This window comes from Podarcis liolepis (assembly GCF_965112155.1).
Source record: "Podarcis liolepis genome assembly, chromosome: 9".
In the NCBI taxonomy this organism is placed as follows: domain Eukaryota; kingdom Metazoa; phylum Chordata; class Lepidosauria; order Squamata; family Lacertidae; genus Podarcis; species Podarcis liolepis.
Window position 1 is genome coordinate 70,463,786 of NC_139564.1, and position 122,365 is coordinate 70,586,150.

Genomic DNA, 122,365 nt, shown 5'->3' on the forward strand with positions numbered 1-122,365 from the left:
TCTTCCAGTGCCGCCCACAGTTTGGTCAAACTCAAGCTGGTAGCTTTGAGAACATTGTCCAACCATCTCGTCCTCTGTCATCCCCTTCTCCTTGCGCCCTCCATCTTTCCCAACATCAGGGTCTTTTCCAGGGAGTCTTCTCTTCTCATGAGGTGGCCAAAGTATTGGAGCCTCAGCTTCAGGATCTGTCCTTCCAGTGAGCACTCAGGGCTGATTTCCTTCAGAATGGAGAGGTTTGATCTTCTTGCAGTCCATGGGACTCTCAAGAGTCTCCTCCAGCACCATAATTCAAAAGCATCCATTCTTCGGCGATCAGCCTTCTTGATGGTTCAACTCTGGAAGATGAACCCCTCAGGTCGGAAGGCATCCAACATGCTACTGAGGAAGAGCGGAGGACAAGTACAAGTAGATTCAGAGCTGATGAAGTTGTTGGACCAAAGCCGAAAGGTCACTCAGTTGCAGATATGCCTGGAAGCGAAAGGACAGTCCAATGCTGTAAAGAAAAAAAAAGAAAAAAATATGACTGTCTACCACGAAGTAACTCCCAGTGAAGTTTATTCCCAGTAGTGCTTAGGTTTGGAGTTCTAATTGGATACCTGATATGTCTCTCTGCAGCCACAGTAATTGCCCTAAAAGATCACCCATAACTGGTTTTGACTTTAGCAAATGGTGATATGAAGAAGAAGAAGAAGAAGAAGAGGAGTTTGGATTTGATATCCCGACTTTCACTCCCCTTAAGGAGTCTCAAAGCGGCTAACATTCTCCTTTCCCTTCCTCTCCCACAACAAACACTCTGTGAGGTGAGTGGGGCTGAGAGACTTCAAAGAAGCGTGACTAGCCCAAGGTCACCCAGCAGCTGCATGTGGAGGAGCGGGGAAGCGAACCCGGTTCCCCAGATTACGAGACTTAACCACTACCGCACACTGGCTCTCATATGGATTAAGCTAGCATTATGATTAGGTCTTCCAGCCAATTAGACAGTAAGGTAAACGGTAAAGGGACCCCTGACCATTAGGTCCAGTCGTGGCTGACTCTGGGGTTGTGGCGCTCATCTCACTTTATTGCCCAAGGGAGTCAGTGTACAGCTTCCGGGTCATGTGGCCAGCATGACTAAGCCACTTCTGGCGAACCAGAGCAGCGCATGGAAACACCGTTTACCTTCCCGCCGGAGCGGTACCTATTTATCTACTTGAACTTTGATGTGCTTTCAAACTGCAAAGTTGGCAGGAGCAGGGACCAAGCAACGGGAGCTCACCCAGTCGCGGGGATTTGAACCGCCGACCTTCTGATCGGCAAGTCCTAGGCTCTGTGGTTTAACCCACAGCACCACCCGCATCCCAATTAGACAGTATTCACAGGCTATTGTTGCAGTTCCACCATGCCATGGGGCGGATATGCCATTTTATTTTTGCCCCAATGGAATATTGTCAGGCTCTTATGCTCTGCCAGCTGCTAAGCTCTTGGAAAGCACAGGAAGATCATTTTTAAAAGAGGGTTGGGTTTTATATATATATATATATATATATATATGCTTTCGTAGATTTTCACGGGTACAGGAATGCAGGTTTTGGTGTCTTCGGGTGTCTTCCCGTGTAAGAGTTGGGGTGTCTAGGCGACGTTTCGACGAGGTCTCACTCGTCATCTTCAGGCTGGTGCTTTCGGCTTCTTGTTACTGGAACAGAGCAGGATCTCAGTGTTTGAGTTCCTATAAATACTGTTGAGGGGGTGTGGTGTATAGCCTCCAACGTTCTGGGCAGAGAGGAAGTTCCCAGGTTAGTGTGCCTTTTCTTCTTTTGTTCCTTAATTACTTGAGGGATATCTTGAGTGATTTCTTGAGTGATATTCTGAGTACCACTTAGGTGGGTCATTAGGTGTGGATTAGTTGCTAAAGCTTTCGTGTCTTGACCTCTTGAGCTTGTGAAGAGTTTTTCTGAGAAGATGGCTGTACTGCACTTAGTTGTGCTCTGGCTTGGCTTCGTGTATAGGGGCGAGCTGTGGTTTTGTGCCCTGTGCCAGCCAGATCTGTGTAGGGATTGCAGGGGGGTGCAGCATCCGGAGGTGCCACTATGGTTTGGCTACTGGATGGTGTCTGTAATTTATCTGTGGAGAGGGTCTGGGTTTGGGTCTGGTGTGGTTGATTGGTGATGGCGTTCTGTGTGCCTCTGGTTCTGGTGTCGGTTTTTGTGGGGAGGGCTAATTTCCAGATGTCTGGCAGGCGGGACGTGTCGTCACGCTTGTTCATGTTGTGAGGGTGTTTCTCTATCTCGATGGCTTCCATGATTATTCTCTTGTGGTGATGTTCCATGTTAAAGAGCAATTTGGAATCTGCAAAATTAATTTCGTGTCCTGTTTCTTTCATGTATATATATATATATATATATATATATATATATATATATGCTTTCGTAGATTTTCACGGGTACAGGAATGCAGGTTTTGGTGTCTTCGGGTGTCTTCCCGTGTAAGAGTTGGGGTGTCTAGGCGACGTTTCGACGAGGTCTCACTCGTCATCTTCAGGCTGGTGCTTTCGGCTTCTTGTTACTGGAACAGAGCCAGTAACAAGAAGCCGAAAGCACCAGCCTGAAGATGACGAGTGAGACCTCGTCGAAACGTCGCCTAGACACCCCAACTCTTACACGGGAAGACACCCGAAGACACCAAAACCTGCATATATATATATATATATATATATATATATATATATATATATATTAAGTGTACATTAATTTCACAGCACACAGCTATAGTCTTTCTGCCATCCTTCCCTCTTTATGCATACATGCATGTAATCTTTTTTTGCCACGGCGCTCCAAAGTTCATTACTTTGCAATGTTCTCACTCTCAGACGCTCCCCTTAACAATGCTGGCGCAACACAATATACTCTGCCAATGTCAGCAAAGACTTTCCCACCACATGCTGTATAATCCAAGTCCTTTATCCTCCCCCACCTTCCCGACGCAGCCGGCTCATAATCACATGGTTGTAAGGAAATACAGATCTCAGGACTTTTCTTTTTTGCTGTATCCATTTATTTCAGATATTATATCAATGCTATTTGCACAGCTATAATTAGGACTGTCTCAGCACTTCCTAGAGGGCAGCAACTTAAGCCTAGATCTACTTCCTATTTGACAGGCATAAGCCTGTTAAGACCCCCTGTGAAGGGCTTGAGAGCATTTAGGCTCAGACTTCAAGACTCCTAGTCCAGTGTTTCCCAACCTTTTTTGGGCAAAGGCACACTTGTTTCATGAAAAAAATCTCGAGGCACACCACCATTACAGCCCCATGACGTCAGCGCGCAGCGTCACGCCGGGAGGGACATGAATTGCTAGCAAATTACATAATCACCTCCTTGAGGGCTGGCTCATCTTCTCCGAAGGCAGAACCCCATTAATTAACAGCACAGACTCACACCATAGCCAAGACGAGGGGGGAAAACCTCAGTCATGCACAGTCATGCACATGTGGGGGCTAAATGAGGACGAAGACCGGGCAGAGAGCAGGGTTCAAATCACCCCACCTGACCAGGACAATCCCTGGGTGCTCCCTTGGGCCACTCGCCTGACCCACCTCGCAGGGCTGTTCTTGCGAGGATAACACGGGGAGAACCACGCGCGCCCCCAGGAGCTCCTTGGAGGAGAAAGCGGGCGATGAATGCAATGCACGAAATATATGAGAGGCGACCAGGTTTTGCAGGTGAGGGGCCCCCGCCAGCCTCCGCTTCCAACACCCGGCGCAACGACGCCGAAGTTTCCCCCCGGGCTCGGCTCGGGGAGCAGCGCTGCTCCCCCCCCGGCTCCCCTTCACCCTCCCGGCTCTCTCTGCCGCCCACTGGGGACCCCCCTCACCTGCCAAGTCCAGAGCGCCGGTGGAAGTTGCATGCATGCATGCAGGGCGCCGCGTTGCCATTGCATTGCACTGCACTCCATGCAACGCCTGCACGCATGCATTGCCTTGCACGCCCGCCAAGGGGTCTCCCCGCGGTCCGATGCGTCCCCTCCGGCGCGGATGCAGCATTGCAAAAATAAAAACCCCCCGACGCAGCCCTACCTGGGGGGCAGCCTCCACCTCCGCCGCTCCGCCTCCGCGGGGATCCCCGGGCTCCATCCTGCCGCCCGATCTCCGCGGGGGCGCAGGCAGGCTGCGCGGGGTCTGCGCGGAAGAGCCCCTGCCCGCCCGGCCGCCGCCGCTGCGCTCATTCCATGGCCGGGAGAAGAGCGCTTCAAACAAAACGCCCGGCCCGCCAGGCCACGCTGGGAAACGTAGTTTGCGCACCCCGCCCGCGCGGAGCCCAAGGGCGAGGGGACTACGGATCCCGGCAGCCCCCGCGCCGGGGATGGAGGGGGAGAGGCCGGGTGCAGGGATGGAGGGACGGGTGGGCGAGCGAGTGAGTGAGTGGCAGTCGCCAAGCCTTGGCCGAGAGCCAGGAAGGGCCTCCCCGGAGAGGAGGAGGGTGGCGCAGAGCGGGAGGGAGGGAGGGAACCCCAGGGGTCATCTAGTGACGGCGCCCCAATCGAAAATTTGACTTTTTTTAAAAAAAAAATCTTTCGAATTTTTTAATTTTTCCCGTGGCACACCAGGCAACATCTCGCGGCACACTAGTGTGCCGCGGAACAGTGGTTGGGAAACACTGTCCTAGTCCCATCGTGTTAAAATTCGACCTCTTGACATCTGGAGGGATGGGGACCCCAGGGGAACAGGGAAGACCGTGTGTGCTGTCATACAAGAAAAAAATGTCAAAGGAGGAGTGTTCTTTTCACAGCAGCGGTACAGTACTGATCACAAGTTATGGTCCTTAGAGCAGGGGTCAGCAAACTTTTTCAGTGTGGTGTAGTGGTTAAGAGCGGTAGATTCGTAATCTGGGGAACTGGGTTCGCTTCCGCACTCCTCCACATACAGCTGCTGGGTGATCTTGGGCTAGTCACACTTCTCTGAAGTCTCTCAGCCCCACTCACCTCCCAGAGTGTTTGTTGTGGGGGAGGAAGGGAAAGGAGAATGTTAACCGCTTTGAGACTCCTTCGGGTAGTGATAAAGTGCGATATCAAAGCCAAACTCTTCTTCTTCTTTCAGCAGGGGGCTGGTTCACTGTCCCGCAGATCTTGTGGGGGGGCAGACTATATTTTGGAAGGAAAAAAAATGAACAAATTCCTATGCCCTACAAATAACCCAGAGATGCATTTTAAATAAAAGCGCACATTCTACTCATGTAAAAACACGCTGATTCCCGGACCGTCCACCGGCTGGATTGAGAAGGCGATTGGGCCAGATCTGGCCCCCAGGCCTTAGTTTGCCTACCCATGCCTTAGAGTGGCTGCAGAAGCATCAGGGAGAGTGGAGATGAGAGGGATGAAGACCTTCTGATCAGCTGATCAGTTTCTAATTCAATATACATGTGGAAGGAGTGGCGGCTGTTGCAAAGGGACCTGCTGGCTATCAACGTTATGGGTTTTGCAAACCATCCTTCACTGCCACACTGAAAGGTAGTTGCAGAACAGAAGTAGCTCATCCTTTTGCCCATTTTGGTTGCAGGTGAGCAAGCACATAAATTGGTGCCGTGTTTTAATAAGAGGTCTATTTATTGATTCTTCACCACCTTCCAGCCGCCCCGTGCAGAATAGGACGTGGCGTGTAAATACATGCATAGTTCCTCAAGACCTTCCTGCAACCAGAGCTGAATGTATGCAATCCTTTATAACAGAGCATATGATCAGTTGTTTGGGAGAGGGGCAGGGGGATTGGATTGAACTTTCTCTCATGTTTTTTCATGTTGAAAGAGTTTGCAGGGAAGGATAGATGCGGGGATGGGTACATAAATGTACAAAGCCTTAACGGTAACCAGATGCAGGAGAAATCAGGAAAAACTTTATCCCATGAGTCTACTGAATGTATAAACATAAAGATTTGCAGTGATTCCACTACATATATTCAGATGACTAGTTTGCTGCAAGCACAGGGCGGGACAATTTAATGACAAAAAAGTAGGACCAACCCAAAGCATTTTGATGTCAGGGCCAGCCTGAGAGTCCCATGGACTGCAAGAAGATCAAACCTCTCCATTCTTCAGGAAATCAGCCCTGAGTGCTCACTGGAAGGACAAATCGTGAAGCTGAGGCTCCAAGACTTTGGCCACCTCATGAGAAGAGAAGACTCCCTGGAAAAGACCCTGATGTTGAAAAAGATTGAGGTCACAAGGAGAAGGGGACGACAGAGGATGAGATGGCTGGACAGTGTTCTCGAAGCTACAAACATGAGTCTGACCAAACTGCAGGAGGCAGTGGAAGACAGGAGTGCCTGGCGTGCTCTGGTCCATGGGGTCACAAAGAGTCAGACACGACTAAAGGACTAAACAACAACCTAATGATAGGACCAGTCCTGCTGTTCTCCACCTTTCTCTCACGTACATCTCTGGTACTCCTCAAACGAGCACCATTTCCTTATTCAAAACCCCTGTATTTACATTGCACTCCAATTCCAATTTCTTAATGATGGACATAGAAACATAACTTCAAATTACTATATTTTACACAGGGTAGAAGGATTCTTTCTATTCTTAAACTTAGGCTGGAATCTTATAGGCACCTGGAACTGTTAAGAACAGTGGGACTTATTGAGTAAACACATATAAGATTACACTGCACATTAATACAGTGGTACCTTGGGTTAAGAACTTAATTCATTCTGGAGATCCTTTATTAATCTGAAACTGTTCTTAACCTGAGGTACCACTTTAGCTAATGGGGCCTCCTGCCGCCGCCGCACGATTTCTCTTCTCATCCTGAAGCAAAGTTCATAACCCGAGGTACTATTTCTGGGTTAGTGGAGTCTGTAACCTGAAGTGTCTGTAACCTGAAGCATCTGGAACCTGAGGTACCACTGTAATTGTAAGAAAACAATATTGGCTCTATGTGGCTGTGTAGTCGAGAACCGAGAATGGTCCAGCCTAGCATCGGATCAACTACATAAACTCAAATCTTTCTGTAAAATGATTACAGTTAATCTGAAAGATGCAGCTAGACCCTCAAATAATAAACCAAACATTATTATCAGACCCACACTTCAGTTACAAAAATAAAAGGTAAGATGCCCAAGAATGAAATGGATTTCTGTTTTTAACTTTCGGAGAAGCTGTAAGCAGCCAACTCCTTCCTCACTGAATAGAACCTTCTGATCTGGTTCTGTCATAATGGGAAGCTGGTTTTAGTACATTCTAACCAGCCTGTATGGAACTATGGTTTCCAATCCACAGTAATCCAAAGTCAGAAAAACTAGGGAACTATGGTTTGTTTAAAAGCCAAAGCAGATATTTCTGATCGCCATCTTTTCCAATCTCCATAGTTACATCTTAACCAGCCTGTTGTTTGGCCAGGACCTTGTCAGACTTGGAGTCACAATAGTCTTTTCTTTCCCCTCCTTTTGCAATCCTGGTTCCTCTTGCTATTTTTACTCACCCTCGGGAACTGCTGTACTTTCAGCCCCCTCACTTATACTAAATAACTAAGAGCATGCTGCCATATAATGGTGCCCCAAACCTGACAGATTAGGAGTGAACAAAATGTTAAAAGAAAATGCATGTAATAAAGCTCTGAGAAGGTTGGGAAGAAGAAGAAGAAGAAGAAGAAGAAGAAGAAGAAGAAGAAGAAGAAGAAGAAGAAGAAGAAGAAACATATGATTCTGTAAGTTTGAGTGCAGGAGCTGGGGGTGTGTGCTTAACTTTGCAGTCCTTTTAGCACCCATTTTCTTTCCACTCCTCAAAACTACAGCACTGCAGCACCCTAAGGCTACACTTCACTAAAATAATTGTCAGTTTCAAGCCTTTGTTATGTGAATTTACAGGTAGTAAATATATATACCCACCCAACACTGCCTCGCATATATAATAGCAATTGTCTGTATTGTTCTGCTGTCTACAGGTTGATTTGCTGGGGGGGGGGTTGTTTCTTTTTTTGGCATTAATGTGCAAGCTGGCAAAAGGACCCCCTCCTAAAAAGTTCCAGATGGAAATGGCCAACTTTTGATACCGAGCCATATTCCTTGGCATCCCTTTGAATCCACACTCGGAGTCATCTATCTCCCTGCCACAAACGTTGCCAACTGCCTTCTGTTCATGAACAGAATGGTGCTTTCCATGGACGGATGCTCCCCACAGCATCCAGCAAGGTAATCCCTCTGCCATCCCCACGAAAATGGATGCTGGCGTGGACTGAGGTGTTGATAAATACCTCCACACTTAAATTGGGATAACCTGGAGTAAGTAATTGCACTGGAAGAGCAAGGCGATTCTGGCAACATGCAATGATCAAATAAGGGGTGTGAACATGGAACCCATGGCCAAGGTCAACCTTGCTTCAGCGTGAATGAGACTTGGAGACAATTTAGACATTGCTTGTTTCACTGCACTGTCAGGCAAGGAATGTCCTCTTTAATGTCAAAGGTACACTTAGGAAACATCACCTTGCCGACAAAGGTCCATATAGTAAAAGCTATGGTTTTCCCAGTAGTGATGTATGGAAGTGAGAGATGGACCATAAAGAAGGCTGATCGCCAGATAATTGATGCTTTTGAATTATGGTGCTGGAGGAGACTCTTGAGAGTCCCATGGACTGCAAGAAGATCAAACCTATCCATTCTGAAGGAAATCAGCCCTGAGTGCTCACTGGAAGGACAGATCCTGAAGCTGAGGCTCCAATACTTTGGCCATCTCATGAGTATAGAAGACTCCCTGGAAAAGACCCTGATGTTGGGAAAGATGGAGGGCGCAAGGAGAAGGGGACGACAGAGGACGAGATGGTTGGACAGTGTTCTCGAAGCTGCCAGCATGAGTTTGACCAAACTGTGGGAGGCAGTGGGAGAGGAGTGCCTGGCGTGCTCTGGTCTGTGGGGTCACGAAGAGTCGGACACGACCAAACGACTAAACGACAACAACACTTAGGAAAGAGCATGTCCACCAATCCTATGTCTCTGTGTCAGGGACTGGCTCGATGAGGAGGAGTGGTGGTGAGGACCTAACACCCAGGAGTCCCCCAGGGAGGACAGGGAAGATGAGGACTTAGAGCCTTGGTCTTGATGGTGAGACACCAGGGAAGAGGCTGGGGAAGGGACAAGCTGGGTGGTGCTGGAAGCAGGAAGTTGGAGAGATCAAGGAGGTCAGAAGAAGGAGACCCATCCAGGACAGGGCTGGAGGCTGAGTGTCTCAGTGTGAGCACAGATGTAGAAAAGGAGGAATCAGAGGATACACTTCAAATCACGCAGCAGGAGAGTCTCTCTTTTTTGCCATTTTTTTATTGATACAGCAAGAAAAAAGAAGAAACACAAATACATTGGTACCTCGGGTTACATACGCTTCAGGTTACATACGCTGACTCCGGGTTACATACATACAGACTCCGCTAACCCAGAAATAGTATCGCGGGTTAAGAACTTTGCTTCAGAATAAGAACAGAAATCGTGCTCCAGCGGCGCGGCGGTAGCAGGAGGCCCCATTAGCTAAAGTGGTGCTTCAGGTTAAGAACAGTTTCAAGTTAAGAACAGACCTATGGAACGAATTGAGTACTTAACCCGAGGTACCACTGTACCAAATTACACACAGGAATAACCATAGACACATAATTTTCTTAACAAACAATAAAACATAAATTGGTCTTAACACTAAAGACCCAACCTCCCGTCTACTCCATATTTCAATTTCATATTACTTATTGCCAATACACACTTTTATCATAATTAAACTTTTCCTTAATATATCTAATTTCTTATATCTACCTTGCAACTATTACTGAAGTTCCTCGAATGCTGCAACAGAATTTAAACTACTATATTTATTTTTCAAGTATTCTTTGAAAACCTCCCATTTTGAGACAAATTCTTGTTTTGATTTATTCTTTATTTTTTCTGATAGACTGTCTAATTTGGCATATTCTGTCAGCTTTTGGATCCAATCTTGTATAGAGGGGGTTTCATTACTCTTCCATTTGCAGCAGGACAGTCACATTCCTGCTAGCTCTCCTCTTCTGACACCCCCACTCTAAGAGAGTCCTACATGTTGCTGAGGAACAAGCCAGGCAGGCCCAGAAGGGGAGCTCAACCCCACATCACAGTCTCCATCTATTGGTGAGGGCTCCAGGGTGAGAGGCTAGAGAGGAAAGTCCCTGCCAAAGTGGGGTATAAATAAATATTATATTTGATCCCTTAGATTTGCGAAGAAACGTTTAAGCTACACAAGCACACATACAATTCCCTGACACTGTGCTTTTTCTATTTGTCCACCTGGCCCCTTCAGTACTTAACTGGTGTAATAGTAAAAAAGGTAAAGGGACCCCTGACCATTAGGTCCAGTCGTGACCGACTCTGGGGTTGTGGCACTCATTTCGCTTTATTGGCCGAGGGAGCCGGGGTATAGTTTCCGGGTCATGTGGCCAGCATGACTAAGCCACTTCTGGCGAACCAGAGCAGCACACGGAAATGCCGTTTACCTTACCTATTTATCTACTTGCACTTTGACGTGCTTTCGAACTGCTAGGTTGGCAGGAGCAGGGACCAAGAAACGGGAGCTCACCCCGTCGCAGGGATTTGAACCACCAACCTTCTGATCAGGAAGCCCAAGCAACTCAGTGGTTTAGACCACAGTGCCACACGTGTCCCTTAACTGGTGTAATAGACTCAGAAAATTAGAAGGCAAATGCAAAAGGGAATGAATGGGAAAACCCAAAGTTGCTCCTCATACTGTATATAAATTCAAATATGTGCAGATGTGGACTGCTCCAGTCTAATTCAAATAGGCTAAATAATGCACAATTGTGACATGCCCAGAGTCTTTTCAGAACCCTGGACAGAGCACCATGGAAAGGGTAGGCTGGCAAGTTTTCACCCACACAAAGAGAGCTATTGCCTCAGCAGCTTGCAGACACCACCGAGGGTCCTTCTGTTGGCCTCACACCCTCAAGGACCTATATTTGCTCTTAAAAGGACGTTGGCCAATTCTGTGCCATTAGCTCCTACAGAGTGGGGGTGATGTGTGTCATCCAAGTCTGAGGAGTCCAACAAAGCAATATATTCCATCTTGTAAGATCTTGTAAGAATCTTGTAAGATTCATTCCATAGGAAGTAATGTGAAAACGGCCTGCCAGCCACAGTGCCCAGCTGAGCTTCTGACTTTACCTTTTCATTTAACAGCAGGCCCAGGTGCCTCAGGTAAGATAGCACTCACAGCAACCCCAGATAAAGGCAGTAGTCTCATTGGCCCTGGCCCTCAGAGTATCTTTTATAACATCAGTGGAAAACCAAACAGGTAGAAGCCCGTTGATTTCAATAGGTAAAAAAATATCACTTGAGGACAGAAAAGAATTCTGCCCTGCCCTGTGAAGCAAGACAAACACTTTTGCCAACTGTTCATTCTGTCCCCGGGCACAAGTTGTTCTTGAGAACATGGCGAAATAATTGTTGCTTAACCAATTAGTGTGATTTTCAATGCTTAGGTGAAAGGTGCTGGATGAGAGCAAAATATGATGATCTTTGCGAGGAAAGCAATTGTGGATCTTCATGGGTACTGACTGCAGTCCTTTTACTTCACAGCAGCCCCAAAGACTTTAATGGAACTCCTGAAATATATGCATTGTGGGGATTGCAGCCAATATAAATATTGCCTACCTGCCTTATATTTTGGGGTGTTTTTTGGTGTTTTTTTAAGGTCAGGTTTTGAATCTGCGCCTTTTGCCTTTCCATGAATAATTAAGCCAGCAGTGCCGAATGTTTGCCAGGTCAAATGTCTTTCTGCTGGGAGACATTGTTCTGTTCCGTTTTCAAGCTTAACACTGTTCCGAAATCCATTTATTAAACCTTCCCACTCAGCCCTTTATGTGAAAAGATGCCTAGTCATCAGTTTAACACTGGTAGTACAAGCATACCTTTTTAAAAACTTTTCCTAGGACTGAGTACCTGGGCAATCCCCAGTGGGGGGGGGGGGTGGCATTTTATTTGTTTATTGAATTTTGTATCCTGCCATTCCTTCTAAAGGAGCCCAGGCCAGCAAACATCAAAATGGTAAAGGAGTGCAATTTAAAAATGAACTTTAAAACATTTAAATACAATTTCAAGCCATTAACAAAACATTGATTGATTGATTGATTGATTGATATACCGCCCTATACCTGGGGATCTCAGAGCAGTTCACGGTATAAAATCAAGATATAAAACCACAAAATACATAATAAAAATAAAAACAACAACCCAATATCCCCCCACCACCCCCCAAAAAAAACATTTTAAAAGGGTATAGGATGTTGATCAGGTCAACCAAAGGCCTGGTTAAAAAGGAATATTTTTGCTTGGTGCCTAAAGGTGTTGTCCCTTCTCAGTATTGGAATCGCCTTTCAGGCCCATCTGAATGGAAATGTACCACAAGCAGTACAGATAAAATCATTCCAGAGGACTCAAAAAAGCAAGCCAAGCTACACAGTCGGGGGAGAGTCTAATGTTGTACCTAGTCCATTTGAATAAACGGCTCCGAGTAAGCACAGTTTGTAAAAGTAAAGGGGGAAGGGGGAAATTATTTTGGTTTATTCCTCGGTACAGAAAATTTTGGGGGAAAGAGCATGATACATGGGGTGAAAGCCGTGATAAATCATCTATACGTTTTGTGCTTTCCCCTTTTGCACGCTGCACAGCCCTCAGGAGCATAAGTTAATGTTCCAGTAAGATGAAAAAGAGAGTTTTGTAGCTGGTGCCACCTACCTTCTCGCTGAATATCAATGTCATTTATTTTACCTGACACGCTTACACAAATATGTTAAACTTCAAGAAAATTAGCTTTTCATCTTGCTCACGGAAGGTGGATTTCAGCTTTGGAAAGAAATCACGGAACAATTCTTTATTTGTTCGAAAGCAGCTAACAAAATAAAGCGAGGCTGTGAATAGGCCTATTGATCAAAGTTATTTTGATTGCGTAGGCAGGATTGGGTTTCTGTTTTGTCTTCTCCCTGGCCCACCCTTGTTTCTCTCTCTCTCCCCCCCCTCAGTTTCCCTTAATGATCAGGAAAAGTGAAATATTGACTGAAACCATAGACAGTGCGCAGCACATGCAAAGGCCACTATCAACTTTCACAGTTTTGCACATGTTAGGTTCAATTGAAATCAATGGGGCTTAAGCATACTTTCCTCTGCGAATAGATGCAGCTGCTTTGGACCAGACATACACCTGACAATTACAGTGGTACCTCTGGTTGCGAACAGGATCCATTCCGGAGGTCTGTTTGCAACATGAAAAGAACGCAACCCGCAGCAGCGTGTCTGCGCACGTGCGGGTTGTGATTGCGCGAGATGTCATTTTGCTCTTCTGCGCATGCACAAGCAGCAAAACCCAGAGGTAACCCTCCAGGTCGCCGCAGGATGTAACCTGAAAGGACGTAACATGAAGCGGACGTAACATGAAGTATGATACTTTGCCAAAGGTAAAGGTAAAGGGACCCCTGACAGTCAAGTCCAGTCATGAACGACTCTGGGGTTGCAGCACTCTGCTTTACTGGCCGAGGGAGCCGGCGTTTGTCCGCAGACAGCTTCCGGGTCATGTGGCCAGCATGACTAAGCCGCTTCTGGGGAACCAGAGCAGCACACAGAAATGCCATTTACCTTCCCACCAGAGTGGTACCTATTTATCTACTTGCACTTTGACGTGCTTTCGAACTGCTAGGTTGGCAGGAGCAGGGATCAAACAACGGGAGCTCACCCCATTACAGGGATTCAAACCGCTGACCTTCTGATGGGCAAGACCTAGGCTCAGTGGTTTACACCACAGCGCCACCCGTGTGGTACCTTGCCAAAGATACGTCACCACAGTATTGGTTGATGCACTGAATGGTGATGGTACAACACAGGTAAGTTTTAATGCACACTGCAGAGGGGATGTACAGTGGTACCTCAGGTTACATATGTTAGGATATTTCCGTTCCACCTTAAAAGGGAGCAGGCTTTTGTAAGCAACAGAGTCTGCGCATGTCCTATTCACAGGATGTTTATGCTTGCTGTTTTTTCCTTTCGTTTTCTCAGTTGGCCGAAGATGCTGACACAGAACGGTCACGTTTTCTTTTGTTCTGTTAAACGCTAATAAAGTCTGAAAATTATGCTCTTCTGCGGTGCAAGCTTTTGGCTGTGTTTCTGCTGATAAACAGTGTACACCCAGCCCTGGAATGTGGCTAGGAATTTCCAGAGGCTTCGTGTCGCTAACTGCTGGATCTGCCTGTCTACGGGAGGCCGATGGATCGTCCAGAACTCCGGCTTGGGGGCTCATGATGGACACTATCTCCCTGGCAGTTTCCCAACAACAAGGTTTCGGGCCCAGATTCACAGCACCTACAGGAGAGTAAATGCTGCAACAGACTGCGTTAAAGAGGTATGGTGGGAAAAGCGAAAGAAAAAAAGGGAGGCATTTGGCTTTTCTGTTTTACCTCTTTGATCTCCGGCAGATTAATTGGCCTGGGAGCCGAGCCAAAAAGGCTTCGTGATTAATGGCTGCCAAGATAAGGAGTCTTTCAAGTTAAAATAGACTCGCGGCTCAAGTAAAAGGCTGAGATGGATCTCTTACAGACCTCAGAAACTGCTCCGTGTCCTAAGTTGGATGGGCAGAATTATGAACCCTGGGCAAAATGGTGTGAGAGTTTACTGCGTCAGTTTGGGGTGTGGCATGTTGTTTCTGAAACCCCCCCAGTTCCTCTGACAGAGAAATGGAGATCAGCTGATTCGAGAGCGATTGACATAATAGTCCTATCCGTATCTCTTGAGGAAATTAAGACGCTGGCTGGCAACACCACTGCACGTGCAATGTGGACTGCTTTAAAAAAAGCTCATTTGCCAGTAATCCCAGCCCAGAGTTCGACTGCATCGGAGGTCCTAGCTGTTTCCCAGAATGTGATTGAGTGCAGGGATGCTGAGGGCACCGGTTGCAAGCTGCAGGGGGAGCTGACCGTCACGTCATCCCAGGCAGCATTCCAGCCTCCAGGGGGAGCCAAGGGGTCGGCAGCTAAGAGCTCTGGTTCTCGTGAGAACCAAGGTCATCGCCTTTGCAGAGGCCGGAAAAGCAAAGGTAAACAGATGTCTACAGATGGCCAGGAGCAGAGGGAGGGTGGAAAGCCCGCGGCGCCAGGGAAAAACAAAGCGATGTTTGCTGGCACAGCTTCACCAAAGGCTAAAGGCACGTCTGATGGCCAGGAGCAGCAGGGGGGCAAGCTGCAAAAGCCCACGCCGATGAAAAACAAGGGTTTGCTTGCTGTAAGGACTGCTCCAACAGCCAAAGGCAGATTTATTGTGGATTCAGGTGCCAGCCGCCACGTTTCCAAGGACAGGCATCTCTTTATCTCCTTCAAGCCACAGGAAGGTGAGATCCACCTGGCTGATGGAAGGACGTTGCAAATTGCAGGAGAAGGGACTGTGAAACTTGCAAGTTTGCACACAACCATCAGTGGTGTACTATATGTTCCAGGCGCTGCAAGCAACTTGTTGAGCGTCCCGCAGCTTACTGGGCGTGGTTTTCAGATTTCCTTCAAGAGGAGCGTCTGTGTCATCAGTAAAGGCAAAGAGGACTATTTGCATGCAAAGTTTATGGATGGTTTGTTCCATATAACTTATGATGACACTATTGTTATGAATAATGCTGATTCTTGTTGTGTTGCACAAACTAACAAAGTTCTTCATGCAGGTTGCATTCATGATGCGCATCGAAGGTTTTGTCACCTCTCTTGGAAGGCACTGGCCAAGATGCCAGAGGTGGTTGAGGGTTTGAACATCAAACCTTGTAAATTTCACATGAAATGTGTATCTTGTGCAGAGAACAAGGTGAAGGTTGCTCCAAAAGGAAAGGAGTCTAGCAGGCAGGCTTCCAAACCCTACCAGCTAGTGCATGCGGACCTGGTTGGGCCACTTGCGCCCTCTATAGGAGGAGCAAGGTACTTCATGATTCTGATTGATTCTTTTTCCAGGTACATTCATGTGTATTTGCTCGAACAGAAATCGCAAGCGTTTCCGAAGTTTAAGGAATTCTGTGCTTGGTTGGAGAATGTGCACGGTAAACGTATTTCTTGTTTTTTTACTGATCGGGGCGGGGAGTTTACTTCTCAGCAGTTTGAAGCTTTCCTGACTGAGAAGGGGATCCAGCATGACATGTCAACGCCCAGATCGCCATGGATGAATGGGCTTGCGGAGAGAGCAAATCAAACATTGCTGCAAGGAATCAAGACCTTGTTGCATGATGCCAATCTCCCTGATAAGTTTTGGGGGGAGGCTTTGGGGAATTTGGTTTACAGTTATAATCGCAGATTGTCATCACCCATTGGTTGTACCCCCTATGAGAAGATGTTTGGCAAGAAACCCAACACCAAACACATGAAAATATTTGGTTCGGACATGTGGGTACGCACACAACAAACCAACAAGCTTGGGAAGCGTGGGGCACATGGTTTGTTCATGGGGTACGAAAAAGGTGCATACAGGGTATGGATGACTGACTCTAAGTCCATTAAGTTCACAAGGAGTGTTGAGTACAATCCTAAGTGGGGGGAAAATGTGGGAATTTTCCAGAGTTACCCAGAGGAGGATGAAGGTGATGTCAAGAAAGCTGCTGATGATGAGGATGAGGATGATGATGATGATGATGATCAGAGTTCGGATTCCAGTTCAGTGGGCGGCGCTGCTGCTGATGTCAGTGAAAGTGATGACACAGCAGACTACCAGAGCGCAAAGGCCTCAGTCAGACCATCTGATGCGTCTGACAATGAACTGGAAGAACCACTGTTCACCATTGGTCACTTTTCTCCTAAGAAAGAGGAGATGAGTCCAGAAGACTTGCGTCTAGTACGCAGATCTGAAAGGGCGACCAAAGGCAGACCTCCAAAGAGGTATGCTGATGAGTTTGCTAAGACAGCAACTGCTGTTCTTAGTAGCTCAGAGAAGGTATGGGAACCTTCAAGCTTCAAAGAGGTTCAGGAGTTAACCTCTAAAGATGCTGAGCCTTGGCTTAATGCCATGAAGGCTGAAGTTGATTCCTTGAACAGGAACCAAACTTGGGAACTGGTACCGGTAGTCCCAGGAATGAGACTGGTTGGCAGCAAATGGGTCTTCAAGGCCAAGACAGACCAGAATGGCAAGGTAGTCAGACACAAAGCCAGATTGGTTGCCAGAGGTTTTTCACAGGTACCAGGACAGGATTACCATGAGACCTACTCACCCACAGTCAAATATGAGAGCATTCGGCTGATGCTCAAGGTCGCTGCGGAGGAGAAACTGCATGTTTCCCACCACGACATTAATACAGCTTTTTTGTACGGGATTTTGAATGAACAGCTGTTCATGCTTCCACCTGATGGGATGGAGATACAGAAGGGTATGGTCTGTAAACTGCGGAAATCCTTATATGGTCTCAAGCAGAGTGCCAGGTGTTGGAACACAAAACTCACTGAGACATTGCTTTCTCTAGGTTTTCACCAGGGCAAAGCTGATCCATGTGTGTTTGTCAAGGAGGAGGGGCAAAACAAACTGTATTGTTTATGTTTTGTTGATGATCTTCTGATGTTTTGGAAGAATCAGGCTTTTTACCAAAGCACCCTAGCTCAGCTGAAGGAGCACTTTGACATGAAGGATCTTGGTGAGGTATCCAACTATCTTTCTCTGCAGGTGGAGAAGGACCAAACAGGTAATTTTCTGGTACACCAAACACAGAAAATTGCTGATGTGTTAACCAGGTTGAATTTGGTTGATGCAAACCCAGCAGACACACCGATGGTGACAGGTTACCAGGTAGACAGTACTGCTGAAGCGTTTTCTGACACAACGCTGTACAGATGCATTCTAGGCAAGCTGAATTTCATTGCCAGATGTTCAAGACCTGACATAGCTGTAAGCTGTAATCTGCTTAGCAGACATGCCAACAATCCTACGGTTCAGGATTGGAAAGCTCTGAAGCGCATAGCCCGCTATTTGAAAGGGACTATGCACTACAGGCTGAGGTTCACCAGTCAGAAGACTGGAGGTCTTGAAATCTTTGCTGATGCAAGTTTTGGAAGTGACACCACGGATGGTACAAGCACTTCTGGTGTGTGCTACATGTACAACCACTGCCTGTTTGACTGGTTGTGCAAGAAGCAGACAACAGTGAGCCTAAGTTCCTGTGAAGCAGAACTCAATGCTCTGTCATTTTCACTCATGGATTGTGAATGGTTGATGCAACTGTTTAAGGACATCAGGGTGTCTGTGAAATGTCCTGTACAAGTGTATCAAGACAATAGATCGTGTTTGGCTTTGCTGAACTCCGAGAGTTGCAAGCAGAGAACCAAGTACTTGCAGATTAAGTTACATCGTGCAAGAGAGTGTATCCAGAAAGGACTGATTCAGATGTCCTACATGGCAGGAAATGAAATCCCTGCTGATCTGTTGTCTAAGGTTGTTAACAAAGAACAACATAAGGTTTATGTACAAAGGTTGCAATTGAGTGAACCACAGGTACAACAGGTTACACGGAAAGGGGGAGGATGTTAGGATATTTCCGTTCCACCTTAAAAGGGAGCAGGCTTTTGTAAGCAACAGAGTCTGCGCATGTCCTATTCACAGGATGTTTATGCTTGCTGTTTTTTCCTTTCGTTTTCTCAGTTGGCCGAAGATGCTGACACAGAACGGTCACGTTTTCTTTTGTTCTGTTAAACGCTAATAAAGTCTGAAAATTATGCTCTTCTGCGGTGCAAGCTTTTGGCTGTGTTTCTGCTGATAAACAGTGTACACCCAGCCCTGGAATGTGGCTAGGAATTTCCAGAGGCTTCGTGTCGCTAACTGCTGGATCTGCCTGTCTACGGGAGGCCGATGGATCGTCCAGAACTCCGGCTTGGGGGCTCATGATGGACACTATCTCCCTGGCAGTTTCCCAACAACATACACTTCAGGTTACATACGCTTCAGGTTACAGACTCCGCTAACCCAGAAATAGTGCTTCAGGTTAAGAACTTTGCTTCAGGATGAGATCAGAAATTGTGCTCCGGCAGCGTGGCGGCAGCAGGAGGCCCCATTAGCTAAAGTGGTGCTTCAGGTTAAGAACAGTTTCAGGTTAAGTACGGACCTCCGGAATGAATTAAGTACTTAACCTGAGGTACCACTGTACTTGACTCAGTATGTTGGATTAGTATAGTTCTGCGTTTATACGGAGCCAGGCCCAGCATGCATTTGATGTTATGCTATGTCTGTCATGTCAGCTGAGAAGACAGGCTGACACTGTGTCTTGAAAGAATGTACTTTGAGTCTTCTTTTAATGTTACAACTGTATCCTCCAGAAAAACTCCGAGCAGCTGTTATCCAAGTAATTGTCATTATGTATTTCTGCAAAGACCCGACGTTGCAATGTTTGGAATCGCTCTCATTTCTGACAAATTCTACAAGCGGTGCTTTCACTGAGCTTCTGACTAGGACAAAAGTTTAACACCCCTTATCAAAGCCAATGGCATGCAAAAAGCCAATTTAAGCATTGTCTGGGAAAACACTGTAACAGCCATCATTTCAAAGTCTACTCGAGCACAACACCATTCGGGGAACTTATGAGAAGATATGGAGCTCATTTCCTGAAAGCTGTCTACTTTCAGTGGGTTTTATGCATTGCTTGTTATGTCAGATCCTTATGTCAGACTCTCTCTTTCCCCCTTGAATTGTAGAATTGGAAGCGACCCCGTGGGTCATCTAGTCCAACCCCCTGCAATGCAGGAATATGCAGGTGGCTCGTATGGGGAATCAAACCCACAACCTTGGCAGCATCTCTCCCCCCCCCACCTTTGTGTTATTTTGCGAACCAGTCTTAACCGACCTGTCTCCAGATACAACCAATTTCTGATTTTTAGACCCATTTCTTCTCTCAGTATAATCATTCTGTGGAGGAAAGCAGCCAAGATGAGAAATAATAATAATAATAATAATAATAATAATAATAATAATAATAATAATAATAATAATAATTATTATTATTATTATTATTATTATTATTATTATTATTATTATTATTATTATTATTATTTATACCCCATCCTCCCCAGCCAGAGCCGGGCTCAGGGCAGCTAACACCAATAAAATCACAGTAAAAACATAATGGGGGGGGGAACCAATTTAAAATACAGGTTAAAATGCAATTTAAAATGCAGCCTCATTTTAAAAGTAGCTGATAAATGAAGACCATAAGGGGAGGGAAACATAAGGGTCAGACTGAGTCCAAACCAAAGGCCAACCGGAACAGCTCTGTCTTGCAGGCCCTGAGGAAAGATGTCAAGTCCCGCAGGGCCCTTGTCTCCTGCGACAGAGCGTTCCACCACGTCGGGGCCAGTGCTGAAAAGGCCCTGGCCCTAGTTGAAACCAATCTAACCTCCTTGAGGCTCAGGACCTCCAAAGTGTTATTTATGGACCTTGAGGTCCTCCGCGGGGCATACCAGGAGAGGCGGTCCCGTAGGTACGTGGGTCCTAGGCTGAATAGGGCTTTAAAGGTCAAAACCAGCACCAGAAAGGACAATATTCACTGAACTATGGTCACCCGGATGGTTATTCCCGTTACTGTGGTGTTTGGATATTATTATAATTTGTTTCCTTCATAAAGGACTGCTTGGTTTTACATCTGTACATTTTCTTGTTAATAATAATAATAATAAATACTTGCAGACACAAACAGGGACTCCAGTTAGCAAGGGGACAGGTATCCCATCTGTTTTGGATTGCATGTCATTATTCCTCTATGTCTCCAGTTGTTAGAAGGCACAGCAGCAAAAAAGAAGAAGCAATTACATACTGCAGAATATCATAAAATATATTGGGGGGTTGTTTTGTCTTTGCTATTCAGCCTATCACTCTTCCTTGGAGATGATCTTATCAGGATGATCTTATCCTGGCAGCTGAAGCTTTATTCAGTCAAAACAGCACTCGCCACTGTACCTAAGAGCAACAGGCTAGCTTAACACAGCACACAGATCTATCTGATGGTCAGGCTGGTGCTGAAGGCAAGGTAAGGTGCCAGGGTCTCATGGGCAGACTGGAGGTTCACTGGGTTTGGGACAAGGACTTTGGATCTTGTTGTTGTTTAGTCGTTTAGTCGTGTCCGACTCTTCGTGACCCCATGGACCAGAGCATGCCAGGCACTCCTGTCTTCCACTGCCTCCCGCAGTTTGGTCAAACTCATGCTGGTAGCTTCCAGAACACTGTCCAACCATCTCGTCCTCTGTCGTCCCCTTCTCCTTGTGCCCTCCATCTTTCCCAGCATCAGGCTCTTTTCCAGGGAGTCTTCTCTTCTCATGAGGTGGCCAAAGTATTGGAGCCTCATCTTCGCGATCTGTCCTTCCAGTGAGCACTCAGGGCTGATTTCCTTCAGAATGGAGAGGTTTGATCTTCTTGCACTCCATGGGACTCTCAAGAGTCTCCTCCAGCACCAGAATTCAAAAGCATCAATTCTTCGGCGATCAGCCTTCTTTATGGTCCAGCTCTCACTTCCATACATCACTACTGGGAAAACCATAGCTTTTACTATATGGACCTTTGTTGGCAAGGTGATGTCTCTACTTTTTAAGATGCTGTCTAGGTTTGTCATTGCTTTTCTCCCAAGAAGCAGGTGTCTTTTAATTTCGTGGCTGCTGTCACCATCTGCAGTGATCATGGAGCCCAAGAAAGTAAAATCTCTCACTGCCTCCATTTCTTCCCCTTCTATTTGCCAGGAGGTGATGGGCCCAGTGGCCATGATCTTCGTTTTTTTGATGTTGAGCTCCAGACCATATTTTGCACGCTCCTCTTTCACCCTCATTAAAAGGTTCTTTAATTCCTCCTCACTTTCTGCCATCCAGGTTGTGTCATCTGCATACCTGAGGTTGTTGATATTGGGCACTTAATGACATCACCAGGTGCACAACACGGTCCAAATGATTTTACGGGTTTTCTGGAAAATACATTGCATGTATCATAATGGTGTGGTTTTCTGAACAGTACCAACAGCAGAGTCTAGAAATGGGTCTTATTGGACTTCCGGGTTGACGCGATCTGGAAATGGCGGATTCCCTCCAAGCTCCGGAGGGAATCGGCTCTACCGAGGATGGGTCTTTGCCGCGCCGGCGACGCGGGGACCCTTAAAAACCGCAGGCGCGGAAGCCTGCGGACTGAAGACTCGGCGGGTGCCTTAAGCGCCCCCCCTGATTCGCAAAGAGCCTTTTTAAAGGCTGCGGAGGGGATACGGGGGTGGCGTGGCACTGAGAGTCGATCGCTACCTTGGTAGAGCGAAGCCGCGAGCCATGACCAGAGAGCGCTGACTTCCTTCCTTGAAAATTTGGACTGAAAGAATCACCCGTGAGTAAGACGGATTGGGACTTTAAAAAATTTACCTTAAATTGGAGACAACCGGGGGGGTGTGCTAAAAGGAAGTCCGCACCCCCCCCTTGCAGACGATCTAAGCAACGACACAAGAGCTAAGCTGGAGAGCCTACCCTTGGCGGGGTGAGTTAAAAAGGACATTAACTTCCAAGATTTAACTAAAGGAAATTTTGGGCTGGAGAGTGGAGTTTTGGAAATCCTCCTTTTGTTTTAAACAACCCCCCCTCCCGGGCTCGGGAACGTCCTGCCTTTGTGCCTGCGTAAGAGCTGCGGAGTTTGACAGCTGTCAAAGCTGCCAAACGGGCGGTTTAAAGTGAGAAATTGTCATTTAAGATCCCTCTGGACTAAGACGAGTTGTAATTGAGCTAAAACTGTTGGAAACAAAGTAATAATAATCAGTTAAAGGTTTGTTGGTGAAAAGGCAAATAAGTAACCAGATTCCCCCTAGGGGGAATTCTGTGAAACTACAATGGATACAATGGCTGTGGAAGGAAAGTTACTAGTGGAAATCGAAAGGATGTTTCAATTGGTGGGAATCTTACAAGAGCAGAGCTTGGCCATGAATAAACAACTTGAGACTATGACCTTGGGAACAGGCAACTCTGCTCTTTGTATTGAGGACCTCAATGAGAAAGAATCCACAGCTGATTGGGAAACAATACCTACAGAGCTGGAAGAGACTAAACAACAAGTAAAAGAAGAAGTAATCCTGGGAAGCAACAACCAAAAGTTGACATCTGTGGAATACAAGCAAGGAGCCGCTGGGAACATATCCACCACAAGTCTGCGAAAGACACAGAAGAAGAAGGAGGAGGTCCCAAGACAAAATGGAATACAGGAATTTAAAATAAAGAAATATGATTGGGGCCTCCGTTTGGACTTAGACTTTGAAGAGATAGACTTTCTGGAAATTCCTCAGCAGTTACTTTTGAATCTTCTTGTGGGAAGAGGATACACTTTGATGGTGAAAGAACTTTTCCCAGACCCGACGACTGACATGAAGGACTACCAACAGGACAGGCGGAGAGGGACTGAAAGAGATTTGAAAGCCTCGGACGTGAGGAACCCAGGCTGAGAATCTCGAATTTGGACTTTTATTGGGAAGGGACAAAAACCGGGGATGGGAGGGAGGGAAGAAGAGATTCTTAAAAACTCTTAAGACTTCTAGGTTTGGTTAAGATGACTCTTAATTAAGATAAAATGAAAATCGATGGAAGAGAACTTAAGTCCAACTTATGAAAATCAATTTTTATTATAAAACAAGGTAATGAGATGAATAAGGTTGTTAAGAGGAGAAATACCAACTTGCTGATATAATCTTGAAACTGGGATGCACGAGGGGAGGTGGGGGGAAGTCAGGGAACAAGGTTATGAAACGGGGATTTGCTGATTTTATACATGTTTTTGTCTTTTGTCTTTTCTTTGTGTATGTTTTGTCTTTATAAAAGCAGAAAACCAACTAAAAATTTTATAAAAAAAAAAAAATAGAAATGGGTCTTATTAATATATAGGAATCAGCAGAATCCCCGGTTGGTTAAAATGACCGAAGGCTCATCCGTAACAATGATGGTAGGCTGGTGACAAAATACAAGAAAATACTATGGCAAAAAATATTCACCCTAAAATAGAGATAAAATACACTTTATGGCCTTTATTTTAATTCTCTCAACGATGGCTGCAATAATCACACTCCGCCACTTAGGGAAGTTATTATTAATATAATGCAGATGGTCCGATCCTGTATAACACCTGGGTTGTTATCATTACGCACAAGCCAAGATAAACCGCAGCTTAGCATTGCCAAGCATGCCCATTTAATGTGTCAAGATGTATCTCTTCAGCTATGAAGCAGTTAACATATACAAAGCATCCATAATTAGCCTTCGTATTAACTTGCAATTAAGGGGAGTGAGAAATGTACACACCACCCCTGATGCTATTATATCAGTCTTTTTGGTTGGCAGATCAACATGACCGTTGTGTGTCCTTGTCTAGGGAGCCAGCTGTCTCTGTTCGGGAGGTATCATTCTTCTTTGCTGTGTCGCTCCATGCTCTTAAAATCATCTATCAATTTCTGCATATAGAGCAGTGGCCAGTTGTAGAAGAATCCTGTCTTCCCCCCTAAGACCCTTGGGCAGTTTAAAATTATACATTGAAATTTATGTCTAAAGCATGCTTTAAACTTTTATTATTATTATTACAAGCAATAGTTTTTCAGGGACTTGTATAAAGTTGGTGTGATGGCCAGGGTTGCCCTTTATTTTGAATGTGTATCTTAGCTTCTTCTTCTTCTTTTTTATTTTATTTTTTGTAGTTTAGTATACATTTTTATTGTATTGTGATTTTAAATTGTCATAAGCTGCCCTGAGCTGTGAGTGCATCAGGCAGCGAAGGGGTAGAACAGAAATTTCAGATATATGTGGGGTAAAAATGTGGTGTATGGGGTGTTAGGGGAGAAGGTGGGGGACACATCCTGCTCTTTCTGGGGCAGTTTGTCCACCTTTCGTTCCCACCCTGCACTCAAGTCTTACCTGTGGCTCCAAGAAGCTGTCACCTGGCAACAGCAGCCATAATAATAATACCCTGCCCATCTGGCTGGGTTTCCTCAGCCACTCTGGGCGGCTTCCAACAAAAGATTAAAAGTACATTAAAACTTCAGTCATTAAAAACTTCCCTAAACAGGGATGCCTTCAGATGTCTTCTAAATGTCAGATAGTTGTTTATCTCCTTGACATCTGATGGGAGGGCGTTCCACAGGACAGGAGCCACTATTGAGAAGGCCCTCTGCCTGGTTCCCTGTAACTTGGCTTCTCGCAGTGAGGGAACCGCCAGAAGACCCTTGGAGCTGGACCTCAGTGTCTGGGCTGAATGATGGGGGTGGAGACACTCCTTCAGCTATAGTGGGCCAAGACCATTTAGGGCTTCAAAGGTCAGCACCAGCACTTTGAATTGTGCTCAGAAATGTACTGGGAGCCAATGTAGGTCTTTCAAGACTGGTATTATGTGGTCTTGGTGGCCGCTCCCAGTCACCAGTCTAGCTGCCGCATTCTGGATTAGTTGTAGTTTCTAGGTCACCTTCAAAGGTCGCCCCACGTAGAGTGCATTGCAGTAGTCCAAGCGGGAGATAACTAGAGCATGCACCACTCTGGCTAGACAGTCCGTGGGCAGGTAGGGTCTCAGCCTGTGTACCAGATGGAGCTGGTAGACAGCTGCCCTGGACACAGAATTGACCTGCACCTCCATGGACAGCTGTGAGTCCAAAATGACTCCCAGGCTGCGCACCTACTCCTTCAGGGGCACAGTTGCCCCAGGAAATGGCTTCGACTGGATGGCTAAACCAGGTGAGGGAAGCTGATGTGTCTCAAACCCTTGGTGAGTTAGGGACTTCCCCTGTATGCAAAGACGGGCTCTGGTGGATTGAGCGGATGAGATCAGCAGTGGCTCCAACATTCAGAGCGGTTTCTGAATGTGCTGTAGAGGGAAGTGAGGGGCAGGTGGGACTCATCTGTCAGAATCTCCGCTCGACCGAGCTCCTCCGAGCTCCTCTGGAATCACCCTCCGATGTGATTAACAACCCGAGCCTCTGATAAGGCTCCAGGCACATTCCCCATTCAGCAGAGTTTCCAGTACAGGGAAGAGATGAGAAGTTTGAGCTACATTGCTAGGTTTTATTACTAAGCTACACAGACAGAAAAGAAATACATCCTCTCTCTGTGAGAGCAGAGAGCAACTGAAACAAAGGAACAGGAAACCAGTAAACATCACATCCGTCTCCCGTCTTCCGTGAGACTTCCAACAGCCTGGAATCTCTGGACTGCAAAACAGAGTCTTGTGACTCCAGCACTGTACAGTGGCAACACACAGAAACCAACGCCATCAACCTGGATAGATCACTCATCTAGGGGAAGGAAAACTGTTCTTAAACCTCCACTGCCTTGTAGGCTGTCTTCCGGAGAAGTCCCTAAGACAGTTGGATGGCGCCTTGGACACCTCCTTCTGGCAACTCCTGCAGCCAAGCTGGTGCCAGACGTATTGCTCTGCTTTCCTTTGGACAACATCAGCAGCCCAGGACCTCCATAAACATTTCCCAGGTTTGCATCCTGGAGAGGTCACTTTGGTGCTGCTAACACAGCTGTTTGACTTCACCCCATTGTCTCTTGAGACAGACCGATGCCAGCAATGAAAATGTTTCTTAAATCCATTGATTTCAAGGGTCTGTGTGGCGTTTGCCTCCTAGGTGGGTCATAAAGGTACCCCTGCCCGTATGGGCCAGTCGTGTCCGACTCTAGGGTTGTGTGCCCATCTCACTTAAGAGGCCAGGGGCCAGCGCTGTCCGGAGACACTTCCAGGTCACGTGGCCAGCTTGACGAAGCTGCTCTGGGGAGCTGGCACCAGCGCAGCACACGGAAACGCTGTTTACCTTCCCGCTAGAAAGCGGTACCTATTTATCTACTTGCACTTTAGGGGTGCTTTCGAACTGCTAGGTGGGAGCTGGGACCGAAGACGGGAGCTCACCCCGCCGTGGGGATTCGAACCGCCGACCATGCGATCAGCAAGCCCTAGGCGCTGAGGTTTTACCCACAGCGCCACCCGCGTCCCTAGGTGGGTCATAAGGAAAGGGTTAAAATGAGTGTGATGTGATTGGCCATTGGAAACTGATAGGGGGAGTTAGTTAGAGTTAGAGTTAGAGTTAGAGTTAGAGTTAGAGTTAGAGTTAGAGTTAGAGTTAGAGTTAGAGTTAGAGTTAGTTAGAGTTAGAGTTGATGTTGATATTATCTTACCACTTGCCTACCACTTTTGTGGCAGCAGGTATTGTTGGTATCCCACCGCTACACCACCACTTTTGTGGCGATCACACAGGGTCCCCAGACATTTGACGGTGTATTGACCCTGTGCTACCACTGTAATTGTGTTCTTCGCTGCCACCAACCCATTTCTCACGGGTACACACGGAGTCCAGTCAGCTGTTAACATTAACAAATAATCAAGTTTATTTTATAGGCATGAACAAGCTTATGGTTTCAGTTAATTTTTCTTGGCAGTTTCTTAATCTTAGTTCCTTAACTGTCCTATTCGTTCCTAACAACTTCAAACTGATTATCCCAACTATCTATCTATCTGACTCCACCTAACAATTCCTCTCACTCTCTCGCAACACAATTTGACCAACCCACAGACTTATCCTCCCTCTTCCTTCTCCAACTCCCAACTCTCAACTAACTTCCACACAACACCCACTCTAACTCAAACTCCCCCTATCAGTTTCCCCTGGCCAATCACATCACACTCATTTTAACCCTCTCCTTATGACCCACCTAGGAGGCAAATGCCACATTCTGCTCAGAGGGTATCATTTGCACTTTCTCAGGTTACACACGTCCATTCTTTTTCAGGTTTTGTAGATTTTTAAGTCCATCAAAATCACTCTGTGTTGTTGCTGATTCTAGCGGTGAATCTGCTAGATTCTACCAGGCTCCACGCATGGTCCACAAATTCTGCCCTGATCTGTTAGGTCCTCCACTTGTCTTACCATTGTGTACCTTGACACTGCCTATGGCCTTCCCAGCTTTGGCCCTCTCTGCCCCCACTCCCCAACCCTCCCAGAGGGCCTGTAGTTTCTAAATCTAAATCTGGCTTCCCTAGAAAGAAAGTATTAAACCATTACACCTGATCCCTGCAATTGCAGCCATCTGGACTTGCTGTTAGTTGGCAGAATTTTATTTTCTCTTGATTTTAATTGTAGCAATGCTAGGCCCCCAGACCTTTCATACAGGTTACCCAGCAGGTATTTAGTATTCATCAAGAGTTCAGTTGCCATTTAGCTTTGAGGCTTGTTTTTTAAACCTCACCATGACACCGGAGAATTTGCGTACTTGCTGAGTAAAATGCCACAGAGTCTTTAACTTCCACCTGGGTAGCCACCAGAGGCAAACAGAAAGGACCTTGGGTTTAATGTCTCATCTGAGGGAACGTTACAATGTGTAGCCGTCATTATTCATAGCAGAAAAGGCCTTTGTCTTGGTCAAACAGGTTTAATGTGTTTTCTATGCTACATAAATTCAAACTTGATGGTTCATTTATTTGTTGGATTGCTGCTTTTATTCAATCTAAACTAAGCCCTGGGATTTACTAATAACTTGTCTTCTGTCCCCTTGCTTGTTTGAGAAAGACAGGAGTCTAGTTTGTCCTCCTCCTCTTCCATTGTCTGTGTTAAAGTTTGAGGCACTGATGTTTCAGGGACCTCTATTGACAGAACTAGCAAGAAAAACAGTCTTCAGTTTGTAGATAATTTTTGTTTTGTTCTAGTGTACAAAGACGTGGCATTATATTACTGATATGACTGCCTCGCTTTGAAAGGATTCTGTGTGGAAATGGGGGGAAAGGTGCTCTGGAATATGTTGTACCAGAATGCAAGATAGCAAGCTACTGTAAACATCCCATGTAGCATAGAAATGGCAAACAAACTGTCAGGGAACTGCCATCAGAGGCAAGAGGAGAGGTAAGACGCTCCAATGATGCAGGGGTGGGAACTAGCAAGGAGAGAGAGCTTCCGCTGGGGAAGGAAATCCAGGGGACACCAGGAAGAAAGGGGAGGCTGAGAGTACTGCGGAGGGGAGGCTCAAAGACTCTTCCAGTGAGATCAGCGGAGAGAGCACAGGACCTCTGCTTGGCACGCCCACGCTGCGCAGAAAGCTTCCGCGCAGAGAATCTAGGAGGAGACTTGGAGTCAAGGAATTTTTATGTTGGAAGAAGTTTAGGAAACGCCCACTGACGGATTCTGCCAGTGACTGAGACAGTCGCGTTGTAAGGGCTGTCAAACTAGGGAAAGGTTTAGCTATACAACCAGCTTGGAGCAGCTTGCAGTTTACGCACAAGCAACCCCAATTCCCATTACACAAACGTATTGGGAGAAGTTGTTTATTGTTTTCACAAGGTTTTTCGTTCTGCTCAGGATTAACAAAGCTTTAAACATGGCTGGCCAAGTTTATCAAATTATCAAAGTTTTAAACCTGACTGGCCATGTTCCCCCCTCCCCTGTACTCAACCTTATGTTTTACTTTCAGTGGCTAAACTTGTTTTTGTTTAAACCTAATCACCTTATTATGTCAAAGGTATTTAAAAATGGGCATGCATCCAAACACATTCGGATAAGCAGTAGTTTAAAGCTGTAGTTTTGGTTAGGTGTAAAGGTAAAGGTAAAGGACCTCTGGAGGCAGGTGGCTCTGTGGGACACAGGTAGCACTGTGGTCTAAACCACAGAGCCTATGGCTTGCCAATCAGAAGGTTGGTGGTTCGAATCCCCATGACAGGGTGAGCTTCCGTTGCTCGGTCCCAGCTCCTGCCAACCTAGCAGTTCAAAAGCATGTCAAAGTGCAAGTAGATAAATAGGTACCGCTCCAGTGGGAAGGTAAATGGCGTTTCTGTGTGCTCCTCTGGTTTGCCAGAAGCAGCTTAGTCGGAAGCTATATACCGGCTCCCTCGGCCAGTAAAGTGAGATGAGTGCTGCAACCCCAGAGTTGTCCGCAACTGGACCTAACGGTCAGGGGTCCCTTTACCTTTAAAGAACCACTGACCGTTAAGTCCAGTCACGAACAACTCTGAGGTTGCAGCGCTCACCTCGCTTTACTGGCCAAGGGAGCTGACGTTTGTCTGCAGACAGTTTTTCTGGGTCATGTGGCCAGCATGACTAAGCCTGAGATGCAAATAAAGTAATCACAAGAGCAAGTCAAATCTCTCTCACTTAAGCATTTAGCTAATATCTATACAGCAGTATATGCTACAACTTCAGCAAACATTTTGGATTTGCTAAAGAAATGTTGGATAAAAGTCAGTGGGCTTCATTCTGCCGCGGATCATGCTAGGTTTTTATAATGGTCTCTTCTGGGGTTTTTTTAATCTATAAAAACATTTTACTGAAACTACTAATAGTAGCTTTCAAAATATGAGAATGACATACCAAATGCTAAACATTCAGAACACATTGCACACATTGTTTGGCTTGTCTGGAAAATATTATATGCTTATAATAATGGAATGTGTAATGAATGTACCTGAAGGATAGATCACGTATAATGTGCACTCTTATTTTGTTCCGGCCGACATGTTTTCAATAGTGCCTAGAAAAAAATATGATTTGTTTTCTACTCTGTGCAAATTTTATACTAATTCCAGACTCATATTCCCATCATGGCAACTCAAAAGGAAAGAAAGTACCAAGGCTGTAGCTATCGGGAGATTGCCCTCAGATTTATGCAAAGTCCAACCCATCCTTTCTCCCATACATCTTTCCCCACATGGCATGCCTTCTGTTTCTTTATGAGATTCTTGTACACAAATTAAATCACGGCTTCCTCATCAGAAGTTGTTCTTTTCCATTCAGCTTGAGAGCTGTCTAAATTTTTTGTATTTTGTTTTTCAAAATATAAATAAAGATGTGCAAGGTCAAAGCTTTTCTATTAGCTTCCGATGGGGCCTCTGATTTTATCCAAAGTGAGTGCTTGCCATGATTAGCCCTCCTGATCGAGAAAGTCAGGAACTTCCTAAGGCCCAAGACTAACTCAGAAACCAACTGGACCAGGGCTGGGGGATCCAGATAGGGAGAATGAAGGATGAGGATGGAGTCAGCAGCAATAAATGATCAGGTAATGCCACATCAGTCCAGAATAAGGAGCTGCCGCAAACCCTGGTGTGTTGATTTATTTATAAAGAAAATTTCTTACCTGCCTTCATCACAAGGTCCCAGGATAGGATATACAATTATAAAAACAAATAAAACTTTGCAATTATAACAAAAACTCAAAAACCATTCCAAATGGAACAGAACAGCATAAATACAGCAAAAGAGATGGTTCCCACAAACAGGCCCTTTGAAAAAAGAAGTGCTCAGTCTCCAGCTTTCATGGAAACAATGTTCTGCTGCGGTTTATCAGAATTTCACCTTCATCCGTGCCAGAAACATGGCCACCCATTCAGTAGAATGGCTTTGAAGAGGCAGGCTTTTTAGCTTCCTTAATATCACGTAACTAGTGCAAGTGAAGCTTCCAGCAAGAATTATTCTTGTTGACAAGATAAGGGGGGAAAGATGAATAATAATCCTCTAATAAAAACATCCAATCCGTATCTGGTTTCTACAGAGCACTTTATAACCTTATAATCCCCAGTTTTAATAATATCAGTAGGCTTTTGGGTATCAAACCAGTGAGTGACAAATAGATGACAGCTCACGGGAGGGAACTGTGTGCGTTGGGGATGAAATTTCACTTTGTTACTAGCCAACAAGAGTACAGCTTCAAAAGATAGTGCTTTTATTCTTCTTTGTAGCTATTTTTAGGCTGCATTCTAAGCTGAAAGCCTTAACTTCTCCAGATTCATTAGAACATCTCCTCCTGTGATCTTATGCTACTGCCTACCTCCCACTTACTTTGCCGACTTTCTCTGTCACAGGCATTCCAGTAACAAGTCCCTAGTAGCAGATGGTCCCAGTCTTCTTTCCTGTGCAGTTTCCAGAAGAGCTCATTTCATCCTATTTAACCAGACTTGCAGACAATGTGCCCCCCCCAAAACAACCCCTGCACTTGCAGAAACCACAGCATTAACCCAGTTTCCTAAAAGCGGGCATACAGTGGTGCCTCGCAAGACGAAAAGAATCCGTTCTGTGATTCTCTTCGTCTAGCGGTTTTTTCGTCTTGCGAAGCAAGCCCATTGACGGATTAGCAGATTAGCGCTTTTAGCGGCTTTTAGCGGCTTATCAGATCAGCTGATAAGCGGCTTAGCGGCTTAGAAAAGGGGGGGAGGAAAAAAACCCCGCAGGAACTCACAAGACATTTTCGTCTTGCGAAGCAAGCCCAGAGGAGATTCGTTTTGCGAAGCACCTCCAAAACGGAAAACTCTTTCGTCTAGCGAGTTTTCCGTCTTGCGAGGCATTCGTCTTGCGGGGCACCACTGTATTCCGTTCCAATGAAATGTGGCAGTCCTTCAAATCTCACTGAATCTAATGAGATACTTTCAGCAATAACCTTTGCAAGTACAGTGGTGCCTCGGGTTAAGAACTTAATTCGTTCTGGAGGTCCCTTCTTAACCTGAAACTGTTCTTAACCTGAGGTACCACTTTAGCTAATGGGGCCTCCCGCTGCTGCCATGCCACCACCGCACGATTTCTGTTCTCATCCTGAGGTAAAGTTCTTAACCCGAGGTACTATTTCTGGGTTAGCGGAGTCTGTAACCTGAAGTGTCTGTAACCTGAGGTACCACTGTACAAGAACTGTAAACTGTTTAAGTAATTCAGGTAAGGATGATGTTAATATAAGGCCGCACTGTTGTTGTTGGCATTCATCTGTCTCTAGAGACAATGGAGTGCACCTCCGGCGGGCAAGGACAGGGACATCTTACCCATAGAGGCTAGTGGTGTGGGGCACCAGGGCACCAAGTTCTGGAGGGTGCCAGGGAAGAGGCAGAGGCTGGACGCGGCGCCTCCTGGCATCAGCTTGCCGCCCTCACCCACCTCCGCCATGCTGCCCGCGCCAAAGCAGCTCCATGCCCGGAGGCTCCGTCTGCCGTGGCCACAGTGGCACGAAGCGGACAGCTGAGCCAGAAGGCGCCATGTCCAGCCTCCACCTCTTCCCTGGTGCCGCCCTCCAGCCACTGCCCGCCTCCTCCTCCTGCTTTGCACATGCACAGAAGTGCCGAATTGTGACCTGTGCGTGTGCAGACGCGGCGCTGTGGGTTGCGAAAGCTGCGGGTTGCGAACGTGACTTCCGCATGGATCCTGTTCGCAACCCGAGCATCCACTGTAATACAAACTGGATTAATCCATTCCATACTTTTAAAAACAACCTCTAAAACAGTGATTCATCATGAATTTTACTATCTAAAGAGACCATAAAATGAAAGCAATAAACAATGTACTGCAGTCACACAATCAGTCAATCAGTAGGTGAATTGGGTTCCACACAGTCCCAAAAACAACAATAAAGAGCCGTAGAAACAAAAACACAAAATAAATAGCAAAAACAGACAAACCTCAGTGTAACATTCAAAACGGAAGTGTGGCACTCAAATTGGAAGCGTAACACTCAAAACAGAGCATGTTTGGCTTCCGAAAAAAGTTCACAAACTGGAACACTTACTTCCGGGTTTGCAGTGTTTGGGTTCCAAGTTGTTTGAGTACCAAGGCGTTTGAGAACCAAGGTACCACTGTATCTATGGCCAGGCACAATCTAAAACAGCAGGATAATCTAAAAAAAATTGCAACCCATCTTACATAGTTGCAGCCACAGCAGCAGCTACATGACGTGTAAAAATAAAAATCAGCTGTTGTGATGAAAATGATGTATAGATGGTATATTACACCTGTTAAGTTAGTGAAAATGTATAAAGTCAGCAATAAATGTTGGAAATGTAAAGAAAAAGAGGGAACATTTTATCACATGTGGTGGGAATGTAAAAAGGTGAAATGCTTCTGGGAGATGTTATATAATGAGATGAAAAAAATGTTGAAATATACATTTATAAAGAAACCAGAAGCATTCTTATTGAGCATTGTTGGAAGTGATATAAATAGAAAGGAATATAAGCTCTTTTTATATGCAATAACAGCAGCAAGAATATTATTGGTCCAAAAATGGAAGCAAGAAGAGTTACTGACGATCGAAGAATGGAGGATGAAGTTAATGGACTATGCAGAACCAGATAAACTAACAGGAAGGATTCGAAACCCGCGGGACCAGAAATTCATGGAAGACTGGAGTAAATTTACGGACTATTTGAAAAGTATTTGTGAAGTATTTGAAAAGTATTTGTGAAGACGGCGTTTGTAGGTTTGCAAGTTTTGTGAGGAGTATTATTGGAAGTATTGCAAAAATGGAGGAGGAGGAGGATGATTTGTTAAGAGATGTAAAGGCAATATAAAGTTAAAAAATGCATAAGAAGTGGTTAAAACGATGGATCATCAAAGGTGCTGATGGAAGTCTAAAAAGATTGTATAAGTGATATGTTTTGTGGTACATTTTATAATTTATATGTTAAAATCAATAAAAATTATTTTTTAAAAAAATCAGCTGCATGGATAAGGTAAAGGGACCCCTGACCATTAGGTCCAGTCGTGGCCGACTCTGGAGTTGCGGCGCTCATCTCGCTTTATTGGCCGAGGGAGCCGGCGTAAAGCTTCCGGGTCATGTGGCCAGCATGACTCAGCCGCTTCTGGCGAACCAGAGCAGTGCACGGAAACGCCGTTTACCTTCCCGCCAGAGCGGCACCTATTTATCTACTTGCACTTTGACGCGCTTTCGAACTGCTAGGTTGGCAGGAGCAGGGACCGAGCAACGGGAGCTCACCCTGTTGTGGGGATTTGAACTGCCCACCTTCTGATTGGCAAGTCCTAGGCTCAGTGGTTTAACCCACAGCGCCACCCACGTCCCTTAGCTGCATGGCTAAGCTTTCTTAAATTCAGAGTCCTGCCATTCTCGTAATGGTCAGCCGTGAGCTAGCCAGGCATGCTGCCCTGATCAGGGAATTCAAAAGGCTGGGTGCTATAACAAAGCAGCCCTGAACTTCTGCAAATCTCATTTCAGTGAACGAGAGGAAGGGAGCATGCAGCAAGTTTTAGCTCTTGTGCCAACTGAGACAGTGTGACACAGATGCAATTACTGAACTGCCCATAAAAATCTAATGTATCCGTCAGTGCCTTTCCAAAGCTTGGTCATGTTATTTAAAAGTTTAAAAAATCAGCTACGTGCAATTTCTTCAATTTAGAATCTTTGCACATTGGATCTAAAAAAAAGGGGACGCCACGGGGGGGGGGGTTAAATAAACGTTCCAAGGCTTTGCGAAAGCCGCGTGAAGCCGAAATATGTTAAAGTTGCATGAGAGGTCTGGACCCTCTGAAGTTTCAGGCCGTAAATAGGATTTAGGACCTTGCGTTAACCAAGACAACAAAAAATAATTAACGCATACTGCTAAACTTCATTAGTCTCCCAGGGTTTAAATTATGCTTGCAACATCAACACATTAGAGTGAATAGTGTTTAAAAAGGTGGGAAGCCACTTTGCTATGAAAATTTGTTTTCCTCCACACTGGGAACAATGCCCCTTTCTTACTGCATAATTGCCTTCAAGATATATCTAGCGAATATTGTTCTGATAGCAGAACTCCCGTTGAAAGTTTCTTCAGACATTAATGTGCACATTTGTCTGAGGCTACGTACAAAAAACACACCTTTTTAGTCAGGAATCAGTGGAGAGGTTTTTTTTCTATGTGGGCTGCATGCAATCTAGATTTACTGCTTTTTTTTTAATTTGGTTTTTTTTTGCCCCTGAAAAAACACTTCTTAAGAAACTGGTTTCAATCTAGGGGGCAGGGGGAAATTCATTGCAGATTAATTCTGCATTACCCTGCAGTATGTCCATTTGAAAACAAGTGAAAACAGATGTAGGAAGTCCTGAAAATGGGTCTGTGGGTGAAATTGTGGGTGGGTGGTTGTATACCAAGGTCACAACTACCATTTCCTACTATTTTTTCTTTTTAAAAATAGCAATAATAATATATATCTATTTTTTTAAAATGTTATACAAAATTATGCACAATACAGTGTTACCAACTAGAATCTGATGACAATATACATAGTCCCTATACAATTACAGATCACCACTCCCTTCTTCTTTTTTAATGTACCGTATTTTTCGCTCTATAGGACGCACTGGATCGTAGGACCCACCTTGTTTTAGATGTTTTAGATACCTTGTTTTAGGTATTCATGGAACCTCTTCACTCCAGCCACAAGTGCCAATGCCTCCTTGTCGAGCTGGCTGTAATTCCGTTCCGTCGGAGATAGAGTCCTGGAAAAGTAGGCGAGCGGTGCTTCTCTTCCATCTGGAAAACGGTGACTAAGGACAGCACCGATGCCAAAAGGTGAGGCGTCGCAGGCAAGGACCAGTGGCCTGGATTCACTGTACTGTACCAGCACACTGTCTGAAGAAAGGAGAGCCTTGACCGCGTTGAAGGCCGCCGTCTCCCGATGACCCCAGGCCCAAGGCTAAGTGCTAAGGAGTCGGTGAAGAGGCTCAGCCACTGTGGCTTTGTGGGGCAGGAACATGTTATAAAAGTTCAGCAGCCCCAGGAATGCCTGCAACTCCGTTTTGTTCTTTGGGGTGGGGGCCTGCTGGATAGCGCGGATCTTGGATGTGGTTGGATGAAGACCGGAGGCATCGATAAGATAGCCCAGGAACTCTACCTGTGGAACGGCGATCTGGCACTTCTCCCTCTTTACCTTGAGCCCGGCCTCCTGGAACCTGGTCAGCACGGCACGGAGGCGCTCGAACAGCTGCTGGTGTGAGTCTGCAGACACCAAGACGTCATCAAAATATGGTACCACGCCCAGAAGCCCTTGCAGGAGACGCTCCATAAGGCTTTGGAAGATGCCAGGAGCCACACTCACCCCGAACTGCAACCGGCGGCAACGGAATGCCCCCCGGTGGGTGACGATCGTCTGGGCTTCAGCAGTGGCATCATCGACTGGCAGTTGTTGATAGGCTTGGGCAAGGTCCAGCTTAGCGAAGACCTTACCCTCACCCAGGGAATGCAGCAGGTGTTGGACAACAGGAACCGGATAAGCGTGCTGCTGAAGTGCCTTGTTGATCGTGCACTTGTAGTCAGCGCAGATTCTCACCGACCCATCTGGCTTGACAGGCGTGACGATGGGGGTTTCCCACTTTGCGTGGTCAACCGGCTCCAAAACTCCTTGGGCGATCAGTTTGTCCAGTTGTTCGTCCACCTTAGCCTTGAGAGCAAAGGGAACCCGGCGTGGCTTTAGCTTGATGGGGGCAACTTGTGGATCAAGGCTAAAGGAGATGGGCGTACCTGTATATTGGCCCAAGGTGCCGTCAAAAACCTCGGCAAAGTCTTTGACCAGACCCTCAGTCTCTGCGTTAGAGATGCAGTTGATGCCGGTGACTTCCAGGCCGAGGGCATCAAACCAGTCTAGCCCTAGGAGGCTTGGCCGCTGACCTTCGACCACCACCAACCGGAGCAGGCCCGAAAAATCCTTGAAGGCGATCCGGAACCGGCCAACGCCTACCACGGGAATGTCGTTTCCCTGGTAGTCTCTCAGGTGTACGCGGTGAGAGTCGAGTTGCCTTTTGGACACTCTGGGTACCAGTCTTTTGATGGTGCTCCATGACACGATGGACAGGGCAGACCCGGTGTCGATCTCCATGTCACATGGAGCTCCTTCAATGAGCACCGTGACGCTCAGCTTGCATCGCGTAGGCGAGTCGGTTTGGCCAATCATGGTTCCAGACGGGCAGCGGCAGTTGGTGAGAGCGAAACAACTTTCCTTGGCAGACTGGAGTGAAGACTTGAACTTGCGAGTCGATGAAGGGGGGGTGTCAGACGGAGCCGATCGGCAGACCTTAGCGATGTGGCCCCTTCTGGAACACTTCCTACAGATGGCGTCTCTGAATCGACACTTGGCACGGGAATGGTTGCCTCCGCAGCCAGCACATTCCGGTTGGCCCTTGGACTTCTGTTGGAACTTCCTGCGCTCCCGCTTTGTCTGGTGCACGTCATCGTCTTCACTGGAGGATGCCTCCTCACTGCTGGCCTCTTCATGATGCACCGGAACTGGCTCCCTAGCAAGACGCGGGCTGCTGGACTTGCGGATCTCCTGGGCGGAGCGTTCAGCAGCTTCTGAGGCCACAGCCTCCTCAATGGCTTTCTGTAGCGTGAGGTCTGGCTTGGCTAGGAGGTGCCGTTGCAGATGGATGTCCCGGACCCCGCAGACGATTCGATCCATCAGGGCATCGTCTAAGTCTCGGAACTCACAGTGCATTGCAGCCTGTCGCAGGGCGGTGGTGTAGTTGTTGATTGACTCCCCCTCTGCCTGGTTCCGGTGGTAGAACGCATGGCGGGCAGCAATCTTGGACGGCTTTGGTGCGTAGTGGTTGCGGAGCTTCTCTTGGATCGTGTCCCATGGTGTTGCCTGGACTGCTTCAGGCGCAACCAACGCTCGGGCCGTCTCAAACACCTCAGGCCCACAGAGGCTGAGGAATAGGCCCCGCTTCCGATCCTTTGATACTGCTGTCAGCTCGTTGGCTTGGAGGTAGCAGTCGAACCGAGCGAGGTAGGAGTCCCATGATTCAGAGGCTGGCGCAAACGGCGGTAGAGGCACAAGTGAAGCCATGATTCCGATGCCGGCGTGAAGGGCGATGGATGGAACACAGTGCTCTAGCCAGAACAGTCAGCTCTGAATTGGTTCTGCCCAGTGATTTCGCTCAGTGATTTCGCTCTGTGATTCAGCTCAGTGATTCAGCTTAGTTCAGAGGCTGGCCGCATCTGGCTGTGCTCTGATGTCCATCTATCCCACCTTCGTCGCCAGTGTTAAGTCGTGGGTTGACATAGCAGCCGGCACAGCGATTTCTTCAAGTAGCTCTTTATTATGGTAAGCTGGAATAGAACTGACTGCGAACAGCTCAGCCGGCCTATATTTATAGGCAGCCGGCTGTCAACATTGTAACCACAACAGCCCAGAGTTCCCGCCTAAAATAACTGGCGCGGACCTGAGTGAAAACTATCTACAGACCTGAGTGAAAACTATATACAGTATCCCCCTGTTGGCCCAGGGTGAAACTACACTACATAACACTCACCTTCCCCTGACAGGGCTGGGGGAGGAGCACCTGTAGTCACCTCCGGAGCCAGAGTGGATTCAGCTGGTGTCTGCTCCTGAGGATCCGGCACAGGTGCAGACCCTTCAGATTCAAGCCCCTGCCCCGGCTCAGCCAGCACTGGAGGCGGGGACTCCTGTGCAGGCTGGGATTCTTCAGGTTCAGCCTCTGAATCAGATTCCCAGGCCATCACACCACCCTAATATCCAATTAAGCAAGGAGGCCCTCTACCGACAGGATGGCGTGCATCTTTCCGATGCGGGAAATGATGTTTGGTTGGCTGACATATCATCTGGAATTAGGGATTGGTTGCAGGTCTGAGGGTATTGGCAGCGAGCTTTTGCTTGAGTGGCGGTTAGGCATTGGTAAGGGTATTGTAATGTAGATGAGAGGGGGGAGGAAGCGCCATCACCTCCCCCGCATATTGAAGGGTAGTCCGGTAAAGGATTCCAGGGGGCGTGGCCCTGTCCGAAGCCTACGGAGGTGAGGGCCTAAGGCACGCCCCCAAGCGGTGACCCCGGGGGAGTTCCTAGTTGATGTGCATCAGCAGGACTCCCCCTACTGGTGGTTAACCCTTCCCGGACTTCAAGCAATCAGGCTGAAGCTGGATAGTCGGTTAGGACCAATGCCTAAGCCAATACAGCTCAATTCCTGTAACCAATAAAAGTTGTGGCCATTTTTCACCCATTAACCTAAACACTGTTGTCACGTGTCTTTATTTCCGATGGGGGGAGGCGGGAACTTGCCACGCAACCGGGGAGAGCCACTCAGTGTCGACAAATACTGAGTTTGACTCAGTCCTGAATCAGATATGGCAGCTTCCTATATTCCTGTTGGGACTTGCTCTGTGGAAGCATTTGCGGCATGAGGCAGATTTGAGGACTGGAACAAGGATTTCCTTGTTTATTTTTCCCCCACTGGAGCATTTAGATCCTGCCGTTCGAGTGTAAATAGTGCACCTATTGTTCTCTCTCTCTCTGGCAAGAAACAGCAAGGCACTGTGCTACGTGGGGGCAAACCAGTGGTGGTGGCTGCACTGGCTTTCTCCTTGCCCAAAGCAGAGAGTGAGGAAAGTCAGGAAGATGCCAGGTGAGTGTGATAGGAATTTTGAGGTCTTAAATATATGGTAATGTTCATAACCGCACGTATATAGATCAGCACAGGAAGACCGACCTGATTTCCTTCACAAATCCTGTCTTATGGGTATGTCTGTATTTGAATAGGGTGTGAGCCTGTGACATGGCTCAGGAACTAAGTATTTATCACTACAAAAGAATGGCCGGGCTCCCCAGGCAATACAATCAAGTAACCTGCCAGACAGGAGATAAACAACAACAGGAGAAAACAATATTCAAATTTCTGTTTTGACCACCATTTCTGTGATGCATATATGATGTTTCTGGGGGTGGTCTTGATCTACAGGGTGGCAATTTCAAAAGTCTTTATAAGGCCTTGCACGCCATTTTTCTGGGTCCCTCCTCTCTCCTGCAGGTGAGGGGAGCACCCTGTTGCAACAGATCAATAAAGATCAAGCTTACTAGCTGCTTTGCTTCTCAATATTCTCTGGTTGGCCTCTGTTATTCTCTCCTACCAATAGGGAACCTATGTAAGGACTCTATATGGGCTCTTGGATACCCCGTAAGGGAAAAGGGCAATTTTTATTTACAAATGAGACATCTCAGGGCAATTGTCTGTTAATGCGGAACTGTTGGTGAAATATACTCAGAGTCGCAAAGTGATTTCAAAGTGATTTCAGAGTTTTCAAAGTGTCCCGGAGCTGAAGCCTGGATCCACGGTGCGAGGCAGCGTTGCGGCAGGTGGCGGTGCTGCGGTGCTGCGGTGCTGCGGTGCTGCGGTGCTGTGTGTGGCAGTCAGCTCAGCGGGATCCCATCCCCGTCGCCAGTGAAATATACTCAGAGTCGCAAAGTGATTTCATGCTCTATTCAGCTCATAGTGGTGAGGAGGAATGAATGAAAGTCCCCTCACAGTATCTGCTTTATATACATTATTTACACAATGGGCTGCACATGATTGGCTAATTCCGGAATTCTACTGTAAGCCAATCAGGTTGTGGATTCACTTCTATCTGGAGCAGGATTGGGTGGTTCCTGCCAACCAATCATACTGCTGCATTGTTCTAGGACCAATCAGACTGCTGCATTCTCAATCCTATTGTTCTAGGACTAATCAGACTGCTGCAATTTGGATCCTATTGTTCTAGGACCAATCAGACTGCTTCAGTTTGGATCCTATTCAACTCAGTACATAACACCCCTCCCCTCTAAGTTCCAGTCCTGCCCGGGAGGTCGCATTCATAGTCCTCAAGGTATGCCGGCGGCCTACGTGTGCGTTGCGGCCTGGGGTGTTCCCTGGTCCGGGCTCCAGGTTCTGGCTCGTGTTCCAAGGATACTGGCTGTGATGGGGCTGTTTGGTCTGGTGCAACCGGCTCGCTCAGTCGTGGTTCTGGTTCCGGTGTCCTTCCGGCCTCACGGGTCCTCTGTATTTACTGATTCTGCCTCTCCTGCTGGCCCCTCCTGCTCTATGGGCCTCACTGCCCCGCTGTTCCCTTGGGACTCCTCTGACCGGTCCTCCTCCTGGGTTTCTCCCAGGAATCGTCGCCGTATCTGGTCGCAGTGGCGGCGCCAGCATTGCCCCCCATCCGTTAGCACCTCGTACGACACTGGGCCAGTGACCCTGGTGACTGTGGCGGGTACCCATGCTGGGCCTGCCCCAAAATTCTTTGCGTACACTGGGTCCTGGGCCTCGAAGGTCCAGGGGTTCCTGCCTTCCCCCACCACTACCTCATCCTGAGCTCTATCGGGGTGAAGGCGGTCCAATCTGATTGCAAGGCGCGACCCATTAGTAGTTCAGCGGGGCTCCGGCCAGTCGTTGAGCTGGGGGTGCTGTGCTGTGCTAGAAGGAATGTGGCAAGGCGGTACTCCCAGTCCCCTTGTGTCATGCGGCGGAGGGTGTCCTTGGTGGTCCGCACCATGCGTTCTGCTTGGCCATTGGTGGCAGGGTGGAACGGCGCCGAACGGATGTGGCGGATGGCGTTCTGTGCTGTGAAGGTTTGGAATTCTCCTGACGTAAATGCAGTCCCGTTGTCTGAGACGAGAGTGTCAGGGAGCCCGTGGGTTGCAAACAGCCTGCGTAGTACCCGGATGGCTGCGGACGTGGAAGTGGACGGTACCAGTGCGACTTCCAGCCATTTGGTGTAGGAGTCCACCACTATGAAGAATGTTTTCCCCTGAAAGGGGCCAGCGAAATCCACATGCAGGCGTGACCATGGTGCTCGGGCAGACTCCCAGGACTGGACTGGGGCCCTTGGGGGATCTGGGCGGGATTCTTGGCAGGCCTGGCAGTGTTTGACCCAGGCCTCTATCTCTCCATCGATCCCCGGCCACCACACATAACTCCTGGCCAGGGCCTTCATTCTTACTACCCCTGGATGTGTCTCGTGTAGGGCTGTGAGGACCCTTTTGCGGAGGGGCTGGGGAACAACGACCCTGCTTCCCCATAACAGGCACCCCTTGTGGGCCGACAGTTCATGTTTGCGGGTTGTGTAGCCGGCGAATTCTGGCCCGGGGCTGCTGCTGGGCCATCCCCTCCACACCCAGTCCAGGACCCGGGAGATGACCCTATCTTTCTTGGAATGGTGTGCAACTTCTTGTGCCTGAATGGGGCGGTCGGGAAGCAGCTCCAGGGTCATAACCTCTTGTGCAGGTGCTGGGTCGGGGCCTGTTTCCGGTAGTGGTAGCCTGCTGAGGGCGTCCGCATGGCCCATCGCCTTCCCAGGTCGGTGAATCAGTGCATACTGGTAGCTGGCAAGGAAAATTGACCACCTGAGGACGCGAGGAGACAGCACTTGGGGGGTCTGCTTTTCGGGAGCAAACAAGCCAAGCAACGGCTTGTGGTCAGTCACCACGGTGAAGGGCCGCCCGTACAAGAAATCATGGAATTTTTTTACTCCCTTCACGATTGCCAGACCCTCCTTGTCGATTTGCGAATAGTTCCGCTCGGTTGCGTTGAGTGTCTGTGAAAAGTACGCCACCGGTACCTCTCTTCCATCCAGGAGTTGGTGCCCCAGGACAGCACCAATGCCATAGGGTGAGGCGTCGCATGCTAGCACCACCGGCAGCCTCTCGTCGAAGTGTGCCAAGACAGGGTTTGAGACAAGCAAGTCCTTGACTGCCTGGAATGCGGCCTCCTGGCGCTGGCCCCACACCCAAGGGGCCAGCTTGTCCAGGAGTCTGTGTAGGGGCTCCGCTACCGCCGCCTTGTGGGGAAGGAAGGAATGGTAAAAGTTCAATAGTCCCAAGAAGGCCTGAAGTTCAGTCTTGCTCTTGGGTGCTGGGGCATCACAAATGGCCCGTACCTTGTCCCCAGTCGGGTGGACCCCTTCTGCGTCCACCATAAATCCCAGAAAGTCCACCTGAGGCACTCCTAGTAGACATTTTTCCCGCTTCACCTTGAGACCCGCCGTCTGGAAACGGTGCAGAACTGTGCGGAGGCGGTCCTCAAACTCCTCTGGTGTGGGCCCGGCAATCAACACATCATCGAAGAAGGGGGTGACGCCAGGAATCCCTTTAAGGAGAGAGTCCATTAGATTCTGGAATATGCCTGGTGCCACGCTGACCCCGAATTGCAGCCGCTTTACCCTGAACGCTCCTCTGTGCGTCACAATCGTCTGTGCCTCTGCTGTGGCCTCATCTACTGGCAGCTGTTGATATGCTTGGGCCAAGTCCAGCTTGCCAAAAATTTTCGACCCAGCCAGGGTGGCAAGGACATGGCTGACCACTGGCACTGGGTATGCGTGGGCCGTGAGGGCCTTGTTTATGGTACATTTGTAGTCTGCGCAGATGCGGACCGAACCATTAGGCTTGACGGGTGTGACGATTGGGGTTTCCCAGGGGGCATTAGGCACCGGCTCCAGCACTCCTTGCTCTACGAGTCGGTCCAATTCCTCGTCTATACGGGGTTTCAAGGCGAACGGGACCCGGCGGGCCTTGAGCCTGACCGGTCGTACTGCGGGGTCAAGCTGTAGCGCAATGGGGGGCCCCGTATACTGTCCCAATTTCCCGTCGAAAACCCCTGGAAATTCCTTGCATATGGCATCCACGTCCACTTGTAAGCTAGTGTGGTTCACCCCAGTGACAGCTAGCCCCAATGGTCCAAACCATGCCAATCCCAGTAAGCTAATGTAGGGGCCCTTGACCACAAGCAAGTCCAGTTGCCGCGTCCGCCCTCGGTATTGCACCCTGAAGGTCCCCACCCCCATTGTGGGGACCTTACGTTTCTGGAAGTCCCGTAGGGTGAATGGGGCCGGCCTGAGTTTGGGACCCCCAGTAGGACACAGTTTCCTTAAGGTCCTTGCCGAGATTATGGATAGAGTTGAACCCGTGTCAAGCTCCATGCAGTATGGGGCCCCCTCTATCTGTACCTCTACATAAATTTTCTCTACGTTGGGGTGGGGCAACTGGTATACCTGGCAGTCCGTGAGCTCCGTCGAGTTGCCTTGGTGCGTTGGGCCCCGGGACCTGGGGCTCTTGGGTTGGTCATCTGATGCCTGGTGTCGGGTGGGCCGAGCCCGACACACCCGGGCGATGTGTCCCAATTTTCTGCACTGCCTGCACTCTGCGTTGCGGAAATGGCAGGTCCTCCTCTCGTGACTCTCCCCGCAGCTTGCGCAGTTTCCTCCTTCTCGTCGAGGCAGCTGTGGTCTGTGCGCTGCTTGAGTGCGCTGCTGTACTCGGTGCACCTCCTCCCTGTCGGATCCTGAGTCGTCGGTGAGATCTTCGTGGTGGACCCTCGGTTGGGATGGCAGGCTTGGCCGTGCCTCTTGCGTCGACCTCTCGGCAGCTTCCATTGCCAGGGCCTCCTCCAGAGCGACCTGGAACGTTAGGTCCTTCTTGGCGTAGAGGCGTCGTTGCAGCTTCTCATCCTTCAGGCCACCGACGAGGCGGTCACGAAGCATGTTCTCCAGCTCTGAGAAGTTGCAGAACCGGGCGGCTTGGCGGAGAGAGGTCACAAACCCAGTTATGGTTTCCCCAGGGGCTTGTCGCTTTGCGTAGAAGGCATTTTGACGAGCCACCACTGAGGGCTGCGGCGAAAAGTGCCCCTTCAGCTGTTCCATTATTGTTTTGTATGGAACAGTAGCAACGTCTTCAGGCGCAAGGAGAGCCCGGGCGATTTCAAACGTCTCCTCTCCGCAGACGCTGAAGAATATCGCCCTCTTCTTGGCGTCTTCTTCGTCGGTGACCCCTTTGGCTTCTAGGAGGAAGGTGAAACGGGAGGCATACGCTTCCCAGTCTCCAGATGCTGGGTTGAATGGCGAGAAGCTGCTGTTGGCTGCCATTCTGAGTTCCTTGTGTCCCGGAGCTGAAGCCTGGATCCACGGTGCGAGGCAGCGTTGCGGCAGGTGGCGGTGCTGCGGTGCTGCGGTGCTGCGGTGCTGTGTGTGGCAGTCAGCTCAGCGGGATCCCATCCCCGTCGCCAGTGAAATATACTCAGAGTCGCAAAGTGATTTCATGCTCTATTCAGCTCATAGTGGTGAGGAGGAATGAATGAAAGTCCCCTCACAGTATCTGCTTTATATACATTATTTACACAATGGGCTTCACATGATTGGCTAATTCCGGAATTCTACTGTAAGCCAATCAGGTTGTGGATTCACTTCTATCTGGAGCAGGATTGGGTGGTTCCTGCCAACCAATCATACTGCTGCATTGTTCTAGGACCAATCAGACTGCTGCATTCTCAATCCTATTGTTCTAGGACTAATCAGACTGCTGCAATTTGGATCCTATTGTTCTAGGACCAATCAGACTGCTTCAGTTTGGATCCTATTCAACTCAGTACATAACAGTTGGGCACGACTGCCACTAGGTGAGGGCAGGCAGGCAGGGGTTCCCTTTCCATGTGATTAAGTAATTCATGAAAGATGTACGTACGTCTCTATAACACCTACGCTGACGGATGCCCCCTTTACACTGATCTATGCAGTCTTGACTACTACTCTCTAATTTTATGCGATAAAACATCACACACATAGCTGAGCAGAGATGAAAGGCGGAGAGAGAAAAACGTTGGTACGACAGGTATCACCAAAATTACTTTGTGAGAAAGGGCAGCCCAGTATTTCTCTAATGGGTAGAGGTTGAACTGAAGGGACATAAACTTCAAAGGGAAGCAGAAGGGCTAGGAATGTGATGGATGTGAGATAACAGTAAGTTAATCATCGACAGAATGTCACAGAGCGTTGCCCTTGCATTCCAGAGTTTTGGGGACCTACTGTTTACAATAATTTCTCTCTCTCATTCTGTATGCTATACGTGTTTCATTCATCTGATGAAGTTAGGCCTAGTCCGGACGTATAACACAGTTATGCATATCTGTTTTTAAATTTGGCTGAATTTTACCTGCATATTGATATAACAATAATAACAATAACAATTTATTATTTATACCCCACCCATCTAGCTGGGCCTCCCCAGCCACCCTGGGAGGCTTCCAACAGAGCACACAAATACAATACAATACCTTGGGTTGAAGCTGCTTCAGGTTGAGCGCTTTCGGGTTGCGCTCTGCGGTGACCCGGAAGTAACGTGTTCCGTTACTTCCAGTTTCGCCGCTCGCGCATGCGCAGATGGTCAAAATGACGTCACATGCATCCACGGCAGTGGCGAATCCACGACCCGTGCATGCGCAGACGCGGGTTGCGTTCGCTTCAGAATGCAAACGGGGCTCCAGAACAGATTCTGTTCATATCCAAAGGTACCACTGTAGTCCGTCAAACATTAAAAGCTTCCCTATATTGATATTTCTTTTATAGAGTTTTCTGAACACCACATACACACCTCCAGGTGTCCCTATTTTCCAGTGACAGTCCTGGATTTACAGAAGCCATCCCGGTTTCTGACTTGATCCTAGAATGTCCCCCTTTTCTTTAGGATGTCCTTATTTTCATCAGAGAAGGGTACTGAGTTACATGACTCCTGAACCAGGGAGATAAGTAACTATACAACCTTTAAAAGTCACCTGAAGGCAGCCCTGTATAGGGAAGGTTTTTTAAATGTTTGTTTTGTTTTTGGAAGCTGCCCAGAGTGGCTGGGGCAACAGAGTTAGATGGGCAGGGTCCAAATAATAAAATTATTATTATGGAATAGGATGCTCCTATTTTCATCAGAGAAATCTTGGAGGGTATGCACTTAATGGGTTACTACTATTGCAGTGGTACCTTGGTTTAAGAACTTAATTCGTTCTTTGAGGTCCGTTCTTAATCTGAAACTCTTTTTAACCTGGGGTACCACTTTAGCTGGGACACGGGTGGCGCTGTGGGTTAAACCACAGAGCCTAGGACTTGCCGATCAGAAGGTCGGCGGTTCGAATCCCCACGACAGGGTGAGCTCCCGTTGCTTGGTCCCTGCTCCGGCCAAGCTAGCAATTAAGTTCGTAAGCAGAGCTACCACTGTAACAGCAGTAACAGTTACTCTGTGCATCTCACTCTGCCTCACCTGCCTACCCACCCACTCACTGGTCTTTCAATCACTGCAGATGAAAAATATTATTGAAAGCATGCTTTTGGGTTGAGTTAAATGCCTCACTGCCTCTAGATATCTGTAGCTTGATAACTGGAAGTGCTTGCTGAAGGGCGTTTAGTGACTGGTGGTTACTCAAAGTTACTGGAAGTTGTGTCACAGTTCACCTACCCATATAGGAACTGATACAATTACTTTCGCATGCAAATGGGCTAGGAGAAAGACAGGTGAGTCCCTGCAGCTGTAGGCACTGTGGGAAGGTGCATGGCATGCGGTGTTGCCTTTTGGGCACTGGTTCCATCGACATATTCAATATCTATGATATGCATCTGTTTTGAGATGGAGAAACCAGAAGCATGAACAGTACTCTAAAATGTGGCCAAGGCAGAGAGTTTTATAAGGGTGTTACAGGAAATTCCAGGCATCGTAATCCGTAGCAAGCTCTTTGACATTTTCATAGCTGCTGCACATGTTTTTTTTTCATCTACCAACAAGCCCAATGACTCTTTTCTAGTTAGTCACTGATGTTTCAGACCCAACTGACGTTGAAGCAAAATTAGGGGTTGTTTTTAAGTATTGGAGGGGTGCAATTTGAATCACCAAATAAATTTGGGATTTCCCCCCCAAATGAATTCGAGCTGTTCTGGACATTACACAGCTGCACCCAAAAGATCAGCCACAGCTGCTTTACCGCTACATTGTTAGGATACACATACCCAAGAGTATTTTTTTCAGCTGGAACTCAATTCCGGCACCTCCCAGTTGGGCACCATTGCCATTCTAAGAGAACAAGGGTGAGTCCCAGAACTTCTTTTTCTAGAAAAAAAGCACTGCATACCAATAGCAAACATGCTTTATCGCTGCCTGCTAAAAACATGATTGTTTAGACAAGCCTACCCTTAGAAACCTGCTTCTTGGGAGAAAAGCAATGACAAACCTAGACAGCATCTTAAAAAGCAGAGACATCACCTTGCCAACAAAGGTCCGTATAGTTAAAGCTATGGTTTCCCCAGTAGTGATGTATGGAAGTGAGAGCTGGACCATAAAGAAGACTGATCGCCGAAGAATTGATGCTTTTGAATTATGGTGCTGGAGGAGACTCTTGAGAGTCCCATGGACTGCAAGAAGATCAAACCTCTCCATTCTGAAGGAAATCAGCCCTGAGTGCTCACTGGAAGGACAGATCCTGAAGCTGAGGCTCCAATACTTTGGCCACCTCATGAGAAGAGAAGACTCTCTGGAAAAGACCCTGATGTTGGGAAAGATGGAGGGCACAAGGAGAAGGTTGTTGGGCAGTGTTCTGGAAGCTACCAGCATGAGTCTGACCAAACTGCGGGAGGCAGTGGAAGACAGGAGTGCCTGGCGTGCTCTGGTCCATGGGGTCACGAAGAGTCAGACATGACTAAACGACTAAACAACAACAACAGCAACAACAACAACAACAACAACAACAACCCTTAGAAAGTTTAGATAATTTTGATCTGTTTTCGTATTTTAACTTTTGTATGTTTTAAACTAGGGTTTTGTTTTTTCTCTTTTGATTTTACTGTTTCATCCTTTGTAAGCCACTTTGGGGATGAGGGTGGAGCTGTGGTTTAAACCACTGTGCCGCTTGGACTTGCCGATCGGAAGGTCAGCGGTTCGAATCCCTGCGACGGGATGAGCTCCTGTTGCTCGGTCCCTGCTCCTACCCACCTAGCAGTTCAAAAGCATGTCAAAGTGCGAGTAGATAAACAGGCAACACTCCGGTGGGAAGGTAAACGGCGTTTCTGTGCGCTGCTCTGGTTCGCCAGAAGTGGCTTAGTCTTGCTGGCCACATGACCCGGAAAAACTGTCTGCGCACCAATGCCGGCTCCCTCATCCTGTAGAGTGAGATGCGCGCCGCAAACCCAGAGTCGTTCGCGACTGGACTTAACTGTCAGTGGTATCTTTACCTTTAAGCCACTTTGAGGCTTTTTTTTGTACAACCAAGCAGTGCATAAATATTATGAAATAAATAAATAAATTTCTTGTCTGCAACTCAAACACAGGCATTAGCCTGCTTTTCACAAAATCTGAAGTATACATTAATAATAATAATAATAATAATAATAATAATAATAATAATAATAATAATAATAATAAATGATGTGCCCCTCCCAAATTATTTAAGTTGCAAAAAATAGTGAATGCCTCAGAATTTTAGTAGCAAGAAATTGGAAAAACACCACAATACCCAATACGGAAGACTGGCAAATCCTAATAGAATATCTGCAGCTAGCGAAAGCGACAGGAAGAGGCCAACCAAAACAACAAGTCTATAAGGATTGGAGAATCTTTAAAGAATATTTAGAAAACTATGGAATAAAAGGAAACATCTTGGCAGAATTAGGCTGATCCCTGTATTGTATAAATATAAGTCTGTAGGGAGGTAAAAAGAAATTATATAAGGAATATGTAACTGTGCAGTAGAACAGTGAGATTAATTGGAAGTCATTTTTAAATTTCTTTTCTATAAATTTTATAATTGTGTTCAATACCAGGAGTATATATGATGATAATTATATTAATTTTCTTATATCTTATAGTGTGGTGGTTTGTTTGATTTTTCTGTTATTTGTTTGTTTGATTGTATGTTTGTTTGTTTACTTGTATGTACGTCTGTTTTTCATAAATGTATTTATTTTAAATTAATAAAGATATATTAAAAACAACAACAGTGAATGCCAGTGGTGTTGAAGAATGGAGCACATAGTGCATATTCCCTCTATCGTTTGCGATTTATAACTGCAGGGGGCTGGACTAGATAGTCCTCAAGATACCTTCCAATTCTACGATTCCATGATTCTAATATTCACCGTTTAGAATAATGGCATGAAGAAACTTTCAAGCACCCACTTGCCTTTGATTGTTCAAGCTGCCTCATACATGATTTAAGTCATTTACCTAATGCACATCCCACACCAACTCTAATGCGGCACACTAATGCTGGTATACTGCCGCTCCAACGTGCACTGCAAAATGAATAGCAGTTATGGCTATTCACACATACAAGAAGAGCCCTAAGAATATTGGAATCCTATGCACACTATGGAAGTCAATCCAATTAATTTCACTGAGAACTACTTCTGAATAGATAGGAGCAGAGTTGGACCAAAAGAGTGGCTTTTCAGTTTTCAGCATTAGAAGAGAGAGAAAGGAAAACTGACTTTCTAAGAGAAAGGCAGTGCAGTATGAGGAAAAAAAAACTCTTTTTGATAATCAGTATTACAACAAAACTAAAGTTTTCCTAATACAATTTTGGGGCTGTGACAGTTTCTTCCCTGTTGCGTGTCGAGGTCCCCAAGCCACCCCTCAAAATAAATTCACAATTCACACATAATTTTGTTTAAGGTTTTTGGCATAATTTTGGCCACAACTTTATTAAAATACATAATCTGTGAGTGGTTGCTTAGGCATTGGTTAAGATTATCTGTCCCCCCGCCTGGGGATGAATGGCTCTCTTATGTATAAATGAATGGTTATTTTAGTATGTATTCCTTACTTCTGAGTAGCTGCTTTTCTTTTCTTTTCTTTTCTTTTTTAATTTATAAATTTTATTAGTATTTTTCCACCCAACAACACGAAAGATATCAAAAAATAACAATACACAAAACACAAAAATTAACATTCAACAAAAAAACAATAAAACAATAAAACCCAAATCCATATCTTACAAGTTAATAATATAAACACTAAAAAGAAAAACAAACATTGACTTCCACCAATCCCACAGCACCTCCTTTATCTCTCATTGTGTCTTCCTGTTTTCCTGTTCATCTCCATCCTAACATCTAAATATAAATCCCTCTTTCTTATCCTTTCACTTCACAAGGTTATTCCAGACTCAGCCAGATTTCTGTCCTCGAACCTTGACTTTTAAGGTATTCATTTAGGCACTCCCATTCTTTTTTTTACGTCACTTTTTGGTTTTTGTCTTATTACATCTGTCAATTTGGCTAATTCTAAGTATTCTGAAAACTTACATAACCACTCTCCCCTAGTGGGTACCTGATTCCCTTTCCAATACTTTTGGAAATAGCACCTGCTTTCCTACACCTATTCCGTCTTCTCTCCCTTCATTCTTCTCCCTTCTGTTCTCTCCCTCTTCTTCACTTGAACCTTCTGGAGGATTCCTAATCCTTCTTTCCTAGCTCAGACATACCAGAGTTCCCTGATCCCTTGGTCTGCTACTTTCTGGTCCTGACTCCTTCCCTGGATGCAACTCTCTAGCATCCAGGCAGCTCTGTCAATGGCTGACCTCACTCAATAGCAAGCAGTTACCCTCACTCAATAGCAGTCTGACCTCACTCAATAGCAAGCAGTTACCCTAAAAAGGAGGGACGTGGGTGGCACTGTGGTTAAACCACAGTGCCTAGGACTTGCCGATCAGAAGGTCAGCAGTTCGAATCCCCGCGACACGGTGAGCTCCCGTTGCTCGGTCCCAGTTCCTGCCAACCCAGCAGTTCGGAAGCACGTCAAATGCAAGTAGATAAATAGGTACCACTCCGGCGGGAAGGTAAACGGCGTTCCCGTGCACCGCTCTGTTCGCCAGAAGCAGCTTAGTCATGCTGGCCACATGACCCGGAAGCTGTACCCCGGCTCCCTCGGCCAATAAAGTGAGATTAGCGCCACAACCCCAGAGTCGGCCACGACTGGACCTAATGGTCAGGGGTCCCTTTACCTTTACCCTAAAAAGGGGAGAGAGCAGTTCAGCCAATGGCTGCAGATCTATGGCTGACAACTGTCCGTGAATGGCAGGCAGCCGAGCCAATCGTTGCTAGGTGTTTCACGGCCCAAGAATTTTGCACACCATGAAGTCTGTGAGCACCTAGAAAGGAATGCTGTGATCACCAATAGTCAGCATGGATTTCTGAAAAATAAGTCATGTCAGACTAACCTGATCTCGTTTTTTGACAGAATTACAAGCCTGGTAGATGAAGGGAACGCAGTGGATGTAGCCTACCTTGATTTCAGCAAGGCATTTGACAAGGTGCCCCATGATATTCTTGTAAAGAAGCTGGTAAAATGCGGTCTTGACTATGCTACCACTCAGTGGATTTGTAACTGGCTGACTGACCGAACCCAAAGGGTGCTCATCAATGGTTCCTCTTCATCCTGGAGAAGAGTGACTAGTGGGGTGCCACAGGGTTCTGTCTTGGGCCCAGTCTTATTCAACATCTTTATCAACGACTTGGATGATGGACTCAAGGGCATCCTGATCAAATTTGCAGATGACACCAAACTGGGAGGGGTGGCTAACACCCCAGAGGACAGGATCACACTTCAAAACGACCTTGACAGATTAGAGAACTGGGCAAAAACAAACAAGATGAATTTTAACAGGGAGAAATGTAAAGTATTGCACTTGGGCAAAAAAAATGAGAGGCACAAATACAAGATGGGTGACACCTGGCTTGAGAGCAGTACATGTGAAAAGGATCTAGGAGTCTTGGTTGACCACAAACTTGACATGAGCCAACAGTGTGACGCGGCAGCTAAAAAAGCCAATGCAATTCTGGGCTGCATCAATAGGAGTATAGCATCTAGATCAAGGGAAGTAATCGTGCCACTGTATTCTGCTCTGGTCAGACCACACCTGGAGTACTGTGTCCAGTTCTGGGCACCACAATTCAAGAAGGACACTGACAAACTGGAACGTGTCCAGAGGAGGGCAACCAAAATGGTCAAAGGCCTGGAAACGATGCCTTATGAGGAACGGCTAAGGGAGCTGGGCATGTTTAGCCTGGAGAAGAGGAGGTTAAGGGGTGATATGATAGCCATGTTCAAATATATCAAAGGATGCCACATAGAGGAGGGAGAAAGGTTGTTTTCTGCTGCTCCAGAGAAGCGGACACGGAGCAATGGATCCAAACTACAAGAAAGAAGATTCCACCTAAACATTAGGAAGAACTTCCTGACAGTAAGAGCTGTTCGACAGTGGAATTTGCTGCCAAGGAGTGTGGTGGAGTCTCCTACTTTGGAGGTCTTTAAGCAGAGGCTTGACAACCATATGTCAGGAGTGCTCTGATGGTGTTTCCTGCTTGGCAGGGGGTTGGACTCGATGGCCCTTGTGGTCTCTTCCAACTCTATGATTCTATGATTCTATGATTCTAAGTGTCAGTGTACAGAATCTGTTACCCTTTTTTTTGTGCTGGGACATCAAATCTCCACAAATTTCCTGCAATCTTGCTTGTCAGCTCTGAGCAGTCTTGGCATTAAGACAACTCTCCCAAGAACCACCAATGGAGAGGCGAAGTTTTAGTTTCCAGACCAACCCCCCCAGTGTTTAAAATTGTCTCTTCAAACAATAACACAAGACTCCTCTCCAACAAGAGAAGTTATCACATAAAGCTTTCAAAACCTAGTTACTTTGGTTGATTTTTTTAAATAATTACAGCACTTTGGATAGGTAAATCAAGTTACATTGCTAAGACGCATCTTAAAAGCGGAGTCCAAGGAGGCTTAATGACAGGAAAAATATTGCCGCCTAGTTGACAGATTCTGTATGAACTCATCAGCAAATTGACTAAACAAAGCCTTCTTTAAATATTTTTCCTCTGTCACTTCATGTTGAAGCTTATTTCCTCTAGTGCATGAAGCAATGAAATATTAATTCTAAAGCATTTCTTTTTCTTTGAATAATCTGCAGGCTTTGCCTCTAGATGGATTTTAGATGACATTTCCCCCTCCTCTCCTCATTTTTTCTCCTAACCACTCCCCTGAGCTACTATTACCTAACTTTTACACAAACAAGCAGAGCTCGGAAGCCCTAACTCAACAGCTGCCTGGAACCTAGACTCGCTTGCTTGTCACCCTTTGCACAAAGAGACTGCACCCAACTGGAAAGTGTTTCGGGAAAACAAATCTTTGCAGAAGGAACCCTGCGCTGAAGGTAGGAGGATCGCAATTACTTTTAGAACCAGCTGAGGATGAAAACAGACAGCATTCTTAGACTGTGTACACACTCCCATCCACCACTGGTTTGGGAAGGAGTTTGCATTCGATTCGGACTCTATTCTATCGTTTCTTATGAAACACTGAGTTTTTATGAGTTTCCCCGCCAAAACCAGCTTCTATCTGAATCGAGAAAAAGAGAGTTCCAGCTGTATTTTAAGCCGATAACATGAACACAGCGTTAGTGTAACGAACATATATTCTCTGCCTATAAAGGCAAGTAGCTTTGAAGGCAGCAAACACATGATCAGACTACTTCATTTGCACTTAGTCTGCTTGTCTGCCTTCACTGTGTATTAAATCCCACTGGGAAAGTCTTGACTTCTTTTTTTCAACTTTTGGGAAAACCAATGCCATTTTGGGGAATGCTGAGGAAAAGGGGTGATCCAGTGCTGTGATATTTTCCCAGCCATATTCAAGAGGGGTTGTGTGTTTGGGGTTTTTTTTTAAAAAAAAAACTGGGACATTGCTAGTTCCATGTCAGAGAATCATAGAATTGTAGCGTTGTAATGGGTCCTGAGGGTAATCTAGTCCAACCCCCCCTGCAATGCAGGAATCAATCAGGTGGTGATAAATTTTACTTTTTTTAAAAAAAATATTTATTACTTTTCCAACAATTTAAACATTACAAAAAAAAGAATAAGCAATGCAATACAAAAACAATACAAAACACTAACACATTAAACTAACAAAACAAAACAAAAACAATTCAAAACACATCAAACAGTTTCAATATCTTATCTTTCATTCACTTATTTCAGTGACCTCCTCACACCTCCCTTTTCTATTCCACTTCTGTTAATTGTTTCAGCAATTCCTTTCCATCTTCCTGTTTTCTATCCTATAATTATCTTAACACATTTTAACCTTATTTTTCCCTTTAATTTTCTATTAATCTATTTATACTTAATTCCTTATAACATTTATACTAAAGCCATATAACTTCATCCCAACATTTTTCTAACATTCATTAATTTTACAGTATTTCTGTAAATAATCTTTAAATTTTTTCCAATCTTCTTCCACCAACTCTTCTCCCTGGTCTCGGATTCTGCCAGTCATTTCTGTCAATTCCATACAGTCCATCAACTTCATCTGGTGATAAATTTTACAACCAAATATATCCTGTAACTAAGCTGCTATAGAGAGGTAGTGAAGGATCCAATCGGGCAAGATGAGGGAAGAATGGAGATTGGATCTAATGAATACTTTTGTTATTACCTCAGAAAAGACATGGGCATAACACAGCCACCTAATATGTTTTCGGCTGAGGGATCTGAATTTGAGAAACAATTGGGGTTTTTTAAATACCTCACCCCTGTTTAAAAACCAGAACACCCTGTTCCTGTAACATAAACATGACATTCTTGAGATGGCCCAAAGACAGCTCTAAAATGCTGAGCTGTGAACCAGAAAGTCTTCCAAGTTCAAATCTCACCTCAGTCATTAATATTATTGTCTAGGTCATGGGTAGGCAAACTAAGGCCCGGGGGCCGGATCCGGCCCAATCGCCTTCTAAATCCGGCCCGCGAACAGTCCGGGAATCAGCATGTTTTTACATGAGTAGAATGTGTCCTTTTATTTAAAATACACCTCTTGGATATTTGTGGGTCTTGCTTGGTGTTCTTACATCAGTAGAATATGTCCTTTTATTTAAAATACATCTCTGGGTTATTTGTGGGGCATAGGAATTTGTTCATTTCCCCCCTCCAAAATATAGTCCGGCCCCCACAAGGTCTGAGGCACAGTGGACCGGCCCCCTTCTGCAAAAGTTTGCTGACCCCTGGTCTAGGTGTCCCTAAACAAGGCGCAGTCTCCTTTACCCCAGTGGAGGAGCGGTAACATCACCTGCGTAATTGCCTTCTAAGGATTGAGATCGCATATGTGAAATAGTTTCATAGAACCATAGAATGGTAGAGTTGGAAGGGACTCTAAGGATCATCTAGTCCCAACCCTTTGGAATGCAGGAATCTCAACTAGATCCTACGTGACAGATGGCTAACCAATCTCTTCTTAAAAACCGTTCCACTGCCAAACAGCTCTTACTGTCAAAAAGTTCCTCCTAATGTTTAGTCGGGATCTCCTTTCTTGTAGTTTGATTCCATTGTCGAAACAAAATAAAAAAAATTCCTTCCAGTAGCGCCAACTAAGTTTGTTATTGGTATGAGCTTTCATGTGCATGCACACTTCTTCAGATTCTTGGTTTGAGTCTTATCCTCCAGAGGATAGGACTCAAAGGTCAGAACCTTTTCCAGCCGTGGGCTGGGCCACAGTCCCTCAGACCTTGTGGTGGGCCGGACTTTTTTTTTTGGGGGGGGGATGAACAAATTCCTATGCCCCACATAGGAGATGCATTTTAAATAAAAGCACACATTCTACTCATGTAAAAACACACTGATTCCCGGACCGTCCGCAGGCCGGATTGAAAAGGCAATTGGGCATTACTTTGTCCATATGTGGTGGTCCTGTACCAAGGTGAAGGTCTTCTGGGATATCATCTATAATGAATTAAAAAAGGTATTTAAGTATAATTTCAGTAAAAAAAAAACAGAGGCATTTCTATTGGGATTAATTGGCGAGGAATTTTTTTAAAAAAAGATGTAAATTTGTTTATGTATGCCACAAAGGCTGCAAGAAGTCTTCTGGCCCAAAGATGGAAGCAGCAATAACTTCCCACCCCGGAAGATTGGCAGATAAAGATGGTGGAACTGGCAAAGTTGGCGGGAAAGATATGAAATCGGCGCAATGAATTGTTTCAAAAGTACTGGAGCAAATTTATAATGTATTTGAAAGAAAATTGTAAACATCTGAAAACGTTTGCAGCTTTAACATGCAATGTTTGGTAATGTGAAATTAAGGAGCTAATTTACATATAAGAGGGTGAATGTTAAAAGTTAATATAAGGTAAAGAAGTGGTTATAGAGATGCGAAGGATTTGATAAAGATATGTGGAAGTTAGAAGGAGGGAGGGAAGGAGGTTGATGCTCTTTCTGAGCAACACTGTAAGTTATGGATTTATGCAATGAAAGTGAAATGTAATATGGAAAACTCAATAAAAATTATGTTTAAAAAAAGAGAGAAGGCAATTGGGCAGCATCCGGGCCCCAGGCCTTAGGCTGCCTACCCCTGCTCCAGAGCAAGGGAAAACAATCTTGCTCCATCTTCCATGCAACAGCCCTTTAGATATCTGAATATGGTCATCATGTCTCCTCTTTACCACATTAAACATGACGAGTTCCTCCACCATTTCTCATAAGGCTTGGTTTCCAGACCCTTGATCATTGGTTGCCCTCTTCAGCACAATGTTATAAAACGCTATTATTATTTTTCCTTTGGCATCGGTGCTCTTACCAAAGCCATTGATGCCACTTTTCTCTGCATTCTTTTCATAGCCCTTTGCAGGTTCCACGTAACTCCGCCATGTTCTCGCTGCTGTTTCTCGCTACCGTCGTGGCCCTTTGTGTAACTGACGCCCAGCCGAATGAAGAAAATGCACTCCAAGACCTGCAGAAAAAAGTCAACGACCTGTGGCTGAGTTTGCTGTATCCGCAGCTGTACGAGGATATCGTGGCCTCCAACCGGACTGCTTATGCCTCATGCTTGGTGAAACCCAGCCCCAAAGTAGGTGCGGACAAGCCACAGGTGACAGGACACGTTCTGTTCAGGCAGGCCTACCCAAATGGGAAACTGGAAGCTATTTTCAACTTAGACGGCTTTCCGGCAGGCGCCAACTTATCCGGGAGAGCGATTCATATCCATCAATACGGAGACCTCAGCGATGGCTGCGACTCCACAGGCGGACACTACAATCCCTTCAAGGAAAACCACCCTCGTCACCCTGGGGACTTTGGGAACTTCTACTCTAAGGAAGGCAAGATTAAAAAATATAAGGCTAATCTCGTGGCCACTCTGTTTGGCCCGTACAGCATCATAGGGAGATCGGTTGTGATCCACGAGCAAGAAGACGACCTGGGGAAAGGCAACAACAAGGCCAGTTTGGAGAACGGCAACGCGGGCAAGCGCCTGGCTTGCTGTGTCGTCGGAACAGGCACCAAAAACCTGTGGGAAAAGCAGTTCCCCGAGGTTAAGGAGAAGAGGAAGAAAATGCTCACGACCAAAGAGGCAAGCAGCAGCTCGCATGGCGTTGCTGCTAAACCGTAGGAAAGCCTTCTGGTTCTTTTGAGAAAGTGTAAGAGACGCCTTTTGCTCTGTCGTAGCGCTCCGTTCCGTAAGCAGATTAATAATAAAAAGTAGCGGCGTATGATTTAAAGGCTCAGGCTTGCTCCCCCCCCCCCCCGCCAGCTCTAAAGTTTATCCTTGATATAGTAAGGACTGTACGCTTCGCTACTGAAATCTTGAGCAACCCTGCTTATTGTGTGCCATATCTCTTAGGGGGGAAATATCAAGAACAAGAAAGCTGGAGGAAGAAACGGTAAAAATAAATGTCTCCAACTAAGATGGTGTGCTCTGTTTTCCTATATACCTGAAACGCATAAAGAAAATACTTCCCTTTCAACTGTTTGAGGATGGGCTGGCAGAGAGTGATAACAGCTTTCCCCCCCAGAGCTCAGGTAGGAGTTTGTGTGTTATTTCTATTTTAAAACTTCAGATCCATTATTTTATTCTGCTTATATTTGCAGGTTTTACTTCCTAACTCTTTTTAAGCTTCTTAGCTGGTTTGAGTTATCCACAGTCCTGTAGCTGTGTCACACTGTTTATATTTGAAGCAAGTGTTTCCAAAAACATTCCTGACTTTTTCTTCGTCACTGAATAAATATTTGGGAAAGTGTGATTTGAATCACTTCTGGTTAAATTGTGTAATGCTGTTTGTGCAATGTTGATAAATGAAGGGGGATCTCTTTCTTCATGCTTTCAAGAGTGACAAAGATGCCATGAACTATGCCACAGAAGCACGGCAATGTAGTTTTGTGCAGCTGTTGAGAGTACTGAACTAATAAAATAGAGCAAAATACATTTTTTCATTCCAGAAGTTGTTTTGTTTTTGCAGTTCTGAAAAAAGGTTTCTGACAAGCGTTCAGAGGGCAAAATCTAGGTGTGTGGTTTTTTTTTAAAAAAAAAATCAACAAGTTTTTCCAGTGACAAATTCAAGAACAAGCAAACTGGGAAAAATATGAACTTTAGAATGTACTGCTGTACGTGTTTATCTCTTAAAACATTTGACCAGTGATCTGACAAATACACACATAACCTGACACCGCTTCTTAAACTTTGTTCTAAGCGATTGTGGCTTACATTTCTTTCTATATATTTTTTAACGGAACCACCACATTATTCTAAATATGTGAGGATGCTTGGATAGGTTCTGAATTAAAACCCCACTATTGCCTGGATCTTTTGTGGCCAGAATCCTGCAGTCAAACTATATACCAAGTGAGAGCTGAGGGCAACTAAAAATTGGGTTGCTGCTTCAGCATGTAGAATAAATGTCAAAGAGAACAGGTATACCCAGCTCATGATACTCTCCCCTTGTTATTTGTACTGAAGTTGCACAAAGCACTTCAAAGTACACAAGCAGCTGCCATGCACCAGAGTTTAAGACCAAGTGAGTCACAGTCATGTTATAAAAATGAAGTTAAAAACAACACAAAATATAGATAAATATATTAGGAAATGTCTTTATTACAATTGACAAAATATATATATTACTTGATGACAGGGTTGCAATGAAAGCAAGGCCTGCAAATAAATAGAATACACATTTTTAAAGGAAATTATTAACCAGCAGCAAAATTTTATAAAGCAATTTATTTAAGGTTTTTAAAAAACATGATTTCCACCCGATTTATTAAAATACATTCTTGAGAGCTCTTGACTTAAAAAAAACTTCTGGTGAATTATATAAAATGCCCTGTGCATAAAATTAGCCTCTACTACCAAAAGATTGTTTTTTCCTTCAAAAAGAGGTTGTTTCCATGACCATTGAAAATTTGCACGGTTGAATGATTTATCAAACACATTTTTAACGTAAAAGAGTCTTAAAATGTAACATTTGGGGTTTCCCCCCGACATTACAGTGTTCATTGCCTTTTGCAGAAAGATGCGAGGGAATCCTTAAAAGAAAAGCTTTAAAGAAACACCTGAACTTATGAAAGGAGTCTTAATTTCTGAGAGCCTCCAGAACTGATAAAAATGAAAAACGAGTCCTAGTGAGAGAAAGAAACAAAAAGCCAAGAAGAACTTTACATAGCAGAATCGTAAGACTAGACTTATTTCATTTTACAGCTGAAGCCTGATAATCACAGCCCTATGCTGGGTTCTGTCTCTTTCTTGGTCGAACTGGACCGAACCTTTGAAACTGGATTTTATTTTTTTCTATCATGAATGGCAATATTCACCCCACAGCCACCCCCCCTCCCGCTGAGTGAACACTCAAATGTCCTCATAGTATCCATGTCCCAGTGTGAAAAGCTTACCCCCCCCCCCCCCCGTGAAAGAGAATGGCAGCTACTCGTTTTATGGGAGAAATAATGGAGCGCATTCAGCAACACTAGGAAGGTTCAGGTGGAGCAGGCTAAAGCTTTCCCCTTGAGCTGGACACACTATCTTCATTGCATCCACACTCCCACCGCACACTGGAGGACAAAGTCCTGCGACAGAGAGCCCGCTGTAATTCCCAGTGAAAGCTATAAATTGTGCAGGGAGGTTTAACAAGTACAAGGAGCACTCCCTTGTAGCCATTTAACTTCCACTGGGAGAAGGGCTTCACTGCACGAATGCCGGAATAAGGCTTAGGTTGCAAAGGGATGTTGGGGAACTTGGCATGTAAAAATAATACGTAGATCCACTGTGGTGCACTTCCATGTTCAAAGGTGGTTATCATGGAGTTGGAAAGGGCTCCTGGGATCATTTAGTCCAAGCCCCTGCAATTATATACAAGTGATAAGGGGACGGCCAGGCTTCATTACCACTGGCACGGACTGTTTTCTGCAACTGAAAAATATAGAGATGCAAGTGCAAATTTATGGGGCCACGTACTGGTTTCAACCAGCAGCTAAATGAATATAGCTGCAATGCTATAATCTGTGCAAGTGGCAATCAAAAACAAACAGGAAAGCTCTCTAGGGTTTTTGATAGCAAAGAATTAAGTCCCAACAAGGAAGCACGACTGATACTCATAAGAACCTCTGCAATAAATAGCATCAACTGTGCTGCTCTCAGATAAACAAGCCAATGTTTTTGAAACTGAAGGCTGCTGCTATAAGCACAGTAAGAGCACAGGGGGACTTAAAAAGGTAAAGGACCCCTGACAGTTAAGTCTAGTCGCAGACGACTCTGGGGTTGCGGAGCTCATCTTGCTTTACAGGCCGAGGGAGCCGGCGTTTGTCCGCAGACAGTTTTTCCGGGTCATGTGGCCAGCATGACTAAGCCGCTTCTGGTGCAACTGAACACCGAAACCAGACTTACTTGTGAGTGAACATGCGTAGGACTGTAAGTTAGGTCTAAACTAGATGTCGTTGGATGTACCACCACTTTATCAGTCTGCCATCTCTTCTCTGTAAGCGTAAGACATGGAATGTAGCCCACTTGACCTTTAAATGGTTAAGGAAGCCAGCAAATCAAAAATTGGAATCGAAGGAGCAGAAGAACGGAGAGAAAGTAAACCAGGAAGAGTGTTATTGACAAGAATTCAGCTATAACATGGAGCCCTCACATTACCTGATAACCCCCCCCCCCAAATCTGTATCACCAGAAGTCTAGATATAAGATTACACATAGTTACAGTGAGTGGCGACACTGGAAGTAAAGAAAAGAGGGAACGGACTACTTCATGGATTTGGATAGTGACTGGGTTTCGGAAGTTCAATTATCACTTAACCTGCTATATCCCCTGTCGCTCTTTGCAACTGTGTAAGTAGTCACTGAATCACCCCCTGCTCTTTGGATTACTGAAGTTTTTAGATCACGGGGTTGAGGAATGTTTATTTTTAGAGAGCAGTGTATCTGTTACTAATACCTTAATAGCTACATGCATTGTTTAAAAACTTGGCTTGCTTCTTCAGGCTTGTACTTGCTTCTACACATATATGACCTTAATTCAATCTCTCCCTATGATAGCATCATTCCAGCTCACCGGAGGCTACTGAGCTCAAATGCAAACATTTCCACTAGCGCAGCTGGGCTCCAAACTAGACGCTACATAAAAAATGCAAATGGCAGCCCTCACTCCATAATTTAAAGCAATGCAAAACATTGGCCATTCATGGTGTGAACTTGTTTACGTTAAGCTGCACTCCCTACTTGTCTATTTTTTTCTGCGCTAGGACTTCATCAGCATTAGCTGTAGCCCTTATCAAGGCTGTGACAAAACCAGAAAGAAATATATATCTTGAAATGAACATTGGGGTGTGGAATGTCTTATTTATGATGAGCAAAATTCCAGAATTTCATATTCATAAGTTTGGTGCATATTCATTACTCTTCCCACTGTATCAGTTTTGTCATTCCTATAACAACAAATCGAGACAATAAGGCTATCTGTTATTTTACCAATAAAAGCACAAACGCTGTGCCGAGTCGATAACATTGTCAGCTACTCTATCAATAAAAGCAACAGTACCACAAATCCAAGAGATAACGTAATCCTGCCCCTTCTCCTCCGCTGCACTATGAGGAATGAAATTATGCAAACTAATAAATGGTTTCAACTTTTTTTCATATTAATGCAAGAGACAAAAGCATTTAATTTAGAATAAACCAGTGTTGCTCAAAAAGAATGGGATGCAAATAGCAGAGTGGTGCAATGCCCAAGATTAAGGGAGTGTTTAAGGAACACTGCAGAGTCTCTCTCTCTCCCCCCCCCCCTTTCCTCTTAGAACAGAGAAACTGAACGGGTTGAAAAAGTAAAGAAAGATTGAAACAAAACTCTCCGGCTTTGAAAACGCTGTCATTTGTTCTGTGTCCATGTGGAACCGTTCCACAATCTTTGGCCTAAAAGGAGTCTCCACGTACTGTAGAAAGACGCCTAATGACTTCCTTGTTCCTTGCTGTACTGGAAGAAGAGCAAGCTGTACAGAGAGCTAGAGTGAGAGCGATCAAATGGGGTTTTTCTAGCAGCCAAACATTTGTTAGAACCAGTACTTGTTCCAGCTGGCTGGAGGATCCTGGAGCTCTGTTCAGGGTTCCTCCTGGTTCCAAGCCTGGGGTACAATCTGCTTGTCCACTTGGAGTCCCTTCGTCAAAGCAACACTTGCTATCTAGCTCAGCCGACTTTCAAGATTTGGGTCTGCCGCTGCTTCCAGCACGAACCTGCTAACAAGCAGCCTCTAACAATGTGCGGCTGGCAGGTATTTATTTTGTAAAACTAAGGCTCAAAACAGGAAGGATTTCCCTCCTTTCTTATGAACGCCATTGTTAAATTTGGATTAATCCGCTCTCCAATTGGTTTTAAGTTCTAGGAGTGAGAAATGAACACTTACAGGCAATTAGGTTCCCAAGCCAGCAGGAAAATTGCCTCTACGGCTGGAGGCCCAGGCAAGCTCTACAGCTGCTGAGATTGTTTCTTATTGGGGGTGGAGGGGGGGAAACCAAACCAAAAAACACAAAAATCAGGCCTCCCTTTAGCTCCACAGCTGCAAAATATCCACAATAAATATTACACAGCCATTGTCCTACCAGGAACCGCAAGGAAACACTTCAGAATCAGTGGAAGTAGGCTATGGAAAGCTTTGCTCAGCAGTCCCAGGAAGCCCTAAAGACTCTCTCCCACTGGAAGCTAATTGATTGCCACCACGGGAAGAATTGAAGAGAGAAAATGGCTACGAAAAAAAGAGTAATTTCAACTATTATCCACAAGGCTAATGGATCAGAAGGGAAAGAAAAATATATACTTCCCTTCTGCACAGGTGTACCTTTTGAGCTTAAACGCTGCTCAAATGAAAGCAGAGAAGGCATCCGGCTTCCAACTCTCCCCTGGTTTAAGCTCAAAAAGATGTCATTCTGACACGGAAGGAGTTCATTTCTAGGCCAGACGAACTCCATTTGATACAACCCAAAGTATGAGCCATAAGAGAGATGTGGGAAGTCAAGAACTGAAGTTGCAGAAAAAGTAGAGAGAAGTGGAGAAAGGGGGGAAGGAAGAGGAAGAGAGCGAGAGCTCACAGTTTGCAAGGAAGATGGGACAGAATAAGGGGAAAGAGAGAGGGATGGTAGCACATACATGGCCAGCCTTGTCAATACGCTGTTGTGCCTTAGTACTTACTGGAAAAAGCTCATTCAAAATAGAAACAGCAAAATAGGCTGTGTGTTTGTGTGTCTGCAAGTAATTAATCCGATGACCAGACACTGTGTATGTAAAGCCACCAGTTATATCAAGGCAATTTGCTGTTTAGTATTAAACTGTGTGTGCCAGGAAGAATCACCCCCCACCCTGAGAAACCAAAAGCTTGTTCATTGAAGCCTTTATGTTTTACCACTTCTGATTCTGTCGGCTTCACCAAAGGCAACTCCCCCCCCCCCTTTGACGTTCCAGGCTCTTAAGATACATTCAAACAGGCATGGCACCAAAAATTATACATACTAAAGAGACAGAGATGTAACTGACGTGATAAAGCATAATGATGGGGTGCTAAGTCCCATTATTCTCAATTATGTCACTCTATCTAATAACGTTAATCGCAGCAAATAGCAGAGGGCAAAATTCTGAAAGCCATCATTTTAGTCTTGCTCCTTTTTTTCACATTTCTCTAGGGTATGTTTGTTTGCACATACCAAGTGTTGGGTGTGTGTGTGTGTGTGTGTGTGTGTGTGTGTGTGTTAGGGGATCTTTCTCGACAGACAATCAAGGAAGCAGCTGGGAGAAGCTTGAAGAGACTGGGGACACATCCTTTCTGAAAACAATCCCACGGTCAAAAAGAGTCACGGTGAGCCCAGATCAGGAGCACTGTCTGTAACTGTCACAGCTGCAGGTACATTATCTGGAACGTCACTGAAATCTGGAGTTGGGGGAGTCTGCTTTTCATCATCCTCGGCGTTCCCTGTGTCACCGCTTTCATCCTTTTTGTCACAAAGATTCTCGGTGTCGCTTTCCGAGGTTCCTGTCTCTTCTTCCACGGCCTGCTTCTCGTTTGTGTGTTTGTTCTCCCGGAGGTTGCAGGGCTCTGTGGAGTCAAAGGGAGGAGGGCTGGGCAAGGGGGATTCGCCTTCGGATGAGCTGCTGAGCTCTGGCTGACCTGCTGCCTGGCTCTCTGTCAAACATTCTGCTCTGCTCCCTTCCAGCTCTGCAGCTGCCTGCTCCTCTGTCAGCTTAATGATTTCATTCCCAAACCCATTTGCACCGTCTTCCTCAGAAGGAAACTGGGGTAATGATGGATGAAAATGATTGGTTTTGTTACCGTTGTTTTGGTTTGTGCAGGAATCATCAGAAACTGCAGCCGTTTTTTCTGGGAGTGTCAATTCTGTTTTAACCGCGCACGTTTCCTCTTCTTCTCTGGTTTCTTCTAGAAGAGAAAAATAGGGAAACATCACATTTATGTAGATATAAAGCACAGTTCCAGGTTTGGAGGGGACCAAGAAGCAGGCACCTCCATAACACAAGACAGTGAATTGTCTTGAAGCCTGTCCTCAGGCATTACACCCTTTTCATGAATGCCCTCTTTAGATATTTTGAACTAAGCAGGAAAGGTCTCATCCACAATACGGCCTAGGAACCTCGTACCTACGGGACCGCCTCTCCTGGTATGTCCCGCAGAGAAATTTACGGTCTGCAAATAAAAACATCCTAAAGATCCCAGGCCACAGAGAGGTTAGGTTGGCCTCAACTAGAGCCAGGGCTTTCTCGGCCGCGGCTCCAACCTGGTGGAACGCTCTGTCACAAGAGACTAGGGCCCTGCAGGACCTGACATCCTTCCGCAGGGCCTGCAAGACAGAGCTGTTCCACCAGGCCTTTGGTCAGGGCGCAGCCTGACCCCCTCCTCTGGCAATCTGCACAAAATTTTGCTTGATGGTTGCCATTAATTTGATTTTAATTTGATTTAATTAATTTTAGAATGAATGTTTTAGAATGTTGGACTATTTTGACTGTTGTTAGCCGCCCTGAGCCCAGCTTCGGCTGGGGAGGGCGGGATATAAATAAAATTTATTATTATTATTATTATTATTATTATTATTATTATTATTATTATTATTTAGGGGCAACAGTATAAATCTCAACACAGAGGATTACACCCTTTTCATGAATGCCCTCTTTAGATATTTTGAACTAAGCAAGAAAGGTCTCATCCACAATGAGATGTAGGGGCAACAGTATAAATCTCAACGCAGAGGATTTGAAGATCTCTTCCTTCAGACAATACTCAGAAGAATGAGGAGGGTTACACACTATTCAATCTTTTCTTATTGCTGCCTTTGAACGTCCAAAAAAGTCTCTAAGAATGACCCAGTCCTTAGTTTGCTATTTCACTCAATGGGTCAGTTCAGATGTAACAAGAACAAGTGTTGTGTTCATGCATTTCCTGCCCCTGGATCAGCATCTGGTTTCATATCCTGGTAAGTGGTCTTGAGATTAAACCACAGTTTCCCAGTTCAAATATAATGGTTTAACAAACTGTGGTTTAACAAACTCCAGGGAGTTTTAAATTGTGACACGCAAGAGAAAGGAGGAAGAAGTGGGTGGGCATATAATTCTCAGCCTAAAACTCTATGGTTTGTTAGAGCAATTATCAGTACATCTGACCTAGCCCAGCGGCTCACAATGGCATTTCCCATTCAATTCACTTTCCCACTTACACATTACTCTCAGAAGCATCTTCTATGTGGCTCCTTCAAAGTTACTCCACAGAAAACACGTGCCAATGATTTCGTTCCTCATCCCACTACATTGTGATCTCTGTCCTGCCGGGACACCAACCCCATGGAAGCGAAGAATATACCCAGCCTTGCCATTTCCAAGAAGCGTGGGAAGAAGTGATGAGAGAAGGAACTAGACTAGACCTTAAATTTTCAGGAGGGGGGAAGTTTAGTATAGTAACAAAGCTGAACTGACACTTACTTGAATTCATGTAACACACTCTTTAAAAAACAAACCCCAATTACATTGAGTCTGAAGACAGCCTGAAGTTACAGTCAAGATGTCTGAATCTCTTGAGTATTAATTAGTATGACCACCGTTTAAGTGCTGTATTTTTAATATTTGGGGGCAGATAAAACAGGGGTGTGTGGAGGAAAAAATGAAAAGGAAAAACAAAGTCGAGGGACAGAAAAAGTATGAGAATTTAAGGGAAGAAAGTTTTATTTCCCATTGGAAATGCTAACTGCAGAACAGAACTTAATAAATAATAAACAAAGGATAGCAAAGAGCATCACAGTGTAATGAGGTGGTTGGGAAGGCTCTATTTCTGCCACTACCTTCTGTATGTTGCTCTTCAAAACAACTTGAGAATTCAGAAAGCGCATAGGATAGAGGTTTTCAACCTTTTTGAGTCCACAGCTCCCTGAACCAACTACATTCTTTCTGCGGCACCCCTGTGGGGCTCGGGAACTCATTTATGTCACCCCTTGCCTGCAGAGGTGGCAGCCTCTCACCCTTTTTCAAACACCCTCCCTGGTCTCTGAGATGCCCCCCCCCCCCCGCCCTCAAAGAGAGGTGCCTGCCAGAGGCACAATTTGCCTGCGGAGCTTATAGCCAGGGCTGCTGCAATAAACAGCCATGCAAGCCTTGAGGAAGCAGAGACTTGAAAGGGTGTCAGATGAGGGAGGGAAAGAAAGAAAGAGGGACAGAGGCCAGTGTTGCCCGCAGGACCTCTGGCCATCATTCAAGGCACCCCAGGGTGCCACGGCACACTGGTTGAAAACCACTGGCATAGGAAAACCACTCACAAACTGCAGCACCTCAGAAAACAAGTGCAGGATCTGCATTTTGAGCCCCCTCTTACAGCATTAACTCTCTCTGTGTGTAAAGCTAACAAACTCCAACTCTGAAGAGTTCCAATTTCCCATATGCAGAGCTGTTTTGAAGGGGGGCGTTTTGACATCTGATCCGACTCAATTCTGAAGCAGAGAAGGTCTTATGAGAATTGTGCCGAACCCTAAACCCTCAGATTTCGTGTTCCCCTTAACAAGTTCTGATGCCTGAAAGCTGCTGCGATTCTCAGCAAGCTGAATTCAACATTCAACACCTCTTGTGCACTCTGGAAGAATCGCAGTGCACATGACACCGATTTGGGCATTCAGTTCCCCAATGTGATTAAGAGTCACGTGAGGAAGAGCAAAGAAAGGCTGGCTGGCTGGCCCCATCCCCTCCGCCGTGTCCCCAATATTTGGCCCTCCTCCTGCTCGCATGCTAAAGGACCGAATACTTGCAGCAGGGAGCCCGCTGTACTCATCAGGGCCGACCCACCAATGAGGCAAGGCGAGGTGACCGCCTCAGGCGGCAGCACATCTGGCCTCCAAGGGATGCCTCGCCCGCTGCTGCTGTGGGTGCACTCCTGCCTTGTTCCTAATAAAAAAACTTTATCCCCCACTTGTTCCTGATGTAGGTCTTTGCCTTTCTTCCCTGGCCAGTAGGGCCCTGCCATTTTCTGCTATGCCTCAGGGGCCAAAATGCCTTGGGCCAGCCCTGGTACTCCACAGGCTTTGCTGTGAATAAGAAACATTATTTTACAGGATTCTAAATCTAGCACAGAAGTTTCCATGAACTACCACAGGCTTCTTCTTTCCAGCGCATGGAGACAGGTGGACCTGCAGATCTGACAGAAGGAGTAAGGCTAGCAAGTGCAGCTCTGCTCTGTCTCATGCACTTTTAATGGAGCAAGAGGACCTGAGCATACACAACACATAGATCTACTATTTGGGTAAGTTCACATGTGATTTATCAACAGAGAATAAATTATGATTGCAAAGGTTGATTTGGTTCCATGAACTTGGCTGAGGGCAGCATGGGTAACAGGAACAAGCTGCCTGCGTGATCTCTCTTTATCCACAAGTTCCACTACATAGTTGGCTCCAAAAGAACAGCCAAGCCTAACCACTTTTAAGATGAAAATCCAGCTCATTCACGGAATTAAAAAATAAAAAAGCGTAACTTTGATCAGATCGGAACAGCCACTGAAATGCATAGGAAGTATGTATTTGCGGACCCTCACTTCCCATTTCTGTGTATCTTCTATTTATTTTAAATCATTTACAATCTACTTATAGTTATTATACGTATAGTCTTATTATAGTTATAGTTAAAGCTATGGTTTTCCCAGTAGTGATGTATGGAAGTGAGAGCTGGACCATAAAGAAGGCTGATCGCCCAAGAATTGATGCTTTTGAATTCTGGTGCTGGAGGAGACTCTTGAGAGTCCCATGGACTGCAAGAAGATCAAACCTCTCCATTCTGAAGGAAATCAGCCCTGAGTGCTCACTGCAAGGACAGATCCTGAAGCTGAGGCTCCAATATTTTGGCCACCTCATGAGAAGAGAAGACTCCCTGGAAAAGACCCTGATGTTGGGAAAGATGGAGGGCCCAAGGAGAAGGGGATGACAGAGGACAAGATGGCTGGGCAGTGTTTCCGATGCTACCAGCATGAGTTTGACCAAACTGCGGGAGGCAGTGGAAGACAGGAGTGCCTGGCGTGCTCTGGTCCATGGGGTCACGAAGAGTCGGACACGACTAAACGACAACATAATATACTTAATATTTTAAAACTCTCTAAGCAGTGTACAGTATAATATTCTGTAAGAAGTATCCTTGAAGATTCATCTTAAAACGAATAAAACAGTGATATAAAGTCATACAAAACAGGAATTAGAATTTATTCATATACAGTGGTACCTCGGGTTAAGTACTTAATTTATTTCGGAGGTCTGTTCTTAACCTGAAACTGTTCTTAACCTGAAGCACCACTTTAGCTAATGGGGCCTCCTGCTGCCGCCGCACCACCAGAGCACGATTTCTGTTCTTATCCTGAAGCAAAGTTCTTAACCTGAAGCACTATTTCTGGGTTAACAGAGTCTGTAACCTGAAGCGTATGTAACCCGAGGTACCACTGTTCTATCCCAAACCTTTCCTGCCACACCATTTCAAATTCCAATACTGTGATCAGAATTGACTGTGCAAAACTGAATAGCAGTATGCAAAGTAACCACATGCTCATATTATTAAATGCTGAATTTCTAATTTTCTTAGTGCAAAATGTGTGCTTAATATACAAACAGCCTTGATTATAGCTGATCCAAATGCATTAAGATACATGGGGGACCTCCAGATCAGACTCCGAGAGGGCAGTAAGGTGTGGAGAAAAGTTTGCTTACTTGTTAGTTTGATGGAATGATTGTCCCTGGAGCCTGTTAGATAATTGGGGTTAGTCTGCTTGCAATATTTTATGATGGAATGGTTAATAGGCTACTTCAAATTACGCTTATTTTCTACTAGAGGAGAAAAGAAAATCAGTTTGCCAGGTTCATGGAACTAAATCAACCTTGGAGTCAGATTTTATCTGACATTGCAATAGATTAATAATTAAAAAAATCAAAGAAAAGCCATGTTCTAATTACTGTGAGGAAGTAGTACGAACTGTATGCTGTGCATCAGACCTGCGTGAATAAGAATTAGAAATGAAGGCCAACATTGTATGAACTTTAAATAGTGTTGGCCACATATAAATAAAATATTTGTATTTTTCCGTTCAGACTTGCCTATTCCCTTGACTCATGAAGACAATAGCTGAGCTGCGGGAGACAATCAGCTAACACTGCCTGACAAGGAACTCTCTGCTCCCCAACCCAGTCAAATTGGAACTCTCATCCCCATGCCAGTGTTTTCCTGTTTGTGCCCGTTTTTGGTATACCCATAATGTGTCTCGACTTCCTCGATTGCTAATTTTAAATTCAAGGAAATTGCAAGTATGGTTGGATGAAAATCTGCTTTATTTACATACTTGGGAGTAGCTAGAATACCTCACCCCTCCGACAATCTGATAAATTCTTCTTTAATCTGATCTAAACCAGTCCTTTTGACCAAACATGGATTTCTACTGCAAGACATCCCATACCGTATTTTTCGGACTATTGGACGCACCGGTCCATAGGACGCACCTAGATTTGGGGGGGGGGGGAAATAAAGGCAAAAAAAAATTATTCCCCCCCCCCGCCAGGCGCGGGGCTGGGGCGGGGAAGCCCGAGCTTCCCCCTCCCCCAGAACGGGACCCAGAGCCATGCCGAAGCTGCGCGCAGCTTTGGCATCGCTCTGGGAGCTTGCGGGGCTGGGGGAGGAGGAAGCCTTCTGCCAGCCTCCAAACCATGTCGGGAGACAGCGGGATGGCGCGCTGCGCCTCTCCCGCTGTCCCCCGAGTTTGCGGGGCTGGCGACGGGGAGGAGCAGGCTTCTCCCCCCTCCAGCCTTCTAGACAAGTCGGGGGACAGCGGCAAAGGCGCGCTGCGCCTCTCCCGCTGTCCCCCGAGTTTGCGGGGCTGGCGACGGGGAGGAGCAGGCTTCTCCCCCCGCCAGCCTTCTAGCCAAGTCGGGGGACAGCGGGAAGGGCGCGCTGCGCCTCTCCCGCTGTCCCCCGAGCTTGTGGGGCTGGCGGTGGGGCTCTCCTGAAGCCTGGAGGTTGTGGGGCTGGTGGGGGGGAGAAGCAGGCTTGCTTCTCCCACCCCCAGCCTCCAGATCAGGTCGGGGAATAGCGGGATGGCGGAGCGCCGCCATCCCGCTAATCCCCGACCTGATCTGGAGGTTGTGGGGATGGTGGGGGGGAGAAGCAGGCTTGCTTCTCCCACCCCCAGCCTCCAGATCAGGTCGGGGAATAGCGGGATGGCGGCGCTTCGCCATCCCCCTATCCCCCGAGCTTGTGGGGCTGAGGGGGGGGAGAAGCAGGCTTGCTTCTCCCCCCGCCAGCCTCCAGATCAGGTCGGGGAATAGCGGGGTGGCGGCTCTGCGCCTCCCCGCTGTCCCCAGCTTTTGGGTGCAGGCTGCTGCCCGCAAGCCTTGCGAGCCCGCGGGACATCCCGCCGGGCTTGCAAGACTTGGGATAGCTTCCTGAAGCCTGGAGAGCGAGAGGGGTCGGTGCGCACGGACCCCTCTCGCTCTCCAGGCTTCAGCAAAAGCCTGCATTCGCACCATAGGACGCACACACATTTCCCCTTCATTTTTGGAGGGGAAAAAGTGCGTACTATAGTGCGAAAAATACGGTACATATCTTGACTCAATCCCAGGTAAACATGTATAGGTTTTCAGCCTGTGTTAACACATCCCTTTTACACTTTGCACAGAATGAGGTGATATGATTCTGGACTGCACTACCTCAGACCAGAGATGGGGAGTCAATTATTTTTTTTAACAGTTATCAACATCAGAAAATTTCTTCTGCAAGAAGCTACCACATCATGGGGAGGGCTATGCCAAACCTTTCTCCCTGATGTGGTGCTTTACTTTGTGCAGGGACTTTTCTGAAGTGACGTCCTGCCTCTGGGCTAAAGCAGCATGACTCAGAATTCTATCCCTTCCAGACCGCCATGCCATTGTGCAGTCTCTTTACACCGCAGTGGCAGCAGGCGAATTACTACAGCACGGCTACGACAAGAGCAACATGAAAAGCCCCAACCCGCATAGGAGGAGTCTGTTCTGCCGTTCCTACTCTTGCAAGTGATCACCCAAATTCTGGATTGGATCGTGCAAAAAGTAGGCACTCTGTGTTAGTTTCTGTTCTTATCACTGTGCAGCTGCTTGGAGTCACAAGGCTCTGTTTACATTCCAGAGACCTTCCAGGCTGTTGGAAGTCTCACGGGAGAGGAGACGGGATGTGACGTTAGTGGTTTCCTGTTCCTTTGTTCAGTTGCTCTCTGCTTTCATAGAGAGAGGATGTCTTTTCTGTCTGCGTAGCTTAGAAATAAAACTCTCTGCAATGTAGCCCAAACCTCTTGTCTCTTTCCTGTGCTGGAAACTCTGCTGAAGAATGTGCCTGAGGCCTTATCAAAGGCTCAGGTTGTTAAACACGTCAGGAGGCGATTCCGAAGGACTCGGGGGAAGAAAATGAGCTTTATCAGCTTGGCCGAGCGGAGATCCTGACACTCTGTTGCTCTCCCATCTTCCCAAGACAGTGACTCGCTGCTGCTTACAGAGAGGGGCAAAGTTTGGGAAGCTCACTGTGGTGCATGGTGACAGGAGCTACAATGCTGCACCATAACTCACCCTCTTGGTAGGTGGCAGTGACCCACGGTGTTGGAAGCCAGGACATAGATGTCAACTTACAGATTTGAAAATAAGGGACCAGCAGCCTTGAAAATAAGGGATCAGCAGCCAAAAGAAGGGATTTTCTGGGCACAGCTATGTTCAACTTCTGAGCCCTTCTGAGCCAAAGGCAGAAAGCCCAGCCAGCAGCCAAATGAAGCCTCATCAATAAGGGACAGCAGCGGGACATGGCGCTGGGATAAGGGACTGTCCCGCCAAATAAGGGACACTTGACAGCTATGAGCCAGGAGAGTGACAGACACACACACACACACACACACCGCTGCCTCACCAGCCACCAATGAGTATTGTTTCCTGTCCCATGGCCATGGGCTTGTTTCCCACGCTATTCTGGTGGTGCAAAAATGAGACAATGCAGGTATCTCTAAACAGCTTCATCCTTATTTCCCCCTACACCTTCAAACTCGGTGGCACAAGAGACGAATCGCCCTATGCCAGCCTTTTGCTATGACTTCCAGATGCTTACCTTCTGTCTTCTGCTGTGGCTTATCTGCAAAAGATAGCAATGGTGATCGAGACCTCTGGATAATGGGCATAGCGGGGTCACTGAATGTAATGGTATCCTTGCCACCTGCAATTAAAAGGGCATGGAAACATGAACTCTCCAACACAACTGAGAAGTTTACTAATGCAACGTTTTAAACAGTGAGACTACATTTAAATAAACACGTGGTATACGTCCAACAGGCATATTTCAGTAGCTCTGCCCTATAGAAAAGGAAAAGCTATGCTATGAGCCAAAATATGTACTACTGTTCAACTGCATTAAACCCAATAAGACCACTTTGAATGAGCACATCTGGTTAAAAGATGTGGTTTCCTCATTTGACAATAATTTAAAGAAATAAATCACAAGCTAGATGCGTTCAACCCAACCCTATCAGAAATTATGGAAGTATCTTCTGTGTAAAGAGTAATACTGATACAGATAATATATCTGTTTAGATCTTAGGTTCACAGAATTCCTCTTCAGGCATTCAACCTACATGATAAGCAAACATGGGGGTGGGGAATGGGAACAAACACTCAAGGTCTGCTTCTCAGTTGCTGCTCTGATTCTCCAGGTTTCTAAAGCACGCAGGGAACCTCCACTAGAAACAGGAAATCCCTCCCACTGAGTTCCTCCTTGAGTTGGAGGTTGATCAGAATGGTGTTAACATGCTCATTCAATGCCTCCCTCCCACATGTTTACTTAGCATGCCAGAAGAGGAACAGAGAAATGGCTTTCCTGAAAAACGCATGTTCTTTGAAGTCAGATCCATGGACAGGAATTCATGCACATATGTACAAATGCGCGCAAACATATATCTAGGATCCTTTTCTTACAACCATCCTGGAAATGCTGAATTTCCAATATACAGGGCCCATTTTAAACAGGAAACTGGTGCAAAGGCATTATTCCTGTGACAATTAAAGATACTGCTTTGAGGTTGCTCCTATTTTGACCTACCTATGATTTACGCATCTTGAGGCGCTTGTGTATAGTTCATATGGGGTGGGGGGAGGGAACTGGACAAAAATGTAGCCTTAGGGAAAGGAAAAAGCGGTAATAGGCAACATTTAGACGGGAGGAGTGATCTGGGTATACCTCCAACGGGTATATTTCAATGGGTATTCAGCCAGGGGGCTACTTTGAAAAAGCAAACCAACGAGAACAAGGTGATTTATCAGAAGAGGCCTGAAAAACCAGACTTGCATTTACAGAAGATTAGAATAAGATACCCATCTGTGTAAGAATATATTGCAAGAGCGTTTGGGGAAATGTCTACCACAGCACCTACTAATACAAGCATCTTAGGCGAAATATGCTAGATATTATCAGGATTTATAAAAATCATTTTAATGGATGATGGATATCTGACAACTGCAATATAGATTAGCAAATTCAAGCTAGGGGTGGAGTGTGGATGGGGAACAGCATATGCTATGGATTTCAAGTACAAATATCATATCACCTTTGAACTCGCTGGGTGGGCTTAGGTAATAATGGATTTTCTGGGTTGTTGAAGAGATTCCTGAGATAATGGTGCTGTAAGAGTACAGTGTTGTTATTTTACTGCTACCACCTATTTACTTAGATCCACTGTCTAATTAATGAGAAATTCTTATTACAGCATTACTTGGACCTTTTAATCTCCTTATTTTTGTAGGATGTTTGACTTTTGCAGGCCATGATTTCTAAAACCAAAATTTGTTTTCTTCTGCTTTTATCTTGGAGCATTCTGAATGAGTCCTTCATTAAGTCTTTGCCCTCTTAAAAATCAGCTCGTTTCATTCCCAAGCCTTCATTCCCAAGCCTTCTAATAGAGAAACAAGCAAATGCCTACACAGCTGGGGCGGATGGGTCAAGAGTCTTTTTGTACCCTGCCAAGACCCTCCCAAATTGACATTCAGTTTTACTTTTTAAAATGTTACTGCACCATTTAAACCATGGGTCGGCAAACTAAGGCCCAGGGGCCGGATCCAGCCCAATCACCTTCTAAATCCGGCCTGCGGACGGTCTGGGAATCAGCGAGTTTTTACATGAGTAGAATGTGTCCTTTTATTTATAATGCATCTCTGGGTTGCATTATAACCTATGTGGGGCATAGGAATTCGTTAATTTCCCCCCCTTCAAAATATAGTCCAGCCCCCCCACAAGGTCTGAGGGACAGTGGACCGGCCCCCTGCTGAAAAAGTTTGCTGACCCCTGATTTAAACCATTAAAAAAAACACCTGCTTCCATATGCCTCTAACCATGATACTGTACTAGGAGGACAAAAGTGTTTTATATATATATATTCCTCTGTGGAAGCTACTTTTTTCTTTTTTCTTTTAAGGGAACAAAGTGCATCATCTCTGTTTCATGTGTTTGCATGCAACACGTAGCTAGTCCCTCAGAATAGCTATACTACTGTTTCTGTATTAAAACAGTGACCCCGAAGGTATTCTAGGGAGAGCAATTGCCTGACAATGCATTATGCTCTTTCTCCACCAATGTTTACTGACTCCAGTAGAGGCGGGCGGGCGGGGGGCTGCTGCTATACCAGGGTTCTTCCCTGGGCAAGTGTCACCCCTTCCTGAAAGTGGGGCAATGTTGGCATGGTGTAGAGTCATACAGGTTTCTCATGTATCACCTCAAAATGAGAGTAGACAGCTGAGCACCTTTACTTTTCTGCTGCCTCGTTCATTATGTGCGTCTATTTTGTGTGGTTTAGTGCATGGAAACATAGTTTGGTAACTTCTTCAGAAATCTAGAGGGAAATTCCCTACGCATGTAGGGGGGACGGGACGCTGAAGGGAAGGTGTTAATCCTGGTCTCCAAAGACTAACAATGAGGTTTTTCAGCCTTACTACGTGTAACACATTATATGGGACGCGGGTGGCGCTGTGGTCTAAACCACTGAGCCTAGGGCTTGCTGATCAGAAGGTCTGCGGTTCAAATTCCTGTGATGGGGTGAGCTCCTGTTGCTCGGTCCTAGCTCCTGTCAATCTAGCAGTTCGAAAGCACGTCAAAGGGCAAGTAGATAAATAGGTACCGCTCCGGCGGGAAGGTAAATGGTGTTTCCATGCACTGCTCTGGTTCGCCAGAAGCGGCTTAGTCATGCTGGCCACATGACCCGGAAGCTGTATGCCGGCTCCCTTGGCCAGTAAAGCGAGATGAGCACGCAACTCCAGAGTCGCAAATGGACCTAACGGTTAGGGGTATCTTTACCTTACATAACACATTTCCTTTACAAGACTGGATGGAGGAACATACAAGAATCTGGTCCTAATTAAAATTAAAGATCTAACAAATGAAAGAGGAAAGCAGGAACCAACTCATGAATCTTCCAAAAAAAAAAAAAGTTAAATTGGCTTGATTCAAACGCTTGGATAAAAGGAGACTTTTTGTTTTTATCTACATACTTGCCTAGCATGTGTCACACTCCAAATATCTGAATCAGTATTTTGAATGGCTAAAGTAAGAAACATTTTAACTCAAGTTCTTGTCACAGGGATACTGTCAAAAACGGCATCTCCAAAAGGGCGACTTTGCCACCTTCCCTATAGAAATTTTGCAATGCTCCTACTAAAAAAATGTGTACATTAAAAATGTGTGCTATATTGGTCTATCTACTCTGGTTATTTAATTGGGGGTGCGAGGGATAAATCTTGGAACTTTCTACATGCAAAGCTTGTTCTCTCCCATCCCTGCTGTCCTTCAATGCGTGAGGATGTAGAAACCCTGAATGGGTTTGGCATGTCTGCTTTCTCCATTTACCATCAGCATCTTTGTGTTCCATGATGCTTGGATCTGGAATGCGTAAACCAGATAGCAACACCCACGGAATTAAAATGTAAGTAGCAACACTGGGTGATATCCATACTCATAATTGCTGAGTTAAAGGAAGGGAAATTGTCTCGACTTACTGCTTGTCATTTTTTATTTTTTTAAAAAAAGCTACAAAATCACATCGTTTTGCACAACCCGTGATTATATTCAGAACTAGCTCGTATCCTTCCTTATTACCATTTCTCCCAATTAAAAATAATTTTACAGTGTTCTGTATTTCTCTTGTGGCCATCTAACTTACTCGGTTGAACATCTTAATCTGACAGATATAGAAAAACATTCAGATAACATTTCCATTTATTTACATGCAGTGACAATATTTAATGCACCGCTAAGATTAGTTACTAAAAATACATATGTCAAACAGAACCTACTCCCAAATCCCACTGAGACATTGTAGCTCAGGCCTTCAGGCAGCAAGGAAAAAAGGAAGGAAAGAAAAGTTATTATATAAATATTAATTTGATGCCTAAACAGAAATAACAGAACAAAGGTATTCTAAAATCATCGTCTTTTTTTTTTGCTAGTGTTCTGTTTTAAAGGCCAAAACACTTTATTTAGTGGATTATGGGCTACTTGAAACAGAAGACCAAACCCTAGAGTGTGAGCAGCAATTGACTACAAGCCAAGATGCAAAACCATGGTTTGAGGTGGGTCTGTTTATCATGCTCTGCAGTCACCATGTTTAAGTGTTGTACCTCTACCAAGCAAACCATGGTTAAGGCATTTTTGCTTGCAAGATACACATACACTGGGAACAGGGCATGTGTGAGCAAGCTCAACCTTGGTGTCAATCCATGTTTGTGATCTTAATCAAGATTCAAGGAACAATAGTGTCGGGCCATGGAAAAGGTCAAGCTACAGGTAGACAGGTTCTGCAACCCGGGGTGAGCTAGCTGGCAGACCAAGTAGGCCAGAAGCAGCTGTGCAGATCAAAATACACACGGGTTCAAACATGTATCAAAACAGGCACCGGTCTGGGCAGAATCAGAAGGGTCAGAGGAAGGTATATAATCAAAACCAACCAAGTAAGTTACTGTGTGGGAGGGGTGGCAAAAGTAGTGGTGTGCTCTCATAAAGTCCGTACAGGACATTTTTTTCCTGGCCAGAGATTTCAACTACAAATCCCAGAATCCTCAGGAGGAAACTGATGCCATGTGTGCCATTCTCAACAAGGTTAAGACTCCAAAGGAAACTGATGCCATGTGTGCCATTCTTAACAAGGCTAAGACTCCAAAGGAAATGAAAACACAGTGTGAGTTTTCAGCTGAAGATTCTGGGATGTAGTCTTGGTCCACAACAAGAAGGGATGATCTGCTGGGGTCACCTAGCAGTTCTGTGTTCCCCTGTCCTGACCTGTTGTTGTTATGTCTAAATTTGCACCCTGCCTTTCCCCCAGAGGAGCCCAGGTTAACTTCGTTAGCCTTGGGGCAGAGAAAGAGGGAAGCAGGAGTGGCCATTAGAACTGAGTCAAAGTACAGCCCTAATTGCAAGGCTGTCATTGCCCTGATCCCAATCTCAAGCATCCAAGAAGGGGCTCTCACTAACGTGAGCACAACTTCACACTCATTAGCCTAGTTGGAAGCCTCAATCAATGCACAAAGTTCAGTCCAGCAATCTTGCAACGGAAACAAGAGTATGGATAGTGTAGGAGGCAAGGCACCACACCCTGGCTGCAAGGAAATGCAATTTCACAAGGCCTGTAGGAGCTTGCACCAAGAAGACCTGGGCTATAATCTACAGAAAAGGAAACATGGAGTTTATTAACAAAGATGAAGCTATCTGGAGGAGTGGCACTCTGGTTTACTGAAGGGAGGTTATGTCCCCTGTAATCGATTATAAAATGAAGTATAGCAGCAGAAAAGAAATAACTAAAGCAAGTGGAATAGAATTAAGAGCAGAAATATATACTCAAAATGATCACGTGGGGTATATAAATTTCCTGGTCTGTATATTTCAGTCTTCAGGGGAAGATCATAGGTGTGAGTGTGGTCTGAATTTATGTTTTGGAGTTGCTGGTTGTTGTTTCTTTCCCTTTTTTTAAAAAGCAACAACAACAGTATCCTAGATGCATATAGAAGACCACAATTCAATCCTGCTTGCTATGGGTACATATCCAGTAGCTGAAATTAGCTGCCTGAATCCTGCATAAATCGAGACTTGAACTCACTGTGCATCAGCTGGTGTGTGGGAAGTTCAATGCTGCTTTATGTAGTTATCACCTCTCTACTCCAGCAGTCTAGCTTTGTCAGGTGGATGGGACCCCCCACCTAGCAATTGCCCAATGTCAATATGACAACAGATGCTTGACAGGTGGCTGGTACCACCCACTTGTCGGTGAGGCGGGGAAGATAAGCGATCTAGTCCACCAGGCCAAAATTATTCCCCACCAGGGCACTGTGGGAAATTCAAAATGGCAGGTGGAAACTAGAGCAGGGGTAGGCAACCTAAGGCCCATGGGCCACAAGCAGCCCATGGGGGTCATTTAACTGGCCCACAAGCCATCTCTGAACCAAGCAGCCTGCTCGGCGAGCTCCCACGCGCCGTGCTAAACTGGCACAGTGTGATGCCTCACTTCCATGGCACAGGAAATCGCATCTGCTAATGCGCCGAAAAATCACGTCTGCACAGATGCAGAAAACTGTGGGTGTGCGCACTCAGGCACACGCATGATCCAGCCCGCGGAGGGTTCTCCGCTGGAGTGAACCGGCCCAGGCGAGGTAAACCTTGCCAACCCCTGAACTAGAGCATTACCACGGCTACCAGATAAACTCATAGCCAGGAGACTGAATGGGCTGGTAGGGTTGAAAGCAGCACTGCTGAGTCCTGCCAAAGAACATGTGGCCTGACAAGCTACTGCATGCTGTGTGTCACTGCTAGCCCTATCATTGAGTTCCAGGGTAAGGTTGCTTAGGATTGATATGGCTTTCTGCTTTCTTTCCTCTAAGCGACTGAACACACATCAAATTAACGATGGGGAGGCTAACACCTAATTTTAATCTTACTCCTGCTCTGAGCATCTATGCTTGCAGAAGTGAGAACATAGTTCAGAAGTGATAACAACCAGTCAGTCCAGTAAAACAAAATTCGTTTACTGGATCTGCACTTTTCAACCTCATCTAAATATTCATTTTTTGGGATTTATGAAAGCAAGCGGCAAAAGCGATTTATGGATGTCAGAGCTTCTGAATAGATCAGGGACAAAACAAAATGCATTCAGGCATGCAATAAAATATGCTAGGTAAGATATTCTTAGTCATATGCTAACTTTTGATATTAAATACCATAAAGGCAGAGAAAACTGTTCAGGAGTTATGAAAAGAGTCTAGTTTAGTGAAAGCATTTTCTTGGAGAAAAATGTAAGTTTCAATAGTTTCCAGGCTGAAAAGTTCAGCAGTTCCACCACTGATAATATTTTATATACCTTATTATAGCTACATTATATGCCCTATTCCAGCAATTTGAGTGTTCTTACATAGTCAACCAATAGGCAATTACAACAAGGCTCTTGATTCTGAGGTCCACTGAGATAGTGCATAAGCAAATTTCTAGACCATTCATTATTTATACTTGACAACCGTCATGGTGATGAACTCGATAGAGGGAAGTTGTGATCAGCCAGGTTGAGATCGCTATCTGACCGGGCCAGGAAGGACTTGACCTCACTCTAAATGACCTCACCCTTCTATTGTCACTGAGATAAGCACAGAGTTATGTTATCACACTTTCTATATGTTCCCTGTTGGTTGGGGTCATGCTAAAAAAAAGAAAGTAGTTTTTCTTTTTTAAAAAGAAATGGACTGAACCTGTAGCTGACCAGAGAAAATGGCTACAAACACAAAAGGTGAATGATTATGTGTGATCTTTCCAAGAAGAAATTTACACACGCATAGCCAACATTGCTTTTGTGCTGAAAATCAAGAGTCAAACATTCAGCATAGCCATTAACTGTTAACTGTTCCGTCATGTGAACTAAACACTCCTCAAAATGCTGATGTCCTCCATAGACATGGCAATTCTCAAGGATGTGCATACTATGCAGCAAAGTTTATCAAAAAGTCTGTGCCATGAACAATATACATTCTGCAGCCTATACTGACTATGCGAGAGGCAGCCAATGTAGCACTCTCCAGACTGCAACAGAATAAAAGTAAAAATGTTGATCTGCATAACAAATACATTGTCCTAACAAGAAGGCACAATTTGAAAAGCGAATTTCAGGAATATGTTTAAAGTAGAATAAAATTGTAATGGGGAAACACACCAAATTTTATTAATAAAATTTCAATTGTGTTATTGAAACGTATCTTTTAAAAAAATAGATTTAAGCTGCAATCCTATATAGGCAGCGACCATTTTGTGTGGGGATTCCATTCCTGGCCCCTGTGCATGTCAGCGGTAGGGCTGGGCAATGCCAGGTTTTCAATCAACGTCGCGATTTATCGCCAGCCATACATCGGGGTCTGGGGATACACCACAATGTTAAAAGAACAAGTTGCATTGGCCGCAGCACGCAAGGTGCAGGGTGAAAACTCCCTCAGGTCTCACTGGGGGGGGGGGCTGAGGTGCTTTCACCCTAATGTCTCGTGGGCTGGGAACAGTGCAGCTTCTTTGTGTGGCTCAGGTGGGGAGCAAAAAGGGTCCTGCCCCCGCCCCCCCCAGCTTTCCACTGTTCTTGATTTGAGTTTCTACTGAAATGAGGCTGCATTTTAATGTTGTATTTTAATCTTGTTTTTAAGTTGTATTTTATTCATTTTTATACCTGGTGTTAGCCGCCCTGAGCCCGGTCTTGGTTGGGGAGGGCGGGGTATAAATAAAAATTATTATTATTATTATTATTATTATTATTATTATTATTATTATTATTCCTGCCCCCCAGCTGAGCGAGCTGCATGCCTCTCATCCTTGCATGCAAGGCATAAAGGCTTGCTCACCTGGGGGGTGCGCAATACAGCTTGCTCCTCCCTCTGCGGTATGAGGGGCAGATTGCGATGGCGGCTTCACCTGGCAGTATATTGTGGGTGAAACCGTTGCTGCTACGGTCCCTCTGCTGCTAGAAGCTTGATGTTGAAAGCGGCGCTGATCACAGAGGGAGTCAGAAGTGGTGTTGGTTTCATCCGCAATATATTGCCAGGACGCGGCTGGCGCTGTGGGTTAAACCACAGAGCCTAGGACTTGCCGATCAGAAGGTTGGCGGTTCGAATCCCCGCAACGGGGTGAGCTCCCGTTGCTCGGTCCCTGCTCCTGCCAACCTAGCAGTTCAAAAGCACGTCAAAGTGCAAGTAGATAAATAGGTACTGCTCTGGAGGGAAGGTAAACGGCATTTCCGTGTGCTGCTCTGGTTCGCCAGAAGCAGCTTAGTCATGCTGGCCACATGACCCGGAAGCTGTACGTCAGCTCCCTCGGCCAATAAAGCGAGATGAGCGCTGCAACCCCAGAGTTGGCCACAACTGGACCTAACGGTCAGGGGTCCCTTTACCTGTTTTAAAGCTGCCATCGCAGTCTATCCCTCATACTGGTCCCGGGTGTTGTATCAATACATTGCACAGGCCTAGTCGGTGGAGAGCCCATAAGCCACCTCACCCTGTTACACTTGGCCCGTTCTGCTCTCTTCCGGGTCCAAAAGGACCTGTGTGTCGACAGACACGCAAATGGTTGCTGTCTGTAAATACTTGCTGGGGAGTTAAGTCTCACTGAACTCAATGGACTTTGTCCAACCAAATCGCCCTCAGAGCAGAGCCACTGAAATCAATGGACTTCAGTGAAAAAAGCCTACTGATTACAATGGCTCTACTTTGAGCATCACAACCCAGTGAGGTTCAGTTCTAAATGCACATGGATAGGGACTACATTGTTAGAATTGTTTTAGCTTTCATTTCCCATGTTCTTACTATGCTTTAGGCACATCTACATGGTAAAGAAATTAAAATATATCCTAACTCCCAGCTCTCCTGAAACTAAACTACTACAGAATTGCATGTTTGAAGGCTTCTGTGTCAAAAAAGCCCTTATCCCTGGAAAGCTTTTAGAGAAGAGTTTGGATTTGATATCCCGCCTTTCACTCCCCTTCAGGAGTCTCAAAGCGGCTAACATTCTCCTTTCCCTTCCTCCCCCACAACAAACACTCTGTGAGGTGAGTGGGGCTGAGAGACTTCACAGAAGTGTGACTGGCCCAAGGTCACCCAGCAGCTGCATGTGGAGGAGCGGAGACACGAACCCGGTTTCCCAGATTACGTGACTACCGCTCTTAACCACTACACCACACTGGCTCTCTTTATTGGAAGGACAAAGTTTTCACATAGAGAGAGAAATCACGGGCAATCTCCTGGTGGCATTCCCAGGTAGTTTTTCTCCTTAAGTCTGACTAGCCTACACGTTCAGAAAAATTATGTGGCAAGATGTGATTGATAAATGTAACACATCATTAATTATGTTGTCAAAGAACCTTTAAAATGCTTCCATTTCAGAAAAATCTAACTGTTATGTGTGAAAGAAAACAAAGATTTCTTATTCAGTAAAAATATTTTCATATTACTTTTCTTATAGAGACTAAAAAAACAAACCCTGCAGCAAATGAGGAAAACAATGCATTTTCTAATGTAAACAGCAGGTTTCTTATGAAATACACATTTTAAAATGTCCTTATGTTCAGATACCCCCAAATTAAGTACGACTATAAATTCTGACTTACCTGGAAGACTCCACAAACCAGAGACTTCTAAAGTCCTCAACTTTTTCTCCAGTTCTGCTACACGATTGCCTAAGATTCTGAAATGAAGATAAAATGTTCCATGAAATGTAATTAAAAGTATAGTAATATCACCATGGATGGGCATGTGCCCTGTTTATATTTGATGGGTGATAGCCAATGATAGGTGATATTCAGTGTCATGAGAGAAGACATCCGCTTATGATACACAAATTTACATTTAAACATATGGTATAGATTAATTCACGTGAAATACATATTTTTTTTCACATCAGGTTAGAAACGTCTCCAATATATCAGAAATTATTCTGAAATAATATATATTTATGATATGCCCATGCAATCCACCCACTCCTGAAATGGGTATACAATCTCAGGACTTGCTTGTATTCTGCACCACATTTGCAGACTACATTAAAGGGTTCACTTCTCCTTCATAATTAATCAGAACACCTTCCTGCATATTTGCCTCAAATCCACTGATCTCTTGTTACCATACATCCAGTCTACATATGAAGAAATCCTATGGAATCTGTAGTTGACTTAACTACTGTAACAAGGAATATGTAGTATTATTGCAATATGTATTTACTAGTGACTGTAATTAAGGATGTGTTGAGGAATTCAATTTTTGTGAATTCCAGAGTGCCCTGACCTAATCTATACGTCTCGTGCTAATGTGTACTCCTCACTGCAACTTGATTTTACACTTTCTAAATTGTTCCAATGCAGCTAGTGAGTAAAAAGCCAAACCCTATAGTTTAAAAATTGTGTATTTTGAAAGAAAAGAGTTTTTAAAATATCAATATTTTGAAAGAAAATATCTCTGTAATGCTAATGGAACTGTACAGTACACCTCAAAGAAGGAATGCATATTCGTGTTTATCAAGCCACAATTGTGAGTAACTTTAAAATGTAACATCAAGGGCTTTGGTAACATATTATGAAACCATGCTGCTGCGTCAGAGCCACTTAAGTTTCAGCATCCTGCCTCACTTAGCCAGTAGCGAAACCTAAGCACTTCCATTGAAATACAGTGGTACCTTGTCTTGAGTCTGCCTCATTGAGCAGCCATGTTGTCGAACATCCGCAGCAAACCTGGAAGTACCGAAACAGGATACTTCCAGGTTTGCTGCTCACACATGCGCAGAAGCACAAACCACTCTTCGTGCGTGTGCAGAGCGGCGCTTTGTCGTGTGTCCTTTTCGTCTAGCGTCCAGGGCTCTGGAACAGATCCCAGTCGCAAAACAAGGTACGATCCAGCGCCGAGGGCCTTCTGGCGGTTCCCTCATTGCGAGAAGTGAGGTTACAGGGAACCAGACAGAGGGCCTTCCCGGTGGTGGCGCCCACCCTGTGGAACACCCTCCCTTCAGATGTGAAGGAAATAAGCAGCTATCCTACCTTTAAAAGACATCTGAAGGCAGCCCTGTTCAGGGAAGTTTTTAATATTTAACGCTGTACTGTTTTTAACACTTGATTGGGAGCCGCCCAGAGTGGGGAAACTCAGCCAGATGGGTGGGGTATAAATAATAAATTATTATTATTATACAACTGTAACAACATATTCTTTCCTTTATTAACCCTGCCACTGAGTCCTTCCTGTTTCTCTGTGTTGGATTTTAGACCATAAGCTTCTTAGGGCGCAGAACTGTCTTCTTGTGCTTTGCAAAGCCCCATGCGCATAGATGGTGCTAATAAGGCTGGTGATGTCAGCAATATGTATCTCTCAAAACTGATGTACTGGGTTAACGGCAAAATAACTACAATTTCACAATTCCATAAAGATGCACACCCACATTCACACTGTTTGGCGTTTTCTCTATACCCCAAGATAAAAGCCTTTAAAACGAAATGCAAAACAGATTTTGAACTAAGTCAACTGAAAGTTCGAACCCCGTATGGGACAACCGCATATTCTTGCATTGCAGAGGGGACTGGAATAGATGAACCTTAGGATCCCTTACAACTCTGCAATTCTCTGTTTCTGCGAAAGTGCCTACTTGTTGGTTTGCCTTTGATGCTGAATGACCATGTTTTTCTCATGGATTGTCTCCAGTAAAGCAGTAGCCAAAGATTTAAGGTCATAAATGGACTGTGGCGTGGCTGGCAGGCTGCATCCATGATCCTCTGATAACAACTCTTGGACTGGAAAAATAAAAACAAAAGAAATACTGGCTTAGTTTTATGGAGATAGAAGCCTGGAAATGACACATCAATAGACATCGGGGGCGGGGAAAGAATCAAATTCTATTCATTATTACTGCAACCCCTTGATCTGTTTTCGTTGAAGCCCCAGAACAGCAGTTCTTAGCTTCTCTCACAGAAATGGTGACTTTTTGAGGGTGTTCATTGTATTGCTCAAAGTTATTGCAGTATCTCAAAGTGAGAACATGAATACACGAACACAATCTTCGCTGTTTTGCTGAAGTCTCAGAATAGCAGTTCTTAGTTTTCGGAGAGAAAAGGCAAGACAAAAACCAATGCAGTACCTTGCTTAGCAGAAAGGACTCCAGTTAGTGCACTGCTATTTGACTTGCTGTGAGACTTGGAATTTTTCCTCCTCTCTAGTGCATTCTAAAACAAACAGCAATCAAAGAATGGTAATTTGTTTTATTATATAAAAAAAGGGTTTTTTGAGTAGAAAATGTCGACGTAACTTTTGATTAGACTGAGAGATTAAGAAATCAAACTTTGGTCCCTCAAACTGTCCAAATTTATTTATTTATTAAAAATTTGTGCATGAATATGTAACCAGCAGCAAAGAGTAACTTAACACAGCATCCATGTTGTCTGTAAGGTTTCGCCAAATGGAAGATTATTTTGCTACATATTCACACCCAACTTAAGTAGAAAACAGAGGTACATAGGAAAAGATTTCAGACATCCTGGATATTAATCTAAAATAAATATCCCACTATATCACAATAAAAAGTATTTTTGGTGTTTTTATATTGTAAACTACCCTGTGATCCTTGGAAGAAGAGTGGCATATAAATTAAATAATAACAATAAATAAAAGAGTCATTTTCAGAATACATAAGCAATATTAATGGTCGCTTTCAACTGAACATGATGGATAAATCATTTTATTGTTGAAAAAAAATCTAAACAGATTTGGGCAGCTGAAGAATTGTACAGAATTCTTTTACAGCAATTTCTTCTGTAGCAATGGCATTCTCATGGGGGATAAAGCTAATTGAGATCTATCTTTTCTAACAAGCAAATAAAACATGTTTTAATCACTATGGGTATGTGATTAAGCCTTCCAATACTAGCAGAACGTATAATGTTGAAAACCTTTATGTAAAAGAAAATAGGTCAATTACAGGTACTAAAATCACCCTGCAGGTCTCTATGAACACAGAAAAGGTGTGGCACTCTGTATTTTTGTGAATGAATTAATCTACTTTCTAATCAATTCTCTGAATGTGTAACAAGACGGAAAACAAATACCGGTGCACACCACAAACACATGAATGAAACTGATTGCATATTATATCACAAAAACAAAATCTACCTTATACTTTACAATATTTGATTTGAGAATGTTGACCTCTTCTTGAATTTGCTTTAATCTCTCATGAAGATATCTGGAAAGTCAGAAAACAGACTATATTACTTTCATGAAGCTGTTTATCCATTGAGCCATTTTAAAGGGTAACAGAAAGTAAGGCAGAGATAGTGAAAGAGCTGAAGTTTGTAATTTGCTTATTTAATTAATTAGCAGGATTTATGTACTGGTTAAGCGTCAACAATCTCTAAGTGGTTTACAAAAAATATACATTAAAAATATCAATAAAACCAAATTTTAAAAACAAGTTGACCTTAACATTTTCAAAGCGTAAATAAAACCAGCAGCTTAAAAAAATATATACCATAATAAAATAAAATCTCATGATCAAGTTTACATGGATGGGTAGGCTTGCCTAAAAATGTTTTTTAGCAGACACAGGAAACAATACAGGGCACAGTATCAATGGGGAGGGAATTCCAGAGTGTAGGATCAACTCCTTCTAAGCGCAGAGCGGACACTTGTAAATGTGCCACTTCTGCAGAGTGAAGAAGTCAAATGGACATACATGGGGGAAGGTCATCATTCAAGTAACCTGGCTGCAAGCTTTAAAAAGTTTTATGCGTTAAAAGCAACATCTTGAACTTGGAACAAATTAGCAGCTCAAAAAATGAGGGGACTCAAGCTGCAATGGTGAACTGAAGGATTCACCCATCCCTTGCTAAGCCCATTATAAAACAAGCCCATCAGAGTCCTGGCTAGCTAGCCCCATCCCTTAAAATTTAATGTTGAATAAAATTGGTGACAGTGGACAACTCTGTCGGGTACCTCACTGGAGTCTGTATTTCTCTAGCCTTGTTTTATCGACCCACGTTGAAGGAGTCAGATTAGTGACAATCAATTTAATCCTTAAGATAAACTTCACGCCTAACCCCGTATTTTGTAGAACTTGAAAGTATTGTCACACTATTCTATCAAACACCTTTTCCACATAATTAAACAGCTGGGTGGAGCTTTTTAAGAAACAGTGATAGCTTCTTACACTTGATGGTATGTTACTGGCTTTATTTTTTAAAAAAAAATTATTTGTAGTGCAAATTTGGCTCCAAAGTCTTCTGGAGTATCTTACTGCTTTCAAACTAAAATTTAGAACTGTAAAATACTAGCAATGACTTAGGTTTTGAGGTGACCCTTGTGAATGCTATGTGGCCCATTCTCCCGATAACTTATAACAATTTCTAAACAAACTCACCTGTTCTCCATACAAAGAGCATCAATATCGATAATGCGGTTTACATGTCCTCCAAGAACATGGTTAAGCTCCTGGTTTAATCTGTCAGACTTATCTTGGTAAGAAGAGCGCTCCTCTTTTACATCCTGTAGTTCATCCAATGCTGCTTGAAGATCATGTTGCAGAGTCTCAATCTGACAAAAAACCAGAACTCAAATGCATCACTGTATTCTGTTGAATATTATATTAACCTATGTGCAAAATAACCTGTTTCTGCAAGCAAACCTTTAAAAAAGAGAAGTTAATAACCAAATTAAGGGTAAAGGGACCCCTGACCTTTAGGTCCAGTCGCAGACGACTCTGGGGTTGCAGCGCTCATCTCACTTTATTGGCCGAGGGAGCCAGTGTACAGCGTCCGGGCCATATGGCCAGCATGACTAAGCCACTTCAGGCAAACCAAAGCAGCACATGGAAACACCATTTACCTTCCTGCCAGAGCAGTACCTATTTATCTACTTGCACTTTGTGCTTTTGAACTGCTAGGTTGGCAGGAGCAGGGGCTGAGCAATGGGAGCTCACCCCGTTGCGGGGATTCGAACCGCCGACCTTCTGATCAGCAAGCCCTAGGCTCTGTGGTTTAACCAACAGCGCCACCCACGTCCCTAATAACCAAATTACATCTCTCCTTATGGTAGGGAGCCTGGCTGAGGCAAGGGAGGAGGCTGAGCAGAAGTGATGGGCAGGAGGGGAATTTAAGCAGCATTTCAGTCCCATACCCTTTTAACTATTAAAACTGGATTATGTCCCAAAAGCAAATACTTCTTCACACAAGATGTGTTCTTCACACCGATGGCCATTAGAAAGGAACTAGACAAATTCCCTTAGGAATTTGGAGAGGATTTTGGATTTCATGCTTTGCTTGGGGGCTTCTGGGTAGCATCCAGCTAAATGCTGTAAGGTAACTGGATGTCAGACGAGGTGATGTCTGGCCTGATACAGCAGGTCTCTTTATATGTTTTTACTTCTGCCCTACAAACAACTCAAGATCCAAAAGTATATTCTGGAGGTACCAGGAACAGATGTACAATTATAAGCCATGCTCATTGGTAAGTACTTGTTCTCGTGCTTTCTCCAATTGCTGGACCAGGTCTTCACGTTCATGTGGTGCGAAGTGGCGTGCCCCAACCTCCTCATCTCCGAGTCTTTGTTTAGCTATTGTCATCCTAAGGAGCTGAAAGAAACAAGAGCAAGTTAGTGCTTGAATTAAGGCAGTTTAATGAGGGTTAATGAAGGCAGTATAAGGGATGTTCCACATTGTGGCGTTTGCCCTCCTAGGTGGGTCATAAGGAAAGGGTTAAATGAGTGTGAAGTGATTGGCCAGTGGGAACCCAAGGGGAGAAGTTAGAGTTAGAGTTGTTGGGACGTCAGTTGGGAGTTGGAGAAGGAAGAGGGAGGACAAGTCTGTGGGTTGGTCTAGTTTTGATGTGAGAGAGTGAGTGAAACTGTTAGGATGAGTCAGACAGACAGTTGGGACAATCAGTTAGAAGTTATTAGGAAGGTATAGGCCGGTATAGAAACTAAGGATAAGAAACTGACAAGAAAAATTATCTGAAACCATAAACTTGTTCATGCTTATAAAATAAACTTGATTATTTGTTTTAATGTTAACAACTGTCTGGACTCGATGTGTACCTGAGAGAAACGGGTTGGTGGCAGTGAGGAAGCAATCACAGTGGTGGCACAGGGGTCAATAGACTGTCAAACGTCAGGGGACCCTGCGTGAGCGCCACAAAAGTGGTGGCAGAGGTGGGATGACAACTGTCTGGACTCCGTGTGTACCTGAGAGAAATGGGTTGGTGGCAGCGGGGAAGCAATCACAGTGGTGGCACAGGGATCAATAGACCGTCAAATGCCCAGGGACCCTGTGTGATCGCCACACACATATACAGAGATAAACCTAGGTTTACCACCAACAATGCATTTAACAGGTAGTTGTAGCCAATCACAGGCCCCCCAAATGGGCTCTTGACTTGTGTGATACCCATATATGCCATCAGACACATTTCTCTGGCCAGCTATCCTCTATGGTTGGTAGAAGAGTAAGTGAGCATTGCATAACTCTGTACTACACACTTAAGGTGATGTGTGGAGGCCTGGGTGTAGTTATCTCACCTCAAATGGAAGAACCCAGATGCAAATCAGGTGTACGCAGGTACAGCCTCATACATTACTATATGGTGCACTGAAGGAATATGCTCACCTGTTCATCTACCATGCAAAGAAGACTGCTAGGTGGTTAAGTCTGTCCCATTAGGCAACATCAAGCAATGGCTTCCATGTGCAGAGTACCAATCACAAACCGGAGGAATAGCTTTACTATCGTCTCATACAAAATCCTTTTTACATTGTGACAGTTCTTATGTTGTGCTGTGATGAATCAATGCACATTCATGCATGAACTACTCTCAGTTTTGCCCCTAAATGTCCCTTTTTCTCACTGTTGTAGTGGAAGAATAACAGTACAGTGGTGCCTCGCAAGACGAAATTAATCCGTTCCGCGAGTCTCTTCGTCTAGCGGTTTTTTCGTCTTGCGAAGCAACCCTATTAGCGGCTTAGCGGATTAGCGGCTATTAAAGGCTTAGCGGCTATTAAAGGCTTAGCGGATTAGCGGCTAAAAGGCTATTAGCGGCTTAGAAAAAGGGGGGGAGCGGGGGGAAAATCGGAACACTCGCAAGACGTTTTCGTCTTGCAAAGCAAGCCCATAGGGAAAATCGTCTTGCGAAGCAGCTCAAAAACGGAAAACCCTTTCGTCTAGCGGGTTTTCCGTCTTGCAAGGCATTCGTCTTGCGGGGCACCACTGTATGTTTAAATCCAAATCAGTCTCCAATATGTACAAAGCATGTGTAATATTATTGTTTTTGTTTAAGCACTTATTTCTATTATGGACTTTCTTTTAATTGTGCTATTAGGTTATGTGAGTACATCAACAGAAGAACAGGATATATAAATATATTATGATGATGATACAGATGTCTGTGAGTCCTGTTTTATAACAAATGTGTGCACATGTGAGGGGCAATCTTCTCACCACTTACAACTTCCCTATTCAAATCTTACCTGCCCGCACCCCATTTTCCCCTTGGGTGGGTTACGATAACAGAAGCAAGCCTGACTTCAAGTAAAGCACTTGGGGAGAATGGATTCAGTTTGAGGGTTAGGCCAGACCTGCAGCTCTCCAGATGTTTCTAAACAACCATTCCCATCAGCCCCAGCCATCATCCCAGGAATGATGGGGAGTTGTAATTTAGCATCACCTGAAGGGCTAGATTCCCCTCCCCTGATTAAGGCAATTCTTGTCCATGTGCCCCTCCCTGCACTTACACACACTTAGACCATACCCATTGAGTCAATCACCCGTCTCCTATTACCCTCCTGAGAAAAACCCCACCCCACCCTCCCACTATATATAAGGGTCTGGTGACTTCTTTTCCAGTGCATGCACACGAAAGCTTATACCAAGAACAAACTTAGTTGGTCTCTAAAGTGCTACTGGACATTTATATACAGTGGTGCCCCGCAAGACGAATGCCTCGCAAGACGAAAAACCCGCTAGACGAAAGGGTTTTCCGTTTTTCGATGCGCTTCGCAAGACGAATTTCCCTATGGGCTTGCTTCGCAAGATGAAAACGTCTTGCGAGTCTTGCGATTTTTTTCGCTCCCCCCCCTTTTCTAAGCCGCTAAGCCGCTAATAGCCTTTTAGCCGCTAAGCCTTTAATAGCCGCTAAACCGCTAATAGCGCTAAGCCGCTAATAGGGTTGCTTCGCAAGACGAAAAAACCGCTAGACGAAGAGACTCACGGAATGGATTTTCGTCTTGCGAGGCACCACTGTATATAATCGACTGCGTCAGACCAACATGGCTACCTACCTGAATCTAGAACACACTTAGACAATTACGTGTTTGTCAGTGTGTTATGTCTCAAATAGCCCTCAGGCTTTCTTTCAGTTTTAGCTGGAGGACAATTATGAGAATAACAATTAAACACATATCTAGAACATTTAATTATTTTCTTGAACTTCCCTATCAGTAGTAGCAATAATCTATCCATACTACTATTTTAAAAAAATACCTACAGCCTAAAATATAAAGGTAAAGGACCCCTGGACAGTTATCTCGCTTCAAGCTGAAGGAGCTGGCGTTTGTCCACAGACAGCTTCTGGCACAACGGGACACCATGACAAGTGCCAGAGAGAATGGAAATGTTTACCTTTCTTCCACAGCAGTACCTATTTATCTACTCGCATTGGTATGCTTGTGAACTGCTAGGTTGGCAGGAGCTGGGACAGAGCAACAGAGGAGCTCTATCCGCTATGCGCATTCGAACTGCCGACCTTCCGATCGGCAAGCCCAAGAGGCTTAGTGATTTAGACCACAGCACCACCCGCTACCCTTAACTCAGAACTATGTTCCACTGAGTACCTAATTTCAGTGAATGAAGTCCTCAATCTGGGATTGCCTTTTGTACAGCTTTGTTCAATGCTTCAGACACAGCAATCTGTTTATTTACAATGAGAATTCTAAAATACCGCTGCAGTTAAAAAAACCTCATCAATGCCCGTGTCAGGCAAGATGTACCCAATATGAAAACCAAAATATTTCACCAGTGTTTATGTGTTCTCCAATAGCAAGTATTCAAACTAGCATGAACTGAATTTGGAGCCAACCGTTTTCAAAGCTACCATCAAAAATGTTTTAAGGAGTGAAAATAAAGTGTGCAAGTTACCTACAAAATGATGAGGCCATAGTGGATGCAACTATTTAACTCCAACCCTCCCCCCTCCACATTCTGCATTGCTGGGAGAGAGAAAGAATTACATCTCAGTGGTCCAATTTGTAGAATTGACGCAGAGGCATGAGAAATCTGCAGTGAAAACTCCCATGACTTAACATTTTGCAGCTGCGCTACAGAATTAATGCACATCATTATATTTCATGAAATAGAAGATCACTCTTCTGAAATTGAGCATCACATATTAAGGCTACCTAAAGCAATTTCAGAATGCCAATCACTTAAGTACCTATGGGCCAATTAAAATATTGCTGATGCAAATGACCCGCGATCCTCTGCTTCAGCCCCATTAAGCCCACGCTGCTGTGGCTGCTATTCTTCATTTGACAAGCTCCACAGGGTGACTGACTTGCAGGCCTCAATGAGGCATTGACCCCCACGTTGCTTTCATTTTGGCAAATTGGGCTGTTTTCGCATTCCCTGCCAGCAAAAATGGGTAAGAAGAGGAAGGTGTTATGTGTATGTTTTTAAGCACCAATTTATTTATTTTTTTTAAAAAAACATTTTTACTAATAATAAAGACATGAATGGAAGATGGTTGGAAAGGGGACTAAGAGAAGCTGGTGGTCAAAGAATCAAGCCCCTGAGTTTTAATTTGACAGCAGAAGCCTTACAAGTAGCTGTTATTGCAGATGAAATTCTGGTAAGGTGATCTCTTTAGCAGTTTGTGGGTCAGATCTGGTGTTGTTCTTCTATGTCCAACCCCCCAATTCAACAGCCTACAAGCTTACGGGGGTCCATCCCTTAGGGTTCCCCCCCAAGTTTTTTGTACTGGTGCGAACCTTGGGGCTCTTCCAGCCCTGGTGACACTTCCTTCTTGAACGTGCACAGTGCTGTTTCAGCTATGGACCAACGCTCAGAAAACTGAGTTCATAACTATTCTGGATAATGATTTGTGCTTTTGGTTCTTTTTCTTATGCACGATTGTGAACAGCTTGAGTGTAAGGTATGTGCGGAAACGACATACAAACGAAGCAACTACAAACCAGGATTTTGGATTCCACGCTCCTCCTGGGTTTCCAAGGTGGCAGGTGTAGCCAGGAGAGTCTTTGCTAAGCCTAGACTGGAAAACCAGCGGCACCTTTCCCCAAATAGGACAGGCCTAGCCACATTCCTGCATGCCCTTGTTACTGTATTTTTCGCTCCGTAAGACGCACCTGACCATAGGATGCACCTACTTTTTAGAGGGGGAATGCAAGAAAAAAAATATTCTTTAAAGGGAGCGCTGAGCAGAGGCTGTATGCATCCCAGGCTCTGCTCAGTGCTCCCTTTCACGAGCTGCAAGGAGTGTGTGTGCAGCGCTTGCAGGCTTTTCCCCAAGGAGGGAGAAGGGCAGTCCCCCCGCGCGGCTCTTTAAGGGGAGCGGAGCTCTTGCGGGCTTTTCTGAGAGGTGGGGGAAGGGACTGAGGGGCTGCCCTCTGTCCCTTCCCCAACCTCCCGCAAAAGCCAGCAAGAGCCGCACATGAAATAGAAGATCACTCTTCTGAAATTGAGCATCACATATTAAGGCTTCCCCCACATCCTGCAAAAGCCAGGGATAGCTGTGTGAAGCCTCCTCAGGGCAGCGGGATGAAAGCTCCCCGTGCCCTGAAGAGGCTTCACATGGCTAAGCCAGAAGCTAGAACAGCGATCCCTCTCACTGTTCTGGCTGTGCAGCCTGCATTCGCTCCATAAGACGAACACACATTTCCCCTTACTTTTCAGGAGGGAAAAGGTGCGTCTTATAGGGCGAAAAATACGGTACATCTGGACTGGAGCAGTATAATGCATTCACATGCACTGTCTTTGTAGACTGTTTGGATGACATTTATTGGGAGAGTTTATTGGATTGTTGCAATGTGCTCTACGTGGAGCTGTCCTTGAAGATAACTCGGAAACTTCAACCGGTCCATAAAAACAGCAGCAAGATTAGGGGCTGGGGTTCCATTTAGGTATCACATAACCCATTTTAAAACAGCTGCACTGGTTGCCAGTTTGTTTCTGGGCCCAAATCAAAGTGTTCATGTTCGTGTTTAAAGCCCTAAATGACTCAGGCCCCAAATATCTGAAAGACGACCTCCTTCCTTACAAACCCTCTCGGGTTATGAGATCAGCAAAGAGTGCTCTCTTACTAGTTCCTCCACCCTCAAGAGGATCGGGATTAGGGGGTTGGCATTCTCTGTGAAAGCCCCTAAACTGTGAAAGCCCCTAAGGAACTTTAGTATACAATTCCTGGTGAATGCTGAAAGTGCACCTCTGGCTTTTGACACTTGAAATGTATATATTTTGGAACCCACCTTATTTTTGCAATTGTAAGTTGTTTCAAACTGAATTTAATATTGCGTTATAATGCTGTAACCTGCTCTAGGACCTTAGGGTGAAGGGCAGGTAATTATTATTTCCTACTCTGTAAAATTTTGCTGCTGGGTAGCTTTCAGGGGACCCAAGCTGGAATGGGTCTATCTAAAGCAAATCTTTGCTTAAAATTAGAAGAAACTGTGAAGAAGAAAGAACACAAAAGATAGAAGCTGTGCTCTGGTGCAGATGCAATGCTGGCTGCCTTCAAACTTCAAAGGTGATGTAAGGAGTCAACCATGGAGTTCTGTAACCCCTACCTGCACATTTCACCTTCCTCAAGTGAATGTCCATCTTAACTGCAGATAATGAAAACTTTTTTGGGGGTAGGGCTCCAAATGGATCGAGATAAAAAAAGCCAATGTTAAAATGTGGTTTTAAATCCTAGTTAAAAGGGGAACCCTTCTAAGCTTTCCCCCAGTAAGCTGTTTATCTTTTTCTCTCACCGTGAAGGTAAGGCTCCTTTAAGAGATGGGGAAGAGGAAAAAACAAAATCATCAGAAGTGAAGAGATGTGTCTAGAAGCAGAGAAAAGAAGCTGGGAAGTAAACTAAGATGCAGTTCTCTTGTATTAAAGCACAATAAATTATTTAATGTTTCCAGTATTGCTTCACAACGCAAGGAACAACACACTCCCTAAAACCAATCTGCCACTCCTACTCAAAATAATATTTCACTACGGGTGACTCAGAACTATTGAGCAGTTCTTCCAGAAAACTCCAGATTTTCCTATCTGCCAGAAATAGTGGAAACACTTTTATTTCTTTAGTATTTTGCATTTATTGTCCAAAAGGCACATTCTGTCCGTGGTGGCATGAAACAAAGATACCTTTAAACCTCAGGCAAGCTGCATCCAGGAGCAGTTCTGGTGGTGTGTGTCAGGCCTGATAAGAGATTGTGATCGGTCACAAAAATAAACAGCCTTAGAACTCAACTTGCAAACTGCAGTGTGTGTGTGTCACCACAATTCTGTTAACTGCTGTTGCAAATTCTTCGGACAGATTGCCAGAAAATGTTTTTGGGTGCTTTGTAACATTTGAGATGCACCAAATAAATGAAAAACCTAGGTTGTTTTTTTAAAGAACATTATGTAATTAATTTGCTTTTGTACTTAATCCACTTGAACATGGGTTTTTTTGGCCACAACCAAAAAGGTCATTGGCTAAAGCACATTCCTCACACAGCTTTCAGTTAGTTATTAACAAGTATTTTTAAGCAACTGCACAACTTAAAATCCCCCCAAACCCTTTAAAAACCATGCCTCTGCTCCTATTGATAGATATGTCTACTGAAGTATTTCCCCTCCTCCTCCCGCCCCTATGGCCCAGTTTGCTTGGGGGAAAACAACTGTATGAATCACACATCCAGGCAGAGTTCACCCATAAAGCATCTTTTCAGGCTGCAAAAGCAGCTGCTTGCTCATCTCTTGCCAGAGGTGACACTGGCAGAGACCATCTGGGCATTCACTTTGGAAGAGATAGAAGCACAACGATCAAAACGATACCAAAATTATTCTTTGGGGAGTGTGCACGCTTTAATTATTATTACAGTGCTTTTGTCTAATACGCCAACAAAATTAACAATCTGCCAGCGCAGCGGGGCTCGCTTTGCTGAACCCAATGGTTCAAGGAACACATTATAAAATGCCTTCCCCGTAAGAACATAAGAAGAGCCTGCCGTATCAGGCCAACAGCCCATCTAGTCCAGGATCCTACTCACACAGTGGCCAACCAGAGGTCCACAGGAAGCTCACATACAGAACACTTGCAATTCCCAGCAAGTCTGACAGTGGAGGCACAACACGGCCATCATCTAGAAACTTCAGGCTGGCACAGGAGAGGGGTCCAAACTGGGCATTCATCTGGCAATGGGATGGCATAGGATCCAGTGGATCTGCAACTGGCCCAGTTCTACCACCTTAGCACCCTGTTTTGTGGTCCTCAACAAGTTCCCCTGAGTGTGAAGATTGGTGGCAGTAGCCTCCCATCTGCTCAGGCAGATATCTGGCCTCCACTGAAGCAGATGTTTTTCTTTTATATTCTTTTACTTTTTGGAGCCTGTGTGTGCCCTTCCAACCCAGGAAAGAAGCACATTGATCATTATTTTAAGCAGTCAAAAAGGCTATCCCTCCCTGGGATTTCACACTACTGACATCAGATTTCATCACAAAGAATAAAGCCTTTTACTTTCTCGTCGGCAAAGCCTCAAATAAATGAATTAAGATTAGATAGCAAAAGCTAAAGGTGAAAATAAAACAGGCAGTTTTATACAAGCTGGAAGCGCTCAAGTATTCAGAGGTTGTGGAAGTCTAAAAGCTTTGTGGGTTTTGCCTCGGGCCAGCACTGCCGATGCTGACAGCTGTTTCTCATCCATTTGTCCTCCTGTCTATAAACATGTAAATAAATAAAAAGATCTGTGCCAAGACATAAGACCACACTGCTTTCCCCTGGCTTTGGGTTCTTATACATAGTTCAGAAAAGAAAGAACAAGATGTACCCCAGTTTGCACATAACTATGGTTTGCTATGAACACTTCTATCTGGGCTTTTTGTCTCCTCTCTGCTAGTATGCTGGGAAGAAATGATCCCTACCTTAGACATCCAAACCAGGGACTGTAATTTCTTTTGGTCCAACAAACTACAAACAGCAGTACAGTCAGACAAGAACAAAACTTGGCTACAGTTTGTGGTTTGTTGGCTGCAGATCATGGAGTGGGAAGGAGCAAAGTGGATATTCTTTACTCATGCACAGTAAGCCATGGTTTATGGCTTACTGTGATGTGCAAACCCAGCTCCTAGCTACAATCCTTAGAGTTGAATCCATGAATGCAAATGGGGCATCACTGCGTTTCAGCTTGAGGATTAATGCCAATGTAAACAAACAAGGTTTTAACTCATGCTGGGACTCTCAGTTTGAAAGATTTTCTAAACAGAACACTCTGCAGAGAAAAACAAATGTGCACACATCTTGTACATGTGAGATACTGGCAAATATTAAAACGACCACCACAGAAAACAATTCATTACTGAACATTACATGTTTCTTTTAATTCTATAAAAGTGAGGCACAGCAGGCCTATGATAAATTTAGCCAATGTAAGCTAAAACATTAATCTTGTTCAGACCTATTGGGAAACAGTGGTTTCCTATTGTTGTTGTTGTATTATTTATTAAATGCTTTTTTTCACAAAAAACTAGAAGCAACATTAAAACTAAATATCAAAACAGTAATAGGAACCTAAGATGCCCATCCATAATACATAGAAACGGGCAGATCTAACTCACCCTACCTCACTAAAAAGATGAGCAAAAAGGAGGCCACGGATAGACCCAATACCCTCTAAATTAAGGTTCTAAAGCCTAAGTGAATAAAAATGTTTTCTCCTGGGTCCTAAAAATAAATAACGGTGAGTCAGGCATACCTCCATGGGAAAGCAATTCACAAGCAGGAAGTTACCACTGAGAACACCATTCTCATGTTACCAACTTCCACACTTTCTTTGGAGAAGGAGAAGGGCATCAGGTGACAAGTTCAGGGTTGGTTCTCAATGAGTGTGGTGGTCCTTATGGTATAAAGTCCATGACTATTTATAGGTCAATTGATTTATAGTAACTAATTGATTGCCAATGGATTCCTGCTGTATTGTCCCATTCAGCAACCTGGCCACTGAATTCTGCACCAGCTGCTGTTTCCAAACTGTCTTCAAAGGCAGCTCCATGTATAACACATTCCAATAATCTAACTAGAGGTTACAGAGCATAAACAACAGAAGCTAGGCTCTCTCTGTCCAGATAGGGGTATAGCTGGGCCACCAGCAACATCCTGGGAGGAATAAGGTGAAACTGTGAACCTCCCTTGTTATTTTTGCTAACAGATTATGTATGCCGTTTATACAATCTTGCTATATTTATAGTATTCAAATGTGGTTGTTTGTATATTATTATATTTGCTATCGTTTGGCGATGTTATTATGAAATTGTTATTACATTATTGTTTTGTTGTCATTATGAAATTGTTTTTGTAGTGTTTGTTTGAAATTTATTCCTGTTTTCTTTGTTGCAAGCTGTATTGAGCATATTTTTTTTTCTGTGCAGAAAAGCACCATACAAATAGAATGAATGACTTGAATGAATGAATGAATGAATGAATGATGAAAGGCACTTTGCACCACTGCAATAGTAGTGAATCCAGAAGTACTCGTAAGCTATGCACCTGCACCTTCAGAGGGCGTGTAAGCTCCCATTCAAAGCAGGCCCTGCCCTGCCCATGTGGTCTAGGAAACAACCCACTAACAGTGCCTCAGTCTGATCTGGAATAAGCTTCAGTTTGTTGGCTCACTGCTGAGGCCAGACGTTGGTTTACCACATCCATTGCAACACATATTGCTCACAATACACACCAAAACTCCTGATGAGTCCACTCAGCAGTGTCATGTAGATGTTAAGCAGCATGGGGGATAAAATGGATTCTTGTGGCACCCCACATGGGGCTAAATAAGACTGCCCAGGCACTACGCTCTGAAAACAGTCATCCAACAAAATGAGGCCTAAACCCTGATTGAAATGGATCTAGAAAATCAGTTTTCCAAGAAAGCTGGGATCTGGCCACAATCAAGTGCTCAAGAACTCAAGAAGGTTTATTAGCAATCTGCTGATAGTTATTTAGGTTTTCTTAATTCTGCAAGGGTTTCTTATGGTCTTACCACTGGCACCTTTAGGTAGACAGGCACCTCATCCCCCTGCAAGAAGAAATTCATCACCAGCCAGCCATCCCTTCCTTACTGGTTTTATTCAGCCATAATGGGCAAAGATCAAGAGCACGTGGTGTCCCAGATCAAACCAACTGCCTTGTTCACATCAAATACAACTAGACTAGACAGTGATCTGGACCCTTCTTGCAATTCATCTGCAATAACAATGGAGCTGATGTCCCAGCAGAAACAAGCAATTTTATCCTCAAACAACTCACAGAGATAAGAAACTGCATCACAATGTGCCTCAACCTTGTACCATCCTTCTTCATGCAAGAGGGGAGGAAGTTTAAATCTTCCTATTGCAGTTTGGTACAAACTGGTTTCTTGCTAGACTGAATATGAGGAACTGTGCTTTGTTCAAACCAGTTATAACAAAACAAAATCAAACCAGAGTGTCTCGCTACGTGTGAACCAGGCTACTGGCTCTATTCTTCCATATATTGTTGGGAATATATACCAGGACAGACTTTGCTCGTGTGCTGAAGACATCGATTCCATAAAACATATTTTGTTGCATTGTGCAAAATATGAGCAAGCCAGGGCTGAACTGATACTACCCTTGCTGGTACCTTTCCCGGGAAAATCAGAGGCTCACTATGTCATGTTCCTACTGCAAGACCAGACAAATGCTACAACATTAGCAGTGGCAAAGTTTTTATCGGTGGTTGCAAGAACAAATGATCCCTATATTCTAAACCACGGGTGTCAAACACAAGGCCCGCGGGCCAAATCCGGCCCGCCAGACCTCGTCATGTGGCCCGTGTAGCCGCCGCCGCTGGCCGCCAGCTTTCACCTTTTATTCTCGCTTTTTTTTTTTTTTACACACAAGAAAGCGCATGCGCGGCAGCCTACAAGCCAGAGAACGTCTGCCCTCTAGCGGCGCCGGCCGTTCTACACAGGAAACCTCCACTTTACATGCATTCAGGAAACCTCCACTTGTTTTTATATTGAGCGCATATTGAGTCCTATAGATACAACCGGCCCCTTGAGGGTGACCAAACTGCTGATGCGGCCCCCGATGAATTTGAGTTTGACACCCCTGTTCTAAACAAAATGCTTGTTTAACCTGGAGGTAGGCTGTAGGAATTGTGTATTACTTTGTAATGATTTGTTGGGTCTCTGGACTGTAATAAAGATTGACGATGATGAATATATATGGCAGCAAAGAATTTTAAACAGGATGGTATTTTGAACTAAGGCCTAGACAGCATCTTAAAAGGTGAGATATCACCTTGCTGACAAAGGTCCGTATAGTTAAAACTATGGTTTTCCCAGTAGTGATGTATGGAAGTGAGAGCTGGGCCACAAAGAAGGCTGATTGCCGAAGAATTGATGCTTTTGAATTATGGTGCTGGAGGAGACTCTTGAGAGTCCCATGGACTGAAAGAAGATCAAACCTCTCCATTCTGAAGGAAATCAGCCCTGAGTGCTCACTGGAAGGACAGATCCTGAAGCTGAGGCTCCAATACTTGGGCCACCTCATGAGAAGAGAAGATTCCCTGGGAAAGACCCTGATATTGGGAAAGATGGAGGGCACAAGGAGAAGGGGATGACAGAGGACGAAATGGACAGTGTTCTCGAAGCTATCAGCATGAGTTTGACCAAACTGCGGGAGGCAGTGGAAGACAGGAGTGCCTGGAGTGCTCTGGTCCATGGAGTCACGAAGAGTCAGACACGACTAAACGACTAAACAACAATAACAACATTGCAGTTTGGTACAAACTGGTTTCTTGCTAGACTGAATATGAGAAACTGTGCTTTGTTCAAACCAGTTATAACAAACCAAAATCAAACCAGAGTGTCTCGCTACATGTGAACCAAGCTACTGGCTCTAATTTTCCATATATTGTTGGGAATATATATGGCAGCAAAGAATTTTAAACAGGAGGGTATTTTGAACTAAGTAAGGCCTAAAAGCTCAGCAGCCACATTCTCCCCTGAAGGTTGAGACACAAGGGGCTCTTTACATTTCTCCTTCTCAGCATCAACACAATAATTTGAGCAGGGTCTTCTCTTTACACACCTCAGATACTTTGTCCCATATGCCTTGTATTGGCTTCCCTGGCCTGGGAAGCTGAGAACTCTACCAAAGCCTCTGCTCTGATCACATGGATGTGAAGGAGATGAGACGGTGGCTGATGTATGTAGTTAAAAGACAGCGCTTCAGGGAACATGGCCGGGGGGGTAGATGGGAAGCCTCTGCAGGTCAGATTGGAAGCAATGTTCACCTCTTTCCCTACTTGAGCATTAAACTGTTGAACTTCATGTTGCCTATGCACTAGTGAAGCCTTTTCCCCAGCTATTCCAGATTACAATTCCCATCAGCCCCGGTCAGTCCAGCCATGAAGGCTGCTGCTCTGCTTTAAAATCCTGTTTTCCTTAATCTTGCACTTTCTGGATTGCACTATTAAATCCTGGTTTTCAACGCTTTGCACATGGATAAAGCTACGATTATTAAATGCATTTGAGTTCATATATATTAGTTAACACCGACAAGTGGCATTTGTTTAATACCAAGTGCCAGAATTACGAGTAATGTTCCATATAAACTGCTAAATTTAGGAATGAATTTATAAAGTGGTGATTAGCAGGCAATGTTTTAAAATAAAAAAGTAATATATATGTATATATTTGAACCCTCCCATCTGTCTTTTTAAGCAGCAAAATGTGAATGTACTCCTGATATAATGGACCTTTTAAAATGGTGCCTGCACTTACTGAAAATACTAATTTTCTACTAGTAAAAGAAAATACTAAATCACAACAGAAAGTGATCTGCCTCTCCTTCTAGTGATAATTTATTATGAAACACTAATTAAAACTATGAAAGCCAGCAATGATTAACTCAAAACAGCAGTATAAAGGGTACGTCAAGCTTCTAAATATTTGGCTTTTAAATCACAATATATAGAAAGTTATTTTGCAAATTGCAGTAGGGGATTAATGGAGCAGGTGGGGGAGTTTATGGCCTCATCCACTTTCCAATTCTTAGATTAGGTTTAGATGGAGCCAGGAGCCAGTGCTCCTTACATTCAAGAGAGAAGGAAAACAACAAACCAGAGAACCCCACTTACCCTTTCTCAGGTATCATCAGAAATGTTTGTGACACTCAGAACTAACTGCATTTTAATATTTTCCTCATTTAATCTTTGAAACAGAATCATATCATATACGAAAGTATCAGCTCTGCTGTTTGAATTCTCCAACTATAAAATGATATTCTGCAAAAGGAAATGGGCGTTTGAAGAGGGAGAATTCTACACAGTACTAGGGTGGGAAAACTGCCAATTAAGAACTTGATTACAAATGGGATATGAGTTGTTAGAGAGTCAACAGATAAAACTCTAGGGGGGGAAATGTAATGCCTTTTTGAAGAAGTTTTAAGACCTCCTGAAACGTATGCACATACAAACCAAAATGTGAAGGGTCTACCTTAAAGGATCAAAGCTCAAGTACAGCAAACATTTTCCTTTTAACCTGGGCTTTTGGCCCTTAATTTGAAGAGTTTCAAGTATTTGTGACCTCTGTTAGTGGGGAAGGGTTGTCTTTATCTGTATAGTTGTTTTTTTATTGGGTGTTTTTCCCCACACTAGTTTTATAGTTTTTGTAGGTTGCTTTGGGTCACTTTTGTGAGAAAAGTGGCATAATAATTATACAATATATTAAAACCCTTTTGTAATATAAGGGACTGCTATTTTTATTCTGGGATTTATGAGTTTTGAATACTGAGCAACTGCTGCAAACACATACACAGCACTATGAAAGGCACAGTGCAAAAGTTGCATAGATGTTATCAATTCTTTTTTGATATTTCCAATTTAAATAGCAATAGATCACAATCTGGAAAACTGCAGGCAAAACTGTCTTTGGTTGTGGTTATGCAAATTGAATGAGAGACTAGATTACTTCCAAAGCTATAACCTTTTTACTTTCAAATGCAACTTGTACAATACCTTGTTGTCCCCTTGGACTTCTCCCAGCCTCTGCTCAAGTTCTTTGATTTCATCTCCCAGATGCTTATTTCGATCCCGAGAATCACTCAGGAGTTGGGCAAGATTAGCCTAGGAAAATTGCAAAGTTTCATCAAACAAGAGTGAGTCAAAAGCTGGATGATGAAGATGTGACTGAGAAAAATCATTAAGCTTTATGCAGTGCGACATTTGTATATAGTTTGACTGGTGGCGAGGGGAACCCAACGCTTCATTAGGCCAAAAAGCATCATTCCTATAACTAAAATTACTGCAAAAAATAAAATAAATCAACCATGTGTGCACATAAACCTTGTACATAAACAAAGACAGATGGCAGCACAAATATCGTTTGATACCACAGGGGGAAAATCCTGCCACACTTTGTTTACTACAAGGGATTGAGACCAGTGGCTAAATATCACAAGGCCATAATTAAGATGAGGAAGTTTATGGAAAGAAATATTATTTACATTGTCACTCACTTACAAGTGTACCTTCTCAACTGGTGCAATCCAATGGGAATTTATCCTGGGCAAAGCTCCCTGAAGTGAATGGGAGCTGCACAAGAAGATTAAACACATTCTTGCACAGCTCTCGCTCACTGGGTTGGAGCCAAACGTGCCTTGTTACATGCAAAAGGCATCTTCTGCCTCCTAGAGCATTGTGCAAGAAAAGAACAACTTGTGCAAATTCTTATACAAGTGGAAGCAATGAGGACTACTATACAGCTTTTTGCTTCTCATGCAAATCTCAGCCACTTTCTCATTTTCAGAGTGAACCATCTGCACTGGTGATTTGCTAACCATGGTTTTGCAAACTGCGTCTAACCTCTATTGCTTTGGAGCTGGCCATGGTTACCAAAAATGGAAAGTGTATGCTAACCAGTGTTCATTCAATAATAATAATAATAATAATAATAATAATAATAATAATAATAATAATAATAATTTATATCCCGCCCTCCCCAGCCGAAGCCGGGCTCAGAGCGGCTAACATCAAATGTATAACACATTAACATAAAATCAGATAATCAATTAAAATACATCCTCAAATCAGATCAGGATCAGAATAAAATCCAATCAGATGGCAATCCGCAGATTAGGGTTGGGGACCTTAAATGCTCACCAGGCCCAACTGTTTGTGCTGAACTTATATGGGCCTGTGAGAAAAATTGGGAGGCCACTTTCATGCAAGTTCTTATGAAAGGGGAGAGGGAGTCAGACTGAACCCCGACCAAAGGCCTGGCAGAACAGCTCCATCTTGCAGGCCCTGCGGAAAGATGTCAAGTCCCGCAGGGCCCTAGTCTCTTGTGACAGAGCGTTCCACCAGATTGGAGCCACAGCCGAAAAAGCCCTGGCTCTAGTTGAGGCCAGCCTAACCTCTCTGTGGCCTGGGACCTTCAGGATGTTTTTATTTGAAGACCGTAAGTTCCTCTGTGGGACATACTAGGAGAGGTGATCCCGTAGGTATGAGGGTCCTAGAAATGAAAGGATGGAGTTGTATTCCTTTCAGCTGTAGATATTTAGTCAACCTATTATCATTTATAAACAATTGCTGGCAGTAAGTATGAAGAGCTGTTATTAACTCTGCAAGAAAGTTATTTAGAAAAGTTATCACATACACCTATTTACAAATAATAGATGGTGGAAGACCTATTTGTCTGTTGCTTTCCCTTAGAATGTCTATTATAACTTCCTGGAAACTGCTTTGACAAAGGAGCTATCTAATGTGACACAATTCCTGCTATGGTTCCAAACTGGTTTGTGCAGCCTTCATCAGCTATATGAATTTGGGAGAAAGCACCCACAGGAGTCAATGGGAACTTCAACCATGGCTTCAAGTTGGCTTGATTCAAACAAACCATCGTTACTAACCAGTCAGTCAGTTCAGATGAAACAAGCTGTACTAAACAAAACTAGAAAATGAAAATTCCAAACACCTCCCTCTTAGCCATGCGGGGGGAGAGGAAAGAGGAGTGCACAAAACCATCGCTTGCCAAGCCTTGTTCCATTTTTTGGACATCACATTAAACTATGGTTTGGCGCAGCATTGAACAGCTAGCCACTGACACATCTGCAAAACCTTCATTTCCTTTATTTTTTATTTATTTTTATTTCAGTAACTTTTTATTGAGCTTTATAAGCAGGGATCATAGGAGTAATAAATGATAACCAGAGACAGCTGTGTGCAGAATTCCTGGATTGCCGGGGGTTGAGCTAGATTCCCACTCTACAGTTCTATAGGATTCCACGAGATTCGCATGTCATTTGTACATCACCAAAATAGCACAATAAATTTGCAGTGGGATCTACAACTTATGGTTCATTATTAGCATTCAATGTACAAGTTCTTGGTTCATGGAGTGGTTTAAATAAAAACAGTAACATCGAAGAAACAGGACAGAAGAAAATTAAGATATCATTCAATATTACATAGATAAAATGCCTAATCAAGGGCCCTTGTAGTCGTGTTTATATTAAGTATGAGTAATCATCATTTTTTCTCTTACCAATGAAACAGTATAAAGTGTTAGTACAGTCGTACCTTGGAACTCAAACACCATGGCTCCCAAACAAATCAGCTCCCTAATGACTGAAACCCGGAAGTGAGTGTTCTGGTGTTCAAACGATTTTCGGAAGCTGAACGTCCGGCGCGGCTTCTGATTGGCTGCAGGAGCTTCCTGCAGCCAATCAGAAGCCGCGCTTTGGTTTCCGAATGTTTTGGAAGTTGAATGGACTTCCGGAACAGATTCCGTTCAACTTCCAAGGTACGACTGTATACTGATGAAAATGGGAGGGAATTCCTTCACAAACAAAAATGTCACCAGGACAAAAGCTGCCAAAAGCAAGAGGAGCTATGGAGCCATCTGCAGCAGATGCTCTTTGAAAGCCTCTTTACATAAGCAGAACCAGCCTCAACCTGAGTAGTATTTTTTTCCCCAAGGCTCCCATGACATAAAGCTTCAAAAGTAAGGTTTTTCGGTCAGCACAATGAACAGAAGACTTTGGGGAAGGGTAAACCAAAATAAACCAACGTACACTTGCTATATGGCAATTTGATTCATTCTCTCATTACCCACCCCAAGTAGAAAAAAGCCAGTAACCGAAGTAACATTCTCCCTAAAGCACCCACTACCCTAAAATTCGATTTCCGTAACACAGCTTTTGAAATCCTGCCACAAGTTACTTTGCTTCAGACTACTGAAGGGTGGATAGTAACAAACTTAATGAACCCTTCAGTCCTCTGCAGATAAATCGTAGTTAGCGCACAGAAGTTGTTATCCCATCCCACAGCCGTGCCCTGTAAAGTAGGTTTTTGGATGAAGGGGGGAACAAGAGGGCAAATGTGAGAGACAACAGTATGAAAGCCATTTAGACAGAAATGTTCAAACCATGCTCAAGTCTCTTAGAAGCTTAAATTATTTTCCAGTGTTTAAGCTCACAGCTCAAGTTAGACAACTGGAATAAAGGAGAACAGGTAGAAAAATCTGATGAAACATCAAGTACACTTCAGAAGTGTGATTGATAGCAATTTTTATTGCAATTTCTACTTCAATGGTTTTGTATGATTGTGGCACCCAACTTAATGCAGTAAAACCTGCTTTGCTTAGTAAGAGACCCTAGAGCTCAACACCAACCACAAAAATTGATGATATCTGCTAGCGTTACATTTTTGTTGTAGAAACAAACTTTCATGCATTAATTTTCAAGTGATGAAGGATACCTGTCACAGTCTTTCCACGCAAATAAAATGCTTTTGGAGCTCTAGCAAGGATATTTCCAACAAAATGCACAATCAAACCAATGTGTATTGGAGGGAAAGTAAGCTCACCATCAGATTTTATAATAAATATGATTCACCAGAGAAATACTAACACTTCGTTTAACGAAGTGCCCAAACAACATATTCCTAATACTAGGGAGGTGGTGCATAGTAAGAAGAACCAGTCAAAGTTTTGTAAAACAAGTTCCCAGCTTTGAACACTTCTAAGAATGTTTTAAGACTAGAATTAAAAAAGGAATGAAAGTGAGGATAGACCCAAGATATTGTTCTGCATTCCCCACTTCCTGGAACAATGATGTGCTCCAGGGCCTCCTTTGATGGAGCACCTAGGGTGTTTGTAAGGACACCATACCTATTTGCTTTATTTACATATATGCAAGCAGAGCAGCTTCTAAACCGACCTGATGCTTAGAAAGTTCGGGTAATTTTCATCTGTTTTAGTATTTTAGCTGCTGTATGTTTTAAATAGGGTTGTGGCTTTTTTCATGATTTTACTGTTTTACTTGTTGTAAGCCACTTGGATGGTTTTTGTTTTACAAGAAAGCAGTGTATAAATAAAAATAGACATCCCCATGGTAGAAAGCAACTCCACACACTCTAAATCCAACTGCCAGCACCTAGATGTGCTTCATCTTCTGCGTGCCCAGTTCCAACACATCCTCAGTGCCCCAGATAAAAACAGGCTGCAAATTATTTTTCTGCCCCTTCCTGCTGGCCAGAAGCTATTGCTTTCCTAAACTCTAATTAGTACTGCAATCCAGAAGCTAGTGAAAGATTCCTTGGTATAGGGAGATACCATTCTGAATTATGAAACCGTGGTCTAAGCTCTGACAAACCAAAATTGGAAACCATGGTTCGATCTTAGTTTGCAAGCCAGAATAGTTACTGGAACTTAAACCACAATTTTCAGTTATGTTTCAGGTTAGTGGAGTCTGTAACCTGAAGTGTTTGTAACCCGAGGTGTTTGTAACCCGAGGTACCACTGTAAATTAATTAGTGGAATCAAAATAACATAGTTTAGCAATAGTTTTTAAAAAACAACAACAACCAATGCCATAGAGCAGTAAATTACATGCGCATGCAAGCAGAAATGAAACCTACCTGCTTTCTCTTTTCAGGAGGAAGAGATGGGTCCCCGTCCTACAAGAAGGGAGTTTACATGTCACTGGAAAAATAACAGGACTTTATAAAGTAACCTAGTTTGCTTGGAAAAGTAATTTAATGAAGCACTACAGTACTGCAATCAAAGCACTAAGAGGTTTAGACTGTAAGGTCGAAGTTGTTTCTATTTGCCCTTTAAATAGTAGTGAATACATAATTATGAATTAAATAAAAATGAACAAAATGAACAAAAACAGTATCATGAACACAGAACTAAAAGGATTACAAGGAAATGATTAATAATGCACAATGCATTACAAGAAGCCAAAGATTTAATATAAGCAGATATTAACAGAAAGTTATCAAACCAGTTACATACAATCAGTTCCCGGTATTTCTTTTTCAGTGATTGGTGCTTCTCCCGTAGCTGATTAGCCATAAGCTTGTACTGGTCTCTCTCTTGCTGACATGTGTCCAGCTCTTTGGAAAGAATTAGCAGTGCTTCCTTCTTACTTTCCAGCTTCCTTTTACACACCAAATACTGCAAGAAAGTCAAGGCAAAAAGTTTGTACATGCGTTTGAAAACAAAACAAAAGAATACCAAACCAAACAGACTGGTGCATTGTGCAAAAGCGCTACTTTAAAGGCAGGGGCACACACGTTTAAGCTGCTTTAAAGGAACTATGGGCTGTGTCAGTTTCTGGGTTAACATTACAACCTTTAGGGTGTAATCCTGTGCCCACATTCTTGAAAATAGATTTATTTCTAAGGACATAAACATACTGACGATTGTAGTTAGGCTGTGATCCTATACGTACCTACATCGGAGTAAGCCCCACTGAACATAATGGGAATTACTTCTTCATAAACACACACATAATTGAAGTATCAGACCACAGAGTGCTTAATTCAGCTAGCAGAAATGCATTTTCTTTCACTACTCTATAAAAGTAAAAAAAGCTATCCTATTCCCTCCATTTTGATGACACCCTTTTACCCAACAAAGCCCAATATTTTTTTCTACTAGCTACTCACAAACTCCATTACAGCCTTCCAAATGCAATATAATCTTACTCACGTGTGAGGTTTTTAGGCACATCCCTTTAAAAAGGACATTTATATGCACCTAAAATATGTAATGTGCTTTAGTGTTTCATATGTGTAAAAAGCTGCAGAATTTTACTTGGTCTGCAATCAAAAGACCCCTTTTGCTCTGCTCCTTTTTTTGAAGACTGGGGGAAATGTAGAGAAGGGCTTTCTTGAACCTTACAGTCCTTATTTCTACTGGTCAAGGTGCATTAATATACCTGAGGGTCATGAAGAAATAATAATGCATTGAGTGGTACCCAAAAGTAGCAAATGCATCCTTTCAAGAGCCCTTTAAAGGGAAGGAGAAATCATTCTAGGGTAATGAACTTTGAAGAGGACACCTCCACCTTGGGTTAATTTTATTACTGGCAGCAGCAAAGTTGAATTTCTGCCATAAACCTTCTGGGTTATGATGCCTTGGCACTACCCTCAATAAAGCAACATTATTGTTCTTATCCATATAGTGACACTTTAAGAGTGGCCAATTCCCTGATTAAAAAGGCATCTGGAATCTGCAGCTTTTTATGCACCATTGAAATGACATTGGAACCTGGAATAATGATGAACTCTGGATAGGAAACTGCTATATGCTAAAGAAGTTAAGAGTCTGAGCTACAAGGCCCCAGTTCAAGCTTAGACGGTAGCCTTAAGCAAGTAAGTCACTGTTTTCTCAGCCTCAGCTCCCATCTTTAACATGGAGAAATGGAATGCTAGACATAACAGATCCAGGAATTCTGTTTTGGTTTCCTTATCCCTAAACATAATTAGTCATTAAGTTTGGATTGGCAAACTCCAGTTGGCACTTATTCTCCAAAACCAAATCAGAAATCCATTTCAAACAGTTTTTTATTTTGATTTGGAAGGCAAACACTAACTATGATTTGCCAATTTGGATGCTACGGCTTACTATGGTTAGGGCTAAAGAGGAAACGGAAATAGAAACACAAGCCTCATTTCATACTCCAAGTAACCAAACACAACAATGAAACTTGCAGATAGGCAGTTAATAAATATGGTTGTGGAGACCTTGTTACTACTTAAAGAGTTTATGGTTTGCTGTATATGTGGCAATTGCTCCAACATCTCTCCAAACACAAGTGGGATCAAATAAACCACAATCCCTGGCTTAGCTTTAAATCGAAACCAGGTATCCTGGTTTCTTTCAGTCAAACAAACCACAACTGGTATGCCAAGAACAATTCCCCTAGACCAGGGGTCTGCAACCTGCGGCTCCGGAGCCGCATGTGGCTCTTTTACATCTTTGCTGCGGCTCTGGGGCGGATACTAGCGAGGGGAGGAGGCGCATTGTGCGCCCCGACACTCCTCACTGTGGCGGGCGCTGTACTGGCTGTGACGTTGCATGGGGGCGGTGCGTGCATTAGTCACGCACTGTCCCGACGTCACCTTCCCGCCCGCTGTCAGATCGTGGCTCCGGAGATATATTTGTTTTAAATGTCGCAATGGTTTTGCGGCTCCCAGTTGTTGTTTTTTCTTCGGAAACGGGTCCAAGTGGCTCTTTTTGTCTTAAAGGTTGCAGACCCCTGCCCTAGACTGAGTGGGAGAAACAATCACGAACCCTAGCTCAGATTTACATCTAAACTGAGGACTGTGGTTTGTTCAGCTCCAAGCAAATCACAACCAAGCATGAATCCCAGTTAAGTCTGAAACATTAAGTCAGGGTTTATGCTTTGTTTCTCCCACTTGCACTAGGAGAGAAGTGTGGAAAAACTGCTTTGAGGGTTTTCTACAATCAAGCGGTAAAAAAATTGTATGAAACAAATAAAGTGGGAGCCATCAACTGCAGCTTACCATGATGTGCAAGTGATGCTACTGTGATATACTGCTTTTAAAATACAGTGGGGGTTTATGCTTTTAAGACGCAAATAACCACTTTTATTTTATTTCTTCTTTTTTTAAAAGAGCCACCATTTACTGTAGATGGTTATAGCTTCTGCTATTTGTTTTTAGGTATTTTTTAAAAAGTGAATCTTCTGAATGTAATACATCTTCATGTATTTTTGCATAAATAAACTATTTAATGCTTTCATTAAACAGATTCAAATTTCATCTGCTTTTCTCTTGTTCTAAATACCTTCAAAATAATAATTTTCATTGCTGTCTATTGACTTTTATCTACCACTAATTTACCTTTGTAAGTGGACTATGATCGCTACAAGATCATATTAAGTAAAGACTGACATAATACATTACTGCTTGAACTGTCTTACTGCCTGCTAACTGCTTTAAACAAAACAGAATGAGAAAGACAACATTACAGAGAGGTGAAACAGCTCTCCTCTCCATCAAATGGTCCCTGTTTGTCCATAGCTATTTTTAGTGCCAAATCCGCTTTGATCTCATTAACTCCTGAACAGAAATGACCTCATAATCTGATAATGCCAGGACATTTGTCAAGTTATTGGAGAGGGGAAATCTAAAAAGTGAAAGACACACCATTATAAACTTCGGAAATTCAGATTACGGTGTCACTTATCAGCTTTGGCCCATCTTCATTTAGAGCAGTGGTCTTCAACCAGTCTAGACCCAAGGTGCACCATATATTCCTTGCTAGGCACACAGGACTCACTTTTACATTTTCACTTTTGATTTATACTTAATAGTACAGTGGTACCTCGGGTTAAGTACTTAATTCGTTCTGGAGGTCTGTTCTTAACCTGAAATTGTTCTTAACCTGAAGCACCACTTTAGCTAATGGGGCCTCCCGCTGCTGCCGTGCCGCCGGAGCACAATTTCTGTTCTCATCCTGAAGCAAAGTTCTTAACCTGAAGCACTATTTCTGGGTTAGCGGAGTCTGTAACCTGAAGCGTATGTAACCTGAGGTACCACTGTACTAGCATCTCACCACCTATTACACAGAGGTAGTAGCATACATTTTTTTCTAAATGCAAGTGAACCAATATTTCATGTACTGTTGGGCAAACTTTCAAACCCTTTTAATAGATATAGCTTCTCTTTTATTTCTGGGGTTCTTCTCTTCCTTGAAACCTGTGGTTGATATTGAGCAAGAGGGCAAGTCACAATCGCTATTTATGCTTGTGTTTTGTTACCAAAAAGGCCTATCAATTTCACCAGCTCCTGTCTCTGCCACCTGCTTCCGGCTTTTTCTTCCCTACCTTCTGGTCCTGCATCACCTGTCTTGCCTTTGCTCTTACCTCCCACATTCTCTTTGCCTCCTCCTTGCACCTCCCAGTTCCTCTGTTATCACTTACTCCCATCTCACCATCTTTCACAATCCTTTCTCTCTCCATTCTCTTTACCTTCTCAAACTTTTCTATACTTTCTTCCTTCTACTTCATTTCATCTGTTCATTATTGCCTGCCTCCATCACATTTTCCTTTCCTCGCTTTCTTCTACCTTATTATCACCTTCTCTGCCACCTTCGATTCACTTCTCTGTGACTCTTGCTCACTTCTAACATCAGCAGGCCTGAAATCAAAGTTAGCAGCACTTAACACCCTCGGAACCTAGTATACTGTAGGTGGCAGTTGTTCTTTCTTGCCCGTTAGCTGTATAATGCTTTGAGGAAATCCCCGATTCTTCCACATTCAAGCACCATATGGCTGTAGTTCCAAAACAAGTCCCCCCCCCCTTTCAGTTTGCAAAATCTTGCCATTTTATCATTCAACTAAATAAAATTAATTTTCATTCCAAATCAACACTGAAATATTAAAGTGGCATATTTATTTAAGAGTAAGTCCCATTAAAATAAAGGATTTGCATATTAATTTAATTAAGATTAACTAATGAGATCCTCTCCCTTTCATACAGATTCCTCCTTCTTTCTGTCACCTGTGGACTCCTCTCTCTCTCTCTCTCTCTCTCTCTCACACACACACACACACACACACACAGTCAGTCACCTGTCTCTGTCTTCTCCTTGTATCATAGAATCATAGAATCATAAGAGTTGGAAGAGACCCCAAGGGCCATTGAGTCCAACCCCCTGCCAAGCAGGAAACACCATCAGAGCACTCCTGACATATGGTTGTCAAGCCTCTGCTTAAAGACCTCCAAAGGAGGAGACTCCACCACACTCCTTGGCAGCAAATTCCACTGTCAAACAGCTCTTACTGTCAGGAAGTTCTTCCTAATGTTTAGGTGGAATCTTCTTTCTTGTAGTTTGGATCCATTGCTCCGTGTCCGCTTCTCTGGAGCAGCAGAAAACAACCTTTCTCCCTCCTCTATATGACATCCATTTATATATTTGAAGTATATATATTATATATTTCAGCTTGTCTGAAATCAAATGTACAGAAAAGCTGACGTTTCAGGACCCTCAGAACCTAATAAAGGCAGCAGTTGTTTGCTGTTTTGTTTTACTTATTTCCTTTTTAAAAATTATGTATTTTATTCTGCAAACCACCCTGATATTTTCTGATGAAGGGCAGTTGAAAGAAAGAAAGAAAGAAAGAAAGAAAGAAGGAAAGAAAGAAAGAAAGAAAGAAAGAGGATAGATAATAGAAGCCAAACTAGCTGTAAAGATGTGGAATACAGTGCTACTCCTTGCTACACATGCCGTATCTACTTCCTGCTATGTACTGAGAATTTGTCACTATTTTATTCTCATATGCAAATGTCTGGGCAATAATAATCCTAAGCAGCCAAAAAAATGCAATGCTTTCACAGTTTTAATATCAGGATGGCTAAGGACTGGTTCACACATGGACGTACACCACATGTTCACTTAACATTTGGTGACTTGCAGTTGAATGTGCAAGCTAAGAAGCACTGAATGTTTGTTGACATGAGGTAATAATAGGTAGATACATGGGGAATTTTTTTTGAAGATCAAGGTGTGGGTAGGTGGGTGTAAACTAGCTTGTGAGCATTGATGTCCTCCAGCTCCTTTAGGGCAGCCCTTTAAACCGCAAGGGAACTTTACAGATATGGTACTGTACTGTATTTGTGTTATCACAGAACAAGAGTTGAGTTAGCCATCTGTAAAGCAGCCCTTTCCTCACTTGTACCCCATTTAAGGTTTGCATCACACTTAAAAAAACAAAACAAAAACTCCATGCTCGTTTAAAAATGTAACATTTGAATGTGAGAAGCAAATGTTTCCATACACATGTCTTGCATGTGAATATTCATCAGACAGACAGGCAGAGGCCATTTGGTGGCAAGTCCAGATTTTATGCAACATAGTGTGTGAAATAGTGCTCGGAAGATGTCTGTGATAAACATCTACTGTGTAAGCTGAGGGGGATTGTAGCTTTTACTATATTGAATCATTTGAACCACTGCTTCTAACCCTGAAGACAGGTGAGTGCATATGAAACCTTGTGTGGCACTTTCTTAAGAAGCAGCTGCAGATCTAAGCTTTAAACAAGAACCATTTCCTCAAAGAGCCCATAAAATCCAATCATCCAGTGCAAAACAGGTTTCAGAGCTGGTTTCCAGGAAGGTTTGCTTTATCACAGTGACATCAAGTGCCAGGTCTTTAGACCAGCAGTACAAATAGACAGGAACACAGGTAGTGGGGAGAAACTGGCAGCAGGATCTTATGCACATTTATTCAGGAATAAATCCCAATTAGCACAACTGAGTTTATTCCCATGTAACCCTGTGCACACTTACTTGGGTGTTATGTCCCATTAAACACAGCAAGACTTACTTCTGAATAAACATTGGTAAGTCTTTACGTCTTTATTTTATGGACCCTTAATGTTTCCAATAGGCAAAGAAACCCAATAAATATGTGCAGTTCCAGTTTTCCATCTCAGTTCCTATCTTCGCTTCTTCTTTTTTTTGCTATGTTTTCAAATAATTACACTTGACTAATTTCCTGCTTAATAATATGAAACTGTTTTCTCTTTTTCTTAAAACTAATGTTAAATTACCAAACAGAATCACATGGTAGCTTTAGATGTATATAATAATGTACATAATTGAGCACCGCAAGTGAGGACAAGCGAAATATTGTGGACTTGCGAGGGCTGGGGAGGTAAAGAGAAGGAAAGACCATTTCTTCTCCCTTTCCATCACCTGCTGCTAACAACTTATCTCTATTTACTTTCCAGCCCTCACAACCAAAAATGCATCTTGAACAGGTTATTAGTCCTACATTTTGCATAGCTTCAAGATTAGGGGCCTTTAGAGTCAAAGAGCATCTTAGACAAATCATGGCCAGGATTGCAAGGCCTATTTGAAAATACACACCCAAATTCATTGTGTATTGTTGCTTTTCTTACAGAAATCCCCCCCCCCAGGAATGTTTAAATATTTAGCTTCCCACCAGCAGTTACCCTATCCTCATGGTCAACACATGAAGGCAGTCTGCTTTCCTACTTCATCCTCTGGTATGTAGAGGAACTGTCACACCAGAGTGAGAAGTTGTAAAGGTAAAAGGTAGAGGACCCCTGGACGGTTGGATCCAGTCAAAGGGTGTGGCGCTCATTCCGCTTTTCAGGCCGAGGGAGCCAGCCTTTGTCCACAGACATTCCCAGTCACGTAGCCAGCATGACTAAACCACTACTGGTACACAGAGGACCATGACGAGTGCCAAAGCACACGAAAATGCCATTTACCTTCCTGCTGCAGCTGTACATTTTTATCTACTTGCACTGGTATGCTTTCAAACTGCTAGGTTGGCAGAAGCTGGGACAGAGCGACAGGCGCTCACCCTGTCACACGGATTCAAACTGCCGACCTTCTGACTGGCATGTCCAATAGGCTCAGTGGTTTAGACCATAGCACATCCCTAGTTAGAACAAAGCTTCACAGAACATGGAAGGGGAGGGAGTCTCTTGTAGGTGGTCTTCATCTTGGTCTCATAAGGTCACCATCCTTCTGCACCACAAAACATTTAATATCACTACCATTTTTTGCCGCATACATTAGTTGTTGTTGTTTTATTCCGGCATTGCAGGGGGCTGAGCTGGAAGGCACTTGGGATTCCATTCTATGATTCTAATTATTAGAATGCTGGTACTCCATATGGGACCATAATCATTCATAATTGCCAATAACTGCCTGTGCCAACATTTCCCGTCATTTCTTAGAAACATTTTCTCAGAGCAGAAGCAACATGGCATGAGAGGTGGTAATGGAAGGGCAGGGAGTAAGATTGGGGTTGAAAGAAGGCACAGCTGCCTGGCACTTGTTTAGGACCCCAAACCAAGCCCAAATTAATATGAATATCATGGAAGTGAAAAGAATCATGGACAGGCAATACCCACTTTATAGAAGCGTTGCTGACCCAACAGCTGCTTAGAAAGCTTGCTTACACTCTGATTGACACCCTTTCTTATAATCTTAGAGTCTGGCTGTGTTACTCAGCTGTGGGTGTGAGATGCTGGTACAGTAATATAGGAATCAAAGTGTTCTATGACTACAGAAGGAAGATGTTATTGAGAACATCAGCAGAGAATTGAATCCTAGGGAAACAGCCATTTTGAGATACTGTGGCAAACACTAGTCAGTGTTTGCCAAAGTTGACTAGTTCCAACAACACTTCAATCACCTCTGATCTTTTTATGAAGTTTACAGCAGCAATTATTGCAGTAGGATTGCAAAATTCTTTTTTTCTCCTCTTGTACATTGAAAAGCTACAGGGTAGCCAAAATTTAGCAGGTGAATGTGTCATTTTGCCTTCCCTCTAACAAGGAAATGATAGGCTCATATTCAACCAACAAAGATTCTGTTAAAAACACACAGAATCCTAGCCAGAAGAAAAACAGTAAGTTGACAACTGAATGAATTAATAGGCACAAGTTAAAAATGGAAAACAGAAAAGAGGGGGGGGCAGCAACAGAATCACAGGGGGTGGAGGAGAATTTAACCCATTGGTCTCACCTATTGTGGTCTCTATGAAAATTATTCCCCTGAAGCTGCAACTTACCGTATTTTTCGCTCTATAACACGCACCAGACCATAACACGCACGTAGTTTTTAGAGGAGGAAAACAAGAAAAAAAATATTCTAAACGAAATAGTGGATATATGATTTTTGTGGTTCATGCTGTGGCCACAGACATGTGATCTGACAGTGAGTTTGGAGTAGCCCAATGCAAAAATCCTGAGGATCCATGTGGATCCATGCTTTGTAACCACGGAGGAGGGAAGGAAGGGGAACTATGGATCCTCAGCTCACGACTGCAGCAGATCCCCCCCCCCCCCGCCACCCGCAGGCATTCGCTCCATAACACGCACAGACATTTCCCCTTACTTTCTAGGAGGAAAAAAGTGAGTGTTATGGTGCAAAAAATACGGTACATCAGGTGGGAAGCCTTCACAGGGAAAGTATGCTATGCATAAGATGCCTACTTACATTAAAAAAAAAAAACCAGCAACAGCACATTAGTTGCAATCATGCAATGGACATTAAATCTAGTTTGGCGCAGAGTGGCCAGGTCCTTTGAGGGCGAGAATCAAGAAGCCAAAGCCTGATGGGGGATGGACAGATCCCATTAGCATGCAATAATAATAATAATAATAATAATAATAATAATAATAATAATTTACTTATACCCTGCCGAGTAGGGGACATTGCCTGACAACTTAACAGGCGGAGAATGACAGCAAAATCCCTTGGCATCCGTCTGGATCATGGTGCATGCCCACCCCAACCTAAATATATTTACTTGGATATGGTGACAAATCGAAGAGCATATGGTTGCATATTCACGGACTTCATTTAGACTTTTATCCGAACACCTGCAGCCCTCCCATTCACCCAAAAAGTTTGTGTTGAGTGAGTCGCACTGCAGAAACCTCTGATCGCACCCCAAGACCTGGCAACTCATTTTGGGGAATTCCTGACTCACAAGGTCTCTCTACTAAGTAAAAAATAAATAAAAATGGGGAGATGGGAATAGCAAAAGTTTGCTGCTTTCAGCTTAACAGGGATAAGGGAAGATATATACCTCGCTCCAACCCCCTCGCCCCCCAAGTGACATACAGGTAACACCCGTCATACCCCTCCAAGCAACAAGTGCCAACCATCCCTGCGGTGACACGCAACCATCCAGCTTTTAGCATTGGCCACACCTGGAAAAACTGAGGCAAGTTTTGAGCTTAGCCCAGCTGCTTTGGCGGGCCAGGGAGGTCGTTTGCCTCAGAACCCCACCCCCCCAAAAAAAAATCCCCCACCACTGCAACCCTTATGCACGCCTAACTGGGGGAGGGGTTGGATTCACAAGTGACATGCTGCACAGTAAACACGCATCGGGGGAAGTGGGCTGCAAACCTTAATTGCACTAAAGAGAGGAAAGGGAAGCAAGCCGCTCCGACTGTAGATCGCCGGAAACGCCAGGAAGGAGATGGATGGGCGACCCGGTGCCGGCTGGCAGGAAAGCCCCATTGCACCAGCAACGCGGGTGTTTTGCAGGCCTGTGTGGGGAGGAGAGCTGGGGGGAAAATGGCGGGAAAAGGCAGCTCCGCCTTCCAGCCCGCGGCAGGCCTCGTTCCTTCTCCCCCTCTCACCTCGCTCACCAGTCCCTGCCAGTCGCTCTCGGTGCGGTTGTTGGAGTTCATGGCGGCGGCTGGGCGGCTCCAGCAGCTGCCGGCGGCGAGCAGCCGGGTCTCCTCAGCGCCGCCGCCGCCGCCGCTGCTCCTCCTCCTCCGGCTGCTTTTACGCGACGTGGGCTTCGGGGAACACAGGCCGGCCGCCGAGCCTCGCGTAGAGGCGGGGCCCGCGCTGAGGCGGCCTCGCCCGTCGCCTGCACCTGCTGTTCTTCCAGGGCTCCGGCGCCTCTTTTTTGCGCTTTAGAAAGAAAGAAAGAAAAGGAGCCTCTGAGCGTGAGGGAAACTTAAGGCGTGCTGGCTTGTTGGCCAGGTCGGCCTGAGGCATTTTGGTGCCTGAGGTGAACCACAAAATGCCGCCTCTTCTCCCTTCTCTCTCTCTCTGAGGGAAGAAAGGTTGAGTGGAGAAGATGTCAGGAACAAGGGTGATGGACTAGATCATAGAATCATAGAATCATAGAGTTGGAATAGACCACAAGGGCCATCGAGTCCAACCCCCTGCCAAGCAGGAAACACCATCAGAGCACTCCTGACATATGGTTGTCAAGCCTCTGCTTAAAGACCTCCAAAGTAGGAGACTCCACCACACTCCTTGGCAGCAAATTCCACTGTCGAACAGCTCTTACTGTCAGGAAGTTCTTCCTAATGTTTAGGTGGAATCTTCTTTCTTGTAGTTTGGATCCATTGCTCCGTGTCCGCTTCTCTGGAGCAGCAGAAAACAACCTTGCTCCCTCCTCTATGTGACATCCTTTTATATATTTGAACATGGCTATCATATCACCCCTTAACCTCCTCTTCTCCAGGCTAAACATGCCCAGCTCCCTTAGCCGTTCCTCATAAGGCATCGTTTCCAGGCCTTTGACCATTTTGGTTGCCCTCCTCTGGACACGTTCCAGTTTGTCAGTGTCCTTCTTGAACTGTGGTGCCCAGAACTGGACACAGTACTCCAGGTGAGGTCTGACCAGAGCAGAATACAGTGGCACTATTACTTCCCTTGATCTAGATGCTATACTCCTATTGATGCAGCCCAGAATTGCATTGGCTTTTTTAGCTGCCGCGTCACACTGTTGGCTCATGTCAAGTTTGTGGTCAACCAGGACTCCTAGATCCTTTTCACATGTACTGCTCTCAAGCCAGGTGTCACCCATCTTGTATTTGTGCCTCTCATTTTTTTTGCCCAAGTGCAATACTTTACATTTCTCCCTGTTAAAATTCATCTTGTTTGTTTTTGCCCAGTTCTCTAATCTATCAAGGTCGTTTTGAAGTGTGATCCTGTCCTCTGGGGTGTTAGCCACCCCTCCCAGTTTGGTGTCATCTGCAAATTTGATCAGGATGCCCTTGAGTCCATCATCCAAGTCGTTGATAAAGATGTTGAATAAGACTGGGCCCAAGACAGAACCCTGTGGCACCCCACTACTCACTCTTCTCCAGGATGAAGAGGAACCATTGATGAGCACCCTTTGGGTTCGGTCAGTCAGCCAGTTACAAATCCACTGAATGGTAGCATAGTCAAGACCGCATTTTACCAGCTTC

At 44.6% G+C, this 122,365-nt stretch overlaps 2 protein-coding genes across 8 annotated transcripts; one reads left to right on the forward strand and one right to left on the reverse strand.

The window, feature by feature from the left end:
- The first annotated feature begins 54,298 nt into the window (after positions 1-54,298).
- On the forward strand, positions 54,299-59,492 carry SOD3 (superoxide dismutase 3). Its single transcript, XM_083460647.1, has 2 exons — positions 54,299-54,456; positions 57,911-59,492. Exon 2 carries the CDS (start codon positions 57,939-57,941, stop codon positions 58,677-58,679), a length of 741 nt encoding a protein of 246 aa, XP_083316773.1. The 5' UTR covers positions 54,299-54,456; positions 57,911-57,938; the 3' UTR covers positions 58,680-59,492.
- Positions 59,493-60,138: 646 nt separating this feature from the next.
- On the reverse strand, positions 60,139-121,071 carry CCDC149 (coiled-coil domain containing 149). Of its 7 annotated transcripts, XM_083460502.1 has the most exons (14): positions 120,794-120,949; positions 110,641-110,802; positions 110,262-110,300; positions 105,360-105,467; positions 90,587-90,703; positions 89,494-89,666; positions 88,248-88,320; positions 87,220-87,304; positions 86,731-86,875; positions 84,713-84,789; positions 78,396-78,428; positions 74,173-74,277; positions 65,870-65,974; positions 60,139-65,635 (listed from the first exon to the last, which is right to left on the reverse strand). In XM_083460502.1, exons 1-14 carry the CDS (start codon positions 120,842-120,844, stop codon positions 65,394-65,396), a joined length of 1,515 nt encoding a protein of 504 aa, XP_083316628.1. In that variant the 5' UTR covers positions 120,845-120,949; the 3' UTR covers positions 60,139-65,393. The 7 variants fall into 7 exon arrangements, with proteins under 7 accessions (XP_083316628.1, XP_083316630.1, XP_083316629.1 ...); XM_083460504.1 differs by having other exon boundaries at positions 60,139-65,974; positions 120,794-121,071; XM_083460503.1 differs by lacking the exon at positions 78,396-78,428.
- Positions 121,072-122,365: the final 1,294 nt, after the last annotated feature.

Excerpts from the sequence above, each read along its gene's own strand:
- SOD3 (XM_083460647.1), top strand. The coding sequence starts at position 57,939 with ATGTTCTCGCTGCTGTTTCTCGCTACCGTCGTGGCCCTTTGTGTAACT.
- CCDC149 (XM_083460504.1), bottom strand. The coding sequence starts at position 120,844 with ATGAACTCCAACAACCGCACCGAGAGCGACTGGCAGGGACTGGTGAGC. Across the intron at positions 90,704-105,359 it reads AAGTCCAAGGGGACAACAAG|CTCCTTAGGATGACAATAGC; the intron begins GTATTGTACAAG and ends TGTTTCTTTCAG. Across the intron at positions 74,278-78,395 it reads TGTCTCAGTGGGATTTGGGA|GTGGCAAGGATACCATTACA; the intron begins GTAGGTTCTGTT and ends TTTTAATTGCAG.